The sequence below is a fragment of the Thunnus albacares genome, chromosome 1 (assembly GCF_914725855.1).
Source record: "Thunnus albacares chromosome 1, fThuAlb1.1, whole genome shotgun sequence".
Lineage (NCBI taxonomy): Eukaryota > Metazoa > Chordata > Actinopteri > Scombriformes > Scombridae > Thunnus > Thunnus albacares.
Genome location: NC_058106.1, coordinates 19,477,009 through 19,602,100, shown reverse-complemented (window position 1 = coordinate 19,602,100; position 125,092 = coordinate 19,477,009). Strand labels below are relative to the sequence as shown.

The following is a 125,092-nucleotide window of genomic DNA, read 5'->3' as shown; positions in this document are numbered from 1 at the left end:
AGAGCCATGAAAACTACTTCACTCATTTAATATCTTCAAGAAACTACACACACACACTTGTGTGTGTATATATATATATATATATGTGTGTGTATTGTGTGTGTGTGTGTATATATATATATATATATATATATATATATATTGTGTAAATTTGTTTTATATATATATATATATATATATATATATATATAAATATAACAAATTTACACAGCAAAAAAACATCTGTACAATGAAATTCAGTCACTCAAAGCAGTGGTCTTAAGACATCAACTGAGATTCTGAAACATTTTGACACGAGTTTTGATGCAGTAAAATTATATGAAAATTGAAAACTAAATATGGCAAAACAAACACTCCTTGAATAGCTATACCACACATCTTATTGTACATTATTAATGAATAAATCCACAATCCTAAATTTGACTTCACTTCATGCTTGTTTTTATGAACTTGAGCTTGACTTATACTTGTTTGAAATCACTTGTGGCTGAACTAATTTTCCCTGACATGCAGTTTGTGAGTGTACAACTACAATTATTGTAGTAGTAAAAAAAAAAAAAAACAAGAGTCCCATTTTGATATCAAAATGGGAATCCTAAACATATTTAAAAAATGCTAACTTTAGGAAGTCTGTAATGCATAAAAGTAAACAATATCTGATGTGACTATAATGTTATCCCTGGAATTTCACTCCAGATTATCTACAGTTTGTCCACTATTCAGATTATCTATTGATATTTTACAACAATTAAACATTAAGTCTCACCCAAACACCATTAACAGCATTTGTGGGCAGGTCCTCATTTCCACAGAAGGAACAGACCTTGTCCTTTAAAACTGAAAAAAATAAAAAAATAAAAATTGAATCTACTTAACAGTAATATACTTGATATTACTGTTAAATTTGTGTGAAGTGTTCAACATATTAATTTAATTTTTCGAACGATACCTGATCCTCTGAGAATTTCTTCTGCCATGTCTCTTCTTAGATTTTGAAGATTGTTTTGATGAGTCAATGTGAAACGTCTTTGGTATGTGTGGAAATTCCATCACCATCATCTTGGCCATCTGTACGGATGGAAAAACAACACATGTACTGTGTATGATCTTACACAGTACAACGACATGTTTTATCTGTCATAAAAACAACTTGTTGCACAGAACCACCTGCATGACAAAGATCCCACAACTGGTGTCATCTTTCTGGAAGGTGTGTGTTATCATGCCACTTGATGTTAACGCAGTCCTCCTTTCCGAGTCTATTCCAGCACATCTTGAAATACTGTCTACAGGACGAAAGGAAAATCAATTTTGGTTTACATTTGCGCTTACTCTATGACTTTACTAAATGTGTGTGTAACCTATTTATTTCCCATAATCTATTTAATATTACCCAAATCTGTAGCCAGCCTTTCTGGAGTACTCATCTTTATTTGACCCTTGCAGAGTGTGAGAGAAAAAATGCTCATTTGTGAAGGAAAGATGATCAACCACAAACATGTGGTTTGAAAGGGCATGAAGATACTGTTTGAAAAAGTAACATATCATTAAACCATAAAATCTTCAAATATGTCAGCAACAATAATAAAATGATAAGCTTTATTTACCTAAAATGTCAAAACCACAGTTGACAAATTGATACACAGCATGTAAAGTACATTTACTGTACAAAAGAGAGTTACAAATGTGATTAAAAAAAAGTAACAAGCCATTTTAAATAAGTATATTTTAACATTCTACTTAAAAGTATTGAGAGAATTGACAGCTGTCAGATCAACTGGAAGTGAGTTCCACAATTTGGGGTCATAGTGAATGAAAAAAGACTCAAATCTTTAGACAATGAGATACTGTTGGATGATCTGAGTGGTCTGTTTGGACAATCATTTTTATTTCACTAAGATAGGGATGAAGACTATGAAGACATTTGAAAATCTGACATCTGATAACCAATGAAGTTATTTCTCTCTCATTTGGTCATTTTGTACATGCAACAGCATGAACAAAATGACCAGTAAGTAAGTGTTTAATCACGTTGCTGTCAACATGTTTGAGAATGGATCATTTATGCAACACTTTTGCCAAGACTGGTTTGTCTGAAGTCACACTCCAGACCTTCTGGACTGACACTCTACTTGGATATGATTTTATGCAGCACAACTCATGACATTTTCACATAAACCTTTTTAAGGACTGATGCATCAGTAGATGGATTAATTTGAGATAAACAATCTGGTACAACAGTTTTAATGAGAAACTTGCCTCGCCTATGATAAGTTTGTCAGGCCTCAAACTCTGAAATTCGCTGTGGTGCAGGGTGAAATTCAGCTTCTGTTCAGCATGTTTTACAACAGCCACAGCAACTTTAGTTGGTTTGCATGTCGGAAGGGCATCAACCTTCAAGTATATGAGCAATAAAACTGTAATCACTTCATACAGCATTTGCAAACTCATTCCATTTTAAATTTTTCAATACTCTGGGTGCACATTCTACTGTGCTGGTGCAGAATGCTGTTATTGAACTAGTCCGCCTCATTTTGTATTCATGAATATTTCTCACATTATTAAAATTGTGTTTTGTGATTTTATGAGTATTTTATGGACAATGTACTCAAGTAGAACTGTGCCCTGGGGTTAACAGACCCTGGGTGTGAATACAGATGCTTCACTGATGCTTAATGTTTCTTAATGCTTGCTTAACCATGTTTTTATAGCTCTGGAAAGTGTTTAGTGGTTCCAGGCTCTATAAATTACAATGATTTGATTTTAACCAGTTTAGTGCATTTTAAACCGATTGCATTTTATTTTAGTGATCAGCAAAAAAGCACCTCTGTTGCGGGCTCGGACCCTTTATTTGTGAGGTCATTGTTCAGAGTTGACTCTGCTCTCTTTGGAGCAGTGGTTGGAGCAGTGTAAAATTTGGAGCTGGCAGTGTGGGGCTTTGCTCCGTCTCTCTTTGCCCAACCCTCTCGAGATTGAGTGATGCCTTTTGGTAGCATGGGTTTAAGGAGTTACTGCTCAGAGAAGTTATGAGACATGATGTGCTCTCTGTAGAGAGCCATACATTTTCCTGACAAAGATCCCTGGCCTCAGTTGCCTCTGCTTTTTCAGAATTAACTGTTTAACAATTCCAAACTATCTCTCCACATGGCAGTTTATGTCCCTTGTTTTACTTGAGTCAAAGGTGTCTTCTTTGTCAGATGCATACCTTTTCAAATTCCCCAACAGAAAGGGTTAAAATGCCTAGGTAGTTCTCAAAAAGGACATCAACAATGCCAGGGCAGAAGTATGGATTTTCCTCATCATGTGAGGTCTTGGCATCCTTTTTTTCACCTTATTGAATTCATATGTGAAGGGAGATCTGCCAACAATTGTGTCGGCATTCCTTCTTTCTTCATCATCTTCCTCCTGAGCTAAGGGACTATCTTCTAATTTTTCTGTTTCTCCCATGTCGGGAAACTTGCATTCATTTATTAAGTCCTGCATGGCCTCCAGATTGGCATTATTGGTGTTGTGTTTGCCAATTAATACAGTGCACAGTGAGCAGAAGATGTTGAGTGCTGTGGTCATTGAGGAAGTGTTTTGCAACTTGGCAAATGCAAATGTTGCAAAATCTTTCAAACCATCGTCTTCTGTTTTAATGTTTAATGTTGTAAACATTCTGATATCCTTCTGTTTCTTCAGTTTTGAAGAAATGGCAAAAGGCCTGTCCAAGTAGCTGACAATGCTCTCCCTGTTGAATGACAGAAGAGCACTTTGGAGTAGTGCCCAGCTGTAATCTGTTTCAACCTGATGTAGTCTTAATTTTGTGTACTGTGACAGTTTTAGGAACCGCATTAGCCAGAATATGATTGGTGGCATAGAGTGTTCATTTGTCAGCATTTCACAAACTTGGAGAGGAGGTGCATTCTGATGACCTTCGGGAGGAGTGAGAGAGTAGTAAAGGGGTCTTTTGGTCTGACTGGGAACTTTGGATGCAACATTAGCTGTAGTATCTAGGTATCAGGTCAGTGGGGTCTTCTTTCTCAAGTGTTGTACAACTATGCTTATTCCTGTTTCATTATACATTTGTACACCAAAGGGGTCAACTGGAAAGTGTCATATGTACCAAGGCATCTTGTGAAGTTTGAAGTCACATTCCTTCATGATATTTTGAGTGAGGTATATCTCCATGAAAACATGATCATGAATTTTCTGGTTGTGAGGAGTTTTGATATGCTGGCTCTTGAAGGCTATGGTACAACAGGGATTTTTCTTTCAGAAACTGTTGTACAACACGTTGGTCCCTGGTTTGCCATTTTTTTCTATTCACTTTAATTGTGAACCTCTTTCATACCACTGGCAACTTTCTCCATTGTTTTTTGTTGAATGTATTTACATGTTCAGGTTGAACTCCACTCTGCAATGACATCTTCTGTTGTTCATCTTCTGCCTCATTCTCTTCTGTGTCCTCATCTGATACTGGTTCAGTATTGTGAATCATGCTCAGAGCCAGGTCCTCTGTCCCACTGTCTTGAGTACATGCCTCTCTAACTCTAACTCTTCCCATTGTCTTCAAATTGCCTCTAACCTAGGGAAAGGGGGACAGGCAAAACTAGAACCTTTTGTCAAGAGTCAGAGTCAAAGTCAGTTTGTGTAGTAAACTCTTTTGACAGTAAAAAAAGGAGGCCCGATATGTAAAGCTACATCTGGTACTTTAAACAAACAGTACTTAAACATATTAACTAAAAGAACAAGTAAAAATCACATTTCTAGTTTTACATAAATCAATTTCCCTAATTTCTAATTTGAGTAATATTTCAACACATGGTTAATGATAGGTTAGGTACATCATGTGTCTTTGTCTTTGTTGTATTTATTTATGATATACATATTGAAAAAGTAATACATTTGTTTGGAGCTTAAATTCAGTCACATTTCAGTTAGTCAAATATGCACAAGATCTAGCTCAAATTTAAATTTCTGAGTCTGAACAGGTATACAACCATAGCTCAACTAACTATGTTAATAACTACAATGAAAAAACAATAAAAACAAAAGATTATTTTCATATAACCATGGAACAGGACTGGATTTTCAAAGGAATCCAATCACATTAAGTATTGAAAGATATCTTTCCCCATCATAGTGCTTTTGCAGTAAAGACTGAAATATGATCACTGCAGGTAGAGCTTTACTGAAAGTTGCTCCTGATTGGCTAGTGACTTATGGCTCTTTTATACAGAGATCCTGCATTATATCCGTAAAAAATATCTGTCATTAAGCCGCCTTTGTTTTTTTACACTGAACAAAATAAAGCCGGCATCATGCTGCCCCTGTTTGTGCTTTTACATAGCATGCCAGCGTTCGGAATTCAGAGGTGTGACATGTAACATATAACATGTAACACAACAGCGTCAACTCCCCATCAGTTCCTTGTCCTGCCGTGACGGCTGTCCCTTTTACACAGATGTTGATCCGGCTCTGTGACCACCTCCATAGCCGGCTTATTGGCAGAGCAACTCTGCCCCCCAACTCCGTGTCCGTACCTTTTATACAGAAAAGCGGGGTGGAATAAAGGTGCAGCATTCCCACCTTGAAAACGCTGTGTAAAAGGGGCTTTAGTCACCCTATGCATCCTTCATTTGATTGGTTTAAAGGCAGTGGCCATGAGGCAGCCATGAGATGATCTATTGATAACCATATGAAAATTCAACAAAATTCAAATCCCCAAAATTATACAAAAGATTTGTGTGTTATAGTATAATCAACAGGAGACCATTGATGTGTGAAGTGATTTGGGGGGAACCACACTGTATAAGAGTAAAGTTATTGAACATTTCTGTAGTATCTCTTTTCGGTGTTGCACTTTTTAGACGGTCCCTACACGTCTCAGCCGGCTTTATTAGTCCAGCTCGGACGACGGCTCTTTTTAGTGAAAATTAGGTTGTAGCTCGTTGTTTACCTCATTACGGTAGGAAAGAGGCGTAGTTTGTGTCTTAACAACGTTTCGCTTGTGAGTTATTGATCAGGGAAGTTCAAATCTGTGAATATGTTTCCAGTATTATAGAAGAGGGCATATCAAAGTAATAAGTAGTAAGATTTCAATTGTACGTCAAACAAGAAAGACATTTGGCCTGCAGTTGTATTGTGAGGAAGTTTTATGTAAAATATATAAGTTGTTAACACAATAAAACCGTTTACACTTTATGTCTATGTAAGTGGCGCACATGCACAAGTCCAAAAATGTTGAAACAGCCAATTCAAGCAGCCTAGATACTACCACTACGTAGATGAAATTACTTGTCATTTAGGCCTAATTGACATTAATTCTAATAAAACACCCATTGCTCGTAGTATTAAGTTTTGTTTGTTTTTTTTTAGTTTATTTTTCTTATTGTTTATTGATCCTAAGGATTCACTGTAAATAGGACTTATATTTGAAAGTCTAGCTCACCGTTTTCCCTTTCAAAAAAACTGAAATGAAGCTATGCTATATGGCATGAATTTGAGCTATGACGTTTTTTTCCCCCACAAAATGCTTATTTTATTAAGTGCTGGAGTACAATGGCTTTGGGCAGATTTCAGAGTTGTTTCCAAATGAAGGGCGAGATATACAATGATCAGACTCTACCAGGACAAAAATAATTCAACTTTACTGGTTAGATGGTGGCTATGCAGTGTGAATTGTGTATGTGAATATTGACAGTAATGTATGTTGCACACTGTATGACTTGAACAACTCTGCCAGTGTATTTGCTGCTGAGTATTCAACTGTAAAATCCCAACTATTTTGAAAATATGTATTTGCTGAATATGAAATCCATTATATTTTCCAGTGTTTTTTTTTATTCTGTTGCTTCTTTCTAATTCACTTTACATTTTATTTAGATTTTTGTATTTTTCATTGAATATGATTTTTTCATTACTGTAACTTTATTATCTTTATTTGTCTCTTTTTCACACAGAAGTTATTTCAGAGGATTGTGAATATGTTTGTCTGGTTAAATGTATTTCTAATAAAGGTAAATATAGAGGCTACGGTATTCAGTGCTTTCGAATATCGCCTTAAAGTAAACCTGATTCATTACAAATGTGTAAGTGCAGTGGGTATAACTAAAAAGCTGCAGTCTGCATCCCATTTTCACTTAAAATTGAGCAAAACAAGACTGTGTCGTATAGTTAGGAGGAACAGTACATGTGTTATATGTAAGCCTTGAAATTGTTTACACGTTGTCTATTTGTCTCAATTAAGGAGGCCAAAACAACAAGACCTTGTGGTACATTAATAACAAATCTGAAGCATTGTTATGAACTCAGTGACCCCTTCTGCGTATTTCCATCATTTTTCTCTGTGTTATTATGTACAGTATGCCGGGTTAGCAGGTTGGTTGGGTGAAGACCAAAAATTCAAACAAGAGTCATGCGCATGGAAATAAGATGAGAGTTTGAAATTTTTCTAGAAAATTGCTTTGTAGCACCATGGGATGTGTAAGAGATACTATATAAGGAGATAGATATATAGTATAGGTTATGAAATTATGGCAGCTGTTCATGGTTTCAGATGTTCACGGCCAAATCACTACACCTAACACAGGTGTATTTGGCAAAATCTTATTTGCTCACGCTACATATCCTGGAACTTAAACACACATTTACATGCAACATGGATACTTAGTTCTGCTTCATTAAAAAAAATTATGCAATACAACACTGGCTCTCAGCAGACAGAAGCACCATTGATATATAACACAACAGAGGCATTTTATGAAATGCTCTGTTTTTAAACTCATGATCAAGTTCAGTTGCTGTGCCGTAAATAACAGCATTGAAGAGACGGGAAATTCCAACTGGAACAAATATAAATCCTCATCCTGTCCTCAAGGAAGAAATTAAAAATCTTAATTGTTTTAAATCATTCCATAAATTCCTGGGTTTATCCTGTCCACATGGGTATAATTTTGGAAAAATTAAATAAAATATATCATCTCACAGTTTTAGTATTTTAAGTGAGTGAAAATCAAATAAAATTTTTGAAACAAATGTGTTCCTGAATTTTTGGGATATGCCCTTGAAAGTTGCAAGACCATTTTTTATCGTATTGCTAACTCCCACTCTACTTTTTCTCAAATATTTGTAGTGATTGCAATGGTACATTTGTTTTATCACCATAATTTTGTTTTATTTAATAAATAATAATAAAAATACATATTATTTGTACCGCACTTTTCATTCATAGTGAAACTCAAGATGCTACAGTATTAATGACATAGGACACACAACATAAATATAATAGTAATAAGAGTTAAGATGAAAAAGCCTTCCTGAGTAGAAAGGTTTTTGGGCCTTTTTTAAAAAGAGACGAGGGTCTGCGCTGCCCTCAGATGGTTAGGTAGGCTGCTGCTGATGCAGCAGAGCAGAAGGCTCGTTCCCCTGTGGTGTGGCACTTAGTACCGGGGGCCCAGAGGAGCGAGCTGCTGGCAGATCTGAGGGTGCGGGTGGAGGTTTGTGGTATGATCAGTTCCTGTAAGTAGGCACATGACCATTGATGGATATGTATGTGAGTAACAAGTAGCAGGACTTTAGTCAATCTTGAAGGAGACAGGGAGCCAGTGCAATGAAAACACAATTGGTGTTATATATTTGTGTTTTCACACTCTCATCAGGATCCTGGCAGTGCTGTTCTGAGTGTACTGGAGCTTCTGGAGGCTCCTGCCAGGGATCCCTGTAAAGAGCGTATTGCAGTAGTCCAATCTTGAGGAGATAAAGGCATAGACAAGTTTCTCTGAATCTGACAGGGTTAGAGAGGGGCAGAATTTAGAGATGTTTTTTAAATTGGTGGAAAGACGTTTCGCAAAGATGTCTTTATATGGTCATCAAAAGTCATCTTAGGGTCAAACCTAACACCCAGATAAGTGACTTAGAAGGAAAGGGGGATGTCCTGGCCATCAAAGGTGAGATTAGGTATGGGAGGTGACTGAATCTGGTGTGGAGAGCCAATAAGGAGAGCTTCAGTTTTGCTGCTGTTTAACTGGAGGAAATTTGTGCTCATCCAGGCCTTTATCTCAAGACAGGTGCTGAGGTGTGACATGGCTGCAGAAAGGCTTGGAGCAGTTTTGATGTACAACTGGGTATCATCAGCATAGCAATGAAAAGACATCTTATGTCTGCTGATGACATGTCCAAGGGGACATGTAGAGGGTAAACAAGATGGGGCCCGAGAACTAATCCTTGCAGAACACCACAGGTGACAGGAAGCGATCTAGACCTGCATCCTCTTACTGAGACATATTCTTAAGTGTGGAGTCTGACAGTCCAATGGTGGTGTGGAGGTGCTCTAAGAGGATAGTGTGATCCACAGTGTCAAATGCAGCGCTCAGGTCAAGGAGAATCAGGAGAGAAGGGGACCCTGCATCAGCTGCCATCAGTAGGTCATTCAGAACCCTTAGCAAAGCTGTTTCAGTACTGTGTGCTAAACGAAAACCTGACTGAAATTTTTCAAAAGGTTGTTGTGTTTAAGGTGGTCCTGAAGCTCAGAAGCAACTACCTTCTCCAACACCTTGGACAGGAAAGGGAGGTTGGAAATAGGTCTGTAGCTGGCAAGAACTTCTGGGTCCAGGGTGGGCTTCTTGAAGAGGGGGTAGATGACTGCAACCTTGAAGGCAGATGGAACACTACTGGTTTGAAGGGAGAATTTGATAGTTTGGGTGATCAGGGGGCTGAGAATGGGAATGTATGATTTGAGCAGAGCTGCAGGAAGGGGTCCAGGGCAAAAGTACATGGTTTTGTCTTCCTGAGGATTTCCTCAATGTGGTTCTGCCTGCCACCAGTGAAATGGAGTAGAGATGGTGAGCTCCATGACAGAGTGTTGATGACAGGAGGAGGCAGAGAGGAAGAGCTGGACATCAGAGGGCAGATGTTCGCTCTGAAACATCAATGAAACTGTTACATCACTCTTCTGTAGCCTCAATTGGGGAAGATGATTGTAACTTCAGGAGATGATTTATGGTGGAAAAAATATGCTCAGGGTTGCCAGGATTATTATTAATTAGGTTGGAGTACAACTGTGACCAAACATCTTTAAGGGACTTTGAGTAAGTCCTTTGATGTTCACGGAAACTCAGTTTATGGATAGCGAGCCCAGAGTGTCTGAAGCGTTGTTACAAGACACATCCAGCTTTTTTTTTATTTTCCACAGATCATGAGTGAACCATTAAGCAGAGTGTGAAAAATTGACCTCAGGCATCTTGACAGGGTCATGAAGTTCAGAGATGTATTGTAGAGCTCCACTAGTTCATCCACTGATGCAGGAGCTGTGCAGGTGATGTGCTGGAGGTCCATAGTCATGATGGCTGGGTCAGTGCTTTTCCAGTTCTGAGACCTCATTGTGGTCCGACACACCCAGATTATAGACCTGTAGGTTATTGATGGGGGCGGAGTCACTGATGACCAGGTCGAGTGTGTGCCCCCTGATGTGAGTAGGGACATCAACATGCTGCTTCAGGCCAAGACACTCAATCAGACTCCACTGCAAAATGACAGGAGGGGTTGTCAACATGTATATTCATATCAACAACAATGACTTGTGTCATTTGTTGACATGGAGCAGAGTGAGGTTAGGAGCTTGTGTATCTCAGGGAAGAAAGATGAGTTTGGTTTGGGGGTGCGGTAGATGAGAAGCACCGTCATAGAGTATGGAGGTTTACATTTTAGAGCAAGGCATTCAATGGAAGAGCTGCAGGCTTTTTCCATGTAACTATGGCCAGGAGGGCAGGCCTTATTAAGCAGAGTAGTCCCCCGGCTTATGCCAGGTTTCAGTTAGGCACATCAAATTAAGCCCCTTGTCCAAGATGTGGTGATGTATAAGGAGGGATTTATCAGTGAGAAATTGTGTATTAAATAGTTCCATGGTGGCAGGAAACAGAGCTGAGGATGGAAGTTTCTTGGAAGCCCAAGTGTGTTATTTATTACTTTTTTGGCATGGATGTTGTTTCGAAGGACTGTGAAGGGCATGAAAAATGAAACTAAAAATAATGAGGAGCACTTTAGTGTGATAATTGATGATCTGTGCCTAAAAATAATTGGTCACCCGACCAAATCATAATTTCTAGATGGTATTTTCTGCAGGGAGTTTTCCCCATAGCTTTTAAAAAAATGTTTTTGTATTCCATCTGTCCTTAAAAGGCCATCTCAGACCCCACTCTGAAGACAGAAAGATCTTGTTACTGAGTTTAAGCAAGACAAAGTTATACTGATTGACCTGATTAACCCGTTTGTTTGTCCATCAGATCTCATTTGGAATAAGCAAAGATCAATAAAATGGTTATTAATGATGCATATATATACATTTAAGGAAGCCATGTGTTTTTGAGGGGCATATCAACAACTAATAAGTTACCATATGATAAATGTGGCAATTGGTATTGATATTAGTGTTCCCCAAATCATTTTTGAAATTGTTTTTCATGATAAATATATTTAGAAAGGTAAAAGATACAATTTAGGATGGTGTTAAGGATGAAACCCGACCTGTTAGGAAATAAATATTGTAAATGTATAAATAACTGATTAACTGCATTTTGAAATACATTTAAAATAAATGAATAAATAAATCAAATGCACAACAAAATTCATAATTTTGTCTTTCTTTTGGTATCATTTATTTATTATTATTTGTATTTTCTTCTCAATTTGACCATTTTTAGTTATAACTTGATCTTATAAATCATCAAAATAAGTCAGATTTAGTACTTTATAAAGGACGTGAAGGAGAACTCTGATCGGCTGCTTATCTGAGCTCTATCAAATCAAATCAACTTTATTTACACACAACACAGTTGATCCAAAGTGCTTCACAGCACACAGCGAGGAAGACAAAAATAAATAAATAACAAAATACTGAGCCCATAGTGGCAACACAGACCTACAGAGACTTCAGAAGAAATATCTGAACTGGATTAAGTTAGTCACAGTTAAATGAGTAGAAATATGTTTTAAGATGATGCTTGAGAATCTCAATAGTGAGAAGGGATCAGATGGTGAGAGGAAACAAATTACATAGTTTTGGGGCAGCGATAGAGAAAACCCTGTCCCCATAACACTATGTCCTGGATCTTGGGACAGACAGAAGTTTTTGGTCAGACGATCTCAGTTCTCTGATAGTGTAATATGGAGACAGGAGTTCTATAATGTAAGAGGGGGCAAAGCCATTTAAGACCTTGTAAACAAACACCAGGCTTTTAAAATCAATTCTGTATCTAAAAGGCAGCCAATGTAGGGAGGCAAGAATGGGAGTAATATGCTCCCATTCTTGCTTTTTTTTCTATGCTTTTTTGGCCCTCTCAAAATTCTTGCTGCTGCATTTTGAACTAGTTGGAGACGAGATAAACAAGACCGAGTGATACCAAAATATAATGAATTGCAATAATCAAGGGCGGAGGACTTTCTCCAAGTCAAAAGTACAGAGACAGCTGGCTGATTGATCACATGATGTCCTGGGAGATAATCAGAAGAGAGACAACTACCTGACATGACCTTGATTGCATTACTCTGTGGGCAAACATCCTCTGACAAACTTGTGATGCTTTCATAACAAACCATATTGGTTATGGGCCTTATTGTAGATATCCAGCCATCTTTGCTCAACAACCTCAACAATAAGTTTAGCATTGTAAGTGACGTGCACTATAAACAGATGGAAGTCCTTTATAAACACTCTTGAAGGGTTTCCATCATCATCAATGTGACAATAAATATAACATAAAATACCAAGCAGACATAGTCAGGACATAGCCAGGCCACTTGACTGTAATTATCGCTGATTAGCCCAAAAGAATGACCAAAGTGTGACTTTATAATTTGTAGGGAGCAGCATGTTTACAGTTAGGGTTAGAGTTATGACTTCTTCCTTCATTTAGCCACACAAAGCAGCTCTGTTCACAGCAAAGAAAAATCTCCACAGCTGCCACCCAAACAACAAACACACAAGCTATAATGATCAGGGTTATCCATATGACCAGAAACCAAGGCTCCGACCATCAGGGATGGACCCTCAGGCATGGACACAAATAAAATATAAAACAAAAACTCATTTTGATACAAAATATATAAAAAATCCCCAGACATAGATGTGGCCTACAAAAATATTGAAACTGAGTGCTTATCTTTATTTGACTAGTTATCCTGAGCCCGTGATGTTGCTGTTTTTATGATGTCCGTTACTATTTTGTGACTGCTATTTTGATTGTTTAATATCCTAATTATATAGAGGCTTATCAATCCGTCATGTCACGATCACCCCTTAATTTCTTAATTCTTATCTCAAGACAACAATTTGTACTCAAAACAAATCATCACAGTATCTGTATTCCATCTTTATCCTCTTTCATGTTTACAGTCCTCTTTTCTGAGATGTATTTTTCTCTCAAGGAAAAGAGACGTGGCTCCATGTTAAAACCAACTTGGATAGAAAGGGTGGTGGCGAAGCCCTTTTGTTTTTGTTAACATGTGAGTAAAATATATTTCTGTTAGATGTTCAACACATTCAGCCATATTTTGCTTAGGGCCTACTAAAGACTGGGACACACATGCTTTACCACCAGGTTTTTATTTTCCCTATTTTAAATGAGGAATTTCAGTGGATTAAGTTGAAATGGGCTGGACTGGGTGGAAGTATAGTTTCTCAGTCTTAGTTTCTGTGACTGACAGGGTAAACCCTGTTAAAAAGTGATACAAAATATTGTGTCTGAGGTTGGTCACATGCTTCAGCCAAAACAGCATTTCGTGACAGAAAACAGCTTTAAACAGAAGATCTCTTTATTAAGGAGAACACAGCATCCTTTGCACAGCATCTCTCTCCTGAGGAAAGACATTTTTTGGTTCATGAAGCATGAGGAAATTAGAAATCTATCTGTTTTATGCTTCACTATGTATCTCTGCATAATGCAGTACTTTTTTGCTATTTGAAAATGCACCTACCACAGAGTCTGATACCGATGAGGGTTCTTCCATCTTGCAATGGAAAAAAAAATCCATTCACTTACTGTCACTCTTGTAACAAGTTGATTGGTTTGTTCCTTTCTCTTTGTATTTTGAAGAAAATCAAAATTACAGTATATATTTATTGCCTGTTCATTGCTCTGCAACATTTTGTCTCAAAGGTTCCTCTTTAGCAGAGGAATTCCTTCTCATTGGTCTGTACAGATGACTGGTTTAAGAGTTGTCTTCGTACTAGATGTAATGCTCTAAATATGCTCTAAATATAAATTCCAATGTGCATCCCACATGATCACCACTTCCAGAATCTACCAAACTGTTGTAAATTATAATGTCTGTTTGTATTTATCTTTTAAAAAAAGCTTTGACCACATTAGTGGTCAGAACTCATTTCTGTGAAAAACCACCAATCATTGTATGTTGTTAGTGTCAGCTGCTGATGAGGATATTATAGGACACAAAACATAACATGGAGCCCCAAGAAAGGTCACAGCTTGTTATTTTGCTATACTCACTGAAATGTTTATGAAATGTTTATGTATGAAATACCACGTAACCAACTATATACACAAGGTTCAGAAGATCCCCTGTTCTTTAACTGAATTTCTTGATATACTGTGCATGAAAATGTGATAACAACTTCTGAATACCCTGACGGTATGAGATAATTTTTAATGAAATTATTGATTATTATGTTATGTTGTGCAGAACTAGCTGCCTTGCATTAAGAGAAAATGTCCCACCATGGCATGTAGCCTATACTGAAGAGACCATGACTGACCCCCGTTAAATGGGACCATATTCATGATGAGTAACAGTATTTTGAGAGGTACCTACTCTTCCACTTGAGGGGAATGAGAGATCGGATATCAGACAAGTTTACTTTCAAAGTAAAAATATCAACCATTGCTTTCGTATTGGCCAGTGTTGCTCAAGATGATACATTTAGACAAGATGCAGAAGCATTATGTTTTTATTTCATTTTTTTCTCTAGTAAAGGTAATTTCTCAAAAGTATTCCTCATTTCCACTTTGGTTCCCCATTTTAATCACATAATTACTTCTGCATGGTTGCGATGGAGGGATTTATTTTGAAAATACGTTCCGGAAACGTAGCTTTTATCAACGGATGACTTGACACTTCTAGCCTTGTGATGTTGCCGATGACAGAGACGAAAAAACAACACGGGCACAACCGCTCACATTTGACCAAAAGCGTCGACAGTTAAACACAGTTTATAACTGTCGATTCATTGATGATAAGTAAAGTCAACAACGGGGTAAGCTTCCGTTAAATCAGCTAAGATATTAGCATCAAAACATGAGTGGTTTGTTTAGCAGTAGTTAGCTAAGCTAGCTTTAGCTTGACATCTGTGTTTTGATGTTGATTTGCAGTGTTGTAGTTGTAATATAGCTGTAATTTATTTTATTACGTATCCTACGTGTTCAGCAGCAATACTCGAAACATAATCAAGGTTACCGCTTTACAGGGGAGGACTGTCAACAACAACTCTGATTGGTTGTAATTGCTGAGGGGATTTCAGCCTGCGTTATAACGCTCCTCAGGCGTTGCCATGTTTCCTTGTATGATCCCCATATGTTGAGCTTGATGATAAATGTCGCCCCTCAAAATTCTGATAAACAATTAGAAAAGACTTCCTGTTACCAGCTTTGCAGCCTGCTCAGTGACAGTGATGTAATTGTCCATCTGAATAGAGCAGAAGTGACGTGGTTTTCATTTCAAAACCATTTTGATTTGCCATTTTCATATAGTAAAGCTAAAAAGTTCAAGTTGAAGTATACACTTGTCTTGAGGTTCCCTTTTATCATTTAGCTATTTCTGATGAGATTGCAGACCACTTTTCATTGATAATGCTTTATGGAAACTACCTGCAGTCTACGTTTTTGACATGCTATTTTAATTTTTATAAGAACTGTGGACTACTCTATCAAAACCTCTTGACAACACTGCATTTAATTTGAACCTCTGTACCAAAAAAGAGATGCCAGGAAGAATTAACACACCACCGATTTTTCATTGTCCTCTTTTTATATTCCAAGCCTATGAAATTAGTTGTTTACAGTTTTTCTCAGTCGCTTTGGTACATTTCTCGAATCATCCTTAACATTTGCAAAACAGTAAGTGCATTTCTTGAAACAATATGTACAAACAGCACCACACAATGGATTTCCTGTAAAAGCCCTTAACTTGCTCAAAATCCTTAGTTTATCTCTCAAAAGTAAATATTTACGTCAACGAACGTGTCAGTGCATCCATTGCAATGCAGCACGGAAAGAATCTTTTTGAATGTCTTATCCAGCCCTTTCATGCGTCTGCTGTGATGTCCTCACGTGCTGCAACCATGGCAACCAGCAGGGTCATCTGAGTATGTGGCTGGTGATCGTAAACCTTCCACTTCCATGTTGAGTAGAACGTGGTTAAGGAATGGGGAATAGGGTGGGAGGAATTCCATCAGCTTCCTGTAGTGGGTCGCAAACCATTGCCTGATGGTGTTGGAGTGATGGAAACTCACATTATCCCAAATTACCACATACTTTGGTAAATCATCTCGAAACAGACACCTCTCATCATCAGGGAGGAGATCCCTGTAGATGATGTCTAGAAAGGTGGGGAGATGCTGTGTGTTGTATGGCCCTATAATGGGATAGTATAGCACACCGTGCTCTGAAATAGCAGCACATAAAGTGATGTTCCCTCCCCGCTGGCCAGGCACATCGACAGTAGCTCTGTGGCCAATGATATTTCGACCATGCTTTCTGCCTTTGTCCAAGTTGAAGTCAGCCTCATCCAGGTATATGAAGTTGTGAGGTGGTTCACTTGATTCCAGTTCCATTACACACTATATCCCAGAAGATACAAAATTATTTTTGTAAAATGAGTTTTTATACATTTATTTTCATTTTGGACAAGATACAGTTACATCAAATGTATACATACTGCATGTTCTTTTCTACAGCCATAGTACATGTGTACAGGTCACACTTACTGTACTGTATATCACTATGCAATGTTGTACTGTTAACTGTAAAGTACAGTTACTGTATGCACATAGATGTTTTACCCGTACATACTGGTACAGTAGCTCCTTCACTCTGTCACCAATCCTTTCAAATGGTACATGATAGAGCTGTGTCATGCTCATCTGATGTCTTTTCAGCACCCTGTCCATAGTTGAGATGCTAACAGATTGGATGCTTTCAAAGACACTGTTGTCTTCTATAACGGCACTCTGTATCTCCCATACTCTAATGGTATTATTTGCTATGACCATGGTGCAAATAGCCTCCACCTGTTAAAGTTTGAAAAGTTGCCCTCTGCCACCTATGTGAAGTAGTCGTGCAGTCCTATGTGGGATAAATACAGTAATGCAAAACACAAAATTGAGTAAGATTTCAAAAAATATGACACTGTGTATGTGTATGTAAGTGTTACAGTATATGTACTGTAACATTCGGCTGCACCCTTCGACCGGCCTCTGTCATTGTAAGGCCATGATTGAGAACAGGGTCCACAATTGTGGTCCTTATTTCATCTGGAATGTGCCTATGTCCTCGGCCTCTTCTGCCTCTTCCTCTGTTTTGCCTCCTTACTCTTCTCCACGCAGCCTTACTCCTCTTCTTCTTCCCAGCTGTTGACCATGTTCGTTTCCTTGTTGCTCTTCCACTGACAGAAATTGTAACACTGTGTTGTGCTCTGTCTATATGTGCTTGCCAATTGAAGGTTCCTAAGATGCACCTCTGAGCTATTTTAGAGAACTGTTTGATCATTGATTGATCTAACACTTCACATATTCCCCTTCATTAGTGAAAGTCAAGATTCACCTGAGAGCAATTCATCGATTCAGGACACATTTACAAAAAAAGTCTTAGAAATGTATAGAAATTATCCTTGACAGATTATGACAACTGGTTCAACCATTTTGCATGTTATGACTTGCAATGAACTAATGTCTAGATATTTGGGGGATAAGACTATTCAACAGAGAACCAGTATAATACATTTTTATCAACATTAGCAGTTGATAATGTAGGAAACAGTAAACGGTTGTACATAATCATTTTAATGAATGTGCTAAAGCATTTACAATTTGTTCAAAAGAATGAGAAATTGCTTTTTATGATGTGCACAAGTGATTAGATGATGTGGAGGTTGAACAAGCAGTTTTGAAATTTCAATTCTGATCTGAGAAATGTACCAAAGCAACTGAGAAAAACGGCAATGTCTTCTGTGGTTCTGGCTGAGCTTTGTAAAGTCTGAGAAAACAACCCATATGAGTATCGGTTAGCTCCACTTGGGGTTGGAGGCTACAAAGTTTTAACAGAAAGTTCGTGTTATAACCTGAAGGTTTGTAGTTTGAAAGATGTGGGTGTTTACCAGGCAGGGAGGGTCTAAGAAAAGATGCTATTGAATTGCACTCAGGGGAATGTGGGATCCAGTGTTTCCTGACACATATAGATACTAGAGCTGCAACGATTAGTCGATTGACAAAAAATAATCAGCAACTACTTTGATAATCGATTAATCGTTTCAGTCATTTTAAAACAAAAATGTCATACAGTGCCAGCCAGTCATTTGTGAGGAATTGTTGGTTTTCTTAGTTGATACTGAATATTTTTGGATTTTGAACTGTTGGTCGAAAAAAACAGGAAATTTGAAGACATCACCTTTGACTTAAGGAAATTATGATGGACATTTTCCACTATTTTTAAAATATTTTATAGACCAAACGACTAGTAGATTAATTGAGAAAATAATCAGCCGATTAATCGATAATGAAAATAATGTTTAGTTGCGGCTTGAATAGATACTAAAGTAGGGCTGCGACTAAGAAACTTCTCATTATTGATTAATCTGCTAATTATTTTCATGATTAATTGATAAATTTATATCATTTAGTGTAAAATATTTGACATTTGAAAAATGGCAATCACAAATTTCACTTTGAAACCCAAGATGGCATCTACAAATTGTTTGTTTTGTCAGTCTAAAACCCAAAGATCATGAATTTACTATCTGGAACCAGTGATTTTTTTTTTTTTTTTTTTTGGATTTGTCCTTAAAAAATGACTGAAACAATGAATCAATTATCACAATAGTTTCTGATTATTTTTCTATCGATCGATTAATCTTTTCATCTCTTGACTACAATCAGAATCTCTCTCAGTTTCTGCTGCATCAGCTTTGATGATATTTTTTAAAAATCTGCCTGTTGTAAGCCTCCCAACTTTAAGTGTCATACTGATTGCTGAATTCCTCTTTAAGACATACTGATTTTGATCAGGCCTGATCTGATTATGGTATTTCTTGTAGGTTTAGAAGCAGCCCCAGCTACACAATGACATTTTAACATATCAGATTCTTAGGACCAACCTCAAAATAAGTCGCAGCTTTACAAACAAGATGTATTGTGTACTTTTATTTGTGGCCTTCATGAGGGGTTTTATTGTCATTGAATCACTAAAGAGCAGCACAATTGTCTTTGGGATCTAACTGAAAACACACTGCATAATAAGAAAATCCAAGCAGACACATTATTTGACTGTCTTCCCTTAAAAGACAGCAGAGGTTCTCCTTCTTGCCTCAATCCATAAACACAACAGAAGAGAAATTTGGTATAAGTGCGACTGTAATGTATTTTGTCTTCCGTAGATGTAGCCGATGAAATGGAGTATGATGAGAGACTTGCACTTTTCCGCCAAACCCGCCTCAATCCATTTGATCGTGGAGAGGAAGAAGATGGTCCCCAAGGAGGCAAGACGCCCCCACAGCACGGTAATGTTTACCACAGTTCTCTACAGCCAAATCATGACATTATTCGGTCTAGACCAAAGCCAAAAATCATATTCCATTATAAACTGTCAGGTAAGGGCTGTGTTATGCTAGAAAACAACCAGTTAATTCAAGGTGTTTTCAGATAGTCTCTCCTGGAAGGCATTCATAGTTTTGTACTCGGTTGTACACACAAAAAGTGTGAGAAATAGTTGTATAACAAATGAAAAAGAGCTAGAGACTGAAGCTCAAATCTAGTTTACTTTCTCACCTCCACATGCCTGGACGATTGCTGCATGAAGTGGGTGTGAATGTCGGATTTTCAGTGTTGGAAGTTACAGAAATTGATGGACCGCCCCTTCCCCAACTGGGGGGGGGGGCTTAACTTGTTGCTCACACCGGCGCCTTAACTTGTTCATTAAATAGTTTTTCATGACTAATATAATAATAAATAATAATAAGCTTTGTTATTGTGACTGCAAGTCAAACTATGCTTTCCTGAACCTTATGGTTTTATTTATTTAATCTGATGGTCTCAAAAAGCACATGAAAAAGAAAAAGGTTTTGAGCACCATTAGTCAAGATTGGAACTGGATCCTCACGTGTCATATGATACATTTCAGTAAAAGGAACTTCCAAAATACATGAAGTGGGACACCAGCACAACACAACTCTGTTTCACTTCAGGTACGGCCAATAAAACTGTGTAGGTGAGAAATTAACGCCTCTTAGCCACTATCTTGATGATGCAAATTTAGATTTTGGCTGGAAAGTATATGGAGTGTGTCAATAGATGGTCAATAGATGTTCCCTGCCCGTGGTCTGTCATGAGGAGGATCAAATACTCAGCTTTCCTTGAGTTGTTTGCTGCAAGAACAGCAGGATGAAAATATTTTATTGATCTTAGTGGTGGAAAGGGGTGTAGTAAGCTGTGTAATATACAGATTTTCTTCATATTTTCCTCACTAAACAGATGGGTGCTGTAGTGGGAGGTGATTACTGAGAACATGGTTTCTACTTTTCTAAATGGCACAGTACAATATGTGTAGATGTAAACTTTTCCCCCTTACAGTGCTGAGTACAGTGAAACTACCACAACCTGAGATCAGTATAGTCAGGATAGGGCAATGACTCCTCATTAAACTGATTTTGACAGATTAATTCCTCTTTAAATGGTTGTGCAGATTAAGCAGTTATCCGTTAGTCTAGGACACATACACGCACACTGGAGTGTTGTGAGTAACTCTAATCTTATGGAAAAGGAAGTAGGAAATACTGTTGCTGAACCAGAGGAAATGAAAAACATAAGTGTAAGCATTGCATTGGTAACACTTCCTGTATTTGAGGATTTGGGAAAATAAGTTGGGTTTTTCTTTTATCACTATTATTTTGACGGCAACCCGGACACACTGTTAGCTGAGCTGATTCCTCTGGTGTCCTGTGTGTTTTCTGATTCATTGTCCTCTCCCTGTCTGGCGCTGAGAAGCTGAATTCACTCAACATGCTTTATTCTGAGGTGTATGCAGGTAACAAGAGCATTTGTTTTTATTTTTCCTGTAAGAAAAAAAATGTGATGAGCCTGGTTGCTTTGCGCGTTGCAGTTTTGGTATCTTCACGGACTATTTAAGACCTGTTTCTCTTTTCAAATTTTGTTTCATTTTCTCCCTCATTTTAAGATTCCTGTGTTCAATTTTGCTAAATTTATGGATTCTATCAGATCTTTGTTTTTATTTTAAATTTTCAGAATTAAAATGCCAGTAATCATCATTTCATTGTCCTTTCTTTTTTCCATTTTAATATTTTCACAGACTATCAAAACCTCAAAAAATGTACTTGGCAAAAAGTGAAACTTAAAACTTATTGAAATTAGTTAAGTAAAGAATGGAGGTTGATCAGACTTTGTGTTTTGGAAAGTGTTGCCAGCCTATAGGTTTAATTTTAATTTTAAACTCTCGCATATACACAAGGAGTGGACACATCAACATGGACCTCCGTACAACATAATGTTAGGGGAGGACTGCAAAACACAAACTGCTCACAATATTATAAGCCTTGAAGTACAGTATACAGCCATATACAGCCTGAACCTGAAGCCTGACCGTACAGTTGAATCATGCATTCTTTACAAGCTGTACTTCAGACTAAGGTAATATTTATTGCAGTGTTTTTTTGTTTTTTATTTTGAAACATCTCTTTATTGTCTTTTACAAAAAAGGACAATGAGATGAATAACACCGACAAACAAACATAATCGGAACAATTACAATGCAGAGCATTGCGATTAACACACACATAAAAGTAAAAGAAGAAAAAAAAGCACAGCTCCTATTAGCAGTCAGATCAGTTCATCATGCCAACCATCATTTTCTTTGTCATTATATTCCAGGAAATTGTAAAAAAAAACATTCAATTTTCCAGAACTTAGCAAGTTTGTTTTTGGTGAAATAGTTTATCTTTTCAAGAGCAAAGTGAAAAGTCATTCCTTTCAGCCACTGGGAAATTCCAAAGGTTGTTTGTTTCTTCCATGAGCAGGTGATGCACCATTTAGCTTCCAAACAGCAAGCATTGAGCAGGGACCTTACATTGAAGTTACAAAATCATCTGAGTAAATATTCAGAATACATAATTTAGGATTAAGAGGCACTTCTTTACCAATAATCTGAACTACCAGATCCAACGCCTTTTTCCAAAAGCAGATTATCTGCGGGCACTCCCATATACAATGAAACAGAGACCCCTTCTGGTGGTTTCATTTAATGTGTCGGGAACATTAGGATTTAAGTGATGCAACCTAGCCTGAGTGATGTCGTGCCTGCTTAGACATTTATATTGTAGTAATTTATGTGTGTTTACTGTGGGGGTTTGAACTAAGGAGCAAGCCTCTGACCACTCCTCCTCTTTCAAATCTATTTCCATGCCTGCAGGATATTGTTTGAAGATTCTTTGCACTTGTTTACAAACAGATTGTAAAGTCACATTCCCCCTGGCTTCTAGATGCTTTAAAGTGATGTCTGTAAGGTAGATAGAGGAAGAAGCTCCAAACCTTTGCCCTGCCTGGACATAATAAAAGTTCAGAGCTGAAGATATGTGAAGAAGTGCTTTGTAGGAATTATGTATGTGTTTTTAAGTTGTTCATATGACATAAATTTATTTCCATTATAAAGGTCAGACACCTGAGCTTTACCTTTGGTAGACCAGAGTTTAAAGCCTGAGTCTGCTCTGCCTGGCTGAAAGTTATCATTACCAAAAACTGGCGAAAATTGAGATAACTGTTATGTCTCACCCAAACATGTGAGAGCACTGTGCCAAAACCATTATTGTGTTTTTCAGGAAGGGGATTTGTCTGTTTAATTAACTTTTTCTTATCTGCCGGGTGCATACACAAGTTTATAGGGACTATCTGGGATTCAGTTATGACACATACTGGGGGATGGTCCTTAACAAAGTAAAATATACCTGCTCTAATTTGAGCAGCCCAGAATTAACATAAGATTTGGTAATTGTTGTGCACCTCTGTCATATGGCAAATATAAAAAGGAAAGCCTAAGTCTTGGACGTTTATTGTTCCAAAGTAAGTTTGAAAAGGTTTTGTTTAACAATTGAAAAAGGGAAGATGGTGGGGAAAGTGGAATTGGTTGGAAGAGGTAAAAGCATTTAGGCAAAATTGTTGTTTTTAAAACATTAATGTGTCCAACCTAGGATATGGGTTAATTTTGTCCATCTATTTATAAACTGTGTAACTGCCTCTATGAAGAGGTTGTATAGTTTGCTTGGATAATTTTGTTAATAGTGGGGGTGATTTTAACACCCAGGTAAGTAAATCCCAGTTTTGACACTACAAATGGAGTTAAGATCAGAGGGTTGAGTCTTTATTTTATTTGATTGCATGAGGTTGTTCTCCTTGTACAAAACACATTTCATGTCTGAATCAAGCTTGTAGTCCAGGGGTCTCAAACTCAAATGACCTGGGGGCCGCTGGAGGCAGAGTCTGGTGAGGCCGGGCCACATCAGGTATTCCACAAAAAAAGCTTAGCAGGCACAGGCTGGGATAGCAGGCGCAAAAAAGGCGACTACTACCGGGTTGTTCATTACCTGCCGTGCTTTTGTTGTTGTAAACGTCGTCATAGAAACAAGTGAAACAAATGGCTTTATTGTGCAAGGCATTTACTATGGAGTAAAATGTTTTGAGGAATAAATCTCTTTCCGCAAATGATTCAGTACATTCCATTCACCCAAAAGATTTTTTCGAATAATTTGTCCGTGAATGTCACATCATTGCAGAGCAAACGTGGAGAACATGAAGCCGGGACAGTGGGACGCCATTATCCCATGGTTTGCACCTCCATGGCAGCAAACCATGGGATGCAGCCATGGAGGCCTTATTTATTGGCTTTTATTTTCTATACTAACTCCATGGATGCAGCGGGCGCTGCGAAGCTAGCGGCGTTGTCATATCAAATATGACGTGTGGCACAGCAGCATCAGCTGTACGGTGTTTTGTTACACTCTGTATTTATGATCTCTGTCGGATAAACATACGTGTGTTCATGAAAACGTATTAACTTTTAATTCACTTCACAACGTAGCATTATGTGACAGAAATATGCACATACATTATTATCTGCCAGACTTATAAAGACGCAGATACACCTGGTTCTGTCTTTTTTATGTCATACACTGTGGAATCACATGCACGAGTCTCATTTGCTGTCACAGTGAGCCAAAAATGGATGTAAAGGTCTTTAAACCTCTGTTGGCACGTCAACAGTTGTGTCCGTTCCGCTCATCAGACCTCAGTGAGAATTACGCACAGGCTCTCCAACAGATGATCATTACGCACGGCTGCTGTGGATATTTGAAACGACTTTACCCCTAATTCATCACATTTTTCTGCAAACGGTCACCACTGTAAAGTGTCAGTGATCATTATTAAACATCAGAAGAATGATAAATGATTTATTGATAGAGCTCGTGTTGAAACGGACTTTACAAAGTGCTTCAAAACAAAATGAAGTGATCGTTAACAGAGAGATGATGCTGGAATAAACAGAATGATGCTTTAATAAGGTTTAATAATTCACCTTTGAATTTTACTGAAAGCTGTGTAGCAAAAATAACAACACAATCTAGCATGAGGTGCGCACATTCTCAGCGCACATTCTTCCTGTATAAATAGCATAGTTGTTGTGAAACAGCCATATACCCCTGTGATTGGCAGGTTCATTCAGCTCCAGCTTGTGTAATAAAGGGACCTTCCACACACAACACAACGTGCCATTCATATAAGCCGCAATTGGCCCACGGGCCACGAGATTGAGACCCATGCTGTAGTCCAACATTATATTAAAGTTTCTGTAATCAAAATTTTTATATTAGCTATGGACCAAATCACTGTGTGTAATGTGAAAGATATCACTTGTAGTGATGAACCTACAGAGAACTATCACCCAACCCAACAGTTCCCCTCCGCTCTACAGAGCTTTTTAGCCTCTTTTACACCATGTTTTGGTTTTCCTGCTTGCATATTCTGCTCTCTTCAACCCTGTTTCCAGCTGTAGCAGATGTCTTGTTTTAGCTTGGCATAAACCCTTTCTGCTACTTGACTGGCACAAATTGCAGACAGACAAAGTTAGTCACTAGCTGGTGAACATCTGGCAAGCTGAGGAGCAGGAATTGGTGGAAATCAAAGAGCAAGCACAAGCAGGCAACTGTTTGCGACCATGCTCGCAATAACAACTTTTTAAGTTTATGTCAGATGCTGTGTTTGTAGCTTGTTACACTGCTCCCAAGTAAAAAAAAAAAAATCACATGAGGGCCGCTAATATGGTTTAATTCATCAAGCTCACAAGCTCACTTGTGCTTTCTGATGATCCCAGTAAGGAATTCAGTGACCACTCTATGCATCTCCTAGAATATTACAGATATGTTGTTATCTCACTTAGGGTAATGTGATCAAAACCAGGTCAGTTGTTTAAGACTTGACTAACAATAACAATTTTACATTTGTCAGGACTTTTCTAGAGTAAGACATATAGATAACAAAAGAAGCCATACTTTACATATAAAGTATACATGTATAGTAGCAGCCATAGTTGTCCATATATAAAAGAGGAATGTTAGCACAGTAGCCAATTGATTTAGAACCATATCATATGAGTGAGTATGTAACAGATTGATTGTAAACATGTGAAAGTTACAAAGCAGTCTTTATGTCAAAGTTAATACATCTTGGTTAGCAGCAGTTTTAATGACAAAATAGGAGTCGTTCTTGTTAACTGGTTTGGTTACACATTACCAGAACTGATAAGACTATGACCTGAGAATCCTTCAGTTGCTCATTTTGTGCTGTTGTCCCTCTCTTAAACTTCTTAAGTTGTGAGTCAGAGTGTAGGGATTGTCTTGAGTGGTCACAGTCATGTGTGAGAAATTATCATGCATGACTGAATGCACTTATTAAACCACAGTGTGTATGCTTACACGAAAAACAGCGCCTCATGGCACATTGCTCTCTTTTTAGAAACAAGACCTGAGCTGTTTTCTGGGACCAGAATCCACAGTTCAGATCGGACTATGGACCTTGGTCTAGCTGAGGACCACTTCTCAAGACCGATGGTAAGCAAAGCAAATAGTGATTAAAACAATTTCACATTGTAAACCTGAGAGTGCTTACATACAGAACTTCATATTCTATTTACTGTATATCTGGACATGCTTTTGCTTTTTCACCTGTCACAGGGTTCGTTTGTGGCATCTGACATTGAACAGCTGAAACTGGCCATAGAGGAGTGTAAGAAGCTGATCTTGGAACTGCCAGAACATTCAGAGAGACAGAAGGACACGGTGGTGAAACTTATCCACCTTCGCCTCAAACTACAAGAGCTTAAGGTTGGTACTACGTAGAGAACAGAGAAGTGGAGAACATGATGTTCCCCAAGAGGGAAATCTTGTAGAGTAATATAGTAGGACTTCAAAATTGTATAATGAACTAATTTTACTTGGGTATTTTCCATATTTGTGGAATGCACAGCTGCACACAGAATGTATACAGGAGTGTTTTATTGAAGTCTTGCCTTTCCATTTTTGGAGAGGCATTTACTGAAATTACTGCTGCATTTTAATGCAATTGAAAGCATTACTATTATGAGTTAAGGGTATAAAAATATCCTAAAACAATGGGTCCCAATTTTATTGCTAAGAAGGCGATGTAGGGGTAGGAGAGCGGTGTCAGAAAGGTATTTGGAAAGACCGGAAGAAATCCTGCTGGGCCATTAATGTTTTGAGGTGATTACTGTGTGCTAACAACATGATTAGTGTGTTATATTTCAAATAAAGGCTTTCTTCATCTTTCATTGCATCACTTATGGCCCCTTATATGAGATAAATGAGAGCAGGCATTACAGGCATTCTTGGAAACTGATAAGGTGTTAAACAAGTTTGTGTAGATCAGCAACTACCTGCAAAAAAGTCCTCATGTTTAAAATAGCACAGTTTCTGTGTATGAGGATTTTCTTATAGAAAGTATTACTTCAGAGCTCACTTATTATTTAAAGTTTTCTTTATTTTTTCTCAAAAACTAGAATGTTACTGATTTTCTGTATCAGCTGTATCAGATACAAAGTTTTGCTGTATTGTGGTTTGCCTCCAGTAGCTGCTGCCAGTCTCAGACTGATGGTCTGTATTTTTATTAAAGGGCATCCTCCCACACTTTTATAGCCCACTAATTTTTCCACCTTTGTAAAACCTCTGATATCACTGATAAAACGGTCAAGTTGGCCTGCTGACAACATTTGAGCCTGATAACTACGCAAACAAAAGATGTTACATCAGAAGTTACGATAACAGTGATACACAGAGAGAACACTTTCATTAATTAGGCGGCACCTGTTGAATGATGTCACTAAATGTACATTAGTTAGCTTGTTTCTTAATGTCCACCTCCTCTTTTTTATTGATATTCTGCCTTCTTGAAACATATCATGTGAAGCTGCTAAATGTCCTAGAGCACTTTCTGTTTTCTCATAATGCAGCTTATGTTAAATTGCCATATGATGCAAGTTGAACAGACTATTGGCCTGTTGCATCTGGATATTGAATTGTGCGTTATGCTTCAGGAGGGATCATACAGCAAGGACAGAAGGAATTTGAAAAGTTCAAATACAACTTATTTCTATTTATTTCATCGAGTTTGTATCAAATCACAATTTGTAGGCGATATACTCATGGTATCATGCATGTTAAAATGTGAAACTATCAATATAAAACATTAATGTTGCCTGTACATTAAGTCTTGTTTTAAGGGTGGTATGAGTGTACACAAATTGTCATTGTACTCATTTTGGCCAGTAATCAATGTTCTAACTGTTATTACCACTGTATATGGGTGTTGTTGGTCATTTTTTCCCTCCACTTTGTCCATTTAAAGGACCCCGAGGAGGATGAGCCTAATCTGAGAATGCTACTAGAGCACCGCTTCTCAAAGGAAAAGAGCAAGAGTGTGAAACAGACCTGTGACAAGTGTAGCACTATCATCTGGGGCCTTATACAGACCTGGTATACCTGCACAGGTGAGACACAGTCCAGTATAGTAACTTATACTATGTGTAACTGTATATTTGGTATGTGTTACAATGCAGCATCCATGCAGTGTTATACTTACTCTGAACATTCTCACATTTGCACAGCATGTAGTGTTACAGTATAATGTGCCTCAATTTCAGATTTCTCAGACTTCATTCCATATTTTCAGTTTCCTATTCAATTTTCTTACGATTTCTTTCCTGAATAGTGGACTCACTGGGAGCTTCACCAACCAGCTCACTGAATCTGTTAACCAGTCATACATACCAAACCCAGTGGGTATAATGGTGACTGTAGTTGTAATGTTGTTGCAGTAAATACATTTGTCATGCCAAGTGATTTTACTTTTCTCATCTCAGGTTGCTATTACCGTTGCCATAGTAAGTGTATGAACCTGATCACTAAGCCCTGTGTGAGGTCGAAGGTCAGTCATCAGTCGGAGTATGAGCTCAGCATCTGCCCTGAGATCGGACTAGACCGGCAAGACTACCGTTGTGCAGAATGTCGCACACCTATTTCACTGAGTGAGTTTGAATTTACTGTTTTGGTTTATGTTTGGCAGATTGAAATAGAAAAACTATATACCTATGTATCAAAATACTACATATTTAATCAGATGATTTAAATGATAAGTACATCCTGTTATCTTTGGTTTCATAGTTTGATTGCAATGTGCCATGTTAATCTTGTAGGGGGTGTGCCTAGTGAGGCGAGACAGTGTGACTACACAGGCCAGTATTACTGCAGCACATGCCACTGGAATGACACAGCGATCATCCCGGCTCGTGTCATCCACAATTGGGAGTTTGAACCGCGCAAGGTACCTTTAAAAGCCACCACAAAATATAGTCAACATGTGAAAATATCCATTCATCTTTTAGATATCAGTCTATAAGACTTCCTGTCATGTTACTTAATGAGACTGCTGTCACATTATTTTCTGGTCGTCGCTGTTGGAAAGAACTCAGATCTGCAACTGTAGTTTTATATATTTTACAGCTAAATGTCAGAAATACACAGAATTATATACGGAATTATCAAATAAACTTTAGGGACCGATTTTACATGTAAAAGTCAATTTACTAGTTATGAGTGGTACTACACAGCCTGTGAAAACATGTCTTCTGTGGCTCTGCAGGAGCTTTGTCAAGTCAAAGGGAGTCAAATCTGGTAAAATATCAATAACATTCAGTTACATTCCCAGATCTTAACCACCTCTTTGCAAAAGCCAGGCAGTATATGACAAACTTTCAAGTTCAGTCCAGGCCAGGAGGGGAACTGTGAAGCCAGGTCAGATGATGTGCATTGACAAGGGTCAGGCTGTCCCCAAGTGCAGATGTAACCCACATCACTGTGTCTGTATGAAAGGAGTATTTGTGTGTTAATGCAGGCGTATTTGGCCAGTCTGTCTTCTGACAGTGTGTCTCCCTTCCAGGTTTGTCGCTCCTCATTGCGCTACCTGGCCCTGATGATGCCACGGCCTGTGCTGAAGCTGAAAGAAATCAACCCGCTGCTATTCAACTTCGTGGAGGAACTTGTCGAGATCAGGGTGGGTAGGGGAGACAACACGGACCCTGTGTGAAATTTTAGTTTGAATGAAAATATTCTCAGTGTAGATAAAACAAAATCCTGTTCTCACTTTTCTCACAGAGACTGAAAATATCCTGCAGGAAATGATACTGTATGTATCTCCGTTACAGTGTTTTTTGTGTGTGGGTTCCTATTTACAGAAACTACGCCAAGATATTCTGTTGATGAAACCCTATTTCATTACTTGTAAGGAGGCCATGGAGGCTCGGCTACTACTACAGGTAAGACTTAAAAATATACAGTATGTTCACCACACATAACCGGCATGATACATAACCAATAAGTATTGTTTTACAACAGCACCACCATGTGGTGGAAAAGCATAGAAGGGTTGCTGATGTAAAACCTGTTGAGACATTGTACAGCATGTGATTAGTCCATACATATTAACTTCACTATTCTCTGTACAAGTTGATCAGCTCAGACACATTTTAGAAGTTGTCCTCAAAGTATTTCCAAACTTGTTAACTTGTGCATTTAGATGTCAAATTGTTAAAAAAAATGTTTCAAAACAAAAATCATTTGTACACAAATGTTTTGAAAAAAATCTCAATCCCCCTGTTTAGTCAGTTTGGTCACAGGCTTACCTCTAACAACGCCCACCTGACAAGAATGTATGCAGACTGCATATTTTTTTTTTGTGATGCAATGACACATTCTCATTAACAATCTCCTGCTGTATTTGTATTTCACAGCTACAAGATCGCCAGCACTTTGTGGAGAATGACGACATGTACTCACTACAGGATTTGATTGACATCTCCAGTGGCCGACTCAGCTGTTCCCTTACAGAAATCCACACCACATTTGCCAAGCATATCAAACTAGACTGTGAGGTGAGCTCAAACAAAAAGCACAAAGAACAATAGTGATGACACTGTTGACTTCTCTGTACCGGTAGCCTACTGCCTGCATTTATATCACTTATAACTTGACTTAGTATTCACTATTAGGCAAAAAGAGTAGAAAAAAGAGTAGAAAACAGAACCTTCCTGAAACCCTGACTTTCTGTCGCATTTTGTGTGTGTGCTGTGTTTTTTTATGTGCAGCGTTGTCAGGCCAAAGGATTTGTATGTGAGCTGTGTAAGGAGGGAGACATCCTGTTCCCTTTTGACAGTCACACCTCAGTTTGCCATGACTGCTCTGCTGTCTTCCACAGGTTAGTCACTTTTGGAGTTTGATTGTACTTTTGTGAAGAAAAAATAGCATCCCAAAGACTTCCAGTAATTGGGCTAATCTAGGCTAAAAGCACCAGTTAACATACCTTCAAACTGTAAACAAAGAAAGCCATTGATACTTAAGTTTGTCCCACTCAGTGTAGATAAGAATACAGTACAATTATCCAAACACTGAACTACAATCAACGTATGTTTAACAAAATTTTTGGGTGATTGTTATGTGTCTCTTTAGAGATTGTTACTATGACAACTCCACAACTTGTCCACGATGTGCCCGGATGACTGAGCGCAAGCAGGACGAGGAGTCAGATGTGAAAGACGCATAACTCTGTAGAGGACCACCTGATGTTACTGGATGTTGCACTTTGCCTAACGTTGTGTTTTTCTCGATCAAGAAAGCCTGACAGAGGTGTTCAAACTAGCCGTTTGTCTTTGTCTTTGGTTTTGTGCTTATGTTGATACTGTAGTGTCTTTATCTTCCTGTGCACTACATAATGAAGCAGGGTACTCAGAAACCCCATCTGGAAAATAATATATATTTTTATCCAACTTTTTAATTCATACTGAAATTGGATGTACTGAACACTGTGTATGTGTTTGTGTGTGTGTGTGATACGCATTTGTGTGTGTGTGCATGTGTGTGTGTGTGTGTGTGTGTGTGTGTCTGTGTGTGTGTCTGTGTGTGTGTCTGTGTGTGTGTCTGTGTGTGTGTGTGTGTGTGTGTGTGTGTCTGTGTGCGTGTCTGCTTGTATAAATGTACAAAATAAATGCCCTATAGAGAAAAACCTCCTCATCAGTAGGTGATTTGCATGCCAGAGTTATTGTTATATTAACCATTACAAGCCTCAACTGCATTAACCTATACCTAAACTTAAAAGTTGCCATAAATGAAAACTGGTTTCGAATTTTAAAGATTACTTTAGCTTCCAAAGACACAAACACCTAATTATATTAACCAGAAAATTGCCTTTAAGTCAGCTGTCTGTTTTTATCTTTAAAAAAAAATCCTGTAAACATGTTACGTAGTTAAGTAATTAACGTCACACTGAGCTGATTTCTACAAGCAGCAGTTTATTCAGTCACATCAGATAGTATGACATAACTCAAAATACATGGTGTCATGCTTCATCATGGCTTTTTTTTTATCGTCCCTCTCTGACTCACTCCATCATCAGTTGTTTACTTCCACCACTGGATATTTCGTCGATATGTTCAACATTTCATTAGGTCTTTAAAAAAAAAAAAATCAACTTATTTCCTGGTGTAAAGCGATTTCTTTTTAGCCTTCTTTTTGCACCTTACCATGCAGTGAAGGCCTGCTTTCAGTTTGTTAATAGTCAATATGCCACCTTGGATATTCTAGGAAATTAAAATCCATGGCTTATAATTGTTTGACAATAAACATAGTGAACATAAAACCATAATCAAAGCATGCATCACCAGTACATTCTCTAGTGACAAGACATGTTTTAACTGCAAAAGAAAAGGAATATGGGAGTTAAATGTGTCCTTTTATTCAAAACTGTGAATTCATTTCGGACAAGTTTGATCTGTATTTAATGCAGTTCAGTTTAGTGCAGTGTGTAGCAAACACAGTAGATGTGAATACTCATAAACATTGTGCGCCTAGGATCGTCAGGTTACATACAGCTGTTATCCAAACATCTTAATACACTTACCATCATGTAATGGTTTCAGTCTTAAAGTATCCATGGCACATTTTATCAAGAGATGACAAAGATGTTAAGTGACACCTTTGATAATGTGTAAATGTTGACCTAAAGTATTTGTTTTAAAATAATGAGTGTTGGCTGTGTTATCTTTCAGCATGATGTACTGTATATTTTCTTTTCAAACTGATGTTAATGGTGTTGGTAAAAATCCTGCTCTGTTGTAAAATCATGTGGAGTAGTGGTGCATGAATAAAGTAATAAAACACTTGAAGGCTGCTGTGTTTTGTTAAAGTTACTATCAACTTTCAGCTTGTGCAGAAGGCCCACTTTCTTTTCTCAAATATATATTTTATGAGGTGAAGAGAAGTCCAGAAAATGATCCAGACCAGATGAGGATGACATGCAACATACTGTAGATCTCCAGCTGGACGTGGACCAGGGACGTTGCAGATGATGATTGGCCACCAGGTTGCTTAAAAAGCTTCCTATTTAACTAGCAGCAGAAAAATTATAATAAAACTAAATATCAGATTGCACCTTGTATTGGCAGATACTCAACATTACAGCACTTGAATCAAGTTTAGAAGAACAACAAAACTGACTGTGGCAGCCCTAGTTGTGACTAAGCTGTGTGATTTTCCAAAACAAATTTTCATAACCCTCCCTTAAGACACAGAGTCTGCCTCAGGGGCCTCCTGGACTCCTGACCCCTTGGGCCCCTTGGGCCCCTAGGTCTGTGCTGCATAGTCCACTCAGATAATCCATCCATGCATGTTTTATGTTAAAAGGTGTCATTTGTGATTCTACCTTAAACAAACGTAGCTCCACAATGGAAGCTTGGCAGATGCCTAACCCTTACCTGACAGGAGGGACTAACACCAAACAACATCTAAAACAACCTTTTTCATTGTGATGCAGAGAAAGGTTTGTTTACGTTTGTAATATTTGTAAACAAGACAACAACATGAATAAAATTTCAATTATGACTTGAAGGGAAACTTTTAATTAATTAAAAAAAGACATTTTCATTAGTTAATGTATATAGAGAGAGCTAATTTAAACTAAACTTAAACTTTAAATTGCTGGGTAGTTTATCTTATAACAATACATATATCATCAAGTTTTATGTGTAAAATCTGAATCTGCAAAGTAATCTGTCACATAAATGTAGTGAAGTAAAAAGTAGTGCCTACTCCTGAAACTGATATTTCTTTCTGTAATGCAGTGCAGTAGAAGTATAGGGTAGCAGAATATTTAAATACTGAACTTGAGTACAAAAACCTCAAATTGTACTTGAGTGATCTGTAGTGGATGTACTGTTCTTTCCACCACAGGTTATGTAGTCAAAAAATGGGTTGTGGCAACATTTGGGTCAACCACGCCCACTTTGACTTCACGTGGGAAAGCAAATGCTCATGTGGGGTGGTCAGGACTTGGATTTCCACCAGTCCTTATGCAACATTACATGTACATTGTGTCCTATGTAATTAAACCCAAAAATAGGCTGAAAATTCAAATGGCCATGCAATGCAATGAATACCAAATACACTATATATAAATACATAATACACCCTATGGAAAATGATCGTACTGTGATAAACAAGAATAAACTGACTGCTGAACCCAATGATCATGTATTATGGTCACGTGTATTGGCTCTGAAAGCAAAAAAACAAATTTATATCATCTTTCTTGGTCAGAATGAACGTGCTCAAGTCCCAACAGACTCTTTCAGTCCACACGGAATTCAGACCACAGTGTGAGAGGATACTCAGCCACTGGGACTAAAGTCATGGCAAAAATGTCTCAGTCCCACATGTAAAATCTCACGCAGTTCTTTTGTAACTGAAATCTCGCGAGATGACTACGGGAGTTGTTGGCACGGGATCAAGACGCACAGTAGTTGATGGCTCTGCTGGAGATCAGAGCCTGCAGAAAGTGGCTGACATGATGGGGTTGTTCTCTGTGAGTGTCGGGCCCTTTCGGAACCGAGTGCGGACGGTCCGGACGTGGAGCCGAGACTTATCCGTAATTTCAGCTACTTTTCGCCACAGCGGTGCAGTTGCGGCGGTATGTTGACATGTTGTTGTTGTTCTTGTGTTTGTGTAAACTTTCTACGTTTTTTCAAAATGGATGAATGCAAACTTTGTGTTTTGCAACAGCTACTTGCATATGTGTTGTATAACTGTGTGTGGAGGTGCGTTTCGGACTGCGGTGAAAGGTTGGAGGTTGTCAGTTTTTGAGGGCTGTGGTGGGAAAGAACATAATGTTCCTCCGTGCACACCCCAAAAACCTCTAAACAAACACACTGTAGCAGTGTTTATGTATCATTCCTCTTTTGTTTGTGCTCACACGAAATTGCTGTGTGATAATGTTTTTGTGTATAAGTCTATTTCCTCAGTCACGTAATATTTTGTTTGACGGGGGCGTGTGGAGGGGGCGCGTTTTGCCCATGCTAAATTTTCTTTAAAAAAAAAAAAAACAGTCAGTTATTCAGCCAGTTGAATTTGCTTTATTTATGGGTAAAGCAAATATTTCACACATGCAAACCAGTTTTGCAGTTGCACAAATCAGCTCAGCACCTAAAAGTGGTGAAATTGATTGAATGGGAAGTTGAATTTCTTAATGACTGAAGTTTTTCATTGCCTCTCCTGCAAAATGAGGATCTTACAATCTTACGTTTCTCTATTGAAGTCAGTAGCACAACCTGACCAAAGAAAGGTAAAGCTCAGACTGTGTTTTTATTTATTTATTTATTTTTTATTCTTATCAGATGAAGAGTGTCAACACAACTGAACATTGTGTTCCTCTCCATGTTTCCTAAATGGAGATGTTGAGATACAGTAAATTGCCTTGTTGGTGTTACATGAGGTGATGAAGTGAATATTTTCCATGAGGCTCTAAACTGAACAATAAATGTCTTATTGCCAGCAATTCTATTTATATTTGTCATTAGGTTTTCTCAGTGTGAGTTAAATGAAGTTTTCTTTTATGTGTTTTAATTTATAGGTATTATTAAAAAGAAATTTGAAGTTTACTCTGATATTAAATTTACTGTTACTGTCATCTTTGATCATTAACTTTATTGCTTAACTGTAAAACAGCTAAAATGGCTTTACTGAGACATCCTCATGTCTAAACAAACAGTCTATGTCATGTGTGAATGTGAAAAAAAAGAATATAAGCCAAAAAATAGCTGTTTTGTTGTATTTTTATTATTCTTAAGTATCAGTAATCGTCTGTCGAGGTCTAATAGCAAATCATTGAAACATTTTGCAGTTGTGTGGAAGAAGCACCTATTTTAGCCATATGCAATTAATAAATCTGTGTGATATGCACAGTTGACAGATACCTGAGTACACATCGTGTGAGCTTCGTAGCAACTGTTCAATGTCACAGTGTGGTAACAACTTAATTAAATTAGGTGACGCAGTCCAGTATAGCCTGGTCACAATGAGATTTCTGTAATCCTTTAAACAATGTTGTTTGTGGTTGTTTGGCAAACAAAACCTTATAGCAGAGTAGATTTCTCCTATTAACACGAAGCTAGCCTGCATAGCCGGGTCATAACAGCTGATATCAGTGTGGAAGATCATGTTTCATTTTCTGTCTACCATTTTACATCTGTTACAACATCTGTTACATGCTGTGTATATAGCATGTTGAATCAATGCCTCTGCTGTACATTTCTTTTCCACGGGCCTTTTTGTGGCCCTGCCTTCACTGCTAACATATTCATCATACACTATCTTTATTTCAGAAGACGCCACTGATCCAAAGGAAATGTGGAAGATTATATCAACACAGTTTCCCACTTGCTCGGTTACTTAGCTCAAACAAACCGCCAAGAGGTAACGTACCTCTTAATGCTGTTATATTGCATAATGAAGCTAAGTGAATGCACAGAATGACCTAAATGCTTTTAGGTCAGTGTGAGATATTTGCAGTTAATTATTTTGTTTTTGGTGTTTGCTATTGGTTTAGGTTTTGAAAAGTTTTTCCCAAAGAGTGAGGAGAATCCTGGTGTCAACAAATCCAATGAAAGTGAGTGAGGAGTGAATCCTAATGTGAAGCAGTATTTGTGTGTCTTGTGCAGTCTGTGATTAGCTCTCTGTTATTCTTAAGATGAAAATACCAAAGAGGAAGAATCTCTTGAGAGAGAGGGACGGGACGCAAATGAAGAAGGGGATGATGGACAAAGAGGAGGAAAAAAGGAAGAATCACACTGGTGGACGCGTCTTCAGGTGTGGATCTTTGTCAGGTTTTGATCGATAACCGTCTTCTCTTCAGGTTGATGATTCATTTTATCAATATGTGTTTAAACATAACATGGGAGATTTATACTAAAATGCGGGCATCTGAGATCTTAAAAAGTCAAATCCAACCCTGATTTTATACACATTTTACTCACTGATACAAGTTTTAAGTTGCATTTGCCATAATTTGACATCCTTGTCACATAAATGGCTAGTTAAGTGTGTGATATTCTTATAAAACTGTTCTTATGGCTGCAAACATTAAATCTAGTTCTCTTTTCACTCCTTTCCACTGTAAAATGCCCCACTCACTTCATATCTTGGGTATAATTCTAATCATTCTTAATTCAAGGGGTCCTTGTCAGAAATGGTTATGTTAAAAATTAATATCGGCCGATATATTGTTATCAGATTTTCAAAAGTTTAAATCAATATTATCGATATATAATACGGCACCAATCGAGCTCTCCCATTAAAAGAGTGCTTGTAGTTGTTTTGTGAGGCAGCATGGTGTAGCTACAGGGTGAGAATAGTATTTTATTTTTCATTGGCATGCTGACAATGTCTCCTATAATCAATTAATCCGTCCATCTCTTCTCTCTTACAACATTTCCTTAACTAACAGGATGATTTTCCCTTGGATGAAAAAGCATTACGTTACCTTGCATTTGCTGCAGCAGGCATGGCCTCAGCTTTTCTGTACTTCTACTTCCGAGAGACGGGGGTCCAGATCTCCTGGAAGGACTTTGTGCATCACTACTTGAACAGAGGCTTGGTAAGAGGGAGAAAATTTTAGTTTTGGTTTCTTCCTGATGAGGATGTCTCTTATCTCCATGTTTGTGTTCGCAAACCTGTGAGCTAATAGGTATGTTGTGCTTTCCACGCAGGTGGATCACCTGGAAGTTGTCAACAAACAATACGTCAAAGTAATTCCTGTCCATGGAGTGAACACATCCGAAGTGGTTAGTAGCATGAAAATGTTATGTCCTTTTGTCGAGACAAGAGCAACTTGAATTGACCAGTCTTTCGGTCAGTCCTTAAATGGTGGGTCCCATACGTTTTTAAAAATGTTCTCAATGTGATTGTGGGCTAAAAAACTTGACTTCTATGTCAGAGACCAGATTCTAATTGATTCTTATCTGTTGTCATGGCTTCCCCAAAAACCTGTAGTTTATGAAATTCCCACCTGTTGATGGGCACTGATCACCATAAAAATAGATTAATACCAATGCATGGAAACTGACTCAATAAACTGAATTGTCTCTTCCTCTCTCTCACATAGTCATAATAGCTTATAGTATACCATATATATTAAAGTATATAAGCATACAGTATACTATATGTTAAATGTTTTCTGTTGTCTATGTATTTCAGAGCTATTTGTGGTTCAACATAGGCAGTGTCGACTCATTTGAGCACAACCTGGAGTTAGCTCAGCAGGATATGGGTTTTGACTCCACACACAAAGTCCCTGTTTACTACAGCAGTGAAAGTGATGGGTGAGAAATTTGGTCTCCTAAATATTTATGTGACTTTTAAGCATTTCGGATGTGCTCGAGCCAACCTAATTGAGCTGTTTTCTCTTTATCTGTAGGACATTACTATTTAGCATTCTCCCAGCCTTACTTCTGGTTGGCTTCTTAGTTTTTGCCACACGGCACGGACCGATGGCACAATCTCGTGGAAACAGGGGGCGAGGAAACCCCTTCAGTATGAGTAAATCCAAAGCCAAGATCATAAAGGACAACATCAGTGTTCGATTCACGGATGTTGCAGGCTGTGAGGAAGCCAAACTGGAGATTTTGGAGTTTGTCAACTTCCTGAAGAACCCTCGGCAGTACAAGGATCTGGGAGCTAAGATCCCTAAGGTATGCCATTGGTCCATAACTGATAGTTGTATTGGAGAGTATAAGAGTATGGGCTAAAAGATACATTTTGAAGTGAGAACTGTCTGCAAGTCATTCACATTGATCATCAAGTATTATTCCTCAGGGTGCAGTGCTATCCGGTCCACCAGGAACAGGGAAGACCTTGCTAGCTAAGGCCACTGCAGGAGAGGCTAACGTCCCCTTCATCACTGTCAGTGGCTCAGAGTTCCAGGAAATGTTTGTTGGCGTGGGCCCAGCAAGGGTCAGTACTGGGCCGAAAGCTAGACTCTGCCAAGGAGTCATCTGAGGTTTTGCTTCCACTTGGCCGCATCATCTGTAAACTCAATATTTCCTTTCATTGCTATGTCAAAGATACAATTATATATGACAGTCTTTGCTTTGCTCTTCATCATTGAATAATTGCACTGTGGGAAACTTGTGTTGTAATGAATTCTGATTAGTAAATCAGTTCCAATTTATCAATCACTGCAGGACTTAACAAATGTCTCTTTGCTCTGTCCTATATTAGATAAGGGATATGTTTGCCATGGCTCGAAAAAATGCCCCTTGCATCCTTTTCATTGACGAGATTGATGCAGTGGGCAGGAAGAGAGGCAGAGGGAACTTCGGTGACCAGAGTGAGCAAGAAAACACGCTCAACCAGTTACTTGTGGAAATGGATGGTAAGCAGTTAAATTACCTTTCTCAGTGTTAAGAAGTTTCTTCCATCGTCTGTGCAATATTTCATGACATCTTTGTACGATATATGTTTTTTTTCATTACAGGGTTCAATAGTAGCACCAATGTGGTTGTTTTGGCTGGCACCAATAGAGTTGATATCCTGGATCCAGCTCTGATGAGGCCTGGACGCTTTGATCGACACATATATATAGGTAAATTATTGTACATGTCTAATGTCAGTCTCAGTTCCATTTTAGCTGCATCTTCTCTAGTTGTATAATTTCATGCACTCACCTAAATTTCTTATGAGAACTGGTTTCAATTAATGATATTCTTTTTTTTTACACATAGTCTAAACTCTCTCTCTGCATTGTGATTTCTCCCCGTTCAGTTTGTGTAGTTCGTTTTCAACAGTTCTTGTAAATCTGTCATTTCCAAATTACTTGAGAGGAAGTATCATTCCTTTTCACAATCAGCTGAACAGCTTGATTATTTCCTTTGTTGCTTTCCTTGACCAACTGATCTCCTAGCCTCATTGACCCTCCAATTGCTTATATCTGACCATTTATTGCAGTTGAAAAGTAATCTGCAGGTTTTTGATTTGCACATTTTGCCCATAAAATGACTTTTAAGAAATAATGCTATGTGCCCTGATGTGGTTTTTAGTCCTTGGAAAGTCTTCTAGATTTAGACAAAAACTTGTAATTTCATTCTTCTTTCCTCTTGTTCTGTTACTAGTAAGGTATTTAATAATTTTTTGTGCATGCAGGAATGTTTTACCACACCATCTCAGTAATCTACAGCTGCACACTGGGCACTATGCAACAAATGCAAGTCATTGGTACTAATGCAAACCAAGATTTCGCCTCTAGTTGTCTCCTTCAAATGAGGTACTAAGCGTGACCTTACTGACGTTCATGGTATGCATTCATGGTTTCCATAAAAAATTAGCGTCAAGCCTATTAGATTTGCCAGAGCTCCTTTTTTGTGCCTGTTCACTTGTTATGTCATTGAAAGTGCATGCTGCATTCTGTGTGCTTTTATCTTTGAGGTTAAAATGGTTGATCTTTTTCTGCCTGCTAAGATGTAATTTACTCTACGCCAACAGTGTTGGACAATGGTGGGCAGGGCATTTTTCTCTCTGACAAAGAAAACTGGGTCAAAATGAGAGAGCTGGCTTTCTATAAAAGAAGGATTAGAAAATTGGAGGCCAACATGAGGGAAGGGACACACCACTCCTCTCTCTGTTATTGAGTTGCTCTGTTCCCTTTCCCTTTAGTCTTTCTGTTGCTACATTTAAACAGTGTTGGTCAGATGAAGTTTAAAAAAAGGTCAAGTTACTAACTGACATCTGACTAACTTGTTACATCATTATGTCACACAAAACAAAAATAAGTGTGGGCTAAGCCTACTTGAATAATGCTATTAGGCCCCAAGTTTAGCCATTGATTCAAGACTCAGATCTAATGGTCCTTTAAACCATTAGTAGTAAGTGCCCTTTAAATACTCCTTCACAACTTCTCTCCAATCCTTGTGTCACTCTCAGCTGTTAGTTTAAGAATAGACTTATAAGCTCTAGTATATTCACATTTTAGAGAGGCTGTCTTCAAGATGAGTGCCATTGACCTCATGACTTTGCTTGAATACAGGAAAATAGTTCTCCCTTAGTAAGAGCTATTTGCCGCTGCAGCTGTACAGGGAGCTTCACAGCCATACATTGCTGTCATAGTATTTTCTGAGTCCTTCAATGTTGAACTTAGCTGCTCAGCTTGATGCACAACTCAACAGAATTAGTTTCACCTTGCGGTTGTTTGCAGCTGACATCCTTTTCGACCTCTTTTATGCTGCTATAGTTTGACTTGAAGTTGTCCAAACTGCATAGACAAGCTTGGTGTCTAAAGCTGTGTGTTGGTTGTTAAACATTTGTCAGTGATATATTGAGAATGAGCTGCATGGGTCATTCTGTGTCAAATCAGACAGGATCCAGGAAAGTGGTTGGAGTACCGTCTCAGATTTTGTTCAGAGTTTGTCTATAAAATGTTTGGGTCTCAAAACTAAGGCCTGTAAAATATTTTTGTTCAATTCCAATGTTTTTTTTTTTTTTTTTTTTTTGGCTCTTAATATTTTTTAAGTTTTACACCCTCAATAAGCCTTATCTGGGAAGCCATGTTTGGGCATTAATATCTTGAAAAGTATTATTCCTAGCCTCGCCAAACTTTTGTAAGATGGAAGACAGACACGTTCTGAGTAACCATTAAAAGACCATTTAAAGAAAAAATAATGTTTGATACCATATGGGTCCAAAAAATGGGTTTATAATATCCTCATATAATATCTATCACTCTTGTTTAGGAATTTTGCACTTTCTTCCAAATCTAGTGCCTTATAAAAATAAACTGGCATGCAGTACAGACTTTTTTATGGTTTTGGCAAACAGAACACGTGTTTGTCTTCCATCTTCCGAAGTTTGGTGAGGCTAGGAACAACACTTATCAAGATATTAATGCCCAAACATGGCTTCCCAGATAAGGCATTTTTGAGGACATAAAAATGAAATATCAAGGGCTTAAAAATAAGAAAACATAGGATTTGAACAGAAATATTTTCCAGGCCTTGGTTTTGGGACCCATTCATGATATAGACAAGGTTGGAACAAAATCTTACCTTATCTGATTCGACACAGAATGACCCATATGACATGTGCACCTATAATACAAGAAAAGAGCAAACTGGTTGTGAGGACCAGTTGAAGGGGATTCTGTAATGTCTGTAAATGTTACATCGTTATGGGATTCAAAATCTAAGGCACAGTCAACACACCCATGTATTCAAAACACCCTGACAAAGTTTGATGCATTATCTCTTACAGTTGTGTTCCCATGCTGAATAGTTAAAGAGAAGAATTGTGCTGCCTCTGCATCAGTGACATAAACATGTGCTGATGTCACATCAACACACTGCAATGACATTTTTATCTCATTTTGTTCAGGGTTTTATCATTGTTTTGCCTAAAAAAAAGAGGATGTTCTGAAAAGCATGTGATTTATAAAATTCATGATGTGTTTGTTTTCTTTTTCTCCAGGCCCACCAGATATAAAAGGCAGGGCATCCATCTTTAAAGTGCATTTGAGACCTTTGAAGTTGGACTCCAGTATAGAAGTAGAGGCTTTAGCCAGGAAGCTAGCTGCACTAACTCCAGGTTTTACTGGTAAGAACAGGAAATGTGCCCACATGTACACACAGCTCAGTCTCTCGATTAAGAGTCAAACCTTTTGTCTTTTGTATCTGTATTTTTTTTTCACATCACAGTGTAACCGGGTTACGGTGTCTTTTGTGTCTCAGGGGCTGATATTGCTAACGTGTGTAACGAGGCTGCTCTAATAGCAGCACGTCACATGAACCAGCATGTTGATACCAAGCACTTTGAACAGGCAGTCGAGAGAGTCATTGGAGGTAAGTTAACAACCACATTTATGCACTTATGCATCTCTTTATATTTAAGTTGTATTTTGAGATATTTTTTCAGGCTGTTAATGTAGTAACATATATCTTAATTTATCTAAGTGAGACTTCACTGCATGGATTTGATCCTGCAGTGCTTTCAATGTGAATTTATACATTACTCAAATTTCGAATTATACATTTCCTTGCTCATGTTCTGCTACACAACATTACTGCTTGCACAAAAAACATGCAGTTCAGTTTAATAAAACATTAACTTTGCTCTCAGGTCTTGAAAAAAAAACACAGGTACTGCAGCTTCCAGAGAGGACTACTGTGGCGTATCATGAGGCCGGACATGCTGTGGCCGGCTGGTTCCTAGAACATGCAGACCCCCTACTTAAGGTAAACAGACTGTTGCACCACTACTTCTTTTTCTGAATTCTTGTGCATCCATTGCATGATATTACTTCTTTTTGTCCTCTACAGTCAAACAAACTTTGACCAAATGATCACATTGTCAACTCTCCTCACCCAGGTGTCCATCGTTCCCAGAGGAAAAGGTTTAGGTTATGCTCAGTATCTACCTAAGGAACAGTACCTGTTCACCCGGGAGCAGCTGTTTGACAGAATGTGCATGATGCTGGGAGGTCGAGTGGCTGAGCAGGTTTTTTTTAGTCGAGTCACCACCGGGGCACAGGATGACCTCAGGAAAGTCACACAGTCTGCCTATGCACAGGTAATCTCCACATTTTACAACAAGCATGTCCACAGCTTGACAAGAATGTAAACTATGGTATGTGATCCTGCATACAAAGAGGTTTAGTTTAATCAATATATCTGAAAGCTCTTATTTCCCTTCACATTTTAGGTTGTACAGTTTGGAATGAGCGAGGCAGTGGGTCAGGTGTCTTTTGACCTCCCTCAGCAGGGTAATTTCATAACTGAGAAGCCCTTCAGTGAACCTACAGCCCAGCTTATAGACCAGGAGGTCCGCTTACTCATAGATGCTGCCTTCCAGCGGACACTTCAGCTTGTCACCGATAAAAAAGGACTGGTGGAAAAGGTGAGAAGTCTTTTCACTGTGTAGACTGATATGAAAGATTGGAAAGTATAGAGAGAGATAAAGATAAAGTGTCTTCTTCTAAAGCAGCTCACTGAACAGTACAATGCAGGAACTGATAGCTTTGTGGTTTGCTTAAATTAGCATTTTCAAAAACAGTTTGGAAGAATTGTGAGTAAGATGGCCAACTTAAACTATATCAAGTTAAATAGCTAGTTGTGATATGATACTATCATTATTATTATCATTATTACTACTATAAGTATTAAATAGTGCGACTACTGCTGCTCCACTGCCTGTTGTGTGTGTAGTGTAGATGAAAATCTATTTCTATCACCTTTATTGATGGTGGAATTAACCTTAACTGATATTGTTTAAGCTGTTTGTTGCTTACTATTATTGAACATGTGTTGCAGGTGGCGAAACGTCTTCTCGAAAGAGAGATTCTAGACAAAGCCGACATGGTTGAACTGTTGGGACCTCGTCCCTTTCAAGAGAAGTCATCATATGAGGAGTTTGTAGAAGGGCTTGGGGAACTTGAGGAGGACACTTCCCTCCCTGAAGGGCTGAAGCACTGGAACAGAAACAAAGGGGATGAAAAACACCTGCAGAGTGGGCAAAACAAATCAGCTGTTTACTTGTAGTTGGACATGCAGGCTCAGGGCAAATATTCCACTGGATTCGGGTGAATATTAGTGAATATAAGTGCAACAACATCTCCTCTAGACTGCAACCTGTCAGGACTCTGAAAAAAAAACCTGTTTCATCTCACTGACAACTGCAAAGGGAGGGAAGCTGATGTGATGCACAGGTCTTTAATGACCTAGATTATGCAATGTGCAATTATTTTGTAGTTTTTATATTCCAGCAGGAATTCCAAAAATACATATCATTTTAATGTTACGACGGTTTAAAGTCAATAAGCTAAGGCATTTGTGAAAAAGCCCATTTGTAGCTTACCTTCCACTGGAGGTACCTTCTACACATTTCCTCCCACACTCGGATGCACTGACACTGACAAACATACCACAAAATAATTTGTAGTTAGGTCAGGAAAGTTATTGCGCTACAGTTAAAACAGAATTCAAACGGGATTTTGTGTTTAAAATTCAGAATGAGTTGACATGGTGGTGGGTACATTAACATATCTGACATATCTGTGCTGGAATTAAATTTTACTCTGAGGCTCATTACTCTTAACTAACCTTACTCCGTTTCAGCATAACAGGTGTTTATTTCTTACTGTTAAATAATGGTAATGATTCCCATGAATCTGTATGAGGGTGGTTAGAGTATTGTCTCATCCACCACTTCAATATATTGGCAGATTTTTTTCATTCATTTATCAGTCAAAGCAGCTGTTAGGATTCAGTATTTGCAGGTTTTACTTTTTGCACTTCTGACAGATGTTACAAATGTTATTGGATCACAAGTACTGTAGGTTGTTTTCTCCTCTTCAGTGGTGTCCTCAGGGAGTCAGCTCTAATGTAGACCTCGATGACTCTTGGTTGATGGTCACTTTAGCACCGGGAACAGCTGAGCTGAGTAAGATGCTGCAATTTTTTTTCTCTAAAACAGATGTTTAACTCTTCAGCGCTCACACTACCTCACAGTCTCCGTATTTGTAGCGGCCTCTAAAAATAACATTATACTCTGGATAATTCATTGGTCACAATAGTCATACTACAGTGAGGTTATGCTTCTCATGTCTTGTTAATGTTTAGTCAGTGTGATTAAAACAAGATAGTAAGTCTAGATAGTAATCTAAAGTGAGGACAAATTGGTTTTTCCATGGATGGATTTGCAGGGTTTTCTCCCTCTCAATACCCATTTACCCTCCTCCAGCATCTATTAACATGACAACAAATTGCTGTTATTCAGGTAATAATTATTTCAGTCATTTGTGGCTTATTTTAGAAGACACAAGTTATAATTGTCATACAGTCTATTTGAGAACAACTCCTTACACACTGTTATCATGACGTTAAGTGTCTTAATAATAAAGCCAGTTGCTTCTGCACAGAGTAAACAGCTTTACAGGTTTACTCTATAAAAAAATACCTGAATTCCTGGCTTGCATTATGAGCAGTGTGTGCCCTTTTTAACATTTTTATCAGATTTTCCACCAGGATACCAACCAGCATGACACAATCATCCAAATTTCAGAAAAACAAATAAATAATGAGCAGACTGATGCTATGTCAGTGTGGATGAAAGCTGTTTTTGCTTAATGAATATTTCTTTTTACATGTCAGTGAGGATTATTGATTCACATTGTGATATGAAGACAAAAGAAACATCTAAAATGTGAGGCTGTTGTGGCTCACACACACATATTAAACAGATTTTATATCCCACTTGTCTGTCATTTTATTTCCTGTATTTTCATTTTGGTGGGTCAGCCCAGCTTCTCTTAAGGGATAATATCATTTCTGTGAATGTCAGAATTCTCTACTGTCAATCTCTGTTTTAGTTATTGAAAAGAAGAAACGTCAGGGTATCACCAAAGTTGAATGAAATCACCACTGAAAATTAAAGAAGGCCCCTTTTCTAAAAAAGTAAACAAACCACACAATAAAACACCTTTTCAAGACTTATTTATTCTCCTACCATCCCAGTGTCACTTTTGATCATCACAGCATTCAGAATCATTGGCTCTCCTGGTACAGACAAGCTAAACATGAGATAAATAAATCAAGTAATGAGCTATTTTGCTTGAAAATCAGTAGTTAAATTCATCTTTTATAAGATGGTTACAAAATTGTTGGCACTTCATTGTATTTTTGGTATTCATGCAAACACCAGACTATGGTGTAATTTTCTACTGTCAGTACCCATCTAGTTAATGCATCTCTGTGAATGGAATTTGAACTGACTTTGGATTATCAACTTTAATTATCTTAGCAGCAGAAATTGTGGCAGTCATCATTTTCAGAATGATAAGGAAAATGGAAAATAAACATCTATTGAAACAAATTTTGAAAAAGCAAAGTATTTAAGAATAGAAAAGTGTGTTGTATCTAGCTTGCTACTTGGTCTATTTATCTTTCCAGTCATCTCACCCAATGCCAATAATTCTGGAGGGCACCGTAAATATTCAGTGAGAGAAGTGCAGTATTTTTATTTAGGCAATTGTCATTACACCACACATTCTTCATTGGGATGGAGAATGTGTGATGGATGGAGCATCGCCTCACCAAAACCCACTTCCACTGCTGAAGTTATTTGCAAGCAATGGAAAACCCTGTCACATTTTCAAGCAACACATTAAGTAATAGCCTCAGCGTGATATTTTGTTTTGAACCGCTCCATTGATTTATGTTTCACGTCATGTCCCGGCATTTTGATGTAAATCTCAGTGTCTGAACTTCATGTGGAAGTTCTGCTCACGCGCAGTGGACACAACTTTTAGTGCTAATCTTACTTTCCAGGCTATTTCCCACCCTGAGAGGCTGTACAGATGGAGGTGCTGTTATTCTGCTGACCTCATACCCTGTCTGTCATTCAAAAACAAAGCTTAAAATCTTCTGGCAGCCCAGAGTGCATTAAGAACCCCTTGCTTGAAAAACACAATCGTTGTGTGTGTGTTTGTGTGTGTGTGTGAGAGAGAGAGAGAGAGAGAGAGAGAAAGAGAGGAGAGGGAGAGAGAAGGAGGGTGTGTGTATTGCACATCTTAAGTTAGAGCACAGTGTCCAGAGTTCAACCTGAACTCGTCTATTCAGCACCATGAAACATTATGTGCGTGCAAGGTGGCAAATTGGGGCCTCTTGGTCCGCTTTGTGTTCTCACTCTGGCTGTGTCTGTCGGCTCTGGGTTTTCTCTCTCTGCGGTCTGGCTGTTTCACATCAGATATCATGGCTGCTTCGGCCTTTCCAGCTTCATTAAGGGCTCTGCGGTGTCTGAATCGCTGTGGTGCTTTCTCTCTCGTGGGGGCTCAACCTTGCTGCAGCGTGTCCAGGAGGGGGAGCGCATGTACCCACCTCTGGGCAGCACAGGCTGATGGGAACCTAGGCACCAGAAACACAATGATTTATGATCAACAGGAGTCCAAAGTCTTTGCAGATATGTGTACAGATGCAGTGTTTTTATGTCATAAGGAAACAGACCCAGAAGAATCACTTTGCATCCCTGTCCCACGCAGAACTAGGGCTTGGAAATACAAATGTCTTAATGTTTATTGGCTTCGGTATGCACAATTCTAAACTTGCTAAAAGCATATTTAAATCTCCAGAGCTCACTCAGCTGTTAAAATGCAACAGAGGCAGTTGCTGCCTGCCTTTATTCTGTCCATTAAGACCATTTACTCACACTTTTAGGTATTTTTTGAAGAATGGAAGAGGGAAAGTGATCTGCTTGGGTGGGGTAAGAAACTGTCTTATCTTATTTGATAAGTCTTATTTTAGGCATCTGAAATGATCCACAGAAGGAATATTCCTCACACAAACTTCTTTGTTTAAACCAGTAAACATCCATTCATAAATACTCTCACTGCCGCAACTTTGCCACATCAACTCTTTCTTCTGTTATATTTTAGCCATACAGAGAAAGAGTTTTCCAGTTTTGTAGCCATTGCCACTTCACACCACTTGGTGGTGATGTCCAACCTATCAGGAAGACAACAAGGCAGCAGAAGGAATGACTGATAGAGAGCTGACAACTCACTCTGACCTTTCACTGCCCATATCACTCTCATGTTAGGGCTCTTAAGTGAACGTCATACTCAGTACCTGGCTTATAAATCTCCCCAAAGCTACATCCATTTTCTCAGACACATTAGAGACAGAGAGAGAGAGAGAAATGGCGGAGGGAGAAAGACATATTGATCTCAGAAGATTGATGGTGTCTCTGCTGGATTTTAATGAGTAGGACGGCAATATGCTGGGAAGAGTCTGCTGCAGAAAGCGCCACAAACACCCAACTGCTTTAAATGTAGTTAAATAAATGTGTACCCGCAATGTGTACATACTCCATTTACATGAATGTGTGAGTGTGTGCATAATGGGCATCTTTTTTTCCATTCCTTGTGTGCATTGTTCAGATGTCTGTTGACCTGTTTCTGCCCTGATATCTGATTAAAAGACTGATGAACATGAATTGAAACACACTCATAGGAATGTCTGCACACCTGAGAGGTCACATAAAGTAATTACATACCTCTGCACAACATAAATAGATTTTCCCCTTTCTTTCTTTCTCCTCCCCTTTGTCTCCCTCTCTCTTGCTGTCACATAGCATACCCTGAGCTATGGGGTATTGTGCAGTAGTCCTTCTGTGCTGCTGGCTAGCAGCCATTAGATTCTTCAGTCAGCGTGTTGCTGCATAACTTACTGCTCATGAAACACAAAACTCTCCTACAGAAAACCTGTGAAGGCACAAGGAAAACTGTTGCAGAACACCAAATGTGTGTTTATATGTGCACATGTACTGTAAAGGCAAACACATATGTGATGACACCCTTTTCTTTCACTCTATTTAAGGGAAACAATACCCAGTTCATCTATGCATGATAATCCTAGCACAGCTCAATCAGTCGCTGTGAACTGGGGTGAGTATTTTTTAAAGATAACCTGTAGTGTGATGCAGAGTCTGGAGCTGCCCTGAAGGAACTGAGTTGGGCTGGAATCTGACCTTTTACATTCAACAGAGCTTTTATAGTGGATATATGAATGTGTTCTCCTGTTCCTAAGGGGTAAATCATGAAGTTCTTGCAGCACTGCTCTCTATGGGCTGAAATTTTACATCATGTTTCAAGTACAGCCACATCCCAAGCAGTGATGTCACTGCAGGTGTTGTATCAATGACAGCAAACAGGAAACACCTGCTTAGACATCACTGTTGAGGGTAGCCCTCTGCATTTTTACTTGTTTGTTGTGAAGTTTTGTTGCAGTTTGTGACATGAAACATAACTTGTCAGAGATGGGACCTACATGTCTCACGGGTCTATATAAGGCAATTAAACAATATCATCAAATGATTTGAGAGTGACAAATATAATGCTATGGGGAAAAAACTATGGACGGACAATTAATTTAATGAGCTTTCTTTAAAATGTAATTGTTCTGTCTATTCCTGCTTCCTATTTTCTGTGTCACTTCATCCCTCCATACGTCTACTAAAGAAATCTTTAGCCAAGTCAACAAATCTAACAAATATCTTCTCTAAAACACGACTCACATTACATGGACATGAAAAAAGTAAACAAGAAAAAAACATGATAGGTTGTACTGCAATGTCATCAGTTAAAATCCTGTTACTGACTCCAATGAAAGAATAGGAGGCCAAAGCTATGCCTGTGGTAGTTTTTCAGGGATGTGGGTAAACTTTATGGTTCATCAAGCTCATTTGAGAGTAAAACAAAGAGCAAACCAATTCGACAAAGTCAGCCTTTTGTTCTGTATCTCTGTAGCTGCTCTAGAAAGAGACGCATGACGAAACACTAATTGCTGTATGTTCTCGGCTCTCTGGATTAAAGCTATGAAGAACAATTGAACAACGTTCGCTAATTTTGGTAGAACTATCCGTGTAAATATGGCTTTAAGCTACCGAAGAGCAGGAAGTAAAAAAGAAGAACATGGGAATAGAGGAATGGAAACGGGAAAAGAGAGACAGCAGAGTAAACAAAACAAACGAGACATAAGCATCTATAAATAATGTGTTAGTGTAGTTACTCAGATTATGATAACTGTTTAAATGGCTTTTGAAAGAACAGGCCTTGTTTCCAGCAGGGAAAACTGAATTATTCAGAAACCTACATTTAGCATGAACTCACTCACCCACCTTCTTCTCCCCTCTCCTCTCTCCTCTTTGCTTGCTTTAACCTCTCCCTCAACTCTTACATGCCCTCCACACACTGGCACACACTCAGCAGTTTCCCACCAAGTCTTATGCTCACACAGCTCAATACTAGCTGACCCACATTTGCTATGCTAACTTTGGCACAAATTAATTATATTTCTGTCCTTCTCTTTCTCCCTCACCCTGAACTCACTGATGACTTTATGAACACACCCAACCCTTCCCATCTTTGTTCTGTTACCAGCTTACTGTCTTTATATTGCCTTTGTCACACAGTTTTCAGTATGTCAGTATAGCTAATAGCTTTATCAGAGTTGTTTAAGAGTTATCAATAATTGCCCTGCATGAAATCTGAGGGTTGAATGATGAGGAAGGTTTTAGGGAATCCAGATGCAACAGAACAGCTGGTCCTCACAGCTGAGATTTGTGCAATAAGTCGATGTTTGCATAAATCCTTTTTTGCACACACACACACACACACACACACACACACACACACACACACACACACACCACTGTCATTCACAAATGACAAAAAGAAAGATGTGCTGGAGACACAAATCTGGCAACCAAAAAGGGCCGTAAGGTGGAAAACAAATTAAGTAAACAGATGTTACTGTCTCATCTGCACACTATTAAAATGATGTCTGATAGACTCTTTTATCCAGAAATGACTTACAGCACTAAAACTCCATGCATTGTTTGCACATTCAGCCCCAGCGGTATTCAAAGCACTGACCCTGGCAGTCTTGCAGGCAGTCCTGGCGACATTCACGAACATTTGGCATCTGTCAAGTTCACAGTATGTGTTGACACCACCTTAGCTGCACTGTTTTTGCTGGGTCTCACAACAAAAACAGCTTGCCCTTCCTGCTCAGCCTCAATAATTATAAGCACAAGGAAACATGTACAGGCAGCTAAGTTTATAGTCTTTCAGTCTATTTTCTGTAAAATCCTGTGCAGCTTTACATGCAGAACACTTTGCAGTTGTTTTAGTGTCTGCATGCTTCTGCTTAAAAGCACCTTCAGCCATCTGTGACTGCATCTATCTTGGAATATTATCCTTTTTTTGTACACACCATATCTGAGGCAGACATTGGCAATAAAGGATAAAGGCAAGCAGAGAGATGCAGATAGAAGGAGAGGTGCTTAATGGTTCTGTGTGGTAAAATGAGAGGTATTTGGAGGCAAGATGAAGAAAGATACTGCACAAAGTTATACATCTTAAGTCTAACGGTTAAGGACTTTCAACAAAGAAAAAATGTTTGCCGCATTCTCAGATGGCTGATCTATTTTTATTCATGATTTATATACATACAGATAAGGATACAAGAGTGAATGACACACTGATCTTCGTGAGGTTGCCAATTGCATAAATTAACAATAAAAACAGATCACTCATCTGAATATGTCATTCTGAATAAACAAACATTTAATCATTGTTTGGTTTTTATTTTTCTCACAGATCTTCAGCTGTGTAAATTAAATCATTGAATATCATAAGAGTGTTATACAGCTGTCCATCCCTTGACAGCAGGACTTTATCTTGATTGGAAGAGAGCAGAGCAGCGGATGTGAGATGTTGGACTGGAAGTCTCTTGGCTGTTGCATCTCCTGCACCTGTACTTTCTGGCTACTGAAATGCAGCTGTGGCCTGTGATTGATAAAGGCTGGAAAAACTTGGTGTTTTGGTGTTGGAGATGAGAACGGAAGAGGGGGGACAAGTTAACTATTCTGCACAGTTGTGGGAAGATGGATTTATATTATGAGGGGGAGTAGAGTGAGAGTGAAGAGGTAAAAAGACACAGACTAAGGTGATGTTGTACAATAGAGACATTTTCTGATCTGTTGTTTGAAGGCGTAGGTTTTGCCTTGAAAAAAGTCTTTGTGCTAGTGCCTTGGTGTAGCTCAGTTGGTGCTCTAGACAATGCACCTCTTTTCACTAAGAAACAAAGAAAATGTTTAATTTTTTGCACACATGATTGTCCTCTGCAGTAAATGCTGCACAACATCTTCAATTTAAAGAATTGGCTGTAGAGTTGCAGACAGCAGCTGTAGCACAGATGGCCCACTGGGACAATAACTCACACTTAACAGGCTGTGCCATGATATGAAACATTAGTAATAGACAGTAAAAAGAAGGAAGGGAGGGGAAAGATGTTGTTGAAGAACAGGGTAATGATATAATATGAAATCTGGGAGAAAAAGAGTGAAAGCAACATGTAGAAAGAAAGAGGAAAAACCCTGTTTTATAATGTTTTAAACGGAGGTCCTGGCTGTCTCTCATTGGAGTTGTAAGTATGTCTGACTACACAAAATCTGCTTTGTCCAGCATGGTCTGTTTCAATGGATTTAAACAGTGGAGTCTGTTTTTCATGCCTGCATATACACGTCAACCTTCACCATTTGTATCTCTGTGAAGTCACTGTCACCATGGTACCACTACATCTGTTTTGAACCTATTACGTATTCTCAGCTAAACAATTATGTGAATTGGTTAAACCCCCAGTTAACAAAAGTATCACAACTGAAAGTCTGACATTTTGGTCAAGAAAAAAAGTTGATGTTTTAAATATTTCGACCAGCACTACCAATGCACAGAATTTACTATTATTTGTAAGACATTATCTAAACTGTGAGCTGGCATGAAACCCTGTGTGCCTGCTGAGAGGCAGGATTGTTGCAGGAGAGAGTTCACTGTCTGCATGCAGGATGAGGCACCCAGGTCATAAATAAAACATGGGAAAGATTTCTTGCTTCCTTTAGCAAACAGGGAGAAAGATGGACTGGCCTTTATCCTGTACCTCTGCTGTGACACACATGCAGGGTGAACTGTCTCACCTTTTAATATGCATATATGCAACTGCATTTGATTAATTTGGATTGTATGCGACTAGTCCAGTGCTATCAGATGAACACAACATTGTTTCCTTTCATTTCTACTTTTCAGATTGAAAGAATTCCCAGTTCTCAGAGTTAGTACTTTTATGTATATAAGATAGTTTCTCATAAGAATCTTAACAGTGTCAAATTTGAGCAGTATGAAAATGACTTTTCTCCTTTAGAGACTCATCTTTGATGAGTCTCTAAAGGAGTCACATGATGTATCATATCATTATGGTTCAGCAGGCCCTCTAAGAACCCTGCTGGGTTACAATGATTTGAAACTCTCTCCTAAATGTACACACACACTTAAAAACAAATACAGTAAACAAGAAAAGCATCATGTGAACCTCAAGTTTATACAGTGTACTGTATGTAGATACAGACTGGGAGAAATATTCTACTCCCCTCAGGATAATGAGCGTTACCAAATTCAGAATTATTGTTACATGTTTTCATTTGCAGACAAGACATTTTAATTTCTAAAAAAATCACTGAGTTGAGTTGATGGGCGGCAGGGGCAAAATTAAATTTGAGAAATGCATCCCTCAACAACCAAATAGTTTGTGTAACATACTGACTCTGCCAGGCTTATTCAAATGAAGCTAAAGGGCAGAGGATTGCCAAGAAAATATCATGCAAGAAAAAGAAATTGTTTCTTATTATTCCTGTTTGCAGTCAGATAAATGAAAATCTACACATGGGCCATGGAACAGCACATCTGTCTGCACATCTTAAAAGGGGAACTCCTCCAATTTTACACATCATACTGCATATTTGAGGAAAGTTGTATATGTTTTGTTGCTTCAAAGGAAGATGTGTGAAGTCTGATAAATGAATTTTATGAAAATGCATGAATGAATCAATTGATGTGACTTGAGGCAACATCAGTTGATGCTTAAGACTACAAATTTGAAAATGAAAAAAATCTGGGGGTGTGAAGTTAGTAAGAAGTGAGGTTTACCAGACCTCTGTAACCCGTTCCTCATCTGTGCTTGAGGCTAGTGGTTCTAGGTTCCATTAGCTGTTATTAGCATAACACCCAAATCTGTGCAGTTGGGTGAGTCAAGTCAAATTGCATTGTGAATAATGTAGGAGCCAGGTTTTGACAAGGAAGAGGGATGCATGGAATAAAAAAGAAGATATCTCTGGTTCTGATGCATCAACTTTGATTTTTTTTTTTTAAATCTGACCATTGAATGTTATAGGAGTGCAATTCTAAATCAGTGGTGTACTCTTTTTACAACACACTTTAAATGTGAAGTTTACTGGTCTATGCGTACACATTGTTTATATCTTTGTGACTGATGGCTTACTGTACAAGTCAAAAGTCACTAAGAATGTAAAATACAATTTTATCTTAAAGTTTCAATTTTATATTTTTTGCACAAACCTTGAGTGAATCAAGATGTTGTTTTTGCAATGAAAGACGTCCCCCTTTCCTTTATTTTCCAGTTATTCTTGCTTATTGTAAACATATGCATTTAATTTTTAGCAGAACTTACCTGCTGGGGACTCGTTGTGGTTCTCCTCATCAGAGTCAGCAAAAACCTCAGCAAGCTCCTGGTCAGACATGTCAGTCAGCTCAGTCAGATCCAGGAGGTCAAAGTGCACTTCCAAAGAAGACACACTACTCAGGGGTTCTAGGTGGCAGAGAGAGAGAGAGAGAGAGAGAGACAGAGAGAGAGAGCATGCTTTTCAGTCTGGGGGAGAAGTTGAGAGATTAAAATGATCCACTCATATTTGCTGACATTGCAGAAGAGCAGTTGCTCTTTTAAAAGAAGTGAAGGATAAACTGCATATGGTGTGAACACAGAGCTCCTCAGCCCATCGTGTAATGCTGCTCTTGAATCTCCATTGTACTCAAGCAGATCAATAGCTGGCTCTTGCAGTTCTATTGTAAAATCGATTTCAACGAAGAACCAATTTACTCTTTTATCCAGTTTTATCTGTACATCTCTTGTAAAGCCAAGTGCTGTCTACTTCAGAAATATTTCAGACACGGTGGGTTTCTTTAATCTCCCTCTAAGCTTGACGCTGTAGTCACTGAGTGTCTCTTTTTCACGTGACACATGTGTGTTAACACGGGCAGTGACTGAAAAAATGAAACAAGAGCTCAAGTGTGGGGATGAAAATAGGATATATAGCGAGTTCCCTGATGCATTGTGATCCCCATTTTTCTCCTGAGCGTGTAGCACCTGTTCATTTCTGCACAAGCCTCTGATTCCTCAGCAGGAGTCACTACTGCTGCACAGGGTCACGTTCACATGCGCTGGGCATCAACGTGCCAGGTTCAGCATTCTAGTCAGGCTGCCTCCAAATCTGAAATGTTTTATGTAATATATGTAAAGTGAAATTTATTCAAAAACTAGAATCCAAGTATATCTGCTTGACTCAGCATCATGCAAGTTAGGAACCGATTCTGTGTAATAGAGCTGAACTAATCTACCATTACAGTGAGAAAAATGTTTAGAGACCGTACCGAGGCAGACAGAAGTGTGTTTGTACTTCCTTATGAATCAGTGGATGTCTTCCTGCCATGCAACGTCAAGTCTGAAAGAAACACTTCACTTGCTGTTTGTGGGCGTGACTTTGTGAAAAAAACAGTGGGTTGCAAGACATGTTGAAGGCTATTATTACCCCATTTGCGTGCCAGTTTCCAGGCTGTTTAAGACAAAGCTTCAGGCTGAAGTAGAGCTCACTCCCTTACTGCTCTTTGTCTGCTATTACATTTAATTGTCTGCATCATTGATTTAAAGAAGAGTAATCATCAGCGGCTGGTAATGGTGCTATGTTTAAGATAGATAGATTCAACACCAGGAATGCCGGGAGACACAAGGAATGAGAAATAAGGAGGCAGTGACTATGTGAGAATACAGATAAGAACCATTAAAACTGGACCAAAGTGTTGCTGTAGCTTGATGTCCTGATGAACCACCTTTAGATGAAAGTGATCAGGAAAAACAAAAAGATTCATTTCACCTCTCCTCTATTTCACCCCAAAACCATCTGCTCTACTAAAAACCTACTGTCCTGTTTATTTTTACTGTCATGTTCAAAACCAGGACTGGGTCACACACTCGCCCTGACCCGTGACAAGCATGAATATTTACAAAGACAGTGGCCCAGCATAAAAGTTACAAATATAATGGACAGGCTATTAAATTTACATATATTGTCATTCATATGGAAAGAGAGAAACATAGTGACAGAGATGACAGCAAAGATGTGAAAGAAGACCAAGAAAACTGAGGAGGCAAAAATGAAAAGATTGCAGGTAACTGAACTGTGGGATTCCTCAGGGCTCTACTTCAGGTCCCATCCTTTTGTGCCCCTAGATGTTCCAACTTGGAAATGTTATAGCAAACAAATATACATTTGTATATATGTTGTTTTCCGCTAAATTCCACATTAAAATGAAACCATGTACATTTAAGAATTGCCTTGCAGACATCAAATGTTGGATGTCTAAGAACATCTTGAAAACAAATCAGTATTTATTCTATTTCTCTTCAGGTCCTGGAATCTTGATTGTCTGTTCTTCAACATAAAGCTGTTGGCATGAAACCAAAAGATGTTTTTTTATGTCATCATCCATGTTATTACATGTTCTTGTTTAAATTTGGGGATTTGGACTCTTTATCTATCTATCTCTATCAATCTATCACTGTTTCAGTCACATGTGATTTAGAGTCCAGCAGTTAAACAAGATTTGAACCATTTTTTGAAACAAAGAAACCAAATCTTCCAGGTTCAACTCTAGTCACCAGTTTGATATAGAATGATTTTGTGATTTTACTGATCAGTCACAGTTAATTTTGTCACCCTGATACATTGCAGATATCCAAGTTCTGTATATGGAAAGATCTGCCTCAGAAAATGACATAATATCACTGTTGAAATCACAAAGGATGTATAGTATTATATCATTGGAGACTCTAGAGCTACACATAGCTTCAATAAAGGGTTAAACTAGCTAACCAGGTTCCATCCTCACATCATTGACCACTTCACCACATGTAATTAAATGGCAGCACAGGAAATGGGCAGGATCAGCAGTAAGCAGTGAGAACTATTTCACACCCAAAGCTTTGGCCAATGTCTGCTGTCTGATAGTGACTGTGGTTGTTTATATTTGTTGGAAAAAGTAAATACTGCAATATGCAAACATTGCTTGGCAAGAGAAAATAGAAATAGTTTTAAAAAAAATTAATTTCATATTTCCCATCACTTCAGATTGTTTCTTTGCTTGTAAATATAGTTAACATTTCCCACAGTCTGGAAGGTGCTTCCTTAGAGCCTTTCAGTATTTTTAAAATCCCTTTTTAGGGGGAGTGAAAAAAACTGGAGAAAGTGAAACAGCGAGGTTGGAAATAATGGAGAAGGATGAGGATGAAAGAAAAGAAAATAGAAGAAATGAAACAATGTAAGATTGAGGAATGACATAAGCGCATTGTGTAAAACAAAACACTCTCTACATTATATTCTGCCATTATTTTCAACTGGTTTCCCATTCTGCTGTGCTTGTTTTTTAATCCACCTTCCCCCCATCTCTTTTTTTTTCTCTCCCACACCCTTTCTCCTTGAATAATTGATCAGTGCGTTTTCTCTCCCAGGCAGACAGACTGAAACAACTGCCTCCATCTCAAAGGCCAATCACAGGAGCTGCGAGACGCTGGTAGGGAGGGCTGGCAATAGAGAATTCACACTGAGACTCTCAAAAAGAAAAGAAAAACCAGAGGATTTTGCGCCTAAAGCAGAAAGATGATGTAAAAGACCACTACCTCTTCTTGCAGAAGCATGCAGCTTGACAGCCTGTAAAGCCTAATTTGTGTGTGTTGATCCATTTGACTCCTTCTTGACATATTCTAATTTTTGTCAACATGCCCTTAATCTCACACTTTATATTCATGCCTTTGTAGTTAATGTGTGTGAAATAAAGCTCCCTTTAATTCACTGAAAGTAATGTGATGTTTCCTTTCATTCAGAAAATTACAGTGAGAAAAATAATTGTTTGCATATTGTAAATTTTATGTTCTATTTAAAAAATCCTGTTATTTTTTTCTTTCCTTTCCTCTCTCAGCATGTGAGAAAGACGGATTCAACTGGAGGAACAAAAAGAGTAGAATAGGGAGGATGGGTATAAGGGAGGAGTTCACATTTGGGAGAAGGGATAAGAGAGGAGAGGGGATGTGCCTTGCATGCTGGATCTGGGTAATCCCCTTTCTTCTCTACCCTGAGGTCATCAGTCCGGCCTGAACAGCTGGCAATGATGAGTGAGCTGTGGTTGAATGAGGATGGGTGAGACAAGGCTAAGCCATTGAGGTAGGATGTTAAACACGTAATGCCAAAAAAATATCTCAACTAAACTATAAAATTAACTCTCTGTAAGTGTTTTTTTCCCCACAGTGATTAAGCACACAGGCACTTGTCCACACACCATTTCACAGTTTTAATCATAAACATTCTAATTGGGTGCAATTATTTCCTGTTGCATTCTTTACTAATCACTAAACAGCTGACAGGAAATGAGCCATACTTAAGTTTTTTTGCATCCCTAATTTTTCTTTTCTTCCTGGTTTCTGCAATTCAAGATCAATACAAACAGATTTCACACTTTTTCAAACTACTCTACATTTTACCCCACATTTCTTATCTTAAATTCCTGAAGATCCACCCTATCAGAATAACAAATTCAATTTCTCTACACTGCAGTAGATATGGGTTTGTACTGCAGTAGATATGAGTTTGTATACTGTATATGTGCGCATATCTGTACTGCATGTTCTTTTTTTTAAGTGATTCATCTTCCATGACAAAACTGACAACCTGCTCTTTTCTGGGATAAGATTTTTGTTTTTTAGAGTAGGCTGTTGGCTCCAGGCTTCTAAAAAATAAATGTTGCAGATGACTCAGGAGCCATTATGGTCCACCTTTAGGAGATAAAACTGCAGCACTAGGAAGGAAGTTTGTTGCTGTGCCATTAAGGATAAAGCTGTAGCGTGGCTCTGAGATAAAACCTTAAATAAATAGTCTCCATAAAATGCAAAAAACAGGTAGAGTATTGAATATGACCCCTGATTTCTTGATGATATGGCTGACAATTAATGTAAAAAAGAACATTGATCATTATGTTGAAATCATGTTTTTTCAGGATGGGATTTTAAAAGCATGTTGTAAATATTTACAACTTTAACTCTCTTTCTGTGTGTTGGTCTTGCTCTCTATTCATCTACCTTTATAGCTCTAGCCAGGTGGCATGACTAGTTAGCGGTTCACATTAAAGCACAGAAACACAGACATTAGCCTCTGGATGAGCTGTCTCTCTGAAAAAGTGTTTAGTTAGTGAAGCAGATAAAGGCGGCCTTGTCACTCATGTAGCCCCAGTATCCGTCTCTGTGTGTTTATGTGCCCTGGGCTCTGAGTCTGGCACGTACAGGGAAGCCTCTGTATGGGACTGATGCACAAAGAGTCCTTTCAGCCGAGGCTGTGGTGCAGCGATCTTTGAGAATGTGGGATCAGAATACCTAAAATAGGCGATGATCATTCAGTGTAGAATCTGCAGATAAACCTGAACTGTACCAGATACTGTCTGGTCCAGAATTATATGTGTGCAATGTGTGTGTGTAAGTAAGATGTTAATGGTCCTTTAGAGGCACTTACTATTGATCAGGCATCTTTCTTATGGCATTTTCCAACTATTATTAACCTGTATCCCCTTTTCACCACCAATTAATATTCATCACTACTTCACATTCTTAATAGCTTTCTTTTCTTTACTTCCTCCCCCACCCGATACTTACGTCTCTTCTCAGTGATGTGCAGCAGACTAGCTGTGTGCCCTGACAGGCCGCCCTCCTCCTCCCCTGCTGTGTGCTGGAACAACTCCTTGGATAGGTCGGTTGAGCTGGAGGGCTTCAGCAGCTTCTGGATATCTTTATTGGGCTCTAGTAACACATACAGACACAGAGAGTTAAAGGGAGTAAAATGATAAAGAGATAGATTTATTTATAATAGGTTTTTGTATTTTTATTGAAAGATTAACACAAGACAGTTAAAGGCATCAAAACAGTGCAAAATAACAAGTCTACAGTTATGTACAGTGATTATACTCCATGTATAACCACAATTGTGTTTTCCCTACAGTAGGTAACTGCATCACCTGTCCACTGTAATGTTTTAATAACTCAACTGTCTACTACACATTCTGTACACCACTGATAAGGCTATACATGTCTTCACAGCCCCCCTTCTTCTGTCTGTTAGAAATAGGATTGAAAAGTATTACAGATTTGTGATTCCTTGAAATTAGTCTACTTGGCCATGTGAAGACATCTAATTCAATGTGTTACAGCCTGGTCATGCTCCTTATTCAAGCTAGCTGAAATACATCTCAAACATCCATTCAAAATAGAAAACAAGTTCACACAGGCTGTTAACAACTCTGGAAATAGAAGATACTTAAAATAGCACACCCTCAAATACAGTTTGCACAAACTCTAAATTGGTTAAACCTGATGAAGGTTAAATGCCTGCCTGAGTATGTGATGAGGCTGAGTGGAAAGGACAAGAGTACAAGAAGTACAAAATTTAGTTGAAAGAATATAGAAAAATATAAATTGCAATATAAATTACTTTCCGAACACTAATTTCCAAATTGCATGAGGCTGAAGTGATATGATTACAAACTATTCTGTTGCTATACATCAGGGATGTTGTGGACTAGTACAAACTCCCCCCTCCCAAAAAAAATGATACTTTTTTTTCCAGGGAAAAATCACAGAAAAAAGAAAATCCATGCAAAAACCACACTTGTGTTATCTGAGCAACATTTATCAAAAATTACAGCAGGATGGCTTTTTAATGACAGCATGCGGAGCTGATAGATAGGGAGTGTGGGAGTGGCAGCTTCCTGATGGGCCTCACCAGATGGCTGGTACCATTTCTACTCGCAGTATGCTCCTAGACAGTTGAATTTCTCCTATCAGATGAAATGTGTGTTACAGCAAAGGCCAGGCCAGAACATGATGGATTCTGATTTCACCACGAGAAGCCAAGTGTTCATTGCTGACTATTGACTGATTGCTCCACAGAGAAGCCGCACAAACGGAAAGACTATAGCGTTACCTCTGCTGTTATAATGAAATGTTTGTTCAATATTTAGACTGTCTGCCAGCAGCTTTGGTTTCCATTTCCATCGGCAAACCCTCATTCTGGAAATCATCCTGAATTACTGTTCCTGATCTTTCCACCATCACTATGAAGCAGTTTAACATAACAGCATATGCATCCATCCATTCAAGCTCTATTCTTATCCCAATTAGTTTTTTTCCAGCCTAATCTCTACACAAGAGTTGGCTGTTGGAGTTGCACTATGTTCAGATTCATCAAACAGATTTTCCACGTTTTTTAATGAGCTATTTTTGTTCTATGGGTAAGGGCTTTACTGTATGTCATATAAAGAAATGACTGGTTTCAGTGACTCATAAACAGATATACTGTATGTACCGTCCAAGACATGTTCATACTAGACTTGAGTCAGACACAAACCTAAAATGCATCTCTCAGGATCATCTGCTATACTGATTTTTGCTGCTCTGACTATTTTGTGCAACCATGTATGTTCATATGTTTAGTATTTTGGTGGAAGATGAATCTGGCTCTCAGTCAGGATGTTAATCAGTGACAGAAGAGAAGAGCTTTCCAAAAAAGTCACAGTATTATCTGCATGTAAAGGGAGACAAGTTTACACAGATGGGATGATGTAGCCACCACCTGCCAAATCAGCTGTAAAGAAGCATGAGTAAACAACTAGAATGTGAGTTACTGCTGGTAAAAGACAGTCAGGTATCACAAATATGGCAATTTCAGGTGATGGCTGACCCTGTCTCGAGCTGTCAGCCATGACTTTCTGTGAATCAACTAAACCTAGAAGACAGATGGAGAGAGATAAAGCGAGGAGGAGGGGGGGGGGGGGGGGGGGGGGGGTGTCTGAAAATGAAGGACTATACTAAAAGTGGACTCAAACTAAGTGTCTCAGTTGAATAAATCAATCATCGTTTGACTATCTAGTGCAGGCAGGAGGAATTAATATGCTCTCTCAACACCCTTTTCATCAGGTCATTGTGCTAGATCATTTCTCTGTCTTGTGTCCTTAATAGCAATGTTTTTGTTTTATTTTACAGTTTCTCTGCTATGAGAGGTTTATATATGTAGTTCTCCAGAAACAGCATCAAAAATTATGAAAATAAGGTTCAGTCAAGACCTCATGTTGACCCCAGAATTAACTTTCCCATATGTTTACAGTGTTTTTGCTGCATTCTCTATCAGTGTTAATTACAATGGTCACAGGTACAGCTGGAAATGATCCATCTACTGCTAGTTTCTTATTTCAGGATGTCTGTTGATTAAGACTGGTTGCTGTTTCTGCCACAGTGCCAACACTGCTATCTCAAAGTCACACTTTTTGACTCAGTCCCATGATAGATAATGATGTTTGGTCTAATTTAATTTCATCTTGGGAAACAAATAATATCTCAATTTGTCATGGGCAAGATAAAAATTTCCCCATTAAAAAAGACTATTAGTCTGAGTATTTGCTGACAGCGCAGCTTGCAGAGGCTGCAGAGCCATTGTTTTACCCCAGTGTACTATGCAGTAAAAAAAACTGTTTTAATAGTGGTTGACTGTAGATGTAGGGGAAACTAATGTTAATGTACATACTAAAGTACACTTTACTACTTTATCTCACTTTACGTAATGCATATTATTTTTATAAATCACAGATGCTTTTATAATCTCTCCTATATCGGCATGAAACCTAACAATACTTTGTGTATCACCCCTATGATCTCAATAATGTTTAGTTGTTGCAGTGCAATGGTGGCATTGTGTGATGCCACCATACTGCAGGCTTCTCTGGATGGCCTTTACACAAAGGCCATGTGTCCACTATTGTACTGCAATTTGTATTTCATCAGTTCAGATTTTACATGACTGACCTATTATGTGTGGACATAAAAAGACTTGTACTGCTAAGCAATAGATTAAACAAGAAACTTGCATCTTTGGGAATGAAACCTCAGCAACTGGATCCAGAATGAGGACAATGATCACAGATAGTGTACTGGTGCACTGCTATATGTAATCCAAACATATATCAGTGACTAACTCTTGACTAGACCTTTAGAAAAAGGTAGTGACATGAATCAAAAGCTCCTCTGACAAACAGTATTCAGGGAAGCTGTAGTCCAGCCATATAGAAAGTGTCTATCCAGTTATTCACACCATGAATATATTAAAAAAGACAGGAAATTCACAGCACAAGACAAAGGTACTCTACAAAAGCCATGCCCATGTAATGTAACATACACCATAGCAAAGAGAAAAGACAGAACAATAAATGGGTCTTACCTGGGCTCCCTGCCCCTCCCTGTGCCTCCATGCAGCTCAGCCGAGAGTGTCCTGCTGTTCACCACACCAGCATCGGAGAGTGGAGGAGACAAACAGGGAGGGAAGAAGGGAGAGGCAAAGGGAGAGTGTGTCTGTGTGTGAGACTGTGTGTGTGGGGTGTGTGCAGAGAAAGAGAGAGAGAGAGAGAGAGAGAGAGAAGAAGGGAGGGGGAGTGGGTAGACAGAGCGAGACCTCAGCTCTCCAAAGACTCTGCTCCTCCTTCTCTTTTTGTCCTTCGTTGTTCTAGATTTCCAAACCAAGTGATGTTGATTTCTCAGCTCGAACCGTCCACCTGCCCTGCTCTGCCATCAGAGCTGTCTGAGAGCTGCACTGCCTCACAGAGCGAGTCCACCACAGAGAGGGAGGTCTGGGAATAGCGGCATCACTGAATATGTCTAAGCCACTTGGTTTAGTAAGCGCAGCATTGTGACTTGGCTTGGTATGTACAGAATACACACAGAGAGAGATCCACAGCAAAAGAGGGAGAGAGAGAGACAGAAAGGGAGGGAGGCAGCTGGCACCCTGCCCAGACTGAGAGACAGAGAATGGGGTATCAGGGAGGGTTATGGATCACTGGAGGGAGGAAATTGTGTGTTCGTTTGTGTGTGTGTGTGTGTGTGTGTGTGTGTGTGTGTGTGTGTGTGAGAGAGAGAGTAATGTGTGTGTGCATGCGTGTAGCATAACAATGTGTGGATATACTTGTAGGCAAGTTATTGAACTTGATGATGGGTCAGTTCATGTCAAATATACACAGCTCATGTCTAGGCTCATGATGAAGGGATTTCTGTCAGTTTACACAGTTTTGCTCCTCAAGGACTTACATTGGTGTGTGCTATTTTGAAAAGTCATGACAGATCAGGAATACACGTATCATGGACTTACTTGCCTATGATATTTGATAAAACTCTGAATCCCACCCGTTCAGAAAAGCAGGAAATGGTGCCTCTTTCTTCTGAGGAGAATCTGTTAGTAGAGCTCGCCCTCTGGTGGCAGGATCTGACTCTTCAGGTAATCATGTAAAAACACAAAATTAAACTCCATCAGCTGAGTGGACTCACAGCACACTGTCCACTTTAATGAGAGTCCACTACTAATAGCTGTACAAGAAAACAGAAACAACTATAACAAAAATATTTTCTAGTTTGAAAATATTATCAAAAGCCCTTGAAATAAATGCTATAGATTAATTAGATAACTTTATTCATCTCCAGAGGGAAAAATAGTTTGGTCAGACAGGTCACAGCAGACAACATACAAATGACATGAGCCAGTGGTAGTAAGTTGTAGCTTAGTAGTAGCCGAACAGTAACACAAATTAACACATATTCCAAGAGGACATTAGTGTCGCTCAGGAGGCAGCCAAATAACTAAACTAAAAAACAAAATACAATCAGTCAGTTAATAAATAGGCTTAAAAGGCCAAATACATGTGATGCACCTAAAAAAGGGGGAGCTATAAAATAGGAAATAAGTATGAGATGAAACTTTAAAAATGAATAGCTGAATAACTGAATAGCTGTAAAACATTTACAGCTGTGGCCACAAAAAAGTTTATTGTACTGTGAAGCGTCTTGGATCAGTAAGACTTCACTCAACGCACTTTTTAAACAACTAAAACACTAAACAGGGGATGACCTTCGAACTTAATTATGGTTTGAATTCTTTCCTCCAAAATTGCCTATTCATTCACAGTTTATACATTTAAAACTAGTTTTTAGAGGTTGATCGTGGGTTTATGGGTTTCTTTTAAAATGGAGAGATCCCAGAGCCCTGAATCATGTTCATGTGTGGTGCTTTGCCCATGTGCTCATCATAGTTAGGACTGAAACATAGATTTTGTTTCAAAGATGGTAAAGACAGAAGGGTGTTGTGATATTTTACACATTACACCAGGTTATGGTTGGTTAATGCTGTAAACTACCATCAGTAATAATAATGACGTTTTATTGAACATGTACAAAATATACAAGTCTTGGTATCATTTCGGCTAACTTTGAAATACAGCCCTATAGTATTACTCAAAACAAGTTATCCTCTCCCATGACCCAAACAGCAGAGGAGTTTATAATGAAATAAGACAATGCAAATAAATATAAAAAATAAAGAAAACATTCTTCAAGCACTCTCAGGCAGAACAATGAAGCAAGACAAGTTATAATAAAAGCCTTTGTTTAGTTGGGGATAATGGTTTAAAATGCAGACTTCGACTTCCTGGAGCCTTCATCAAAAGAAAAGAAAAGAAACATTGTAGACACTGGAAAGATTCAATTGAACTGTATGGGCTACTGCATGAGCTCCAAATTGGTTCTATTTACTTGACTATTACCTCGAAAAAGCAAGAAATAATGGCAGTAGAATCAAAACAAATGTTTCATTGTGTAATTTCTCTTAAAAGCTAAAAGCTTCCTGTAATGAAATAAACTAAAATTTGATTATAACCACAAATAGATTATAACTATAATCAAATCACTTACTCACAATTGATGTTGATTAGATTTGCTGGCCAGAAAGATAGAAACTAGTGAAATAAAAAAATGGAAATAAAAAGGACTTAATCTGAGTTGTTGACTCTGATCAACAGTAAAAAGCACCTAAATGAAAGCAGATTTATACAAAGTTATCTAATTTAATTATAAATATGAACTACAATACACTTTTTTTTTTTTTTTTTACATAAATATGCATCTCATTTAACACCTAAACCAAAACTGGTGCTGCCAGTTGGTTTTAGAAGTCACATAGTTAGTTAAATGTAGATCACCTGTGTGTAGTCATGGATTTTCATTTGATTGTAGTATAAATACACCTGTATCTGGAGGATCAGACTTTTGATGAATCAGTATTATGGTAAAACATAGACCATGAAGACAAAAGGTACACTCCATGCAACTCAGCAAAAAGGTGATGGTAAAGATGGATACAAGAACATTTCCAAGTCACCAAACATCCCTCAGGGTAGAGTAAAATAAATCATTACGACAGAAGGATTATGGCAAAGCTGTAAATCTGCCAAGAGCAGGTTGTTCTCAAGAACTGAGTGAGCGTGCAAGAAGCAGACAAGTGAAGTGTGGAAGACTCTGAAGTCAGCTGGAGGACGTTTTTATGGGCTGATGAGACCAAAATTGAGCTTCTTGGTCATCAGCCTGAACATAACATTGGGTGGATGCCAAACACTGCACATCATCATAAACATAGCATCCCCAGTGTGAAGCAATGGTGGTGGCAGCATCATGCTGTAGGGATGCTTCTCTGCAGCAGGCCTTGGCAGGCTTGTGAGGGTAGAGGGTTATGTATTAAAGTGTTAGTGTTACAAAGATCCTTATAAGTTGACAAGTATATTTTCCCCTCATCTCTTCCCTTCTGATAGCTCCTTGTATAGAAGCAGAGGAAGACTTCTTTTCTCATCACCAGAGGAAGAATGTCAAACAGTTCTTGTTCTCCAAGCCCTCTGTCTTCACTGGAATATTTCAGGCCATCTGCAACTACTTCAAAACCGCCTCAAACACAACCATCCACTGGAATTTCACCACAAGGTCCTGACCAGTACGGCTGTGGGAAACACAACTCGAGCATCATGAGGGCTCATATACAGAGTTTTGATGTGGTTATTTCAGGGAGGTAATGTACACTGTGTAGAAATGGCATGTTCGCTCATGAAACTATGGGAATGCAATGTCAAAATCATACACACAGCATGATGAAGATATTCATAATTCATACCTGTGGACAGCCTGAAACACTCGGGTGAAGATGGAAGCCATCGAGGTCTAAGATGGTTGATATACAGATAACAGAAAATGAGCAGACATCATTTTTATGGTAATTCTCTTCACTTCAATACGGGGCTGAACAGCACACGATACCTGAAGGCCTGCAGGTGGTGCTCCAGTTTAAATGCAAAATTTAAGAAAGAGACTGAAGTGTGTGTGTGTGCATGTCTGTATAGCTTAGTGATCCTGATAAATAGAAAATTATCTTAATTCTAAGCAGACGTTGTCAAATAATCCAGTACTAGTAAACTAGTACATGCACTGCCTTCCTTCTATCTACTTCCTCAAATAAAGGATGACACCAGTGTGTTATGACACTGAACAGAAATTTTAAATGGCTGTTTCTAAATGCAACAATATATAGTTGAGGTTGTGTATAATGACTACAAATGCAACTGGACTGAGCATTAAAACCTGAAGATGGATGTCAAATCTTCATCTAAAACCATTAAACATAACTGGGACTTTTATTAATCCAAATATTCAGATTCTAATGTTGCTTTCACTGAGATGTCGTCACTGAGAAGCCTAAATAATAACTTCATATAAATATAAAAAGTTCAATGGCTGGATGCCCAGATATAGAAGGATTTTGGCCGACACACCACTTTGGCAACTCTGTCTTTGTCCTTCACATGTCATCCCATCACTATAGCTGCTTGGCGCTGCCTCAGCTGAACAGAAAATCTTGCACCCACAAACACCTGGCCACTTGGCTAAACCAGTTTGACTTGTAAGCTATCAGATTTGACTGTTACAGACTATCTATCTTAAGACCATCACAAGTTGGCTTCAGCTTCAGTAAATAAGTACTGCTTGTGTTTTAACAAATGCATTGTTTTTGATTTTTATGCAAATGAATGTTGATATAAGAATATAGTTGAACTTATCAGGTCAAGCTGTGCTTAAGGAAAGTAAACGTTCTGCATCCAGTAGTTTCTGTGGTAAACATGCGTTAACTTGCATGATTTTTATGTTGTAAATTGGCCAGATATATAGACTGCTACTGTTTTGTACTGTTAGCTTGGTCCAAATATTTAGCAACAAGTAAGGACTAACTTCTGAAAAATATGCATGCAGCCTAAAAGTATGTGTTTAAGAAAACTAATTAATATTCACTTAAAGTACAAGTACTTCAAACGTGTACTTCTGTACGTGTGTGGTTGGTACAAATGGTGTCACTTGCGGTTTCGCGTTTTGTGAAGTTTGACCCTCCAGGCTCGCCGTAGAAATGATAAACATTGACAAGCAGCTGTTCACATAGTATTATATTACAGAGCTCACGTGTAAAATTTTACTGTTTAAAGCCGAGTGCTGTAGAAGAGACTAGTTTGTATCACCGATAACATAATGGAGCCTGTTCTAAAAATAAACCCAGGTAGGTTAAATGTTCATGACGGTTTGTAGCTAAAATGAATCTCGACGCATGGCCATGTGGAGCAGCTGTAAAGAGGCTAATATTGTCTTACTTCACTTTGGGTCTGTTTTGTCTCACCAGGAGCAACAAAATGGGACATTCGTCAAAAAGTTTGGGACTACATCGAAGAAAACAATCTGGCCAACTTCCCGAGGCCTGTTCACAACAGAATCCCCAATTTCAAGGCAGGTTAAACCAATTTAACTATAAAAGCAGCTATTGTATAATCCTCTCAGTTTGCATTTGCATCTTAACTGTTTACTCTAAACATACTGTGTTAACTAATGTCGTTACAAGGTTGCATAAGCTGTTCTGGTCTCTATCATTTGTCTACTTTTTTATTCATTCATTTTATCCATAAGTGGTTTACTCCCTTTTTATGGAGGACAGGACAGTAATGGCAGGAATATTTCTTCTCAAATCTGAGAACAAACAAGATAAGAAAACAGACATGCAGAACAGAGATAATAATAATAAGCCAAATTATAAATACGTATTTATAGCAAAAAGTTATAAAATTACAGGGCTTATATGGTGTGAAATCACTTGTATACAGGTGCAGTACAGCATGTGGAAGACTTGTTAGTAAAAGGGATCCACTTTCATTAACAGTAAGCAAAATTATAAAGCTTTTTTACATTTGGATCCCCCAGAACAAATCAATCTTGAAGAATAATATATATATGACATTTGCAGTTTAAAAATAGAAAACTGTGGCAGTCTCTTCTGATACTGAGGGCAACCTTTACATTCGTACAAGTTACTGTGATGTGTTGTTTATGTTAGGAAAGTTAGTGAACATGTTTATGTAATTGTAGATACCAATCATCTAAGTTAATGCCTGTATAGGTAAAATCATTGCTAAAGTGATGGCATCAGATTTGCATAGCAGCTTTTAGCTGATGTTCTTGAACTTTGAAAGATTAATTGATGTTCTGTTTGTGCTTGCTTGCATCTCTTTTACTGTGTATTTACTGGTCAGGGTGCAATTCAAGCGTGCGACAGGCTTGCAGTCCTGCAGGAGTTCAACTCCAGCCAGACAGTCAAAGTAAACCCAGACAGACCCCAGCAGCAGGCCCGCTTTATCACATTGGAAGTAAGTTGGTACTGAAAAAAACCCTTTCTACAGCCTTTTGTGCCCTCCTCTGTTTTCCAACCAGGGTGCTTTCACAGCCTGTGCCAAGGTGTCTGAGCTGCAGGTGTTCACCCAGACAGCTGAGGTGAAGGTGGATCCTGATAAACCTCTGGAGGGTGCCCGGCTGGGGGTGCTTCAGGTAGCACTGCACTGTGGAAAAAGCACAAATGGATATCTCTTATGTGTCATGTAACTATGGCAAAGTGAGCTAGGGCTTGATTTTGAAATTCAAAATGTCAGAAATGTAGACACAACAATTCACAATACTTAAGATTTTAGGATTTAAGAATTAGATCTTAAGAGATTTTAAGACTTTACTGAAGACTGTGAGTTTCTACAACCTCTGGTTCACTTCTGAATAAATTGACATTTCAGACATATCAGTGCATTCACAAGCTGAATTAAAATTGATACAATATGTTATTTTCTTCATCACTCATTGACTTTGTTACAATACAATATTTACCTGCAACCATGTTAAATTAACTACAAATGCCAGATGGATAATTTCTGGATCTTTACAGGCACGAAAAACTTTGTTGGTCCCAACTCCTCGTCTTCGCACTGGTCTTTTCAATAAGATCACTCCCCCCCAGGGGGCCACCAAAGAACAGCTACGCATATGCTCTTCCTCTCAGGTTTGAACTTACTGATTTCATATATTGTCATAGACATTTTCACCCATAATTTCCTTCCATTCATACTTAAAGCCAACATTTAACCTCTTCCTTATTTGTTTTCTCCTCTTTCGTCTTTCAGGGTGTGAAGGAGTTCAGTGTGCCTGTTGGCCTGGACGCCAAAGTGAAGGTGGACCTGGTTGTGGTTGGCTCTGTGGCAGTGTCAGAGAAAGGTGAGACACTTCCCACAAGGTGCCACCACTTCACCAGTCCAGCTTTGTTAAATACTGGGAGTCTTAAGATATTGCAAATTTACCCTACTAACAGGTGATTAATTAGTTTAAACATATGCCTAATCACTTATCTATGAATTTTTGGAACTTTATGGTGTTTTATAATTACAGTAGATCAGTGGTGGGAGGTGCATAAGGCCAGTTCTTTCACAAGCACAATAAAGTATATCAAATCATATGAAATCTAATATAACCAGTTAAAAAAAACTCAGCACTCCAAAAATAAATAGTTAAAGCTACGTGTGTGGGCTGTGCTGTTGCTGGTTTAGAGAACTTCCACTTTATTTATTCTAATTCAAGTACTAATGACTTGTAAGGCTCTAAAACAGCAAAACCATCAGTATGTTATTGGATCCAACACTTGTGTATTGTGCAGTGTAAAAACATTGCTGTCTATCGGGGAAGAATTTAATTTTGTTTTGCAAAAGCTGGACTCTTTCAGTGACCAAAGGCTAAGTCAATTTATTTAATACTGACACTGCTAACTTGTTACTTTGAAGATTAGGAATGATATCCCTTAAAGGTTTAATATGCTGTGGAAAATTACAGGAGAAAGAGACAACATGTCATGTGACAAAGGCCTTGAGTCTTACAAAATAATGTGCTGTGATCATTGCACATGTTGTAGCCCACTGAGGTACCAGGACACCCTGTCAGGGAGGTTTGAAGAAGAACAGAAATGAGAAGGGGGGCAGATGTGTGTAATCAAATCCATTTCGCTCACTGTGGGTTCTGCTGCGTTCTGCCCTCCATGTAAATTGTCCCATCACTCACAATGCATTTTGATTCTCATTTTCCAAACGCCTGTGATAACTGTTGCAGTGCTGCGGTGAAACTGACATGCTTACCATAATGCATACAAGTCCAAATGGCTCTAAGTGTACACAGCCACATGGTTTTCATAAAGCGTTTGTTGTAGAGGGTTCATCCAGGTTCCCATCAGACTACAGTCAATTAAGTTATTTTTATGAAATGAAAACACAGCCACAGCCTCAACATGTAAATCAGTGTGTTTATAATTTAGGTTTTTTTTTTTCAATTTTTGAGATTGAGATCTTCTGTTTTTGCACTATTTTTTTAAAATCTTGAATGTAGTGCAAATGTTAGATATTTCTGATGTATACACAGTGGATCTGTTATGTTATATTCCTATGAAAAACCTACCATTTAAAGATATTCTCATGTCTCATGGCTTCTGCCTCCTCCTGCAGGCTTGCGTATTGGAAAAGGAGAGGGTTTTGCTGACATGGAGTATGGCATGATGGCCTCAATGGGAGCTGTGAATGAGTCTACTGTGGTGGTTACTGTTGTCCATGACTGCCAGGTTAGTTTATTTATTTATCAGAGCCACGTTTTTTTCATGGAAATGGGTTATTTACTCTCTTTCTTGACCAGTATAGTTGAAATTACTGTTCAAATAATAATCTGACACACCACAGTAAAAAGTGAGGCCTGCTATATGTCACGTAGTCTGTAAAATGTCAAAAATAATGTCAAATTCCAAAAGGCTTTCGATTTACACTTGTGAAAAGCAACAATCATATCCTCGTATTATGTAGAGGCTATAACTACCACACTACCTATTTTTTGCTTTTAAAAGCAATTATTAAATTAATTATTAATCAATTATTAAAAATGATTTAAAATCATCATCAAATAATAGTTGTTTCATTGCTAATTGAGGTATTTTTCTTTCAGGTGGTAGACATTCCAGAGGAGCTCATTGAAAGTCATGACCTGACTGTGGACTACGTCCTCACTCCTACCAGAGTTATTAAAACAAATTGCCAATCCCCGAAGCCACAGGGAATCATCTGGACGAAGGTAAATTAAAAGAACTCTTCTTTGCTGTCTGTGTTGTCACTGCAAATCCACAATATAGTAACACTTCAGTTAAGTTTCAGGTGTATTTGAAACAAGAGAAAGTGGTGGGGCAACATCACTGCAACTATTTTCGTAAAATAAAGTTAGTAAAGGCAACCTATTATTGATTCAGCAATTTAATGTTTTATTCTTAAAATTGATCTGTTTTAGAATTTGCATAATCTTGATGAGAAAAACAGTCCAGAGGCAGGAAGGTACGTATGATACGTATATATGTCAGAATGAGGAAATAAGCATTTGGCATACATGATATGATGGTTCAAATTGTTGCTTAACCAGCGCATGAGGTAAAAAGTGATGTAAATAATAAGACCAGCACTCAGATTTACATTACACAAAAATATTAGAGCTTCACTCTTCTATGAGACAACGTGCATTTTTGTTACTTTTTAACATAATGTCAAATTTTAATGTTAAATGTATTTATGATTAACACAATTTTGCATTGAACAGTAAAACAAAAGTCATCCCAATTAAACCAACATTGGTTACAAACACCAGACCATTTTGTTTATAGACTGCACTCCTTCTATGATGTAAGTGTTTGCTGTAAACTACTTCTTGCACACCCAAGCTGATGAAGGGCTACATATCTTTATGACCCTTTAACTACATCAGATATAATCTTGTAGAGTAGGCTTGTACAGAGATGATTTATCCTGAGAACCGAACAAAATATTTTGTTCTTCAGAAAAAGAAAAAAGAAAAAAATTAATAAACTATGCCCATATACTTTTTTTTGCCTATATTTAAATGTGTGTGTACGGACTTTAAACTGCTTCTAGCAGATGTTGTGTTCTTTTTTTTCCCACCTGATAATTTGTTTATGATTAGACACGATAGGGACATTTTTCTTAACGTGTGGAGAGTTTGTGTGTAACCCCTGGGTTCCTTAAGACACGCATATAAGTAAACAGGACCCAGTGACCTCTCAGGCAGGAAGGCCATGTCTGATCATCAAAGGCTCCTCTGCCCAGCCAGCTTGGCTCTGCAGGGGCAGGGGAACGACGGGTCAAACAGGCCACTGTAAAAACAATAGCCCTGTATATCCTTTACAGGACTGGTTAGCATCAAAGGCTGCCAAGACACTTGAAGTACCAACAAATCAACAGAACAGCCTTTATTTTTAACTGCTTGGGAAGTGAAATGTCGTGCCGCTATAAAGATACTTATTACTATAGCATGGGCTCTGGCAGGATGGACTAACACCAATTAATTTGTCAGCTTTCACCTTGGTATTAATATAATTCATCCGTAGGTACGCTTGCATTGGCTCAAAGCAGAGCTATTTGTTTGCTGTGTGTGATACTCCTCCCCTTTCAGTCTCACTGAGATTGCCCAGTTTTGTGTCCTCAGCTGGACACAGAAAAGCTGGAGAAGATCCCCATCCTGAAGAAGCTGCGTGCTCTGGAGGAGCAGGCAGGAAAGGATGTTACACTGGGGGCGGCGCCTGCTGCAGCAGAGCCTGTTTTGCAGTCTGGTCAACCCAAAAGGCAAACCAGCCGGAGGCCGAGGCAGAACACACAGCGGGATGCTGAGGGAGAATCCAAACAGGACTCCAAACAGGATAAAAGGGCAGAGACAGAACAGAGAGCTAGACAGCGCCCAGCTAGAGTAAGGAAGGAAAGCAGAGGAGATGGCAGGGGAGGCAGTGAGGGAGAAATTAGTGAGAGAGGAAAAAGTGAAAGGCACATGCAGGAGAAGAGCCTAGAGGAGAGTAGAGGTGAAGTTATGTCTCAGCGTAAGCTCCCTCAGAGTGTGACCACAGTTTACTTGGGTGGAATCCCCGCCGGGCTGCGCGTTAGCGAGCTGAAAATGGCCCTACGAGAGAGGGAGGCTGTGCCACTGAGGCTCACCTGGCAGGGAGCTCAGCACAGGGCCTTCCTGGACTACAGTGACCCACAGGCGGCAGAGCAGGCCCTGGAGGCTCTGCAGGGTCTCTGTCTGAATGATCACAATCTGCAGGCTGAGCTGGCCAAGAGTCAGCGGGGAGGCAAGAGGTCTGGTATGTCTAATAGGAGACCAAGACCCTCAACAGCTCCAAAATCTAAAATAGCACCATCAGATAATAAGGATGACACCCATGAAAAGACTGAGCAGTAATAGCAATAAGCAGTAAAAGTCCCAATAAGTGTTACTTGTGGAACAACCTGGAATGCCTTACTTTTTTTTCTTCTTTTTAATATATTTGGATTTATTACAAAAGGACCTCAGACATCTAAAGTGATAGTTGATGCTAATGAGCGTAACAAAATACAAATAAAGTATGCACACATATCCTGGTCTGTGTCCTGAGTGTTCCTCAGTCTTCATTCCTTCCTTTTGAGTGATTCTTAGAAATAGTTGAGTGTTGTTTCTGTTTCTCTTTCAAACCACACAGTATTTACGGTCTATTTTTTAAACTTTGAGTGTTAAGTAAACTAAAAATGTTCATCACATTTTATTTCCACAGCCAGCAATCATTTTAACCTCCTCCAAAAAAAGTTATGTGTTCAGCTGTATTTGTCTGCTTGATGCTTATCTCAAAAACATTTTACAAAGGCCATGGGCCAAAGAAAAACTGGTTAGTTTTTGGTGCAGATAACGCCGCCATGTGGCCATTTATAAAACTCCTGAACTGCGAGGTGTTCAAGTTCAAAATGCCTTGGTCCAACATGTACGTATCCATTTTCCTTTTTTTGGTTTGTTGTTGTTGTTTTTCATTTGTTTTGGGTTTTTTTCTGCAAAGAATCCTTTTATCGATTTTATGCAACTTTTCCAAATTGTCAAATATGAGTGGCCTGTTTGACAATATTGCCATAATTATTGAACTGATATCTTATCAAGTTTTCATAAGATGCAGTTTCAACCAAATTTATATGATATATAAACAAATTAGCTAAATTTAATGGCAATTTGATTACAGACTACAGCAGCATGATGCATTTGAATTGCCACAATTAAGAGGCTGTGTGTGAGTCTGACTTAGTTGAAAATTTGTTAAATTCCTACTTGTACAATTCCTCCAATTTAAGCATTCTCCAAATATCAGCATGGTTGTCTGTCAGTGCATTTTGATAAAGATTTGGATCTAGAGATGCAGAATGTATTACAGTATTCTGTTAGTAAAACAACAAATGTAGAAGTTTGTTAAACAGTGTTGAAGCTATGCTCCTTTTAGAAATATATTTTAGAAATATACATTGCATCTTTAAACACTAATATTGTACTCTCATTGATTAAAATGACTTATTCATGGCATTCTGTTGTTCGTTAGTTCAGGTTCAAGTATGATGCCAGCCTCACCATTCAGCAAATGAAAGACGTTACCATGCCTGAGTGAACTGCTCTAGTGTTAATGCATCTGTTTGTAATGCATTATAACATTCTCTACTAAAGCGTTTGACTGAACTGGTTCAGTTTCTTCTTTTTCGACAAATGTGTGCAGTATGTTACTTTGTTTCTGGCAGATATTTCAGGAATGATCCATCTTCACATTGTTTTGCAGCATTTAAGAATTTACACTGATTGTGCTTTTGGAACTGAAGTTGCAAACTTTGAAAATCCAACTCATACACTTCAACTTCAGTTGACAGAAAAGCTGTTACTCATCAAACTGTCCTTACAAATAAAAACAGATTCAGTGGTTAAAGTTATGTTAAAAGTTCAACAAGATATCTCAGACCACTGGTAGGATTTTCACAAAACTCAGAGGGATGATGCATCTCACACACTTATAGATGTAATATACACTAAGTGAAGATTGATTTTTAAACTTTGACTTGCCATAACTTCTACACAATAGATTTTGAGTAAAATGAATCGATTATGCATCCAGCTACTGTTTTCTCAATTTTCCTCACACATCATTCAGGGAGGGCAACATTAGTAGTGTTGCCTTGTTATGAAAGTGACTATCTGCAGTGGTATTTAAACTTAACCCAAACTGATGAGTTAACCATACAGAAATACCACATCACATCATACACATGCACTCCACTTATCCACACTTCAGCACCCAATAACCTGTATCTTAATAACCTGTACGCCCCCCTCCCCACTTAATGTTTCTGTGTTTCTACACAGGCATTACCTGGTAACTTACTCTCATGTTAGACTGCAGTGCCAAAGAAGTGTCCTGTTTTCCTTGAAGTCTTGCTTGTGTTAAGAAACAAGCACACAGCATGTCTGTCTGCACAGAGCAGGCTTCAGGCTTTTTATGGAGCTGTCATCCAGGCCTGGCGAGGGAACAGCTGTGGAGCCCTGTCTCACTCCCTCAGCCCTGCCAGAGCACTGAAGCTCGGCAAATGTCATCAGTTTGTTAATGCGTGGATCCACTGCTGTTGAGCTTGCTACCCCTGTGCTCGATGGCATGCTCATTTCTCTGGAGTTCAGTCAGTGGTCATGTTGCGAGATTGCAAAGCTACACAAATATCTAAACACACCATGTTACAGACTGATGTACAGATGTATGTATGTATGCGCACAAGCCTCAACGGCATGACATACAAAATAGAATTAAGGAGAGCACATTTTGAATTACAGTTTGGTTACTTAACTAAATATTTTGTCATTTATGATCAGAAGCACAGTGATTATTCTGAGTGAATCATTTGATGCTGACAACACAAACTGCTGGCGTGTTTTTCTACAGTAGGAACCCCTGGTTTTACTTTCGAAACTATACCCTGAAACTGAAAGAATTTCAAATCCTCTAAGACAAATTACTTTTTTCTTATTTGTGCAAATTAATATAATTTTCTGTAGCCTTTTACAGTAGGCTATAGTATATTCTGCCATTTAGGAAGCTGATAAAAACACAAAATTGTGAATCTTGCAACTGCCACAATCAATTAGTAATAAAGATTCCAATACAGATCATTAAGGAAAATTGGCTGATGTGCCTTTTATGTCAGTATTTTTGCTATAACTAGTGGCACGTATTCCACTGTGCCTCTACACATGTTGAGTTTGATAATTCTGTATTTTTTTTATTATGGTCTTCATTTAATCAAGTAGTCTCATGGCTCATTGAGATCAAGATGTCTTTTGTAAGAGAGACTTCAAGAGGAGAAACAAAGCTACAACACACTTTAATCTCAAACCCATTTATCGAAAACCTTTTCTTTCTTCTTTACAAGATTTAAGCTTAAATTTTGTAATATTTTTACTACTTAAGATTGTCAAATGTGTATGCATGTCAGAGGTTAAATATTAATTTTGTCCAGCACCGCTTATTTTATATCCACCTACTATATTTTGCAGAAATACGCTTTGGACAAAATGCTTATTAGGACAAAAAAAATGTTAATCTTACAGAGCAGTGATAATGCTGCAGGTTTCACAATGTAGCCAAACGCGTGTGAGATCTCTGCCTTTGATTTGTTTTCATTCTGCGCACACTCTTATAGAGGGTGGGCGGCGACTGACTTTTAAAATCATTTATTTTAAATTGATATCAATTAATCGTTGTTTCATAGAAAATCGTATTTGTCCATTTAATGCCAATTTATCAGGCATGACCTGTAGACCTGTAGCGAAAACAACAGACTGGTTGGGTAAATGATCATAGTCTGGCCTCAACTAAGACACCACTATGATATTACTGTAAGATACTGTGGTAGTACTACTGTGGTAGTAATACTGTGGACCTTATGTGCGCGTTGAGCTTTTTGTTTGGCTTCAGTATCACCAGACATTTAGTATATCAAACCCAAGTGAACTCACTTCACCCACCGTTTCAGTTTGATCAATTTGATTAAGTAATTAATTACGTAATTGCAAGCCTGTACAATTAGGCAGTAACTAAGCAACTGTTCAAAATCCTGTTGTTGTTGAAAATATCCTGATGTTTCAGGAAAAAGTACACATGACTGAGTAGTAATTATTACCGACTTAAATTTTTTTAAAAAAAAAGTTTTGGTGGCTAATTTGTTTGTAGTGTCCCAAATATTTTACCAGAAATGATGAGTGTGTGATGAAAATGAAATGGGTCTCTCTTTTTTTGAGGATTTAGGCTTCAACAGCCCAACAGATATATTTTATTTCTTACAAATGACTTGTTGTGATAGCCTATAGCCCTCACTGATGGACCCTAAATTTCCTAACAATATATAAGTATACAGTGCTGAAATTAATGGTCTACATATCTAACACAAACGACATAACAGTGCTTATAATATATCCTAAAATTTCATTTTAAAACAAATAATAAGCGATCTGACAAATATTGCCAATAAAGCATATACCTCCTTGGCCAATTCGCCTGAAATTAAAATATGTAGGCCTAATGAATAAATAAACAAGTTGCGCTTATAGGCTATTCAAAAAGTGCCTTCATCATTTTTATACAGTATATATGGACATATATATGTAATGTCCATAATTGTTCAATTCAAAAATCAACGCTGGTATGTAAGTCCAAAAAAAAAAAAAGAGCCTCAGTCTAATTTGTCAAAGAAAAGAAAAAACTTCAGACGGAGAAAATGGAAGTGTGCATTTTTACATTGGCCTACATTAACAAGAAGAATAAACATTAACAAAAGTGTGAAGTGGTAGTCATCCGCTCTGCAGGACTAAGTACCAAACAGCAGCAGGGTTTCATACACCCAGTCTTTACCCCGCTGGTCGATGTTGACGGCATGAAAAAAGTTTGTATTATTATATATTATTATTATGTGGTTGCTTTGTGATTGGCCTGTCAGTCTCCGTGCGTAAAACAGTATAGAAGTAGTCCGGTCTACTTGAAGCAGTGAGCGCTCTCCAGGGCCGCGGCAAGCCTTCATGTCTCTCAGTGGTTATTTATTTACTTATTTTGTTCTCATTGCATTTCAGTTCAATCGGCTCAAGTCTGTGACAGCGTCCTCTTGCCTGCAGCTTGTTCCGCGGTGGCATCACATGACGCAGGGCTTGATGTCCTGGTAGGAGACCTGTTGGTGGTGGTAGTATGAGCCGCTGCTCGGTGAGTGCATCGCCGAGGACGTCATGGCGTTGAACGAGAAGACGAACTCCTTTCGGTCACACATGCTGGGAGACTGGGAATGGTACCGAGGAATAGTACCTGCAACAAGGTATGAAAAAATATAGCTAGAGTTAAAGTCGGTTGTGTCATATACAGGCAGGATGGAGGACATAAAGAAATTCAGCAACAAATATGGCCCTATTTTTTCATTTATAGTCTACGATTGTTGTGTGGTGATTTAATAAACAATTTAAATGCTTTAAATATCATATATGTTTAAATATTTAATATATATTATATATGTTTTAATATGATTTATATTTAATATTTAGACATTTCCTCTTAAAGCAGCCATAGTCTTGACTTTGGTTTGATTTTTTGGGTCCATGCGTAATAACAGTCGTCCTAAAATACACCTGAACATGTACTACTACTACTACAACTAATAATAATAACAATAATAATAATAATAATAACAATAACAACAACAACAACGATGATGATAACAATAATAATAATAATCATCATCATAATATTGACGATAATAATAATAATAATAATAAATAATAACAATAATAATAATAGTCTAAAAAAATACAATTAAATAAATAGTTCTGATGCTCTTGTTTTCCTCACACCTGCAGCATATTTTTGTAGCATGAGGCCCCTACAACAAACATTTTCTGGAAAATTGAGTTTTATAATTTACCAAACTTTAAGATAAATTAAATTCTAGGGGCCGGATATAGCGCTTCACTCTGCTCTACTAACTCGAATGGATGCGTGTATTCCTCATAGACCTGAAGTCCATTTAGCAAGCACGATTAAGATAGTCAAAATGGGAGGCGGGCTTGCAGGGCTAATTGACAGTGGCCCTCTTGCACGCCAGTCCCGGAGGACTCAGGGCCTCGGGGCAAGGCAGGCATGCTGGCCATAACCGCTCTTGTTTTTCTGTTTTTTTTTTCTGTTTTTTTTCTTGCCCTGAGATTGGCACGGCTCTAAACTGTCCCGGCAGACGCGTCCTCTCGTGCCTCCCTTTACCACTTTCAGACCCTGAACTCGTGCGAGTGTAATACCCCTGATATCTTGGTTTCATTTGGCGCATTGTTTTCAATTTAATTGAGAGCAGGGCTGTGACGAAGCTGAATATTCGTGGGAGAAAATATGCTACGTGGTTTCTTTTAGTTGCATCATTTTCACCAATAGCCAACATTTGAATTCTTCTTCCGTTTCGTAAAAGAGAGATAAGCATGTGTTTAGTGACAGCATCATAATTCAAATAAGGTTATGTAGCTACTCTGAGGCTGTTCAGTATTTCCATTAGGCCCACGCTTGGCATTAATCCATAAAACCTGTCAACCACTAAACGTGAGCCCGTAGAAAATATAGTTTAGATCTTCTGATAATTAAATGTTGTAAATATTCTTGTATGATATTTCCCCCCTCTGATTTCACTTTTTCTACTGGTGCAGTTTTACTCAACATGTTACAGTTTTGTAAAGTATTGAGCCTACCTTGTAAATCTGTGGTACTGTGGCCGTTCTGGTGCAGGTAAGGTTGGTCTAGTGAATGCGTGGGCAAACTCGGCTGCAGCGGGTTGGCTCCCGGATTGCAAGGAGACAGAGGCTGCTGCTTTATGTAGGATGCACCGTTATTCAGCGAGGCCGAGGGGGCCGGAGCCCACGCCGAGGCTGGACTCGAGTAGACGGGGTGAGGTTCCATTACTCCCCCGCTGGCGAGCAGAGGGGATGCGGAATTGTCGTGGTGGGGATAATCACCCCCAGTGGATCCTGTACAACTTCCCATGTAGGAATGTCCACTGTTGGCCGACAAGTGTGACATGGAGTGCCCGGACAGACCCATCCCCTCCATGTTACCTGCCAAGTGTCCATTCATCATCCCAATCCCACTGTCCAGAGACAAGCTGTTGGGCGGACAGGATAGACCCCCGCCGCTCCCCTGGAAGTTGTAGGACTCGGGGATGTGGTTGAATCCCAAGCCGTTCATCATGCTGTACATGGGCTTCAGCGCCTGGCACTTGCGCCTGAAACCTCTGGGTCTCCTTCTGAAGGAGCCTTCCTCAAACATGAACTCACTAGCTGGGTCGATAGTCCAGTAATGGCCCTTCCCTGGCCGGCCGAGGCCCTTGGGCAGCTTGATGAAGCACTCGTTCAGGGACAAGTTGTGACGCACGGAGTTCTTCCATCCCTGGTATGAACCCCTGAAAAACGGGAAGCGGCTCTGCAGGAACTGGTATATTTCACTGAGCGTCAGGCGCTTCGTTGGAGAGCTCTGGATAGCCATGACTATCAGAGCTATGTATGAATAAGGGGGTTTCTCTGGTCGACGGATCCCTGCGTTTGTCTTTTTGGTTTTCGTAGTGGATGAGGCGGTTTCCATCACCGCCGTCTGTCCGTGCGGCTTCTCCGGAGCAGACATCGGGCTGCTCTGGGCAGGAGTCTGCGCTGGGGGCTGCTGGACCTCTGCCGTCATTAGTTAAATTTAGTCTTCGTAATGGCAAATAAAAATGTTGCTTTCCACCTTTCCACCTATAAAGACTAGTACAAGGGACGATAGTAACTCACTGACATAAAAGAGCCAAAAAAAATTACCCGTTATTTCTGTCGGCAAACTTAACGCACAAGCCAAAGGCGAGACAGTCCTAACTCTTGACTTCTTCCTTCTGATTGAGTCCTGCAGCAGTGTGAAGCCGGGTCGCCTTGTACGCAGCGTCCGAAATGGGATGAGGAGCAGAACAGGAGCCGCTTTCCACTTCAGTTGGTGTGTTGTCGTGCGTCCGAGGAGCTCACTTTTTACTTATCTGTTGCCATCAGCGCATTGGAAGCTGGATGTCTTGGCCATCCTAATGTTGGGACCCGCCCAGTTCCCTCCTACTCCAGTGGTGGGCTGTAAGCATGCACATCTGTGTGCGTTCACTTTTCAGGGAAATGTTTTTTTCTCTTCTTTACATTGAAATAGGGAATATATCTCCCATATAGCCTGTAATAACATGTAAAGCTTTATTATGTGCTTCACAGTAAAAATCAAATAGCTGAAAATGTGATCACACGCCACTGATCCAGGTCAGGGCCTTGAGCCTTTAGATTTTCATAACTTTGTTTTCAAATAGGCTATGACTTTATTCTATTTTAGAACATGTAACAGAGAATAAAGTGTTAGAGCCTGAGTTATAAACTGTGTAGATTCATAAACCTTCAATGCAATGCAATATTTCTCCATTTCAAGCCATATGGTGGGTGCACCACCACGACAAACAGCTTAGGCAATGTGTCCATTGTTATTAAACTTGTGAAATATTTTATAAAACATTTTAGTGTGTGAAAAGCATTTGCCAAAGAACATGCCCTCATATTCAAAACCACCCTCCTGATTTCTGTAAAAGATAGACAGGAACATGGGCAGGATGTTTATACAGCAAAATGTAAACATTTTCCCTGGCCTTCTTTAAATAAAAAATCAAGCAAAAGCCCCGTTAGATCAGCTAATACTCAATCTGATGCGATATGCCCGTGTGTTCGCGGCGTCTTGTGTGGATGTTGGACGTTTTTACACAAGAATATTGTTTGTGTAATGCAGTCATAATATTTACGCAGGGACGCTGGAGGAGTGAGGTGGAGGCTCTGCCGAGCTGTGAGCACAGAAACTCGGACGGGGACTTGAGATCGACTCCTGCCAGCAGTTTACCATCAGAATGATCCAAGAATGAAAGTAAGATTTTCAGTTTACAGTCAGAATATTATCAGCAGAATTGTCGGTGCTTTAATTTAGTGCCATAATGGAAAACCTGGCATGTTTAGTTTCTGTTATTGGACCTTACAGGATAATTAGAAAAACGAAGAATGAATTATGCCTTAAGCTTTACAGGACGTTTTTCATGAGTTGTAATTCAGTCAAAAGAAGATGCGCATCAGTTTGTTTATCTGTCTGTGTTTTCTAAGTCGAAGGGCTTAATTATAGTTAGATTTACTTCCTTTTATACAGCCGTGTAGGGCTACTGAAAGACGATCAGTCCATAACCTAAAACTGTTGACAGTAGGTTTCTTATTGTTCCCTGGAGATCTCGATAGCTGCAGCCTGCAACCTTTTGCCTCTCCGTGGGCTCAGTTAGTTAAGCCTGTTGTGCTTCTGATCTCTACCGGTGTTACTGTTTCTAGTAGATGCTTATGATCACTCGTAGTTTTGACATAATGGAATATAATACTGGAGAAGGTAGTGGATGGACATTTTTTTGTAATTTCACAGCTTATGCTTGTGCGTAAAACTAGAGAAAGGCGACTTTCTTGCCTGTGCGTAAAGGTTGTCAGTAACTCTTATGATATTATTTTCTGCAAAACAATGTGGCAGCATGTTTGTGTTCAATTTTAGGAGGCGTATTTAAATTCAATTATAATTAATTATATCAACTATAACTCAAATATAGAATGGATTATTGATGTTTACCATAACTGTTCAGTCCAAAACAAGAACAACTTTTTTTGTTTCAGGCTGGAAACGAGAAAACAATTCATTGTCAAATTTTCATTGTCAACCCAAAGGTGACAGACGTGCCACTGTTAGTTTTTGCTGTTGCAGTGAAGATTTAAACCCATGGATAAATGAATGTAAGTATTGTTTTAACCGGTGCCTGCTCGGCCACTCGCCTGGAGTGAGGGCCACACATTTATCAGCGGAGCAGACCACCCAGCGCGCACCAGGGGCAGGCGCGCTCCCGTCGTCTCTCTGCCCACTGCATTTAATTACGGCTGATGACTTCATTCCATTAAGGCGCTTTTTTTTTCTCACACACTCATTCGCCCCATGTCATGTTATTCTTTCTTTGTTATAATATAGGCCTATATATATTTCACTTACAAGTCCATCCAAAGTCCACCCGTGGTTAATGTTTACGCAAACCATCAGTGCTGGATGGTGATGCGCTACTCCCTGCTGCATTCTTCTGTCCCCAATGAGGAGTAAAATCAGTTATATTTTATTACAACACATAAAATGGAAGTTTTCATGATCAACATTATACGAAATATACGGAAATACAACTGTTCCCATAACATCATAAACTACCTGCATTATCTAAAGTCCCTTTAAATTGATTATTCCAGATTTTAAAAATATTTTAGTCCTACGTAAAGGCAGGAAATAGTTGCCATGAGAGTGTCGTTGGCAGATTATGTTCGTCATTACTGAGGCTTGAGTCCCGAGGTCAGAGCTTCCCAGTTGCTCCATCGCAGACGAAGTCATGCACTTTTCCATGACGTCCCATCATGAAATATTTGACAGCGCTGCATCCTCAGGAATGCTCGGCCACTTAGGTGGAGGTACACTGCAGAGTGCAACAGCCCTGACAGGCTTTCCGGACTGTCTTACCGTTATTTAGTGAGCTGAAACCAATTTTTGCTCCCTCAAATCATGTTGCAGCAAAGTTTTGGAGAGCTGTACACAGAATGTGTTTTCTTATTGGTTACATTCACACTTCAGTGAACTTGAACTCTTGTACAATGACACATTACATCACAAGGCCAAGAAATCCAAAAATTTAGGCCAACTGGACATTATTGTCAGACAGACTATTTGAATCTGGAGTTTTAACTTCAGCCTTCAGCCTTGTAGCTAATTCTATTCTAGGGTTATTAAGTTACATATTTGCACAATACAAGTCACGTCACGATCAATTATAGGCAAATAGTAGCTACACCCTGCGTAATATAGATCCAACAGCGGTCAGTAGTATCTGATTTAGCCACACAGCAGATTAAACTGTTAGAGAGATACAAAATGTTCCGTACAAAATGTTGTAGAGAATTTTAATGATATTAAACTTGGATTAAGTTTTCGTTACAAACGAACATCTCTGTGAAATAAACTATTTTCCCTCACTGGTGCTGAGAGAGGGCCGCAGAGGGTCACTTAAAGGCCGCAGGGACTTTGTTTAGAGGACAGTGGGACAGAGTTATCGATCAACTGGCCCTGAGACGATCCCACTTGAACTTGAATCAGGTTTTGAAGTAAACTCTCCGTCAAGTCTTTTATCAAGTCTTATATCTTATACAAGTCTTGTACCTTAATGATAAGATTATTATATTATATGAAAAGAGTCATTTAAAGTAGAGCAATCAGCTTCCCCTTTTTTCACAATTATAATTCCTTTTTATTATTTAACGTCATTTGTTAAAACCTTTAACTTAAACTGATGATATGGAAAGAGAAAGTCTAGATTGAAAGTTTAATTGTTAATTATTATTATTATTATTATTATTATTATTATTATTATTATTATTATTATTATTATTATTATTAGTGAGTAGGAGTAACTATTTTAAACTCTAAGACATTGCGGATTAAGGAATTGCAAATGGTCTTAATCAAAGGGCCTGCAATGCAAAGGTTTGGATTTTGATAGAAATATAGTTTTTAAATAATAATACAAAGATTTTATTTTATTTATGTATTGTCTTTGTTATGCAGGATTGAAAGCGTGGATAGCAACCATGCAAGCAACCTAAACAACTCTTTGATGCACAGATTTACCGTCAATATTGCGCAGGAAAAAATAAAGTAGAAAAGAAAACCTGCTGGTTTATCTTTATATTAATTGGATTCTAGACAAGCAGGAATATTTTTACTCTGGTTTTAATAAAGCTATTTATTACAAATTTAATGATGAAAAATATTGATCTCATCCGCACAGACTATTAAATCAAAATGATTACAAATTTTGAGAGTAAACAAGTTTGGAGACAGTTTTTTGTCATATTACAGGAACATCTTAATTGGTTTTCTGGCTCTTTGTCTCTGCAGTGTCGCCTATATTTCACTTAGCATTGTCGCTTTAATTGAAAACAGTGTGATGTCGAGGTGGGCACCCCCTCATCACTTTCCCTGCGCTGTAGGTGGCCGTGTATATTTTCGTTTAAGTGGTGTTTATGTGAACGAGAAAGGACGGGATTGCTAGCAGACCGCTGATTGCGCGCATTGAGTCGCTGCATGGATTTGAAGTGTATTTGATGGGCACCACCCTCTCAAGTAATCAGCTGCAGGAGAAGTGCGCTCTATGGCTTTTTAATTTCTTGGCGAGATATCAGCCCCGTGCCTTGTTGTGCGTAAAGGCGCAAAGGAAAGTAGTTCCTCTGCACAGCATCCCTTACAGTAATGTTTATATGTAAATGCTACTTTTCACAACAATTTCAAAGCGATGTCCATGCTCACTGTGGAAATATGAGAACATCTTCAAATTGAATACCCTGACAAGTCGAGCGTCTGCAAGCACACGTCCTGCCGAAGTGCCCTTGAGCCTGACGCTGCAGCTATATGAGCACTGTGGACCATGTTGTCTGACTCAACAGACTTAAATTCACCGAAACGAATCATATTACAGATCGAAAGTACTGATCCGCTGATCTGTGCAAGGCGTTTATTAATCTGATCTCAGACATTCACTCCAGTGCTGTTATCGTTGGACGCGTGGGTTTAAAAAGCCTCACATGACATGATCCAAGTTTAATCAGGACCTTCGTTACACAGCCTCAACAACCTCTCATAATTATGTTTTTTTAGGTTTGGTTTTCCAGAAACAAAATTGGACCAAGGTTTTTATTTATTTACTACATGTAGCCGAACACTTTTTCATATGTTGCTGTATCTTTACTTTGATATTGATAATGTTGACACAGATGTAAGTATAATAAGTAAATAGTTGGCTGGAGTTACGTTGGTGTTTGTCATTGGTTGGTTACACGTGTCGTGATATATTAAGGAGGTACGCCCACCTGTTTGGCTCACCTGCACACCTGCGTTAACTGGGACAATATAAAATTACAACTGAGAGTCTTCAGTGATGTTTGGATATTGCAGACTATTAATAATAATGAATTCATGGTGGTGCCTTGGCTGATTTGATAGTGACTTTAATCGAATATTTAGTGAGATAACAGTGTCTAACTTGCCACTCAAGAAAATCTCTGCTTTAAATCCTCCAGATCTACTGCAGTTACATCCGTTTGTATCTGGAATCATTTGACACAAAGTATTTAATTTTTGTTAAAAAACAACCAGCGTCTTGCCAAAATACATGAGTCATTGCTGTAGACGTTATTGTGAGAACCCTGGCCTCCTCCGTAAAACTTCACATGCCTTCCCGCAACAGTCCCCTGTGTGTTGTATTGTCAAATTAAAGATAGCCCACTCAAATCGTCAGATTGCCATATTCTTATTTCAGTGTTCACTTATTTGTTACATGTTATAGTAGATTGGGTTCTGTTGATTATTGAAAAGAAAACGTGCCTTTCAGACAATGAAAAAATAATAAAGAAATAAAAAAAAGAATAAAGGCATATGTTAAATTCTTTCTGGTTTATTTTGTGATCATAGGCAGTACCACATAATTTGACTTGAAGGACAGCAGTGGGGAGGATTTGGCAGGTCCAGAGGTTTCACAAATACCAAACTGTCCAAATGTGGTTAGCACTTACAGGGAAATGTTCCATAATTTTAAATACCTGTTCGTAGCAAATTGGTATTTCAGCAAGTTGGCAAACTGTTTTCTGTATAAAATAGGACAAAATACACCCAAACGAGACAAATGTTAAAACAACAAAAATATGAGCAAATTGTGTCTTTGAACTTTAAGGTTCAGACTTGAATGTGAGGTTAGTGCAGGTTGTTATAAATGTGGTCATAGAGGGTTTGTCTTTGTATTCAACCTCAATTTAACAAAAATATTCATTATCTTAGATTAGAAATTACAACAATCTTTTTGAATATTTTTAAGTTTTACAATGGCATGGCTGCAAATGGATTTTTAGGATATTTGGTTTATTAAAATATCTGTAAAAATAGAACATATCAGACTTTGTCAGAGACAGAACAATAAAGTCCTGGACTTATTTTCATTGCTGTCCCAGGTGTTTGATCATCAAGTTAATTGACACCAAGTAATTTTTAGGCTTCTGTTTGTCCCAATTTTGTGTTAGTATGTAGTTTTCAAAATAATTGAAAAAAGCACAGAGCAAATCTCTTTTTTAAAGTTCAATTAATTTAAGCTTAACAACGAACATTAGCCCAGTTCATGAAATAGTCACAAAATTCAATCTATAGATTTGTGTTGGTGAATTCAGCTGTATTGGGACAGTTTTGTAATTCTCTTGTCAGCAATTTAAAAATAACCCAACATATGATACATTTCTGAATTACTTTCTTTATGTGAAGAAATGGAGTGTGTATAATATTTTTACAAAGCATGGATCACCATTTTCTTGTAGTTGACACAAAATTATTTTTCAGTGACATGTTTGGTCATTTGGGACACAGTTTCATTAGTGTAGGCCTTTGCTTTCAACCCTAATGACATATTTCAAAGAATATTTTAAACTGATTTCTTGTTTTTCTTAACCTTAAATATACTGTATGTCTAAGGTTACTTGATATTATGCATTAGCCTATTATGATGCGTCATGATAGCTTAATGGATTGTTAAATCAACAGATAGGCTTAGGCCCCACAGGCTAGGCTAATGTGTTAAAGTGATTAAAGAATCCAACGTTTTCAAAAACATTTATTTAAAATATAATTTTGTAGAAGTAAATAATCTTTTCATCAGTTCATCAGTTCCCTGCACTCCCTCCCTCGATCTGGCTGCCTGTTTCCTGGGTGTTGTTCTATTCTGCAATAGGCCTTAAATTCATCATGGATTAAACAAAGTGATCAAGAGCTCTGTAGGCTACACCTTTATCTGCAGGCTCCCACATTGCAGCTTGATTAGACTAAATTCCTTGTTACGCCACAACTTGCACACTAAACATACTAAGCAACATTTGGATTAAGCTTTATTGCTCGCCATTGTCAGAGAAAATTATTGGGAAAGGCTAATTTGACCAAATTATAAAGCCTACTATTACAAACAGTTTGGGGGATTAGCATCAATTTGAAGTCCATTCATAAATCATTAAAAGTCTTACTCCATCTGCTTAAAAGTTGGCTGTAGGCTACATCTCTGTGGTTCTGTGTTGACATAGATGTGGGTCTCTATTTTTATCAGGTTATATGAATACACTAGTGCTACACTTCATTTCAATAGCCTTTTAACATTGTCCCAATTTATCTGAAACATGCTGCCAAGAAAATGTCCTTATTTAAACATTGTAAACATAATTTCAAAACAATATATATTTATTTTAGTTCACTATTACATCATATATGTTCGTATATCATTTGCATCTACAATATTCTTTGTAATAGTCATTCAAATTTTTCAACTTTCTGTTTGATGCTGACCACACACCCCTACGTGATGTCACAGGAATTATGTCATGTGACTTTGGTCATATGTTTCCACAGCAAGGTCTCAGCACCAGTTGATTTGACTTACACTTACCGGTCAGAAGTACAATGCTGTCTTTTTATGCTGTCCCAATTTACCTGATGTCCCAGAAACCTGAATTCACCTTACATGGACACGAATTTTCCATTTTGTTCTTGACACTCAGCACGACTTTCAAACTAATGTATTTCAACTGGGAGTATCTTTAGTGCTTGCACCATGTTTTTTAGGTTTAGATACAAAAACCACTTGGGAAAGGTCATGGTTTGGGTTAAAGTAATCACTTGAAACGTGGTGTGGGTTACTATTTCCTTAAAGTTAGACAACCTTCGTAGTCATGTCAACAGTAAACACCACGACAATCGTAGTTACAGTTCTTAATAAAACTGTCCTGACTCACGGTTGGAAACGTGACACTTGCGTCAGAAGCATTGACTGTATATAAAAATGGATGTCGTGACATCTTCCGAAAGAGGAAGCCAAAACATCTTGATCGCCCCCTGGTGGCTGGCTGGCCCCCTCAATGTTAGCAGATGGGACATGAGCCAAACTAAAAAATCAAAGTACACATCAAATAAATTTTTCATGAAGATGATTCCTGTCATTTTATGTCGTTCTTATCACGCTGATGTTTGTTTTTAATTAGTTATTTGACAGTATAAAAAAGGGGGTGTGACATCATGATTGACAGCTGTGACAGCCACTCTCAAACCTCCATCAGGCTGCGGGACGGCTGAGGGGGCGTGTCCCGTTGGTCCATCATCCTGCCGCCTGAATCTACTGCGCAGATTCTGGCTCCAAATGACGTCACACAAACAAGATGGCAGCTCTCAGAACGAGACATTTTGACTTCAGTTTTGCACAGCAGTAGGAAGTGGACACACGTTGTCCATATTTGTATACAGTCAGTGGTTGGAAGCAGGAAGTGAACAGCAGTCTCCAAGTCTACTGCGTCTGCTCTTTGCAAGTTAGGATCTAACCAACCGCCCAACCCGCCACCTCTGAATATGGAAATTTGGTTCTTTGAAAGTCGTGAGTGTCACGAAAAAATGGAAAATTCATGTCCATGTATACGAATCTATAGATTAAATTTCATGACTATTTCACATACTGCTGTGATACTGAGCTGAGACTATTGAATTGTTAAATTACTGTGTTACTAATGTTTTAATTTTGGATCATTTTGAACTCTTTCCATATTTTTTTATTTCTCCACACGAGTTTATTGTAAAATTCTCTGATAATACTCTAAATCAAATGAATCCTGTACATTTCTGTTTCATAGAGAATTCAGTTTTTGTATTATTGTATAAAGCAGGCATGGTTTCTACACCTCTGACCACCTTTTATCATTCACTAATAACAATCAAAAACAGCGCATATTCCTATCCACTCCTTTATTTACACAAACAGACTGGAAAACACATATCAAAAAACTTTTCTTTAGACGATTTCTTGGCACTGTGCTTCACCACTCCTCTCTGCTCTACTTTTGCCTTTCTTGGGAGATTTCAGACATCCCACACAGTGAGTGGGAGCCTGTTTGGTGCCCCACCCTGCAACCCTGAACACCTCCCAGGGCCAGTCCATCATGGTCTGTCTGATGCAGGGAGAGACATCAATAATAAGAGCTGAAGCAGAAACCACAGTCGAGAACACAAAAGAGAGAGGGAGGGCAGGCGCAGGCCACAACTGGCTCTGCTGCAGGTTAGCTCTTTTGATACTGACTTGATGGCAGTTTGATGGGTGCAGATGGGGCGACATGGGTTTATACATACGTGTTTACATGCGTGTTTACATAATATCTATGGTGTTTACGCATAGCCCACCAACTCTTTTTTTCTTTACTCTGAAGGGGGATTTTCCTGTGGCAAGCTGCTTCGGAAAAAGCAATTAAGAATTCCCAAACAGTACACCACAATGGGAGATATCATTTGTGCAATGTGTGTTCCATGTCCCTCGCAGTTTTTGTCTGGAATGGGTTGGCTATTTTTAATCTGCGCACAACCAAACCCACCTACAGACAAACCACAAATTGAATGAAGGGGAGGGGGATGAGTGGGCATTGTAATTGCCTATTGTGGAGCTCAAACTCCTCTGTTCTGCCATAAACAGCTTTGGTAGTTCACAACTTGATACCCAGTGCTTCAGCCGGTTTGAAATTAGGGCATATTCTCGTTGTCTGTGGGAACCCATAGCCAAGAAGTGGTTGGAATCAGTCAGGAATGCTTTGGGATGGTAACTGGATTCGGTTGTAATGCCCGGCTCTCCACAGCGGAACACTAGGGTGGGAAAAAGGCCGAGAGCATTTCCTGAGTGGAGGGGGGTCCCAGCGAAGCATCACATGCATGGGCATCATGTGACAGTTATTCTGCCAGGTTTCAGCCTACGATCCCAAGTGGAGAGAAGAGTGGGGAGGAGTGCAGCTGAGGGGGAGGTGTGGTGGGTGCGGCGGGCAGTGCCAGAGAAAGAAAGGAGAAGACAGGGATGAAGATGAGTGAGGTACAAATACTGTAGCTGTTATGATCTCTCTCCAGGCGTTAGTCTGGAGGATATCATGCATTTGGTCATGTGTGTGCGTGTCAATGTGTGTGTGTATCCTTGTGTCTTTATATCTGTCTGCAGCTAATATTTTTTGTGCACATTTATGACAGTGTGCTCAAGGACCTCTCGTGGTTGCGGTGATTCACAATTTTTGAAAAATCTATTTTATAAAGCCATTCCTTATAAGCTTGTTGTAAAGCTTAGACTTGCATCTTTTCAGCAGTCCCCGCCATTTTACGGTATATGTTATGACACAGCAAAAGGTATTTCCGGCAATCGGCTAGGCTAAAAACAAGGCTTACATATTCTGTTGCAGGCCACATTTTGGCCTTTATCGTGGCTCAAAAACTGACATCCATGGAAAAATTTGGTCTCACCTTTAACCAGAGGAGCACATAATTCCACACCTGATGCGTTATGATCCACTAAAGTTTGGCGCAATACAACATGAATAAATTCCCGTATCTGTTAAATCACCCAGTTCTCCACCATCTTGACTGTACACACCTGGCAGAGATCTGCACTCTACTGAGTGTACTCGTCTAGTATTTACAATGCAACCTTTGAAGGAAGGGCTAGTCAAAGGATGAAGAAGAGGAAAAATAAAAAATTGCAATGTAACACAAAGCACAAATCTGTATCTGTATCTACACAGCTTCATTTTCTGTTTTAAATTGTTTTTACATGGCCATTTATACCCCTTATGAATAAGTTTAGCTGCTCACAAAATATACAAAATAACAATATCTTAAACACGTAGTTAAATTAATCAAACAATAAAGCATGATTCATATTTGGTTCATGTAAGTCTAAACTGAGTCTAGATAAAAGCTGTGTAACTGTTAATGGTCGGTTGACTGTTAACGGTCTGGTCCGGATATGGGAAATAGAACAGGAGGTTTTAACAGTGGGAAAATATAAGTCATAATTTCACTGGGCCATATTGCATGATTTTTCTTTAAAACTGGTGATTATGGGAGGAGGCTCAGAACAAAATAAAGTTGGTTTGAAGTTTCTGTGATTGAAAAATGAGAAATCTATTGACAAAAGGCTCTCTTGACTTTTAAGACAATCAGTAACCTCAGTTTGTCTTTTTTAAGTCGTGCAAGGTGCCAGGCTTCAATATGGAATCATATGGATCATGAGGTAAAAATAACACCTGAGCAACAAGCTCTTCCTGCACTGCACAAAAAAATGTGGTGAAAAATGAGAAAAAGTTATTGAGAATGAAAAGTCATGCTGCTTTAGCTAGTAGTAGTTCCTGTTCACACTAAGAGCTAAGGTCAGGAGTGATGAGGAATGACTTTTTATTATTTTTAAACAGATTTCTGGACGTTTATCACAATGAAGTATGAGTTGATGGTGGATGCTGGAAATTTGGATGCTGTTTTTATCTATTCAGAGCGCATAATCTGTTTATATTCATATTTTTTTATATCCCTGATGAAAAAAATGTATTATATACTATGTTATATTTTCTATTTATATTTAAAAGTATTATATGTTTCAGTCTGCAAAGGAATGTTGCAGATTTGATTGCAATAATCCACAATTTATCATTTTGTAATTTCAATAATAGTAATCCTGCAAATATTATTGTGTACTTTTTTTTTTATCTCAACACCATACTTCTAATTTTGTGTGTTTGTGATGATATCAGAAGGAGGGATATTATATTGATGTGAGAGTGTGTGTCCATCTGTCTGTCTTTGCTTTTCTGTGCATGTCTCCATATTTATGTCAATGACTGCATCATGTGTGTGCGCAGATTAAAATATTGTGTCTCTATCTTTAGCATTGTGTGCCTGTTATGACTCTCCATGGCTGCATGTTATCATGTATCAGTGCACATGAAAATGTTGCTGACTAAATATTTGTGTGTGTATGTGTGTGTGTGTGTGTCCAGACTGGTGCTGGCAGCCAGACGTTGCTCTCTTTGGCTTGTGTAAATGTTGTGATGATCCTGGGAGGAATCTTACCCTATAGTTGTCAAAGGGCTTTTTATTTCCACCTGCTACCGGCCTCTTTCCGTTGGTCTGCTCTATAACAATGGTACTGGGAAAGCTGTGGAGTGCACAGTGATTGATGTTGGACTGTATTTGGCCCTTTTTCAGATTGGGGCCTGAAAGGAAGTAGCTATCCCTCCCTTCCACCTCCACTACCCTGCAATAACGGAGGGCTCAAGAGGGCAAAGTGCTGATCAGGACTTTCTTAGACATCCCATTTTAACATAGTGCCAATCAGCCCCAAAGACAAGTTGGCAGGCACGTATAAACAGAGTTTTCATGACTTATAAATCAATTTGCCACTGAATGAAGTGAATTTATGTCACACAATTGAACACAACATTATCCCCTCCGTCTTGTCTCCAGCCATCACTATTTTTCTTGTCATGTCTGGGTGCTCTGTTGGATGAAAAGAGATACAGGCTCATCACGACTGCATTCTTTCCATTTAGCAAAGAAGGTCATCTATCACCCAAATTGTCTGTCCTTCTCTTTCTCTATTTCTAACTGTGTTTCTCTTTCTCCTTCCTCTAGGCTGGAGTGGGCAGGCGTGCGGCTTTGGCCACAGGAAGCTGTGAATTCTTTGGAGAATGGAAGATGTCTTATGGGGAGACATACTGGCCCCCCACCCACCCACTCACCACCCCAAAATGACCCCTGACCCATTCATGTGTTTATATCAGACCATGGAAGTGAGAAATAGTGATGAGTCACTCTGGCTGTGTGTTTACACTCCGGAGTCACGCAAGGAAGGAAATCAGCCACGGTCTGCTAAAAGTGGCGAGGTGAGAGAGAATAGCTGCAGTCCCCCAGCGCTGCAGAGATTTACCTCTCAAAGCCAGAATTTATTTCACGTCATCTCTGCCGCAAAGACTTTCAACCAACAGAAAACAGCAACATTAGCAGCGCAGTAGACTGTTGTCGAGGAAAAGGCGACTGTGATTGCAGCTGAGGCCAAAACAAGTGGTAGTTACTGAGAACTGCTTTAATTGCCTCCATACTGATAATATGAAGAGATAAACACCAAAAGTAAGCAGTATGATTCATCAACTGAGGGGACATGTATAAACTGAATTTAAAAAAACATACCATAAATTTTGATTTTTACATCATCAACAGTGTTGATCACATCCAGACAGGTAAAACACACACATCTCCCCAAAACATATTTTTTTCTCAGCTTAATAATTATGCATTTTGATGTAGATTTGTTTTGTCAATGTTACAGAAATTAGTTTTTCTCAGAAAAGATGCTTGTAATGAATCAATTTAATTAAAAGTTTTTACCTGACAGTGATGTCATGTACACTTGTTCTCAACATTCTTCAAAACAAGCAGTTATTATATACATATGTAATATACAAGATAAAATAATTTCAATTTAATCACAAAATTAATTTTCCTGACAGTGACTTTCCACAAAAAAATGCCAAATTATCATCATTCAATTTAAATGCCTAACTAAAGCCTAACAAATTATTGCACAACCTTTTAATGTCTGCCTCAAAGCTCAAAGGCCATGATATTTTATCTGAATTATGTGTAATATTTATATATTACATTATATAAAATTCAAGTAATTTTAAGAAAGCAAGCGAGAAAGTCAGCTAACATCCCCAGTGATCTCTGTGTTCATTACAAATATTTTATAAAAGTGAACGTTTTTAGAAATCTCAAATTCACTGTAATTTTGATTGATTTTGAACTGAGTCCATATTTAAAGAGGTAGATATGGCACTTGGATCATGCTGTCTTTTCCAGTCTTTTTATATGAAAATTAAGGTGCAACAGTATGTTTGATATGATATGTGTGAATGGCTGAACTTATCATTGATATATGAACCACGCTGGACACGTATTGCGTTGTGCTCTGGAGGACTTTATGTTCAGTACAGTGAGGTGTGTTTACTGTGGCTAAGACCAGTGTTTCAAACACAGTGTCATTGTTGTCCTCCGTGCTGAGTGACTTTAGATTTACGATTGCACAACTGTTGTTTTCAAGAGACAGCTGTAGTTACTGCAGCTATGCTCTGTAAATATAAGTGACACTTTATTTCTTTCCGTCATTACATTGGTGCAAGTAACTTCATCGCTGACTGTAGCGAGTATCCTGTTACACACCCCCGTACACACACACGCACAGCCACAATGAGAGAGTCAGCAGCTCTTATTTTGGCTGATCTCTCCTGAATTGTAAGTCCTGTCAGGGGCTTTGATTGATAGTTGTGTTTATCACCATATTATTAAGTAATCAGGCTCACCGCAGCTGGGCCTGAAGCTCCTTAATTCCAGCTAAAGCACACGGCTTCATGCTAATTAAAGGTTTGGTGAAAGTGTTTATTTTTGTGAATTTTTAAAATATAGTTGTCTGTGTTTTTATGAGAGTGTGCTGATTGTTGCATTTGTATCCTCTCTGGAACATTTAGTAGCAACTTTTAGTGGCATGTATCTTCATCAGAAAGATGCATCGTCTGTATGCTGACTGTAAAAATCTTTCCTCTTATTACATGAAGATTCTGTAGATACTGTATGTTTTACATTATGGCAAAAACCTGCAAAATGACCATTAAAGTAGGCCTATATACAGTTTCTGTGTATATAAAATGAGAGAGCCAATCAGTCTATGTTCTTTGTATCAGCAGAGGTTTCTTCTCGCTTCGTTAATAGAGCCTGCGGCAGGCTGCGTTTGTGTATTCGTGAGGTAAACACAGTCATGGCAAAGTGGACATGCTGCTGAGTGTGTCCTGACTGGAGACAGAGAGCACTGTGGCACTGTACTGACTGAGACACTGTCAGCTCTCTAGAGGTAGGGTTAATGTGATGAATGGCCATTTGGTAATGGGCCATGTATTAGGGTGAAATAGCTCTTTTAAAAGCCCGAGCTCGAGCTGTTGCTATGGACAATTTAATTCAGGAATCAATCAGGTGGCAGATGTTTCATGTTGGATCAGTCAACTCTGTCTTGCTGTTTCTTTCTGAACCAAATGAAGGAAGAGTTGCTTGTAAAACTGCTTGTAGCAATCAAATGTAACTCTGTGCAGTCAAAAACATCAGTGATGCCACACTGTGCTAAAACCTTACACTGACAAAAATGGACAGTTTTAGGAACTGTATAAACAAACTAATTGATCCCAAATCAATCATAATTCATTATCATACTTTATTTTTAGCACTGTGTACTGTAGGCTGTCCTTTGTACCTCTAGACTGTATGTCCTTCCAGAGTGTCAGCCAGAGAGGATGTTGCTGTACTTTTCTGTACATATAAACAATCCACCTGTGCCTGTAATAATCTGCACTTATTGTGTTCACACAGGCAAGACTTTGAGTAACACAATTACATAAATGTGTGTGTTCTTTACATTCAAATAAATTAATTTCTATCCACAAACATAAATACAAAAATATGTGACATGGAAAAATGTACAGATTTTCATATCACATCCAGATATTTGTATGTTATTAAAGCCACCTGTTGAAGTGCAATAATTGTAAAAGGTATATTACTATCATACTGTATCCCTTCCATTCCTTGTTATATATTGCATACTGTACATTTAGTTTTTTGAATGACTTTTACCTTGTTCATAACATATTTCACATTGTTTTAAGTTATTAAGTTCTGCTGCTATTTTTGCCAAATGGTAATCTTGAATTTAGTGTTTGTTTTTACATTTTCATCAATAAAATTCCACTTAATACAAGTTGAAACTGTTGGTGGCGCCTGTTTATGTAACCCACATGTCTTCTGCACTCATTCTAACATGTTTTATACAGTTTGATGTGGTGGTCACTTGGCATGCTGATTCCATTTCCTCAACAGTTTTGTCAGATCTAAAAGTAAGAAATGAATATGTGGCACAAGGCTCTAACAGATGAACACTGAAAAAATAACAACTTTAAACAGGACAATATCAAATAGACTTTTTGGGTAAAAATGAAGATGACGCTAAACAAGCAGACTAAAAATAATATGCGGAGGAAAAGGACTGAATTAAAAGTCTTTTTTCATCAATGTTCTTTATACAAATTCTTTTACGCGTGAAACCACTTTGTTAGAGTTAAATTTAGCTTCAGAGTCTTGCTCTTTGCCAAATTTAAGTAAAAAACACTGAAGGACGTTATGATAAATTCCCTGTTTTTCTGTAGTGGGGCTGAGACTCATAAGGTAAACATGGAAAAAATTCTGCAATATTGAAGCGGTTGGTGGTCCTGTTGTTTACTGCAGCGTTATTAGTTTACTGCACCAATCAAACCATTATGGATCGTTCATACAGTTTACTTATCTAAATAAGTAGACCCTACTTCTGAATGATGTTTTACTTAATCAGCAATGATCACAGTGGGTGATCTATGATGGTCTTAAATGCTGGAGCCCCCATTATCTCTGTTTGACCTGGGATCACGTTGGTTTATCAGTTCTTTTGGAGGGGTCATATGAACCAGTGTGGCTCAAATATGCTTAAAAAAAATCTCCTTCTGAATTTTCCCAGAGTGAAGCTGATCAGTGTGTTTACACTGCTGTCTCTTATGGCAGCATCTGGACATTTTATTGGTTTTGTACCACTGAGATGGAAAAAAAATTAAAACTGAATCAAGGCAATATAGTATTCTCAAATGTTGTGTCTTTTTGGTAAGTGGATAAGCTTCATTAGAGAATGTTTTAGCGAGGGGAAAATTGTTAATCTGGCTTAAACTTGAGAGCCCCTGAAGCATTTATCTGAACATCGAATAGATAAACTGCAGTGCATCCCTGGTGACCATAATTAATGTGAGATGAGAAGTGAGATTCTTAGCGTCCAAAGAGCTTTATCGCAGGTGTTGGGAAGGACAGACAGATGGACAGACAGACAGCCACATGGTTCCACTTTGACGTCTGCTAATTCCAGGGAATCAATCCTAAATGACACCTATGGAATACACAGAGTGGATTTCCCTCTGATGCAGATTGGTAGTGGTTTGCAGATGAAAGACAGTAAAATAAATAAAGCTGTGGCGAGCAGGCAGAGCTCCTCTGTCCACACAGTACAACCATAATGGGATACATACTGACATGAGGGAAGAAGTGGAGGCCTGCTCCTGTTTTCACCGCTGTTGCCATGGAAATGCTGATGAACTACTGCTGCTAGTCTTAAATATCTGTGCGGACATTTGTTGTGTAAAATATTAACTGTTTTTTTTATTTTAAGAAAGTAGACAGTAACCCAACAAGTGGAATAATAGTGATTAGCAGAGAGCAGCTCTGTTCCTTGTCACCCACTGCTGTTCTGATAGCTTGCTGGCCTGTTGCTGCTGATACTGTTTTAATTCTAAAACACGTCATTAAATTAAACTCAGCAGTATCAAATAGCTTTTTAACCTCCTCCAATCAATCTTTTCATCAGCTGCTGTGTCTGCGGTCGGCCTGGAGTAAGAATAGTAATGGTAAGACAATACTGGCTTGTCTCATCCTGGCTGGGATCATGCATGATACTGCTACAAGTTAAACTGACCTCCTATTCCCTGCTGTGCCAGTGCAAATTCAGCTCTCTATTGTGTTACATTGCAAGTTTTCTGGAAGGCTCTTCTAATTTTCTCTGTATAAGAGGCTGGCTTAGAATAAAACGTGTAACTTTCTTCTCTCTTGAAGTGGTTAAACAATTGGCCCACTTATTGACTCCCAATAATTGATGCCTGTCTGGTAGTGCAAACATGCACTTAAAATAGGGGCATTATCAAGATTTTGTCACTGGTGCCACAGAGGTGATTTATTCAGATTCTGGTCGACTCCCGTCTGATGCACTTCAACAAATCACAGCCTGAGGTCTGGCTATACCCACAACACACCACACTCATCTCTGTCTCCCTCTCTGACCTCCACGCAACTCACTGTGACTGGATGTAACACCCAGCAAAGATATCACCCCGGGGCTGTTTCTGGGTGCAACTGACCAGGACTGTCCTCAGAACTCTCTGCAAACTGAATTAGGTAGATAGATAGATAATCACATTTCAAACAAATAGTGTAAAATTATTAGATAGGATAAAATATATAATTTACAGTTCAGTGAAAGGTTTTGTAGCTTGTCTGTTTTGAATCCTCACACATTTATTACCCTTTTCAATGAGTCTAATAACGCACTCAGCAGACTCACACTTTCAGACACAACAAATACAGTGTAATTATGATTACACAAGCGTTACTATTTTACATAGATCGTGATGAATTGTTCCTGTCTTGTACTGCAACTCTGCAACATCAGCAGATTCATCAGCTGAAGTTAAAGGAAGTTCAGCATTATATTTGTAAAGAGGAAGATGTAGAAAATAAAATTCTTTGGAGACAGGGTGAGACATGTCATCTGGGGGTTAGTTGGGCAAGATGGCTCCTGAACAGGAGAACTGAAAACAGACATGACGTTAACTATAAGTCTGTATTTAATATATTAAGAAAAGAACTGAAATGCTCACCTATACTGTATAAAAACTCGTTGTAGGCGCTTCTCGAGGAGCCTTTTTCTTTGTAATCTCATCCTGTGTGTTGCACTGCGAAATGCTCCTTGTTGTACAAGAAAATAAAATCTGTTAAATTTTGATACTTCGGCTCCGGTCTCTATTGTTTTAATGGTCATTATGAAGAAATTCTTTTAACATACAGTACCTGGTTGCTGAGTGAGTTTTTGTGATGATTAAGGAGTCTGTGACCACCAGCAGTGCCGTGTGACCCAGGGGCTCAGGGTGATAAGACCTCCATAACTCTAGTTTATCCCCCTGCTCATTATCAACCTCAATCCCAGATCTGCCCTGAGCCCTCGGGCCGCAACAGGGCTGCCTGCTCTCTACCATCCGCGGCTCTCCGCAGCCTGGAGATTACTGGGGAAACACACAGGCTCAGTTTAATGAACCCAAACACTTGACAGCTTCTTTCTATGAGGTTTGGAAGGACTCAGCTGCAAAAGGAAGAATAGTTGAGGTATGGACACATAATTGGCAAAGGGATAATTTATTGAGATCATTAAAAAAAAACACATTTACATCATCTGATTGGTATTTTATTTGTAGTTTGGGGTTAAACTTATATTTAGTTCCACTGAGATCAGATGGTTTCAGGGTAAATTTATTTGCTATATTTTCTTTGTGCTTCATATCTGTATGTTGTCCTGATGTGGTAAACACAGCCTATATCTATTCTCATCATGAATTATGTACCACTAGAGCAGAGAACAGATCCTCAAATCAGTACAGCTGTCATTTATCTCTTAATTGTGAAAGGCTGAATCATTTTCGGGGCCACAGATCTGGACTGAGTCCTGACCAACAGGGCTACTGAAGCTGTCAGGTTGTCAGCCAGGCTGTTACTCTCACTCACTCTGGCTTTTTAGAGGGGAAACTTAAAGCAGTCAGTAGCTGAGGCCAAGGAGATGTGTTAATAAATGAATATCAGAGCTTTTTTTTTGACCTCATGCTGTTATTCCTGGCCCCCAGTATCTGCCGCATGGCCACATATTTTTCATCATGCTCTTTGAGTGGCAAAACACTGGACTATTTTCATTTAACTTTCATGTCGTTATAAGAGGGTTCTTAAAAAGTGAACCGCTGTCCCACCGGTGGCACATGATTGATGTCTTTCACCAACCAAACAATCACCCTGTGCCACTTGTCTAAATAAAATCATTTTAATTGGATTTCACTTGATTTTGATGCACTAGTGTATGTGTTTCCTTTATATACAGTTCTTGGATTGTATACAGGATGAATCTTAAAACGCTTTCATTTCCAAAGTAAATGGTATCCAAGTAAAGCACATATAATTTTATCATCTTACAGTGCAGTCATGTTTCTGTGTTTTTGGACTGGGTAAGCACTTCTTTAAAGCTACTGTGCTTGTTTTCCATCCATGTGTGCATGTGTCAAAGAGTATTTATATGTTTGCATGTCTGTGTGTGCGATAGTCTAGATTAACTTTGATGCAGTTGTGTCACTTGCATATTCTCAGCCTGTTAACTGCATCCATATTTATGGATTGATTCTGGATCTGACTGCAGAGTCTGTAATCTGATTATTTAAGATCTCACCAAAACTATAACAAAATGCTATGAAAACTCAGTTTTCCTTATCCTTTTCCTTGTTCTGAAATATGTTATATGTTATTTATTTGTTATGGACATCCAAATGATTAGTGGAAGAATTAGTAATGTAGAGACATACTGAAGTTATTTCACTAGTGACTCAGAGTTTTGAAACTGAGTCAAAAATGTATTTCTTAAGTTACAAGTTAAAGAGAAACAGCTGACTTGTCAACCATTACGGAGATGTTGCAAGCTATTGTAGCTTAATTAAAATGATCAATTAATGAAGATACATATTGCATAGGGTTTAAAGTGTACTTTTTTATTGTGAAAGTAAAACAAATAGACTCACTGATGTAAATAACACAGTTGCCAAGTCTTAGGAATCAGTCATATTACAGTTTACAGATATATTTTTGAAGAGACAGTGTCAGTCTATCTGTCAGAGAGAGATGTGTAACTGGAGGAGGCTTGCTAGAAAGAGCTTGGCAGGTAAAGCAGAGCAAAGTAAAACCCTGGACAATATTCCTGTTTCATGCCTGAAAATCAATAACCCAGACCCCGGTGGTAAACGCACGCGAGACAGACCCCACACAGCGGTGAGCTATTCCTGTCCACTCCCCCTCACACCCCTCGATCTTCCCTTCCTCCACATTACGCCAGAAACCCCAAACTCACTGCAGAATGTCCAGTGCTGGGCAAAACCCCCTCCGTACACCCCTCTTTTACTTTTTTTTGCACTCTATGTCTTGCACTTTCCAGCAAGCTGGATTGCCGAACACCAATGAGGGATAATGGGAAATAGCTGTGAAATGATTCATCTTCTTGTTGACCTTTCCCACATGCATGCGTTTTTTGTGCCTGTGAGCGCAAATGTAAGAGAGGAGAGCAAAGAGCACAGAGGGGGTAGAGGCGGAGGCGTGCAAATTTTTTGTTTTAATTTCTCAATTGGCTCTTAACCAGGGGTCAAAGGTTGGCTTAGCACAACAGCTCTGACAAGATAAGCACCTGTTTCTCTGCTCGTAGAGTAGAGTTATCCTATTACCCTCAATATGTAAACCTCTCAAAGGACCTGTACACACATGCATAAATACTGGCGTAAATATTGGAAAACACTAGCACTGCTGTCTCAGGGAAAACACTAACACTGTCAACACCTTCCACCCCCGTAACTTCAGAGACATTCGCTATTACCTGACTATAAACTCCTCATTAAGAGCTTTGTTTTGAGCTGCGTTTGATGCTTTGTTTTTGTGAAGATGTTTACCTCGTTAGTAGAAAATCAGTAATTGAATGTTTGAGGATGCTCATTACACTTCACAAGTTAAGAGAAGATGTGCTGGCATGGATACCACTGTGGGCACACAGTCCTTTTGGTTGGCATTGCCATATTTTTAGACAGTAAATAGGCACAGAGAAACCACCTTTCTCTGCCGCATTTTAGCACCCATAATTTGGCCCACCCCTTGTTTATCTTCCCTGGGTCCTGCCTGGTCTCTCTGTTTTTCAGCTGTGAAATGATGAGGGGGTCATGATAGCTTGACAGACTCATAGAGGCTAGATATCCTCCTACGACCTCCTCCAACGTCATATTTTCTCCATTTCCTGCAGTGAGGCGGGAATGGATGATGCAGGAATGGAGGATGGATGACGGAGCTAATCAGACAGTACCAGTTGTCGCAGAAGGAACAGAAGCCACGCCCTTGGCCCTGAGCAATACATGTTGAATTGAAGGATTTTAGTTTCTGACTGTGTCTTTCAGAACAGCGGTGGAGGTGGTGGCAGTTTCCACATATTGGAGCTAATGATGCCAAATCTGTCATGGTGCTCTGATGTCTGATTAGATCAAGGCTCTCTTGGTGAAGGCATGTTATATTTTCACACTAGTGAGGTGAAGTTGGCTAAAACCCCAAAAAACCCTGAGGCCTAGAGACAGAGTGAGGTACAGTCTGATGAGGTGAAATGTGACAACATGCTACAGTGAAGACAGGCGGTCATTAAAGTGTCAGGAAGAAGCCAGAGCTCTGCGTCTGTCTTTCGCACCCTGTGGAATTTTTTTCTTTCCAAAGTCAGATTGCTGTTTTGATAGAAACTGATCATTAGGTGCAAAACGTTTCCTGAAATGAAATCAGAGGCTGAGTATACAGTAGTTATTATATGTGTTGTAAACATCTTCTTCCAGTGCACAAACAGTGTATAAAGCACAACTTGTTGGAGTTCCCTCATTTTTCTTTTCATTTCTGTTTATGTGTCACTTCCTCTGATAATTTTGACTGTGCTGTGGGACTTATCTTCTCCTGCAGAGAGTGTGTGCTACTGAGCCAATATGGTGACTGTGTGTGGTACCCAGCCAAAGAGCAACTGTTTGTTTCTGACAGGCAGCACTGTTAATCCATACACCAGTAAGAGTCAGATTGCGCAGGAGTGTGTGTGTGTTTTTTGTGGAAGGGGAGAATGTACTGTACTTGGTATTGTGTGTGTGTGCATGCGTGTATGTGTCTCGCCTCACCATTCGTTGTTAATTAGGTATGGTGATGTGAGTATGTTGCAGGCTTGCATGATCAAACGCAGTGGGTTGAATGTGAAACCGTACAAGGACCAGAGGAAGCAGTCACGAAAGCCGTCTTGGCAGTCGTTGTGTGTGTGAGCACCGTCGCTCCGAGCCTGACTGGAATGCTCTCTGGATGCTGTGGCCTTTTACTAAGCTGGAGCTTTCTGGTGTATTAATCACCCTCCGCAAGGTCTGATTTCTTGGAATTGCACTCTGAAACTGAGGCCTTGACACTCGAATCTGCTCGTTGCGCTGTCTGTGTGTATCGAGTCAGCATGGTTTCCCACAGCACGCGGTTTCAGATGTGTGTGAATGCATGAGAAGAAAACTAGAGATATTTGACATGTGTATGGTTGAGAGAGAGAGTGCGGAGCAGAGGGGGAGGAGGTGGAGAGAAGGGGTTGGTTACATGCATCTCTGTGCAACAGCCAAAACTGGCAGACCTGATAAGAGGGGTCGGTCCAAATGAATGGGGGTCAGGGCTGGAGTGGTGTTGTAGGGATCCAGTCTGGGTAGGAGAGGCACTCAGGGGCACAGGGGTCCCAGAGGTCACTGAGTCACACAGACAGGGTGTGTAGCCTTACATTGTTCTGAGGCAGCCTGGCCGTATGAATGACGGTGTGTCACGATGAAAACACTTTCTCACAATTGTCTGTAAGACTGTGTGTGCTCATGAATTTTATGCTTATGTATGCCACAGTGCTACAGCTCTGTCGTAACACATAGCTAGACGTGGACCAACAAAAGATATACTGTGTATGTAGACTATATTTAGAACTTAACATCAATATGAGACTACAGACAGAAAGACAAGTACAGATCTGTCACATAATGTCATTAAATCATCTTGCAGTAAAGAAAAGAACAAATAATAGTACTTTCCTCCCATACTGTATGTTTGCAATATACTTCATAGTGTCATTCTGTTTCTGAAACTTTGATATTTTGCTTTTGGCTGTTGCTTTGCCTCAGGCTTCTTCTGAGGGTTTTTTCCTCTGCGGGTCTAAGGATAGAGTGTGTTGTATGCTGTACAGCTTTTAAAGGAAGCACTTTGAGGCAATGAGTTTTGATTTTTGGGCTATATACAGTCTTGACTACTTGCAAAGTAACATTTCAAACAGATGTATTTTGGGAGAGGCCTAAAACTGTCTAATGAAGCTTTTAGGGCTCTACTGCTTCTTCTTTATAGGCATAATGGAGCTGCAGAATGAAATAAATTGTGTGAGTGAACTGTCATACGCATACTGTATCTTCTTCTTCTGTTAGTAGATGACCAACCACATGCAAACATCAAACAGAAATTTTTCTTCATTCCCTTCCACGGTGGGCAACATGAAGATAGAAAAATGTTGCTCCTCAGGTCTTACTTCAGTTAAGCTATCAAAGCGTCTACTTTCACTTCTACTTAGGATACAGGATAGCACAGTTAGCTTAGCTTTGAGATGCCATATTTTTCATCAGCGTCACTCTCACCATTAAGAGTTGCAGCTAGTTTTTCACAGGATATGTGAAATTGGACAGTGTTCGTTTGAAAACACTGAACTTTAATCTGTTCAATCAACTATCAACATTTCAGAGAATTCCAGTGAGTCACTTCCCTTTCGTATGCAAAGGAAAAGGTAGGAAGTATTGAAATAACCAGATGCAATTCTGTAATTCTCTTGCTCACTGCTCTTCTACAGAAATGCATGTGTGTGTGTGTGTGTGTGTGTGTGTGTGTGTGTGTGTGTGTGTGTGTGTGTGTGTGTGTGTGTGTGTGCGTGTGTGTGTGCGTGTGTGCATGTGTGCATGTGTGTGTGATCTTAGCTCTGGGTTGGTAGTGCCAGTTTAATGACCTAAAGCTCCGCAGTCTTAAGCCCACACAATTTTGCCATTAAACCCCTGTCTCTCTCACACACAGCCCTTGCTCTAGTGCTCTTGTTACCGGGGGAATCTGTCAGTGTGACGCAGCACTGGTTTGTCTTGGCAGCCCCTCCACTGCTATGGGATACAGATGTTAACGGTCTGTGTCTGTTTCCCAATTAAAGCATTAATCCAAATCAACCCAAATGATCGCACACGGCGTAACGACGACCAGGGAGGCCCCTCTTACTCTCTTTCCACTTCTCTTTGCTGCTCTTTCTCTCTCTGTCTCTCTCTCTCTCTCTCTGTCTCTCTCTCTCTATCCTCTATTTCTTTCTTCTTAAATGTCCATCTTTTCTCACCCTGTGGCCTCTTTAATTGTCTCCATCACCTCTTCAGTTCATCAGTGTAATCCACCTCTCTCTTCTCTGCTCCCTCCTCCCTCTCCCCCCTGTGATTACTCACCCTGCATTCCTTCAGCATGCATCAAAGCAGCCAATGCTAAATGTGGAAAAAGTGAATGTAGAGAAGAGGAAGACAATAGCGCAATGAGGCTCCGCTCTGTCGACCATTTCATTTTTCCACTATTTTCTAAGATTCAAATGTATTTATTTTCCACTCTCTGCAGCAGCTATGATATACTGTATATTACATGACTATAGGAAGCATGTAATTTAGCACAATGATAGATTTCAAGCTGCTCAATGAAAGCCTTTAATTCAGAGGGATAACACGACTTTTAAGGGCATTGCAAACTCTCATGGTAACGTCTGGGTGCAAACGTATACACACACAAGCTTACACCAACCATCCAACCCACCCACCCACCCACCCACACATTGATGTGCACTCTCACACATGTTCAGGTCCCAAACATCCTGCTGCAGCTAATACTAACTCATGGTGTGTACAAACAAATGTCTTGAGGAGGCAGGACATGCTTCAGAGAATGACACCCACCTGTGCAGGTCAAACAGTTCACAAGTTAGTGGCCTCACAGAAATGTTTGCACACCGAAACACTTGCACATTCATGACCCAGTACTTATTGGAAACCCTTTCTCTTTTACCCAAAGCGTGCACACACACACACACACACACACACTGCAGTGCTTCTCCACTGGCACATGCGGTACATACTATCCTCCCACTTCAAACATGTTACTGAATGTATTCACAGAGCCAAGCAGGCTTAACAATGGCCAGATATAGAGAAATTCTGAGTAAACAGTCAAAATATGGCTTCAGGCAGGGAGGGGATGAGCTCCATCTGGAGAGGCTGATGCCAGATATACGAGCATATGTGTGTGTGTTTGTGTATGTGTGTATGTGTGTGTGTGTGTGTGTGTGTGTGTGTGGCAGTTGTGAAGATGAAGATGTCAATGTCCCTGTATATGTGTGCGCATTGCACGGCATCTGTATGTGTGTGTTCCCCTGTCCTCCCAAACCAAACACAGTTAACAGTAGCCTGCTGTCATAACACCCTGCCATTCTACAATGGAGGTCGCTGTTCATTCTAAACAGGAGAGAGAGAAATGCTGCAGAAACAAGGAGACTAAAAGGCTGAGGGAGCAGCAGCAGCAGTGTGGTGAGAGACACAATAAGAGAGGGGGAACGGGAAAAGGTAGAGATAAGGTAGGAGTGAGATACTGACCGTGTGTGAAAACCAGGCTGATTATTCTATTGTGAGCGAACAGCAGGTTCCTGACCAGTGCCAACAGGAAGTTCACCACATGCGAGAGATTGGGAAAACCATCAATAGACTCTGTGAGGTCATAAAGCATCTGTGTGCGTGTGTGTGTGAGGATTCACGTGTATGCATGTTTGTGTGTTTGCTTGTTGCTTCATGGATTCACGTCTGTGTTCAGCCCATTGTATTAATGTGTGTGTGCATGTCTGGCACGTCATCAAATGACAACAACGTAGATTGCTGTGCTCAGAAAAAGATTGAAATAAAATATTAGGCAAATGACATTAAACAAAAACTGTCATCGAGCCTAAATTATAAATACAGAATTTTTCCTGTAATATTTTATGCATAGGTGATCTACTGTTGCACATATTCATGAGTTATATTACATTGTTTTTTCTATAGAAAGTAAAAAAAATGATTTTAATTTTTTTTAAACTAATTTCTGTGTGAATTTGCATTCAAACAAAAGACACAAAAAATACTCAACAGCAAAGTAACTCCCTCAGATTGAAATTGGTCTCTGATGGAGGTGAATTTCAAAATTTCCTTTGAGGCCGACTCACAATAACACGCAGCCTAAACAGTGAAGATGGTGGAACACACACAGACTTGCACACACAGGCCTTAAGTTGGGGGGTCCAGTGTAAACAACAATGACATGATTTTATTTTCCTCTTTTCCAGCGCTCAGTAAAACTGCTTTCACGCTTGCACTTTCTTTCCATCCGTCCTCTTTTCAACAAGTAAGAGGAGGAGGGGGGATATAAAAAGCCTTGTTATACACATTTTACTGGGAAATGTCCTTGTATGAATTATTTGTTGCCTAATAAGAGATAACGGAGATAAATTTAGATATTGACAACTTTTTTTAGAAGAATATAAACATCCTTTCTCCTAAATTTCTTCTTTCTTCTTTCACAAACTTGACTCCAATCCCTGACCAATATATATAAAACGTTATTAATGAATTAATTTGCACTGATACTCCAAATATTTAGAAGAAAGATCAAAATTGTGTTGACCTACTATTTATTTCAGAACCCAGTCAAAATTATGTACATCATCATAAGAAGTTTTGGATTTTGGTTTTAGTTTTCACACAGAATGGTTTATTACATTCAAACAACTGAGGTGAAAAGTATAATTTTCTGCTGAAAATGAACACAGAAATTCTCAAATGATATAATATCAGATTTTGTTCCTGGTTCGTTTTTTAAAATGTTTTTCAACTAGATATTAATTTTAAATAGTACAGAAAAGGAGTTTTGCCCAAAATGACCAGATTGAGCTCACTCTTAACAAAACCTTTAATTTTCTGCAACACTATAATCCTTAAATTAAATATGTTAAAATTACAGAACAACTCTAAAAAAAACTGTAGGGATTTAAAAAAAAAAAAAAAAAATAGATTACCCTGTGCACCAACTCTGCTGAAATTACAGAGCAACTATAGAAAACATTTCAGGTTTTCCTGCATTTGATTATTTTGAGAATGCAGGAAATACGTTTTGATATTTCTATTTTTTTTTTTTTTTTTTGGAGATTCTCATTTTAAAATGGTCTGAATTTGACCAAACCAAGCATTGTGCACAGTATACTTGCTTACCACTAATTTCATACATACAGATATAAACTTTACATGTGCCCCTAGCTGTGTGAGGTAGTTTGAGTCTTTTGTCTCTCATCCTGTCTTACCCCATCACTGTGGTGCTCTGCTGGATTACAGGGTTTAAGAGCGCCACCTAATAACAGGGTACACTATGAGTTCTACTCCAGACCCATTTTGTGGACAGATACCTGATACCTTCACTCATCCTATCATTGTCATCTAAGATGCATGGCTCTAATTAGCTGTAAATATAGGTGATTTTTCCCTCTAAATTATGCACATGATGATCTCTCATTGGAATTGAGTTAGCAATTTAAAACACATTGTGAAAGGCACAAAGATATGAAAAGAAATCAAATGAAAATATTAAATATTGATTAATGTGCAACCTGCTCAGTAAACAGGATTATGGATCCCAGAAGTTCTCTTTCTCTGGTCAGGCTGAACTTGGCAGCAGTATCAGTGGACATTTTTCTCTGTCAGGCCACAGGAGTCAGTACAGCAGAGCCAGCTGCCGAGGCTCACAGCCTGGCCTCTAATTAAAACAGTGGAAAATGAGATAACTCCACAGATCCATCATGGCCGCCGTTGGCTGTCAGAGCGCTCAGGGGCTGCCACCCACCGTATGTTTACACCAGGGCCACTCGGCCTCTCTGCTCTCAGGGTGTTTTTAGAGTCCCGGCCTGATTTCTCTAATGGGCCGAGAGGTTTTTTTAGCCCCCTTCCACCCTTGCTTTGCTACAAACCTCGCTCCACTCCCACCCCTCCTTCAAGTGTTCCTGATGGAGTTGACAGAGGCTTGGGGTGGCAGGGCATCCCCCCTCCGTCGCCTCCTCCCATATTTCCCACCCACTCAGCCTCGTTAGCCCTTCATTTATTAGGCCCTAATGGAAGCTGTGAGTGCTGTGATGTCACGCAGTGGTGCATGGAGAGGACAGCTTTTCTCTATTTTTTTCCTTCCTTCATCCTGTAGCTGTGCTTCGGCTCTTTCGATTATATGCAACAATTTTCCATTCCCCCCTTGTGTACTTACAGCATCCTTTTTGCTGTGTGCTACCATTTGTTACATTTTCTTTCTTGCTTACCTTGAGGTTGCTTCATCAGCCAGGTGGTCATCAAGAGAAGAGAAGCACAGATGAGAGCGAGGCCAGTTTGGCAGCTCTGCTGCAAGGTTATAACCGAAGTGCGAGGGAAGGCACAGAAGTCTACAGCATGCCAGGGTCAGTAATTCATTTATGGGCAGAGACTTGGAACGTGCCTGCTGCTGGGCTATTTTGTGTTAAAAGACCTATTTTGACAGCTGCCATTTAAAAGAGAACTGCCACTGTGATTAGAGTCAGGGGAAAGATTTCTTCATTCTTGCTGAATAATGGCAGAGTGTTTAGCAGATCCCCTTCAACTTCTCATGCCAGCCTCACTAATGATCCTAAGGCCTCTTCCACAGCTTTTGCCAACACGCTGGAGAGGAATCCAGCTCTGTTTCCCTTCCACAGGCAGAGCACAGCAGCCTTTACACTGGAAGGAATGTGGAGGTAGAGTTGAAGGACTTGTCACAGCTGGAGATGTGTTAGCACCCTGTTAGCAGCTTTGAAATATCAATTGTTGAAAAATAATCCACAAATTAGCTTTCTAATGCTGTCTTGACAGCAGAAATGTTTTCTCTGCTACTGAGATTTTAATGATTTAACAGTTAGTTTAATAAAAATGCCCCATATATCTGATGACAGGGATCTTCAAAATACATGAATAACATGACTGATGTGTTGCCTTTTATGGCACACAGCTGTTGATAGCTGTAAAATAATAGTTATTACTGACCCTGAATTTTTATCCATGCATTGTAGATCACGATCAAATCCTGCACCACTTTACAGACCCATTTTATTGATCATGATAGAGATAAACATAAAAGGATGCTTGGAAGATAAGCAAGATGTTTGCTGTGTGTGTGTGTGTGTGTGTGTGTGTGTGTGTGTGTGTGTGTGTGTGTGTGTGTGTGTGTGTGTGTGTGTGTGTGTGTGTGTGTTTGTGTGTATGTGGTGTCCGGTAGGCCACCCAGCGGCAAAGCTCATTAGTTTCAGTAACACATTACGTCATGTTTCAGGCTGAATATCATTACACAAATCCCACTGATCAAGCCGCTGTGAATGCAGCTAAACTGATGACAAAGACCACAAATGTGATACTTTGTTCTGTAACTGGATCTGTGTTTTTGTTCTCATTTCAAGAGGCGTGTGCACCCAGCTTGGTCAGCGGCATGTGCCTCATTTAGAAATCAAACAGTACAACACCACCCTCTTGCTCTCTCTCTCTCAGTAGTAGCTAACACGTTTTCAGACGTCAACAGATGTCAAATTACTCCACAATTAGCCCAGTGGGCCTCATTGCACCACTGCATTTTGTGCTTTTGCTAAAAGAGGGGATCGTAGATTGGGCTTTTGATTTCTATAAGATGACAAGTCATCCATCACGCTGAACTGCTCCCCCTGCTCGCTTCTCTCTCACTACATGTCTCTCTCTCTTCACCAAAGGCTTTCTCCTTGCTCCTTCTCTCTTCCCCTGACCTCACTGCACGCTCACTTGCTCTTTTTCTGCCCCCTGACTCTTTGTCCCCTCCCTCCTGTCACTCTCAGTCAGGATGAAAAAAGGTCAGTGCAAGAGTCGGCTGAGAGAAAGAACAGGAGAGTAAACAGGGGAGAGAGATCAAGAGCGTTTTACACCCGGTATAAATATTTGCAGAAATGTGGCTGGAACACGTGGAACACACATGAAGAAAATGAGAGAGGGGAGAACATTGCTGCAGTTGAATTTCTGCACACATGCACATGAGACCCACATGCAAGCATGCACATATGTCTTTCTTGAATCTTTCTCTGTCGATGGCATTCAGACTGGCAGAGTGTTGTAGTGAGTAGAGAGACCACCCTTCAGCCAAAGGGTGTCTGGTGCCAACCCTCATGTCAGTAATAATCTGTTCTGTTGTAGTGTCCTTGAGCAAGGTATTGAATCCCATACCAGCTCCAGCTGACCATGTGCTTCATATTAAAAACTTCCCATGTGCATATCACTTCAGCTTCGCTTGATTATTACATGAAGAGGCAGAATATAATCTCAGTAGTGCTCATGTGAAATCGCACTGGATGGTGACCTGCAGAAATGTTGAAGAGGTTTAACTCACTCGCTGTTGTCGACTCCCTGTCAAGCTTGTGTCAGCTGATTGAGTGCTGGGTCCTGCAGGAGTAACACACAGCTGGTTTTACTCTCAACTCCTCCCTTCTAATTACTGATAAACATGCAAACACCCCGCGATGCCACTGAGGGTTTTGGCTGTGATGGATGGACAGGTGAGGGGACCCTGTCACCGAGAGCGCAATAGCTCATATGAAGCAGCCGGGTGCTGACAGAGAGATAAGTCTCTATCTGTGGATGATAGATAGCATGACAGGGTGGCAAAATCAGACCTGATCTCTCATGTCATTGGTGCTGGGAGTGTGATGAAAAAGCAAAGAGATGAATAAGACTATTTATCTATCAGGATGGAACATTGGAGCTGAGCTGAAAGATTCACAGAGATTGTAAGAAAAGGACATTATAAACAGGTTTCACCATGAAAAATGTTAGAAATTAAAAGTTACTTTGTAATTAAAGGAGCAGGACAATTAACAGCAAGAAAGATGAAATAAGATAAAACAGCAAGTTTCGTATTTTTTTGTGCAGTGACATTTAAAGTGACTTATACACACCTCAGGATAGCAGAGATGTGGCTCCTCAGCCATCCTGCTAAGATTGCTCTCTGCTGCTGTACTGCTGATCAAGGCACACACATCACTGCTGCCTTAAAAGGAGGGAAACATCCTACAGACACAGAGACACAGAGACACAGATGTGACAAGCTCTCTGTGCTGTCCTCCCCTCTCCATTCAGTACAGTCTCACATTCTCTTAGTGCTCAATCCCACTTCTGTCTCCATCTCCATATCTCTCTGACCCTCTTCATCTCTAGATGCCAGGCTCAGGCAAATCTCTGAATTCCTCAATTAGTGCTCAAAACATGTCTGAGGTGCTGTAAGAAGAACCTTTTCTTTTACTATTCTAGGTATAACATGTGGCCGTACTCAGAAATAGTAACTTAGCTCCTGCTTTACAAATACTTGACTCTCACCCGTCTCGTCTGAGAGAAGACGTACTGAAAAGTAATGAAGTCTCACGACACACATACATTATCACTGTTGACATCCTGCGGTCCAGAAGAGTGCAATTTCACTGACAAGATTAGGCAAATTGAAATAAATATATGTATTATATTGGAAATAGACAGGTGCAACCTGACAACCAGGAGCATATTTTTAATTGGTCTTTGGTCACCATCTCAAATATTTTTTTAATGTTTTAAAAAAACATTTAGGATTTCAGCTTCAGGAAGCATTTATTGTATGCATGCATTATTGTATGTATTGATACATGATTGATTTATGTGTTGCTGTTGGCTCTATTGATAGTTTTGAATATTTCCTTCATTTTTTTTTTTTTTACTAAAAAGTTCAAATGTCTTTGCTTGTCAGTTTTTTCTTTCCAACATTTTTCTTGTCATATATGCAATCATACAGTTGAAGATTATCTTTTCAATATTAAATGTTCATTACCACTTAGGGTAGAGTGAAAATGGATTCTTTAACTAATTTCATTTCACCTCATGGTATGCACATCCTCAGAAACTTGTCAAACACCATTTTGTTGGCCAGTCTTCATTGGAAACAGCAGTACTGCAGCATGCTATTGGCTAGGAGAACAGTGAAATAAGACATTAGACCAAACCACAAACCCAGTGTTATCAAATATAACGTGACAAAGCTGTGCATGGAATTGTGTTTTGATTTGAAAATGAGAAATGCAACAGCAGACTAAGTAATCACCAACTTTGCTGTCATAGAGATGATGCATAGTAAACAAAAGCTTTTATATACAGTAATTAACTGTGGATTTAACTTTCTGAACCTTTGAGCCACTGCGTCCCATCCCTTTATTTGTTATCTCTGTGTGCAGAGGGTAAGGGCCATCAGCAGCCTGTGCCTCCTCCCACTTCAGCCCACTGTAACCTCCAGGCTGCTCGTCTGAGGCTTCAAATGCCCTCTGCAGCACAGGGTAATTGAGTGAGGAACAGATAAGGAAACTAGCTGGGTTGATCTGCTGGTATGAGCGGGGAGGGGATGGGGTGGGGTCCCGAGAGCATCAGGGTCATTTGGCTGCTCTCTCTGGATTGGTTAAGGAATGTCAGAGGCAAAAAGGAACAACATTTTTTAGACCTACTTACCGTAAAGAAGGCTGAATGTGAAAAAAAAAGAAATTAAATAAAAAAAGAAACTTGCTTGCTGAGATCTGCTTTCAAAATGAACCAACACAAGATTATGTGTAAAACACACACACTTATCAATTGAATATGAATTATAAAAACATTTTGACACTTAAAACCAGTGGCAGAGAAAGTATGCAGATCTTTCACTTAAGTATAAGTAGTAATACTGGACCATAGAAATTCTCCAAATTAAAGTCAGAAAGTGTAAATAAAGTATTGAAAGTGAAAGTACCAATATATCAGAAAAATGGCCCCTGAATGTTATACTAGTTTATATCATATTATTAGATTATTATTAAGCATTATGAGTAATAATTTTTTATACTGTTGGGTAGCTGAGTCTATAACAGTGCATCATATTTTACAACATGATAACGAGTTTTGTGTGTAAAATCTTAATCTTTGTGGTAAATCGTACCTAAAGCTGTCAAATAAATACAATTTAAGTGGAGTAAAAAGTACATTTCCCGCTATATTGCAGCATAATATGAAATGGAAATACTCAAGTACCTCAGATTTGTACTTACTGTAAATGCTGGAGTAAATGTACTAAGTTACATTCCACCAATGCTTAAAACAAATAATACAAAATGTTTCTGTAAAATAATAATAATAATAATAATAAAAAGGCAAAAACACTCACATGGCAGACAAATAGATGATGAATTAAACATACAAATTAGTCCATATCATTGAATATTACACTTTTATTATATACCATGACACAACTAGTAGGAGTACTCTCTCTCCCTCTTTGTATCTGTCCCTTCCTGTGGTGGTTTCTGTGATGTTTTTTGTCAGTGTTGCTGCTGAGTGCTACATGTTGCCTAGCTCTGGTGTTGCTGTCATTTCCAGCTGCTCTCCATATCAGCTGTCATCACTTCCACAAGACCATCACTGCCAATTAATTCTCTGTATCCCCATGCTACTATTCAAGAGCTGCAGCTCCATGTTTTTGTGTACTATTCTTGGGACATCAGTAGTGTTCAAGGCTATGACGTCATCTCAGAGGCAGCTGTTTTTATTCTTATGTACTCCTTGCACCCACTTGGCTGCTTGGCAGAGTGCTGAGTAATATAGCTTAATGCAGCTGAGGAACTTTGAATGTTTTTCTTCATGTTAGAAAGTATAATATCTGACTACATTTTCTACTATCCTCTTCTAAAATTATTTGTTTGATCTCATGTATGGATACTTTTCATCTCTCTCATGTATAGTCAAGAAATGTGCAAAAGTACCCTTTTAAGGTTTATTTTATCTGGTTTCAGACCTCTGAATCACTGCCCACATTTTAGATTTTTTGTGATTCAAATAGTGAAAGAAATACAACAAAATGGCAATTCAGGTTCATTTTTATCCAGTATCACAAGCACAACTGCAGCATGATTCAAGCCCAAAACCCACATGTAAAAGACAAGTCAGCACAAATGTATAATGTAATGAGTTTGAGGTGTGTTCAGGATTATGTTGTGCTGCAGACATGCTGCAGAGATTAGAAGGAGGGGGGTAATGAACCCTGGGGTCCTGTGCTGGCCAAGTAATGGCCCAGTTTTATCATCCTACGACTTCCTGTAGCCTCCTCTCCTGGGAAGGCCTGCTGGAGCTCTGCTGGAAGCCCTCTGATAAAAACCCTGGCTAATGTTCACATGCTGCTGGGAACGAAAGAGAGACAGATAGAGAGGGAGAGAGTAGAAACAGTGAGGGGGAGAAGAACAGAAAGTTAGAGGAGATGGTGTTATAGTCATAGAATGAATAGTCATAGAAATATTTTTTTAAATCTACAACACCAGGGGCTGCACCTCTTAACATGCCCCAAATGATGTGATAAAATACAGTGTGGGGTCATGGTGACCATGCCATGAAAACACTTTCTCAGAGACATTTGTCACATGTGGGTAAGCTGTAAGACAGTGGAAAAGAAACTGAATTGTAAGAGTGAGCAGATGAGGGGAGGGAAGATTGTTATTTTGGTGTTTTTGGCCCCAGATAAGAGTAAGTCCAGTCAGAGGATAGGCATGCTGTACGCCAGGCATGAAAAACCATGGGAGCAAGAACCAGGAAGAAGAGCATGATGATCACACAGCCTCAGATGATCCCAGGGTACCATGCTGACTTCCTATGCTGGGAAACAAAGAGACTGGAAAGAAAGAGAAATCAAGTTAGGCATTTTGTAGAAGTGACAGAAAAGGTATTATGAGGTGAGAAATGTATCAGTGGTTATCAAACTGAGAGAACTGAAATCTCACTAGAGATTAAAGAAAGAAAAAAGACAGAAGATGAACTGATAAGCTCTTTGTGGGACATACAGAGTTGACCTTGTACTGACAGAGGTTGAAAAACTCTCAAGTATGTCATGGCATATTAGTAAATCTTCTCAGTTTGTGGATGTCTATGTGACATTTTCTCACATGTGAGAGGAGTATCTGCTTTTCTTTATGTTGAACTGCTGCCATACAATCTATCATTTTCCTTTATAGCTTTACTGTAATTCAGAGTTATCAAATTCACATAGATGTGTATCTAACATTTAATAAATCAGGCTTCAGTGGCTTGTTTTTGCCCACTCACATTCATCTGGAGCAGATTCTGGGCACTGCCATTTCTGGGTATTTATGTATTTATGTACATTGCAGTACATATCAAACTTAGACATTAATGATAGTTTTCTGCTAATTAATTTGTATCATAATGATAGTGAATGATAACAGTTTCATGCTTCATGTATTAATTTCACCCTTTTACTTCAGCTCATCTCTCTGGCTTATGAAAAAAAAAATTGAAACCCACTGGATGAGGTTAAACACATGTTACTGCTCTAATTTGCCCATTATCACCATTAATACTAGCCATTCCCTTATTACTTCAATGGATGCTGAGATTATAAGCTTTCTAAACAGTTATGTGCCTGAATTGCTGCATACTCCCAGGGCCCCTGAATTACCCACCTAGTGCTCTGTATTCAAATACAGGCCCAAAAACCTGAGTGAACATCAGTGCAGCATTTGAAAGGTGGATACAGCTACAATCATATTAGCCAAATAAAACAAGTTCATGTTAGTTGTAGATACAACATATAAAATGTCAGGTCACCACAGTGTCCCATTCTGTAACATAGTACCATTTCTTGAGAGCTATTGACAAACAAGAAGGAAATACACAGATAAACTTTAAATGTAAGAAATGCTAACTTAACCTATTATTCTGACTCTAGTAGTGTGGCACTTCCAATCCCAGTATCCCTATGAATTCATATCGGACGTTATGTGGGATGGAGCACTTGAACCCAAGTGCAGACACTCAACAGCGAGGAGACAGGGATATGATAGAAACAAGGTATTTGTTGTGAAGGCAGGTAACTGGAAACTGGGGCTGGGACTGGAAGACAGGATAGATGGGCAGAGTTGCTCGGGAGGGTGACTGGAAGGCAAGACAGATGGCCAGTGTCGCTCCAGAGGGCGACCAGGAGGCAGGAGAGAGGAGCAGAGCTACCATGGAGGTCGAGTTGGAGGACAACCAGACCGGTGGGGCCATTCTTGATGACAGGCAGGAGGACGTCCAGATGTGTGGAGTCGCTCTAGTGGATGATCTGGAGGCCAGTGACATAGGCGGGATCGCTCTGGAGACCTGCAGTGTAGGCAGGACCACTTTGGAGGTCGACCAGACGCAAGACAGACCAAGTGGCTATGAGTGCAGGACTGGAGTCCGGTGGCTGGAGTGCAGGACTGGAGTCCGGCAGGTGGGAGACAAACAAGTGAGCTGGTGGAGCCAGGGAAACAGGAGGCTGCTGAAACACAGCCACAGAAAACTGCTGCAGCACAGGAACTAGTGATTCCTGCAGCACAGGACCAGGGTACTGCTGCAACTCAGGAAAAGAAAACTGCTGCCACACAGGAACAAGAGACAGCTGCAGCGCAGGAACAGAGGACTGCTGCAGCGCAGGAACAGGAGACTGCTGCAGCACAGGAACAGGAGACTGCTGCAGCACAGGAACAGGAGACTGCTGCAGCACAGGAACAGGAGACAACGACAGCTCAGGAAATTGTGATAATCATAGCCCAGACACCAAGGATTGCTGCAGCACAGAAAGACATGACTGCTGCAGCACAGGAACAGGCTGGACCTCAGCAATGGCAGCCAATGGCTTGGGAACAGGTTGGGCCTCATTAGTGGCACTGGGCAGTGAAAACTCAATGGCACTGGGCTGCTGAGAGAGCCAGTGGCCATGGGGACCACGCCTCCTTTTGGAGACTCCTCAGTATCCCATGAAAATAGCAAGGCAAGTCCCTTCAAAGGGTGACCATTGGACATCAGGGTGAGTCATCAGTTGTTCCATATTAGGCTCCTGGGGTTCAGGGACTGCAGGATCAGGACAGGCAGATAGCGATCTAACCAGCTCAGGACAGGCAGGCTGCAGGCTCACAAACCTGAGCCTAATTGACTGGAGTGCAGGCTGGTTGCAAGTAGTCCGGGGTGCTGGCTGAAGGCAAGCAGACCGGAGGGCAGGCTGAAGGCTAGCAGGCTGCAGTGCAGGCCCAGATGCTAGCTGGTGGCTATCATGCTGGTGCCCCTTATGTTACAGGTTAGCTGCCTGTTTGGCTGTTCCAGTGAGGAGCTGGGAGGTTACAGGGAAATACAGGGGGTTGGATTGATTGCCCTGGGAGGAACAGGGCAAGAGACTTTCCACTTGTAGATAGCCACCTCTAGGGCCATCTTAGGATCCGTCTTCCAGATGGCAGCAAGGAGCCTAAAAAATGATGGCTCTTCATCGAGTAGAATGTTTCTAAGCACACCAAAAGCCTCCCAGGTGTTTGGTAGTCTGAGCAGATGAATGTCTGCTGGGTTCGTGTCTTTGGCCAGATCGTACTGTTATGGGGGATTGAGCAGGTGAACCCAAGTGCAGACACTGAACAGTGAGGAGACAGGGATATGATAGAAACAAGGTATTTATCGCAAAGGCAGGGGAAAAGGAATGCAGGCCCGAGGAAGCTTGGGCTGGTAACTGAGAACTGGGGATGGGGGTGGGGCTGGGGCTTGGGCAGGTAGCTGGAAAACTGGGGCTGGGGCTTGGGCTGGAAACTGGGAACATGGGGCTGAGGATTGGGCTGGAAGCTGGGAACCTGTGGCTGAGGTTTTGGCTGGAAGCTGGGAGCATGGGGCTGAGGCTTTGGCTGGAAGCTGGAAAGAGAAGGGCAGAGAAGCAGGGCTGATGAGATGAGACGGGGGCCAGAGAAAGAGCAGATAGAATTGCAGAAGGCAGGAAACAGGGTTAGGCACAGGAAAACAGGATACACCAAGAAAAATGGATATATGCAGGTGAAGTAGCTTGAAGCATGGCAACACTGACTAAAGCAGAAGCTACGATCTTGCAGGGTGGTAGTGGCAGAGCTGGGTATTTGTAAAGAGGTTGATAACAGTGATGAGGTGCAGCTGGAGTGGCTTTGCTCTGACTCCAGCACACCTGTTTCCACTCACACAATCACACACACACACACATACACACAGGGAGAGAAGGAGAGAGCCATTGGGAGAGTGGCAGCGGGTTAGGAGGGCACAGAATTATAACAGATTCAGCATCTCACACTTTACATCCAGTGTCAACGTTGGAGCCAATGCAGGAAGGTGGCAAATGGGTGTGCAGCAGGTTGAACTTTCATGCTGGAGACTGGGGTTCACCTCCTGTCACAGACCAGCAGTTAACATTCACCATCTCAACTGACTCAGATTATACTCACCAAGGAGAGTAGAGCTGTGAAAAATTTGGCAACACCGGGTACATACTATAATGAACTAATGAGATAGAAATTCTGGGAAATCCCAATTTAGAAAAAATCTCTCAACTGAGAGACACTTCTGGTTTAGCTTGTGTTCCACCAGCTTTCAGTTGTCTATTTTCCTATAAAAGTTTGTCTCATCACTGCTTCTGTGAAGCTGAAACATGATTATAAGGTTTTCTTTCAATACTCTAAGCTTAATGCATACCTAATACTGTATGGAAGAGTAAAATTTGAGAAGCTCATCATTTTACTTTAAACTGTTATTATTCAACAGCATTCAATAACTACAGCTCTATATTGTCAGTGCCAAGTCAAAACCTCTTGGGAGCTGTAGTTATGAGATACTGACAATTTTTTTTTTTTAAATGACAAGCTACTCTTTTTTTCCTCTTGAGTACAGTCAATGTACATTTAGTTAACAATAGTCCCAGTATTGTTTCAGATTTTTAGAGAGGGTGATGAGAGAAACCGAGGATAGAGGAACAGGGGTGAGCTTGAAAAGGGGCTGGTATCTGGCTCTCTAGAGCATGTTTCATCATGTAGAATAATATTTTATTTCAGGAGAGATAAAAGGGTTTCTTGAAGTCCAGCACAGGAAGAGTGGGCTCTCCACAGTGCTGTCTGGGTGGAGCTGATGCACAATGTTGAATGAATTCCATTAGGGCCTAAATTACCTTTAATAATAAAACAACAGGCAATTACTGGGGCGCCATTAGTATATTATCGAGGTGTTTGCTCGTGCGTGTGGCGCGGGCCAAACATATGGTTCGGCTCATGGCAAGCCCACCGTTATAAAGCTAACATTGTCATGACTGATGTATGGTGGCGCGGTAGTGGGCTCTGAAAGATCCATTTGTCTTCTCAATTAAAGCTGAGAGGGGGAAGAGAGGAACGGGATATGGGGGCAGGGAGGTTAGGGGGCTACCCCCTGTGCGGTCCGCACTTAGGAACATGTGGTGGGGGCGAAGAAGGCTGATGTGTGTGTTTGTGAGAGAGAAAGAGAGAAAGACTGAACAAGTGTGTGTCGGCCAGTTGGATGCAGGCCAGATAAAGCCTGGGAGTTGTTTTTGCAGCTCCTTTTCACCTAAATGCCCTTACCCTCCCACTTTATTCCCTTTTCACATATCTTTTCCTTGCTGTATTCCCCACCCCTCTCCTTTTTGCCATGTAGTCAGGAATCTCTACCCTGGGGCAGAGGCCACTTTAATGTGGGAAGCCTGGCAGAGGCAATCAGAGACCCAGACTCTTCCACGCCACGCACACACACACACACACACACACACAAACTTGCACTTAAATTTAGACACACACACTGAGTAGTCTCTTATCTGACTTGACGACATGGCATGTATGTTCTCTATTTCCCTCCATGATCTAACACTGTCTCACCATCAAGTACTACAACCTAGATAAGACCAAATGAGGGAGAAGGGGGAGGAGGAGAGCTATTATTTCACAGCGTAAAACTCCACAAATCAGTATTTATCCATTAGGGTATAGTTTTCAACAACTAGTTAAATAATTATACTATCTACAAAGACATTCTTTGATGCTTGTCAGCTCATCCGGTTCATACATGCTGTTTTTCATCTTATTTTATCAGAGAAATTACCTTAAGCACAGCGCCACTTAAGATGGACTATTTTCTACTTCTGAGGGTGTATTAATTGGGGTAACTGATGAATCAGTTTGCTGTGGCCTGTTGTGTGAGCTGGGAAACTCAATGTGTCACTGTGGTTTGCCGGATACAGCAACAGAGTCAAACACTGACATCACAACTTGTACAGTTTATTTACTTGCAAAACGTTGTGACTTATTTTGGTTCACAATTTGAAATGTGATGTGAAATGATCACAAATACAAATTGCCACTTTGAGATAGGTACTGATGGTGTTGTCTTGCTTTGTCTACAAGATTACATTGAGTAAAGCAGCAGGGCAAAAATGCTATTCATTTGTCTTACTATGAAACACATATGAGAGAATAATAAATACTTAGACAAGCCATTAGACTATGTTACATGACAAGGTTGATTACTGACACAAGGGATCATACAGGCATACTAAGACACTCACTCAAACCAAATCTCTCTCTGTCTGTCATTCAGGTCCTGAGGTGGTCTGCACTAAACAACCACTGAGACTAAACAACTCTTTGTAATATCTCATTTGTTATGTGAAGTAACCTTTCATTAGCACCACAGCTCAAAAAACGCATAAAAGGCCTTGCACTTTTGTCTTGGTCATTTTGAACATAAAAGGTAGCGTCTGTGCATAGAATAAAGTGCTCAAACTCTGGTGTTTTCTTTGAACCTCAGTTATGAAACACGTTGAAAAAGATGTAACATACAGTAAATACTTAGAAATGTAGGCAGATCTCCACCAGTGACGATCAAATCATACATCAAACATGCAGATATTCTCCTAATACTGAGTATGTGTGTGTGCCAGGGAGCATGTCAGGAGAGCAGCAGTGAAGAGTTGTTTGGATGATTTACTTAAGTAAAGGTAAGAATACATACATAGCATGTATGTAGCATAGTAAAAATAGTCCATTTAAAAGCCTTGTCTTTAAAATATCACTCAAGTAAAAGTATCACTCGCAAAAATGTACACCATGTATGCAAAGTAAAAGTTCTTTTTATGTAGTATAGCTGCTTAATTGTAAAGTAACAAGTTAAGTACCTCAAAATTGTACTTAAGTGAGTTACTTTCCACCGCTGCAGGAGAACTCACCCATCTTGGTTCACAAGTGAACACACACAACTCCATCAACAAAGCTACAACCTCCAGTTTCATACATCCAGATAAATATTATGATTTTAAAAAACTGTCTGGCTTTGGTTTAAATCAGATTTTCCCTTTACTATGTTTTGTAATGAATACTGGGGGGGGGGGGGCTTCAGCAGTTGACACTGGTGCCACTTCATGTGGCTGTGGAGGCCAATGCGTGAGCCACACACTCGTCCAGGTGAGGCAAAGGAGCCCAGATGTTGAGGTAATGCTGGTAGCTCTTTGGTGTCATTGGTCACGTCTTTCAGTCCTCCTCTGTTAGTTCGTGTAATGTATGTGT

The 125,092-nt window shown here is 39.3% G+C and overlaps 5 protein-coding genes and 1 long non-coding RNA gene across 8 annotated transcripts; 4 read left to right on the top strand and 2 right to left on the bottom strand.

Moving 5' to 3' along the window:
* The first annotated feature begins 15,085 nt into the window (after positions 1–15,085).
* Positions 15,086–31,527, top strand: def8 (differentially expressed in FDCP 8 homolog). The gene is made up of 12 exons (XM_044347779.1): positions 15,086–15,250; positions 19,642–19,764; positions 26,279–26,373; positions 26,497–26,646; positions 28,184–28,325; positions 28,698–28,862; positions 29,031–29,158; positions 29,774–29,887; positions 30,069–30,149; positions 30,624–30,764; positions 30,978–31,087; positions 31,339–31,527. The coding sequence occupies exons 2-12, from the start codon at positions 19,656–19,658 to the stop codon at positions 31,430–31,432; spliced, it is 1,329 nt and encodes a 442-aa protein (XP_044203714.1). The 5' UTR covers positions 15,086–15,250; positions 19,642–19,655; the 3' UTR covers positions 31,433–31,527.
* A 3,097-nt stretch (positions 31,528–34,624) lies between these two features.
* Positions 34,625–46,445, top strand: LOC122980066 (AFG3-like protein 1). The gene is made up of 17 exons (XM_044347768.1): positions 34,625–34,849; positions 36,540–36,630; positions 36,764–36,823; positions 36,905–37,023; positions 37,661–37,810; positions 37,923–37,997; positions 38,410–38,534; positions 38,630–38,903; positions 39,028–39,165; positions 39,433–39,586; positions 39,689–39,796; positions 42,667–42,792; positions 42,927–43,037; positions 43,315–43,430; positions 43,564–43,764; positions 43,897–44,091; positions 44,505–46,445. The coding sequence occupies exons 1-17, from the start codon at positions 34,640–34,642 to the stop codon at positions 44,730–44,732; spliced, it is 2,481 nt and encodes an 826-aa protein (XP_044203703.1). The 5' UTR covers positions 34,625–34,639; the 3' UTR covers positions 44,733–46,445.
* Positions 46,446–46,668: 223 nt separating this feature from the next.
* dbndd1 (dysbindin domain containing 1) lies at positions 46,669–64,755 on the bottom strand. The gene is made up of 4 exons (XM_044347790.1): positions 64,180–64,755; positions 60,570–60,713; positions 55,272–55,409; positions 46,669–48,095 (listed from the first exon to the last, which is right to left on the bottom strand). Exons 1-4 carry the CDS (start codon positions 64,208–64,210, stop codon positions 47,941–47,943), a joined length of 468 nt encoding a protein of 155 aa, XP_044203725.1. The 5' UTR covers positions 64,211–64,755; the 3' UTR covers positions 46,669–47,940.
* A 4,440-nt stretch (positions 64,756–69,195) lies between these two features.
* Positions 69,196–75,616, top strand: mthfsd (methenyltetrahydrofolate synthetase domain containing). Of its 3 annotated transcripts, XM_044347741.1 has the most exons (9): positions 69,196–69,366; positions 69,487–69,590; positions 70,388–70,453; positions 70,566–70,679; positions 71,065–71,178; positions 71,300–71,390; positions 72,662–72,774; positions 73,149–73,274; positions 74,691–75,616. In XM_044347741.1, exons 1-9 carry the CDS (start codon positions 69,339–69,341, stop codon positions 75,435–75,437), a joined length of 1,503 nt encoding a protein of 500 aa, XP_044203676.1. In that variant the 5' UTR covers positions 69,196–69,338; the 3' UTR covers positions 75,438–75,616. The 3 variants fall into 3 exon arrangements, with proteins under 3 accessions (XP_044203676.1, XP_044203685.1, XP_044203693.1); XM_044347750.1 differs by lacking the exon at positions 70,388–70,453; XM_044347758.1 differs by lacking the exon at positions 70,566–70,679 and having other exon boundaries at positions 70,388–70,501.
* Positions 75,617–78,730: 3,114 nt separating this feature from the next.
* foxf1 (forkhead box F1) lies at positions 78,731–83,512 on the bottom strand. The gene is made up of 2 exons (XM_044347721.1): positions 81,789–83,512; positions 78,731–80,373 (listed from the first exon to the last, which is right to left on the bottom strand). Exons 1-2 carry the CDS (start codon positions 82,765–82,767, stop codon positions 80,207–80,209), a joined length of 1,146 nt encoding a protein of 381 aa, XP_044203656.1. The 5' UTR covers positions 82,768–83,512; the 3' UTR covers positions 78,731–80,206.
* On the top strand, positions 80,303–98,817 carry LOC122980040. The gene is made up of 3 exons (XR_006402980.1): positions 80,303–80,383; positions 83,889–84,003; positions 95,689–98,817. It is a non-coding gene; the product is annotated as an uncharacterized LOC122980040 (long non-coding RNA).
* The last annotated feature ends 26,275 nt before the right edge of the window (positions 98,818–125,092 follow it).

Bases quoted from the DNA above. Each gene is read 5' to 3' on its own strand.
- def8 (XM_044347779.1), top strand. From the start codon at position 19,656: ATGGAGTATGATGAGAGACTTGCACTTTTCCGCCAAACCCGCCTCAAT. The intron at 28,326-28,697 runs GTGAGACACAGT...TTCTCATCTCAG, and splicing joins GACCTGGTATACCTGCACAG to GTTGCTATTACCGTTGCCAT. The intron at 29,888-30,068 runs GTGGGTAGGGGA...TCCTATTTACAG, and splicing joins AGGAACTTGTCGAGATCAGG to AAACTACGCCAAGATATTCT.
- LOC122980066 (XM_044347768.1), top strand. From the start codon at position 34,640: ATGACTACGGGAGTTGTTGGCACGGGATCAAGACGCACAGTAGTTGAT. The intron at 34,850-36,539 runs GTATGTTGACAT...TCTTTATTTCAG, and splicing joins ACAGCGGTGCAGTTGCGGCG to AAGACGCCACTGATCCAAAG. The intron at 43,765-43,896 runs GTAATCTCCACA...TTCACATTTTAG, and splicing joins CACAGTCTGCCTATGCACAG to GTTGTACAGTTTGGAATGAG.
- dbndd1 (XM_044347790.1), bottom strand. From the start codon at position 64,210: ATGGAGGCACAGGGAGGGGCAGGGAGCCCAG. The intron at 60,714-64,179 runs GTAAGACCCATT...ATGTGTTACTAG, and splicing joins GGGAGGGGCAGGGAGCCCAG to AGCCCAATAAAGATATCCAG. The intron at 48,096-55,271 runs GTAAGTTCTGCT...TCTGGTGCCTAG, and splicing joins CCACAACGAGTCCCCAGCAG to GTTCCCATCAGCCTGTGCTG.
- mthfsd (XM_044347741.1), top strand. From the start codon at position 69,339: ATGGAGCCTGTTCTAAAAATAAACCCAG. The intron at 69,367-69,486 runs GTAGGTTAAATG...TTGTCTCACCAG, and splicing joins TGTTCTAAAAATAAACCCAG to GAGCAACAAAATGGGACATT. The intron at 70,680-71,064 runs GTAGCACTGCAC...GGATCTTTACAG, and splicing joins CCCGGCTGGGGGTGCTTCAG to GCACGAAAAACTTTGTTGGT.
- foxf1 (XM_044347721.1), bottom strand. From the start codon at position 82,767: ATGACGGCAGAGGTCCAGCAGCCCCCAGCGCAGACTCCTGCCCAGAGC. The intron at 80,374-81,788 runs GTAGGCTCAATA...ACCTTGTTGCAG, and splicing joins CAGTACCACAGATTTACAAG to GTACTATTCCTCGGTACCAT.